A 114626-nucleotide genomic window follows, 5' to 3' on the forward strand; every position below is an offset into this window, starting at 1 on the left:
CAGTGTTTGGCTTCTGTTGCTAGGCGAGGGCGCTCTGGCCTGTGAGCATCTATGCTTCCGTATCCTGGCTGAGGAATTCTGGGAACTGAAGTTCACACATCTTTCTCAACCCAGTACTGTAAAGGTTGGCGATGACGTAGGTAGCGTAGTCCGCCTTATTTGTCGGGAGCTTAGCCGCTTCCTCCTTTCTAACAGCCGAGAGTTCGAGAACGCTCTGCGCGCAGGTATGTGGTCTAGAAGGTTAGAGGTGGTTCCGCCCACCACGGCTCTAATCAGACGTTCGCCTCTCAGCCTCTTTACAATTAAAGTGTTCGGTAATCCTTGTCTTGAGTCAAAAGTCTTAATTAGAAACATGGCGCAGGAGGGACGCTTTCAATATTACTGGGAATGGAATTGCAAGATTTCCTTTGTTTTCAGATTTACTAGGCAGCCGGAAATTCAACAGAATTCCAGGCTCATGCCAAAGAAAACTGAATCTGCCAAACTTCGTTATGGAGTTGTACTGTAAAAATACAAGAGGATGCGGTCAGAAAGAAATGGCATCCCTATAAGGAGGGACAAGACCAAGAAGAAAGGCTTAATTTCTAATGTTAAACAGGGGGCTTCTTCAGAGTCACGGGTAATCTTGATTTCCACTTTTGTTTTCAACCCCTATTTACCCATTTGTTTTAAAACAGGACAGAAAGCTAAGAGTTAACAGCGTTCATTCAGGCCACGCCCACCCTGGCCATACCCACCCGGCCCCCTGAGGGCAATCGCAATGCTGATGCGGCCCTCAATGAAATTGAGTTGGACACCCCTGCAGTAGGATGTGGAAACTACTATTTACCATATGGCAGTTGACAACACTGGCTTCCCAAGTAATTGTAAAAACTGATGTCACAAGATTTTGCTTTGGGAATAAAAAGCCATGGAAATTGCTTGTAAGAGGAGCTTTAGATCAAAATATGTTTTTTTTCTGGTGATTAATACATACAGTAAATTCCCAGTTTGACATCTAATGAAGGGAAGGAGTATCTGTTAGGCCCAAAAGTCTATTAAAGGAGAATGGGATTTTAGTCATGTGTAAAATGGTAAATGAGATTTTTCACTAACTTAAGGTGTCATTCATTTGTATTTCTAGTGAGTTGATTCAACTGTTGCAGTATTCAAACTCCAATGTTACTGTATCATAGAAATTTGTAATGCTAAAATAAAAAATACAGTCAATGGAATTTTTCTTTTAGTCTTTGAAAGCAAACAAGCAAAAAAATTAACGTGCATTTTTAATTATAAAACATTCAGATTTTTAAAAACTTTTTTGAGCCATTTATCCTGCTCTTCTTCCCAAACTGACTAGGGAAATTGGGAAGTCCCATGGCGCTGGAATCCCAGTCACTGCTAAGCATGTTTGAGGAAGCATCTCAAAGTATTTCTTGCCTGAAGCCCTATGATTCCTAAAAGCCTCATGAAGTTTTGCATAAGGATGGTTGCCAAAGCAGTTTTGCAGTAGTAATGGGAAGAGAAAGGACTCTGACCCTTTGGGGCTTATTTTGATGTAATTAGAAGCATGATAGAACCTTATTTCAGAAAGGGCCCAATTTTACAATTTGATTATTTTTTTAAGGTCAGTAGGGTTCCCCCCACCCCACCCCAAATGACTACATTTCAGTTGGCTTTATCCTTACAGCAACTAGTCCACCCATCATGGATGTGAATTTTAGTCATTAATACAATTGCTTTCTCATGGCATTCAAATACTCTTAACTGCAGTATCAGCTAATTAATCAATTAATATTGCTCAATTAATTCCAAACATTGTGCTTTTTCTTTGAAAGATTTAATTTTTTTTCTTTTTCTTTAACAGGGGCACTCCAGCTAATAAGAATGGGCATTCATGGCCTAATGAGTTATGTAGGGGAACACAGTGAATTCTTTGTTGATCTGCAGCTGAGAAACACAGATGTAATAATTGATGGGAATAATTTGTATCATGGCCTTTACTTTAATTCAAATCTGGATATCCGGCATGGTGGGGATTATGATTCTTTTACAGATATCACATGTCAGTTTTTTCAGTCATTGGCTATGTGCCACATACAGCCATACGTTGTGCTGGATGGAGGTAATGATGCATCTAATAAAAAATTTGCAACCTTAAAGGAACGAGCTCAGGAAAAGATCCAGGTGGCCCATTCTCTTTCCAATGGTGGGGGTGGAAGTGTATTGCCTTTGCTTGTCAGAGAGGTCTTCAAGCAGATTCTAACTGAACTACAAGTGCCTTTTGTACAGTCATTTTCAGAGGCAGACAGGGATATTGTATCTCTAGCCAATGACTTGAGTTGCCCTGTGCTAACTTTAGATAGTGATTTTTGCATTTTTGATCTCCAAGCAGGCTATTGTCCTTTAAATTATTTTCAGTGGAAAAACCTTTGTAAATGTAAAGACTCACAAGACAGCTACATCCCAACACGGTGTTTCTCATTAGAAAGATTTTGTAGACATTTCAGCAATATGAACAAAACCCTCCTGCCTCTTTTTGCTGTAATGAGTGGCAATGACTATATAAATCTGCCAGCTATGGAAGTGTTCTTTAGTAAAATACACCTTCCTATAGGGAAATCCCGGCGGAAGAGTAGAAGGCATGACCGCATTCAGGGACTGCTGAACTGGTTATCTAATTTTGCTGATCTTTCTGAGGCAATGGAAAATGTATTAAAGTATTTTAAAAAGCATGAAAAAGAAGACATACGACAGATTCTCTCTTCTTTCATGGCAGAATATGAACCATCTAATGTCAATCTGAAAGATTTTTTCCAGAGTGGTATGTATGAATCTGAGGAAATGAAGAAATTAAAATTACCACAGTGGATTGCAACAGGCTTAATTAAAGGACATTTAGCACCATTTATTAGTGATGCTCTTATATTAAGAAGAACCATCCTTCCTGTTCAGGTGGAGAATATGCAAAGATGTAGTGCTCATTCCATAACTCTGCCAATTAGGCAAGTTATTTATTGGTTACTGTTGAACATTTCACCAAGTTCAATTAGTCCCTCTTTGAACAACGAACCAACTTCATTTCCTCCTGTCTTCTATGAATTTAATAGACTCCAAAAATCACTCAAGAAATCATCTATTCGTGTAGCAGAATTGGCACAGAAATTTCCAGACAGTTGGTATGCTTTGGCTACATTAAATGAGGTAAATACTCAAAATGATGTGCTTGAACATTTCCTATACAGAAAAAATATGAAACGTACTGGGCAGATTGATTATCACTTTTGAAATCATTTTTAAGTTACATTTGACCTCTATAACTGAAGATATAAATTGAAAAGCATGAGCAATCCTGCTGGTATTTAATGATGTTAATGCTTAATGCCCTGAGAGATAGCAAGCAGTGCCTTCTGGACTCTGATTCTTTTTTTCTACCTATAGCTAGCAAAATAATATACATTTATGCTTTTCATATAAATTACTCAATTTTTCAGAATCTTTTCCACATTAAAGATGTCAGGATTTCTTGATGTCTCTAAATAGTTTTCTTATAAATCCTTGATCCCAAAGGAATTGTTAGCAAAAAAAAATTATATAGAGAGATTGTAATAGTGGTTTGCAATAAAAAATAAATAAAAAGTCTTGTGGGACATCAAAGACAAAAGCTTTATTAAATTCATATTTGTAGATCTCAGTACATTTAATCAGAAGTACAGAGTGGATTTGGAGAACAAAATTTGTGATTCAGCAGATAGGATATACAAACAATTGTTTTCGGAGGGGATACAGAGAGGAAAAATTGCAATAAAAACATTTAAGAGTTTTTGCACTAGGATATTTTTGCAATTTTTTTCATACCAAAACTTAAAAGAGTCCAGCATTCCATACATGCCATTGAATCTATTCTGTGACATTTATTGTTCTCAGAAATAAATGTTTACATTTTTTTTAAAAGGAAGGAATGGGAAGATTGAAGCAGTGACTTTGAAAATATTGCTGTAGGATAACTGAACAACGCAGCAGAATTCCTTATGGAATATGTATGACATAAAAGATAGCAATATTTGGGGTGGGGGAAGAGATTGAGAGTAGTTTACTAAGACAGAATGCTTATTAATTAATAATTTTCCGAACTCCCCAAAACAGGCCAAATGGAAGAACTAAACATATGCAACTATTAGTAGTTTTCTAAAGAATGTCACTGTGAACTTATGGAGCCACTGAATAAAATCAAAAATAGGTTTAAAATTAAAAATTACTTAGGAAACAGTATTTTTCTTGAAGGTTTTATCATTTATTTGTAGGCACCCATCGCAGAGCGTCTGCTATTTTTGTTCGAGACATTAGGAGTGTCAACCAGTATCCTTGAACCAGTTCCTTGTTTGCTGCAGCTCCCTATGGCTGTAACCTGTTACTGGACCAAGTTTTCGGAACCAAAAGTGACACTACAGCACATCAAGGCTTTACTACTTGGAATAACATTTGGGGAATTAGATAAGATGTTGCACGTTCCAGGTAGGTTTAGAAAGGATCAGGTTTAGTTGACACATGGATTTTTCCAGCTAAAGACTATTTTGTTCATTTGAATCAATTCTGTAAGTGATATATTTTAAATAAAAGTACATGCCAAGAGGCTTTTTATTATGTAGGCAACCTCATATTAAAATACTTCATAATAAGATGGACAAAACATTCAGTGTTATAGATATCCAGTCCAACTCTTCCTTAGTGTCTGTTAAATCATAAATTATTCTTCCAATTAATATTCTACTCTAATGCTCCCGTTTTTGTTTTTTAATCATGCTCAGTTTACACCCAGGAGCAAGAAGGAGCTTTCTTTCTGATCCAGATTAGCCAGTCCTACTTCATATATCCAATATTGTGGGCTAATCATGTGAGACTTTGGTAACAGCATGGTATGGTGAGGAATTGCAGGCTAGAAGCCAGCTGGTTAAATGTTTCTACTTACTCTTCCAAATAAAAATATGAAAATCATTGTAGAATTTTAATACCTAATATTTAAAGCTGATGCTTGAAGAATTTGATATTTGTATAATGCATCTTATTAGAATTATTAATTCTAAAGTACACCTCCACTTTGTAGGATGTGAACAACAGTATATTGACTTACAAGTAGTAAATTTGCCTGCTAGTTTTTTTTACAATATAGCATAGTGCTTATAAAAATAAGAATTGGGTTGAGATTGGCTGAAGTGCCAAAATTAACCAGAATTATATCTTTAACATTAGGAAGGAAGTGTAAACATGATGTGGGTACTACTTAGGCTGGTAACCTAGTCCTTTGTCTTACCATGAAGCATTATGTGATAGCCTCCATTGACCAAAACTGTGATGGGTAGTGGAGCAGTGGTGGGATTCAAATATGTGAACAACCGGTTGTGTCTGTGGATGCCACTTCCAGAAGTCCATTCTGGGCCTGGGCAACAAAAAATTAGCTACCGGTTCTGCCAAAGTGGTGTGAACCGGCTGAATCCCACCACTGTAGTGGAGATCAGTATTTATTAACCATCTAGTAGTAGTAACAACCATATAAGATGTCTATGAAGATTCAGGTCATAGTTGTATCAAAAGTTTTTTTTTATTTTGAAAAAGCAACTAGATTGATTTTTGAGGAAAAACAAGATGTTTCGCTTCCTATCCTGGAATACAACTTATAAAGAAGCTTCCAGGATAGGTAGCGAAACATTTTTTCCTCAAAAATCAGTCCAGTTGCTTTTTTCAAAAAAGAAAACCACTTTTGATACAGCCATAATAGATGTTGTAAATTTGTGACATTAAAAGGAAGGGAGAGGAGGTAATATATCTCAATGAAAGTTTCACTGGAATTGAGTTGATGACTATATGCATATTTATTTTGTTTTTGCATCATGTTTCTTAGTCCATATGTGCATTAATATCTGTGTGCATGTTGCCTGCCTAATTAACAAAAATAGGAGTAGAAAGTCATCAATACTGTAAGGGAAAGAAAAATACAGTTATTTAAATTAAAGCAACTACAGCTTGGGTATAGTAAGAATATATGTGGGCAAATGGATTCTTTTCTTTTCTCCCTGGGGGAAAAAACTGAGAAAGAATTTTAAAGATGATAATCGTATGATGTTATATGAGATGTACATGAAAAAATAAGGATTAGCCAAGTCACTATTTTTCAGTAAAACCCATCAGCAGTAAAAATACTTTTCCAAGCTTCCTTTTGTTTTTGCAACACTATTCCCATATTGGGAGAAGTACCCAAATTTAAGGTAGTAAATAAAGAAGGGCTGTGTTTGTGATGTTCTAAAAGTTTAGAAACTTTGGTGTCCATTCTTATCTAGTGTGAAAATAAAATCAGTGTTCAGGAATTTTTTTTCCTTTCATATCTAGATTCTGAAAGACCACATGCTGAGGTCAATAAAATTGTACACGACCAGTTCTTGAAATGGAAAGAAAAAAAATCCCCAAAAGATGCTTTGGAATTAGATGTTGCACACACTTTCTGCCAATGGCAGTGCTGCCTGCAAGCAGGATTATATCTCAACCAGCTGCTTTGTAGTCCTCTCCCTGAGCCGGATCTTACAAGGTAGGTATTTCCAAAGCATCACATTTGTATGTGCTTACTCCAAAGGATGCTCCTTTAATTTCAATACAGTATTAGGATGTGTGTATGAAAAAAAATGTTACTCAGAGGTTCAGCACTTTTGTGCAAAAGTACAGTTGTAATACACCAAATTAATTGCACATTTGTGGCATTGTAGTGTTTCTGTAACTTTTCAGGCGGGGTGTGTGTGTTGGATTAATAATTTCTAGCAGCAGCAATACGATCACAAAGCCAAAAAATAGCTTATATAAAGCTAAGTCTTTTCAGTAGCAAATTTGAGGAAAACAGTAGAAATAATTGAATTAAAAATATTGTATATATCTACTATGGAGTCCTTGGTGCTCTCTGAGTTTGGTTGTTTGTTGTTTGCAGGTTGCTTGTTTCATTACTTAACTAGGAAACATTATCAGTGCCCTGATGTCGGGTAGTGAAACAAACAAGTAAACAAGCAACTAAGTTCAGAGTGCCAAGGAATCCACAGTTCAACCAATCTCCCAGTCCCTGCTGCTGAAAAACACCCCACCCCACAGCATGATGCTGCTTCACTGTTAGAATGATATTGGGCAGGTGATGAATGGTACCTGGTTTCCTCCAGACGTAACGTTTAGAATTGAGGCCAAACAGTTCAATCCTGGTTTTATCAGACAAGAGAATTTTGTCCCTCACAGTCTGAGAGTCCTTCAGGTACTTTTTTCCAAACTCCAAGTGGGTTTTCATGTGATTTGCACTGAGGAATGGCTTCCGTCTAGCCCCTCTGCCATAAAGCCCAGATGGAGGGCTGCAGTGATGGTTGTCCTTCTGGAACTTTTGATCTGCTACAGTATGCATTGTTGGCTGTGAGGCCTTCTATAGAGAGGTGTGTGCCTTTCCAAATTATGTCCAATCAATTTAATTTACCACAGGTCAACTCCAACCAAGATGCAGAAACATATCAGCAACAATCAAGAGAAATGAGAGGCACCTGAGCTAAATTTCAAGTGTTGTTGCAAACTTAATACATGCCAATGTGATATTTCAGTTTTTTCTTTTTAATAAATTTACAGACATTTCTAAAATTCTTTTTTCACTTTGTCATTATGGAGTACTGAGTGTGGATTAAATGAGGAAAAATATGAATTTCAACAACTGTAGAATCAGGCCACAGCATAATAAAATTGACAAAAGTGAAGGGGTTCTGAATACTTTCTGAATGCACTGTAGCATTTTCCAAAACAAGGAAAACGGTTTTAATTAAAGTGTTTGTATAAAGCCCAGTTAGGGGACAGCAACTACAAAGGTTGGTCTTGGCAGGCTAAAACCGGCAAACCTGGCTAATTCTGGAATGGAACACCAATAGGAAATTCCAGAACTGGAAGGTAGATTTGGAGTGTGTGAAACATCCCAGAAAAAAAGCAGTAGTAAACCACTTCCTTATTATTATATAAGAACAAAGTTCTACAAGGATACGTCCATAGTATCACCACGAGTCCAGTTTAATGCAAGGGAGTTTATTTCTAAGACAAATCTGGGTTTTAGTATTCTGCACTCTTAATGGTTTTCTTTGTTTGATTGGTTGGTGTGATTTTTAAAAAACAGCACCAAGTTCTCTTTTACAAAACCACTTTTGTTTTTCATCTCTGACAGGCTTTATAATGGGACCCTTGTCCATAGATTGTATCATCAGCTAAATTCCAATTCCATACCAGAGAACCTCCTCAGTACATCCCCAAAGATCTATGGGCTTTACTGCAAAATGGTACAGATAGTTAAAGATTCAACACCACCAGGTTTCTTTCAGAAGAAGAAGTCAAAATCCCAAAGGAAAAAAGACAAGAAAGTTATTAATAAATTGCCAGATACACAAGAAAGCACTATGATGGACACTCTACCTTTATGTAATATTAACAGGTTTGCAACACTGGCAATAGAGAACTGAAAGCCCAGTATTCCAGACTGGTTGTGGATCTGTCTCTCGGGTTGAAAAGTTATTTCTCAAAAGAATTGGAGAAGTAATGCTATTACAATGGATTTACTCCTTCAGTAAATCAGGAACGGGAAATTGCTGAATTGTTTCTAATAATTGTTAATTTTTCAGAAGACATTTTAAAAAGCTAATCTTACCTTGAAAAGGTTTCTGAAAGATATTTCAAAGATGCCTTCCTATTGTGCCTACCCATTTTTCATTGTTTCGTTGTATATGTTTATACGTTTAATGAAATTATTCACCTTATTTATATTGTAATAATACCATAGATATTTTGATTTTTTGCTTTACATAGCTTGTAAATCTTATTGAATTGTAAGACTGCAATGGGATAAAATAATGAGGAAATAGTGAAAAAACAGAACCATTGCAAAAAGACACCTTAGCCCAGAAGCGTGGGGAAGATTGAGGAAGAGATTGGAAGCAACTCTGCCATAATCACATTGGGTGTAAGTTGATCTGAAGAATTATTTTGACAGTCTCAAGCCTCTGTTACGTTACCCTACTAGCAGTAAAGCTCTTTTCAGAAATCCAAGTGATAATTGTTTCCCAAGTTTCAACAGATTAAAAAATGAATAAATAAAATATAGAAGTCTGCTTTTTAAAGGCTTTTAAAGGTAAGAAATCTGAGTATCAAAAGATTCTGACACACAGGAAAGACTTATATGGTTTAAAATTCTTCTGTTAAATGAAATAAAAGCGTACACTAATAGTGGTTTCTATCAGCCATTCAAGATTAATCAGGGAAAAAACCCACAAGCACTAGTGGAACTCTATTTGCAAGATAAAATAACAAACTTGTGCCATGAACATAATTTCTCTCTTTATACAGACAGAATCAAAGTGAGGTAATTTTAAGTTGCTTGTTTACCCTCTTTTCTCTTTTGGGGCTAAGCTGCTATTTATGTAACCATTCTTGCATTCCCCATTCAAGGTTATGTTCATAGTCCAATAATGTGTCTCTGTGAAGTCAGATATAATAAATATCTCCACGATCAAAAGAACTATATCTTTGAGTACAACCTACTAGATAACATTGAATATGCTATGGCATTTGAGTGCTACATTTGGGCCTCCCAAGATATTTGATTGAATGCTGTGAGAATAGAAAATGGATGGATTTTTGGCCTGATCTTACAAATCTTTAATTTGAAAGAGGGAAGAGTAGGGGAACAATTTAAAAGGCATAAGCTAGTAACTTTGATTAAATAAAATATTTAGATTACCATGGAAATGAAAAACAAACAATTTTGTGATCCAGTTATATATAAAATTACTCAATCATATATTTTAAGAAAAGCAGACATTTACTTGAAAATTGGAATATAGACTTTTCAATCACAAAAAGAAAGAAAAGACAGTGATCTGACAATTACATCCTGTGCAAAAAAGGATCAGGATACAAAAAGAAAAACCCATGGTACACAATGCAGAATAATGGAAATAAATACAGGAGCTGAAAAATGGCACTCTTGCAATTCAAACTACATAGATGGAATGCCTCAAATATTTCCATAATCAAATCCCATCACCTTCACCATAAAACGTATTTTAAATAAAAGCTAAAACCTTTCATCTAATTTATATTTCTATAGACATACATCTCTTAAGAAAAAAAGGTGTGCCAGACTCTTGACATACGTTTCTTTTTAAAGTAGTCTTTCTCATACTTACAAAGTTCCATCAATTTGGAAAGAAAAATTATCTTTGAGGGAAAAAAAATATTACCAAAGTTGCATAATTTATTACTCCCTGTCTGGAAGTTTAGAATTAAACAGTCTTTAATTTTACCAAAGTTTATTATACTTCTGGGAGAAGGGCTTGTCAAAAGCCGTTTATATTGTTTCTCCCTCATACATAAACAGCAGTTTCTAGTTACGCAAAGAATGCAATGTGCATCATACGTCAAGAAATGATCCCAAAGGTGGTGATCTACCATGCTTCTGGGTCTTCTCCCTGCTTTTTTCAACCTTCTTTATGATCTCTGATATTATACACACGGAAGAGGTAAGGCCCAGAAGAAATTGCAAATCTAAAAATAAATGAAAACATGGCTTTTCAATTCACAGTTACAAGAAAAAGTTAAAGTTAAAATAACTAAAAGAACTGATACAAGATTGGGCTTTAATTTTAACCTAGAAGGGGTTACAGGTTTTTCTTAATCTGACAAGACATTTTTAAAGTACATTAAATTGTTTTGGACAATTGATCACCTCAACAGTTTTCCCCAAAAATCTCTAGGTCCTAAGTCTAATAAAAGAGGTTGGTAAGAGAAACAGATCAATGCTGTCCTCAGAATAAGCTAATTTCAATCAATTGCCACAAACTGATCTACCTGGTTTCCCTTTTGTGAATATGTATGCTTTATTTATTCCTATCCCTCAGATCCTAGTTTGAAATAAATCATAATTTACTATTTTTTTACCTGGGCTCTCTGCCTACAACTTGTAAAAGAAAAACTGACATGAAGAAAGAAGAACACATAAAGTCATTCCCTCACTTCTAATTCATGTAGTGCTGAATGTGCAAGAAGGAAGAGGAAGAAATGGGAAAAAATACGATCGAAAAGATTGATAAACAAAAGATTCTAATACAAAATATGAATCTTTATGTACAATTTTATTCATGTTTGAATGTCTTACTAATACAACACACAAAACATATAAAGATTTCATTCTGAAAATCAAACTTAGTTATGCCTCCTTACCTGTTATGCTTAGACTTTCTGTCTGAAAAACTTTCTGAAGGGGAGGGAAGTAGATTACCAGCAGCTGACCCATTATAGATCCAAGGACAGCATAACAGAACATCTTGTTGCTGCAAAGTCCAATCTCAAACACCGATTTAGTCTAGAAATTAAGCAAAGAAGTTCTTCATTTATTCCATAATTAATTGAAAACAAAATTCTTAGTAAACTAAATATAACAGAAAATATTTTTCTATAAACTCCATAGAAACTTGAGCTAGCTATGATCTTAAACATACAACTGATGATTACTGTCTTAATTTTTCCAAAAATATAGCATAAAATATTCAAATCAGATGAACACATACCTGAGATCTAGAACTCAATGCATTAAACATATCAAAAAATACAAAGCAAGTGAAAGTCATTGTTGTATCTCTGGGTGTTATAACATTGTCTCGTAGCTGCAAAAAAAAAAGAATCTTAATTTATAAAATTAATTTATAAAGTTAACTAATAGTTTATGAAAACATTTTAAATAACTTTTCAAGATTTGAAATGTATCATAAAGCAGACATGTCAAACTTGCGACATCATTTGATGTTGCGCAACATATCGGCACGATTTTGCCATTGCTGGCAATGGGATGGGTGCGGCTTTCAGATGATGCGTCCGGCCGGCAGTTTGACATCCCTGTCATAAAGTATATCTAACTTTGTGGACGTCCCACTTGGCTGATTTGGGAGCATAATAATACTATTAATAATAACAACACAAAAATGATATGGTGATGATATGCATTTGCTTCAAATACTCTGTGCAGCTCCATTACAAGAACAATACTCTGATTTTCAGCCTCCCACCCTAAATTGTGCACCAGAAAGTGCTACTCATCCAAAGTCATCTGATCATGAGTGTGTGGGTGTGACAAAATAGCTGCTCTGTCTTGCCAGGGCCCTCAGACTCTTAGGGCTTCTAGCACTGCCAGCATCATCACTGCATCTACATCTGTTAGTACAGCTAACAATTGAGAATTGGTCTTACAAATCAACAAAGTATTCAGAGTTTGTTTGACTAATGCCCCATTTATTTCTTATTTCCTTATTTCCTCATTTTTTTTACCTGTTCTCAAATTGAAACTCAAACATTTACATAGAGGGTAGAGTTTTGTTTCGTGCTATTATTCCACATAATAGCTATTTCTTTCAACATCGTGCAATTATAAAAAAAATAAGCTATGAATCTATGAAATCTCAAAAAGCTGCATGCTGGTCTTTCTTTAAAAAATATTCTGTCTTTAGTTAAAAAAGAACCTCAGGAAAGTTTAACTATCAAATGTAGTTGCTGGTATTCAAATCTGTTGTTATTTGAAGAGCTGCTAGAACAGGGGTGTCAAACTGTTGGCCCCCGGCCGGATGCGTCACAACAAAACCGCGCCCACCCCATTGCCAGCAGTGGGGGAAAAGCTCCGATACGTCGCGCGACGTCACATGACGTCGCGAGTTTGACATGTCTGTGCTAGAAGTTACTTTTTTCAGAAGTTAATTTTATATTTTTTGTATGAAGCGACCCCATATTATTTCAATACTCATTTTGAAAATCTTTCTTCCCTTAGAAAACCAATTTGATTATTAAATCTTGAAGGCCATGACTTGTTATTTGGCTGGCATGCATATTTGTTGTATGATAAGAAGGTAGATAATGTGTTTAAAGTGCATATTTTAAGACAGGCATTGTTGAGAGTTTGGAAGAAGTATAGACATAAGTTAGGTTACAAGATGCCGTTGTGGGCAATTCCAAAACACGCAATAGAAAACATAAATGTTGGTTTCAAACATGATGTGACTACGTATAAGGAGATTTTAAGCTTGGAAAGAAATGTCTGGTGTTTGAAGCCGTACAACCTCTTGCGAGATGAGAAGATTGTTCAAACTTGGTTTCAATATACTCAGTTACGGGCCAGGTGGAAAGAAGATCAGAAAATTGGTTTTGCAATGACTGATGAAAATTTGATAAAGCAAATTAGAAATCAGGGTCCAGCACATATCAAACGGATATATCTTGCACTGATAGAAATTGACTCAGAAACAGAACTTGTTAAAGACTGTATGATAAAATGGGCCCAGAACATTCAAGAAGTTATTACTATGGATATGTGGGAAAAGATCTGGGTGAGGAACGTAAAATTTACACAAGCTCAGAACTTAAGAGAGAACTTTTATAAAATGTTTTATAGATGGCATTTAGATCCTAAAAAGCTTGCAAGTATGTATCAGAACTATCAGCCAAAATGTTGGAGGTGTGGTGGTGAAGATGCAACATATTTTCACATATGGTGGACCTGCAAAAAGGTTAAGGCTTTTTGGATAAAAACTTGGTGGAATATGCAGAAGATCTTTAAGCAAAGGATAAAGTTCTGTCCGCAATTGTTTTTGTTGGGCATAATTACAGATGCTACTGTTGTGGACACTAAGTTGATGCTGAATTTAATTACAGCAGCAAGACTTTTAATAGGTCAATATTGGAAGAAGGAGGAGCTGCCGACTATAGAAGAATGGACTCTAAAGGTTTCTGACCTGGCGGAAATGGCAAAGATCTCGGCTTACTTGAAAGAATATTCGCAAGAACGTTATATTATGGAGTGGAAAAAATGGATTGATTATATCCAGAACAAATATGGGACCAAACAGTTTCATTTAGCATTTGAATAAGTCTTCCTTTCTTTTTTCTGTTTTCTTTTTTTTATATATGTAATATTAATATTGCTTGTAGTTATCTTATATGAGCTAGAGAGCGATAGATTTAAGAGTTTATTGTTGTTAGCATAGGGATGTTTATGATTGTTCTTTGTTTTTATACCTTGTACTTAGCTCTGGGAAGTTGGGGGGGAGGGGGAAATGGGGGGGAGGGGCAGGGAGGGATAGGTAGGGGTGGGGGGAGGGGGGATTGTGAAAGATAAAATGTATTTTAAAACTTTTCAATAAAATAAAAAAAAAGAAAACCAATTTGCCTTAGACACTTAAGGCTGTTATTCAAAAATCCAGAATCTATAGCTTTCTTGCTTGCACAGAACATATTATATCATTCTTTAGATCTCAGTCATAGCCTATATATTTTTAGTTTGTAGTTTCTGTCGTATATACAATACTGCAAATAAATGTTAGCATTACAAACAGATGGTTCCTACCTCTCGCCAGAAGACAAACAGTGTTCCACATACAATAATTATAGATGAAACTAGAATTTTAATAATCAGATTTTTGGTCAAAATGCTGTCCTTGACATTTCGTGGAGGCTTTCGGATAACATCTTTATCTACAGGCTCAACACCAAGACTAAAAATTAAGAAAGCAAATAATATTATAAAAGTTTACCTTAATTAATATCAAATAAATCAGTTAATATGGAATTTGGTGTAAACTTAAGTATAGGTGTATATTTGTCAATCCAACTAATCAAAATAGGCTGAATCCAGACTAGATTAGTGTACTGGAATCAATGGAATGTAAATGTGACTATTGAGGCTTTAATCCAATTTACTTTATCTTATACTACCTACAAAATTTATTATTTGTGCAATCTCACCATGTCAGTATTTCTTAAAAACAATTTACCATTAGTAATTTAGAAATTTCCTTCAAATGTCCATTGATATTAAAAAGCAATCCTTTGAAAATGATAACAGAAATGTTTAATGCAACCATTTTCAAAAAATTTGACACAGCTGCCTTTTGGATGGAGGGAATTGTAACAAGTTCAACTACAGACTGCCAATTCTATAAGAAATTTTTTAAAATGCTTCAGCTTCAATTACGCAAAGCTGATGTATTAAAAAAATACCTTTGGGCTGGAGGTCCATCCATGATAATGTTGATCCATAAGATCTGCATAGCATTGAGAGGATTAGGAAAGTTCATTAATGTGGCCAATGAGATTAATGTCAATGCAGCTATACTCCTGTTGAAAAAAGTTATTTTAAACAGCTGTCAGCATAGCCAAAAAAAGGAAGAATGAGGGAGAATGTAGAACAGAAAACTATAATATAAATGAATAGCAAATAAATGTAAATACACAATAAAAATCCAACCGCTTTAAAGCTGATCACATAAGTTGGGGTGTTATTTGGAGCAACATATATAGCTTTCACATTCAGATCACATAGCAATTAAAAATTTACAGTATCCTCTGCTACTGAAATAGAGCCAATGATGGTTTTGTCTACTTGATAAAAATGTGCATTTAGTAACAACTGAAATAAACAGAACTTTTCCACGTTTATAAGAAATCAAGGTTCCAATAACAAAATGTTCATGAATGTTTAGTTTACATGTTAATATAATGTTGAAACCTGCACTAATTTGTATATGTATCAAATCTGAATGGCAATTCCAAACTTGGACATGCTTGGAAAATCTCTCCCAAAGCATTTTTATACATTATAAAATACACAGTGTTTTTCAACCTTGACAACCTCTATTGTAAATGCATGGACTTTGACCTGCTTCCTGTGAAATTCTGGGAATTAAGTCCACATATTTGGAAGTTCCAAAAGTTGGGAAACAATGGTATAGAAATTTCAAAAGAATGCTTCGAAGCTCTGTATTGTTTTACTTGATTCTTCTAGTCTTTACAAATTATGGGCAACTTTTAAAAAAGTTGGCCATAAAGTTCCTGGTTTCTTTGTGTTGGAATTTATGCAGTACTGTCAAAATGCAATATGTTTAGTTTATTTTTAATTTTAATAACTACTACATTTGTAGCATGTTTATCCTGTGCTTCAATAAAAAATTTTTTTCCAATGAATGCTTTTTTACAAATGAATGCTTTTTTACAAAAACCAGTGCAATCAGGTTCATAATAAATAAAACTAAATGCAAGGAGAAGACAATAATAAAAAAGAACAAAGAAAAACATGATGGGATGTCAATTATCTTGAAGCATCAATCAATCTTTATTTTCTTTTGTAAGTCTATTCAGGCTTGTATTGCATCACAGCCTCCCCTTGAGTTCATTCACTTTTCTCCTTTCTGTATTTAGGACCTTCATTATTTTTGCTTCTTCTCCCCCAGGACAAGACAATTCCTTAGAAACATTTTTGATAGCATTTAAGGAAGGGTCAGTACAAGGAGTTGACTCACAACAGTTTACTAAATTATTTTCCAACATATACCCACTCCCTGCTTTCTTTAAGGCTTTTCATCAAGTGTGAATAGTACTGTGCTTTTTCTCATATGAACATATGCCTATATAACTTTCAGAATTGAAACAAATAAAGCTAATGCAAAAGGGTGAATGAGAGGTATCACAGATATTAGCCAGTATCAGAAGAAGTTTCAAGACAGATATAATGGCAGTGGTTTTTTCCATTCTCTGAATTCTGAGGTTTCATTTAGTCCCTATAATTAATAAACCATCTAGCAGGAGCAATCTGTAATAAATAGAACATTGCTGCAAGTTACATAAAAGATCAATTAATATCCAAAGTAATTTTATTTTATTTTTATTTAATTTAATTCCATTTATATCCCGCCCTTCTCCGAAGACTCAGGGCGGCTTACAAGCTTAGCAGTAGCCTTCATTCTATGTATATGCCTGCTTGTTAGGGCTTTCACACACACCCCAAGCGGCATTATTACAAAGTCAGCTTATTGCCCCCAACAATCTGGGTCCTCATTTTACCTACCTCGGAAGGATGGAAGGCTGAGTCAACCTTGAGCCTGGTGGGATGCGAACCTGCACTAATTGCAGGCAGCTGGTGTTACTTAAGGAGGCATTAGCCCACTGCTCCACCAAGGCTCTGCTGGGATTTGCAGTCCAAATTTATCCAGAGAACCCTAGATGTTGAAAAATTATTTAGGATTCCTTTTGGAGATGGTGGAGGAAACACTGCAATCATGCTTTTTGTTATAGTTGCTGCAAAAACAAGCTGAAATCTATTATAATTTCAAATTAACAGATCTACTGTAACAAAATCTTTTGTCAGATGCATGAACATATATTGCAAAATAAATGTTAAGTTTTCAAGGTGTTATAAGTACCTCCAACAAAATATCTGTAATTCTACCGTTTTCTGTCATTTTAAGAACATTACTTATGCAATAGAATGTGAAAAGAGTTTTGAGTATGAAAACATCTGAGTTTATTAAGTTCCATATTAAGTAGTTATCCTGTGATAGGGCTGACCATTCTTACACAGAAAGTACTTTCAGAGGGCCTTATAAGCCCTGTTCCTATTGAGCCTGTCTGTTGCAATGTTGAGAAAATACATACCTTATCAGATAGACAAAACTATCCAACTCTATGATTAAAAGCTGAAAAATCTCCTGCATATCTGTTTTATCAATTCAACATTTATTAATAAAAACATAATTTATATTTGATCATTTCATGCAGTTTAAATATAGGTTGTCAAAAATTTTATCTGTGCAAATATTTTGTTCAAAATCTTACGTGAATAGTTTATATACAGATTTGAGCTGCCAGCTGCAGATACGACAGTGAATTTATTAGTTAGAACCATGATTAGGAAATATTGCAGTTAAGGCTGAAGAGCAAAAGGCATGCACAAGAAGCAATACCAAATTCAGTTTATTTCAAAATTAGCCATGCAAACATCTATGCAAATGTTCTTGTAAATAAAATTTATAATAAGAAATATGACACTGTGCTTTCAAACTTACGTGCTAAGTTGAAATCTAACAAAATTTTTAATATTATTATAAATTCCTTTACCCTCTTCAATAGCAAACCTGAAATACAAAAAAATATATATAAAATGCTTAAGAAAATGAACAGTGAAAAAGTAAAGATTTGAACAACATCCTAAAAACTCAATGCTTACGACCATTTAATTTAATTTACATTCAGTGTTATCTAAAATACTTAAAAAATAATTTGGTCTCTTTCAAATACTGTACACAAAAGTCATCAAAATCAGAAGGAATGTGGTAGCATCTTATACAACTAACAAATTTTATTAAAAGGCATAACCCTTTGCCTGTTTTACCTGAGATTCATTCATGACCTTTTCATCATCTGAACCCATAGAAAATAATTTCTCATTAAATTACATCAAGACTACAACAATTTCAGCCTCCTTATCAACCTTAACCTTTAGTTGTTTATGTAATAAGTCCACTTCCTTGATGACACAGTAAAACTTCAAAATAAAAATAAAATATAGGAACTACAGACTGCCAGGCATATATACTTGCTTCTAGCTCACATACCATCATATTTATTGTTTAGAACCAAATTCTATGCTACAACTATACTAGAATTGCTCAACTAATTCCAGTTGGAGTAGTTTTTTTATTAATTCAGTAGACATTCAGTAGGTTAATGTATCCACCCAGTGAGATCAATTAAGCCAAATTGATTCCAAGGAATACCTATTAAAAGGCAAATCACCAACATCAAACAACAAAGCACCATTGCCTGTCATCTACAGGTCATAATTTAGGTCACTCAGTTAGGAAGTTACATCCAAATCTAGATAATGACAGTCTACTTTTGCAAAAGCTAGGTGGCAGATTCATACTTGTAAGCAGATAACCAACCAAACTGGAGCAAATTCTCACAAGCAACAAGCAACAGAATAACGATGCTAACATGGAAATTTTGCATTTGAAGTCCTTAACTAATCCACAGCATAAGCATGGGTCTGCTGGCATTACATAGCATATTCCTCCATTTTTGTTTTTGTGGTCCTGTTATAAAGCGACCTCAGCAATAAGCTTTCACATTTGTCTCCACATTTACACCAATAGCTTCATCACAGCCTTCCAAATATCATTCACTAAATTAAAAGCATATTCATATCCTTTTCAAATTATTTGAGATATTTATTTTATTTATTTTATTTTAATTCCATTTATATCCCGCCCTTCTCCGAAGACTCAGGGCGGCTTACAAGCTTAGAAGTAGCCTTCATTCTATGTATATGCCTGCTTATTAGGGCTTTCACACACACCCCAAGCGGCATTATTACAAAGTCAGCTTAATTGCCCCCAACAATCTGGGTCCTCATTTTCTACCGGGAATGCTCCCTTGTTTCTACATAGGACAAATAGGCTAGACCTTGCACAAAATAAATTAATAAATTAAATTAGTTACTATTGAGCACAATTGAGCAAGAGATTGCTGAACACACATCAAGATTTCAACCTATCACATTAACTCTGAACAAACACAATGGGTTTTTAACATATTACAATTGTTAATTGACAAGGAAGTTACTATGCAATCTGCATCTGTATAACTATCTTGTTTTACCCTTCCTTTCCTCCCATCCTCCCAATTTAAACCCTGTATCAATTTCGCCATTCAATGAATCTGATGAAGTAAGCTGTAACTTAAAACAGTTTATGGCTTTTAATAAATTATATTAATACAAAAAGGTGGTATCAGATTCCTCTTCATTTTCGCTGCAATAAACTAGCACGACTATTTTCCTACAATGTAATTAAAATCATTATTACTTCAGTTTTTTAACAGTGTTTCAGAAACTTATGTTTTATTATTAAAAATATAAATCTTGAGGATATGGATGACCCTATCTTGATATTTGTTCCCAATATGATGTGCATATATTTTAAATATATTTTTTAAAAATTAACTTTTGTTCAAATGGAAGCACTTCAAACATTAAAATTACAAAAATAAAATGACATTTCACTTTGTACTTCTCAACCATGAATTTTCATTGTTTATTTGAATATGTTATTATAGCAATACAATTTCATCTGTACTATAGAACAGAGAATGTTAAATATCAGACATGATACACTGAAAAATCTTTATTTTATCCATTATCTATTTTTCCTTCTTGCTCTGTATTAAAGATAAATATTTTTTCTTTTGTCCCTTCTACTTGATTTTGAATAGGATTAGGATTATTATTATTTGGCATTGTTAATTAGTCAGGAGAGTACAATTTTAATGCAGAATAGTAGTTTTGCTGCCTATTTACTAGCTTTGTCAGGTACGCTTTTGCAAGCTTCCTATGGTGCACCAAAAGAGGGCAAGCACACAGCAGGTCTTTCTGCAGTGTCATCCAAGCCCCCCTCGTTCCCTTAGAGTCGTTTTGCAAATGGGCGCCACAATGGGAAGGTTTAGAGTCAGCAGGAAGCTGACTGACTGCAGAGCATCAACTTGTCTCTCCACCGAAGTGCTACTCATTTATCTACTTGCATACAACATGCTTTCAAACTGATAGGTGGGCAGAAGCTGAAGCAAATGATGGGAGCGCACCCCTTCACGCAGTGCTAGGACTTGGAACTGCTGGAGCAGAAACCATCTCCAGCATGATTAAGCTACTGAGCCACCATGCCTCTTTAAATAGGATTATTCTATGGAATGCCAATTACTTTCTATACAAATGACATCATACAAATAATAAAATTATTACATTGCATGCAGAATGGCCCTATAATTCAAACATACATTATTGTTTGAAAGTCATCATCCACCAGGATCATATCAGCTGCTTCTTTACAAACATCAGTGCCGGTTTGCCCCATGGCAACTCCAATATCCGCAGCTTTTAATGCTACAGCATCATTCACTCCATCGCCTGTCATAGCAACTACTTCACCATTATTTTGAAGTGACTAAGAGAAGAAAAACATGCCAATTATGTCAAAATATTTTACTAGTCTAAGATTTTATAAAGAACATGTGCTTTTAAACATTGCCTATCTCCTTTTATGAAGCTTAAGACTTCATGAACCTCTCTACTATACTACTAATAAAACTCTTGTGCCTTTTTTGCTTGTAACCTCAACTGGGTTAATTTGGAAGATATAGGACAATTATTGAATCAGGGTACTTATAGAATGCCAGGATCCATGATTCCTGTGGAAATGAAATTTGGGGAACTTGTGGCCACTTCTACACCACTGGGTTGCTACCTCTTCACTGCTGTTGCCATGTTGGACAGTGGTAATCACATGATTCTTATTTCCAATGTTCCCTGACAACTTCCCAAAAGTCAATGGAGAAGCCAGAAGGAACTGTAATGTTGACTGTTATTGCCAACCCTCCCTGCCAATTTCCCATTAGCAAAGTCTTTGTACTGGGAAGCTGGCAAAGAATGAGGAAGACAACAGGGAAGGTCATCTGGCAACAACCACTATCGGGAGGGGAGGGGAGAACAGGAGAGGAAAGATGAGAGGGGGAAGGGAAGTTTTTTTATGCTTCCTGCAAACCTCCCACTGGAAAACTCAATGGGGAAGTTGAAAGGAAACACCCAAGTCGCCCCTGATTATTTTGCCTATGATCATTCTATTTCTCCCTTTAGGTAAGGAAATATATCTGAAACAATGACCCAGAAAACCAAGGGTTGTTGGGTATGAGATAAATGTATTAACATTTTATTAAAAAATATTTAATTTTGTTTTTTGAAATCAATTATATAAATATTGATTGGCTTAAATCAATGTTTTAAAGGAAACATTTTAACTTTAATTGTCCCAGACTATTTTCAATGTTGCCCTTTAACCTGAATAGCAGGATTCTCTTGAAGAGCTCTAAAGAATTTCAGGTGGTTGTTTTTGAATTAAAGTATGCTTGCTTGGAAGGTAGATACATACCTTAACAATTTTCAGTTTATGTCTGGGGCTGGCTCTGTAGAAGACTGCTACCTAAGAGGTGGAAACACTAAAAATTTAACTATTGTAAAAGTTAAGCTTTACAATGTTAATCTCTTACCTAGAGACATAAAAACAAGAAAACAATTCAGCAGAAAAGGGAAAAAGTATTTTTTTCCTACCTAGTCTCTCTCATTCTCATCACATCTCCTACCATGATTCCAGTGAAAACTATTTTTTGTTAAATGCTCCAAAACCTACAATGACACTATTTCCACTTTAAGAGAATACAATGTTCTCACTAGGAAATATAAATAATTCCATACAATAAGAAAAAAAAGACAGCCTATATAGATTACTTAAGACTGTGCTGGAAAGAGAGCAGCCTTGAGACATAAATTGCGTTTATAAATATTTACAAAAATTATATAGTAATAGCATTTGCATCCATAGGAATAAGTAGAGGAAGGACAAAATCACTTTCTGGAAATGATATGGACCAATAGTCATTGTATGAGATGCATTATGTCAGTCCAACAACAAAAAAAGCGCTCTTAAATCATTCTCATTGAAATATAAAAATAATTCCTCAAGATAAAAAATGAACAGGATCCTCTGGGTAAAGAGAACATTTTACATTTGCACAATTTTGTCAAATGTGACTTTCTTTTTAAAGAATATTGTGTTGCATTACTGAAACAAATGTTGAAAGAAAACATACTATATTTGTTTCATAACTAACAAAAGTCAGAAGCTATAAGTTAAAAAATATTTAGCTTTTTAATTAGGTAAGTAATACATTAATAAATATAAACATAATTAGTATATATACTTTCTTAAATTGTAAAGAACTGAAATCTACTACTCTACAAACTCAAAAATTATCTATCCTCTAAGATAACTTCCTCGCAATTTATAATTAACCTTCGGTGCTATTTGTGAAAGTTGCTGTATATCCAATGTATCCACTTCTTCACCCGAGATTGATTGAGAACCTTTGGAATACAATCCTAAGCGACTGGCTAGGAAAAAAAGGAAAGAAAATAAAATCAGAAACTAAAGGACCCATTGGATTGGATATAGTGGAATTGCTAAATTCTCAGTAAGCATTTTGTTAAATAATCATATGTGTAAAGACACTGAAAATAAACACTGTACTACACACTTAACATGTGTAGATGTGTAATGTGTGTTTGAGCATGCACACACACACACGATTTCCTTTCAGTACAGAAAAGCTCAATAGTTTAAAAATATTTATAGTTCCACATTGTCTTTTGAACTAATGCTAGCAAATACGCTTATTCTTATAGTAGGACAAAAGGCAATAGTAAGATATAATACTTCAGTTTGCAAATATAAAATTAAATTATTAAATAAGTTATCATGAAAACTCCTCCTGCTTGGACAATTGATTGGTCCTTTAAGAAACAAGCTCGGATAAGCTAATTGCTTTTTCTGACAGCAACTGTCTTGCAGCTTCAGAAATATTAAAACACAGTTTCTTAGTAACTTTCCAATAACATAATCTGAGATAAAAGAACTACAGATGGTCCTTAAACTCTTATTTATACAAGGTAAAAGAAATATGTAAGAGGAAGGATAATCGTTCTTATGAATTAGGTGCCTATAAACTCATCTCCTATTCCAGGTATCTTGGGTTAACTTCCAGTACTGCAAGACAAACCAACATCCATGTTTTTCTCTGCTCCGTGAATGTGGGATATTACAACCAAAAATGCAGCTGAATGTGAGATCCAGATTTCCAAAATTCTCTCTGGAACAAAGGGTGATCTGAAGATTGCCTATGTGTACTCCAAACATCTGATTTTAATGGCAAAAATTGACAATTTTGCAGCTGTTTGTGATCAGCTGAGAGTCACAGGTTCCATTGTGCTCTGACAAAGAAATGCAGCCTTTCATGGTCATGAAATTTTACTCTTCAGACTGTTTTTTAAAGATTGACAAACCTTCAACTACTGGGCTAGTTTCTTTTCAATCCATTAAAAAAAGAAAGAAAATTCTTTTCAGCTTTGTAAATTCTTCATTTTTTTGCAATATACAACAAAGGGTGATTTAAGAGTTGTTTCAGGAAAGATTATAAATGGAAAGGTTTCCTGAAACTAATTTAAAGACTTTGGAAATTAATTGGAAACATCCTCTCGTGTTGTGGTGATGCATTAGCAGGTTTCAAGATTAATAAACAGAGAAGGGCGTTAACAAATAATAGAAAAATAGAAAATCGAACAGAACTGACAAATGAAATGAGTTTTAAGTTCAAAATAACTATGTTAAGACCTGAAATGAAGTTTAAAAAAGGGAAGAAGAAAGTACAACTATCACTGCTTAGGAGAATGTCTGTAATAAAAATGAATTATCTAGAAAGTGATTGTTTCAGACAAATACCTGTTTTGATAACTGATGCACTATTTCAGGGGTGTCAAACTCAATTTCATCGAGGGCCGCATCAGCATTGCAGTTGCCCTCAGGGGGCCGGGTGGGTATGGCCAGGGTGGGCATGGCCTACTGGGTGGGCGTGGCTAGAGTGCATATGGCCTACTGGGTGGGCGTGGCCAGCTCTACATCGTTCACATCAAGGGCGCCTATGGGGGCCTGGGCAGGAGTGGGACAGATCTGAGGGTCTCTGGCAGAAGGAGGGTCTCTGGGCCAGGGCCAAGGCAGTGGGGGCCGTTCCCTGTTTCCAGGATGGCTTCGCGGGCCGCATGAAACCACTTCGCGGGCCGGATCCGGCCCCCGGGCCTTGTGTTTGACATGTCTGCACTATTTAAACAGATGTATATAAATATATGTGGTGGTGGGGAGCATAAGTTAAATATATGCTGTTACAAGATGCAAGGGAAAGAGGATTGGATTTACCTGATTTGTAACTGTATTTTGCTTTTTGTTGTGTTTGGATGAAAGAGTGAGTACTGACTGCTGAGAAATAGAAGGCTCTTGGAGTTAGTAAGACATGAGCTGAGATTTGGGAGACAGAGTTATTTGTGACAAAGTTAAGGTTAAAGTGGATTTTAATAATCATCATGTTAGCCATGTTGTATTAAGAATACGAAATAGATGCAAATCCAGGTTGTGCACGGAAACACATTTGTGGCTCTCAGCACAAAAAGCAGAAGAAAAAAAATTAAGCAAACATAAATGGCTAACTTATCATGAGATACTGGAATTTTGTCAAGGGGAATATAAAATAAAATCAAGAAAAGAACTGGTGGCAAAAATAAAATACCATTATAGATATTAAGCTCCCCTATTACAATTATTTAAAGTAGACAAAATAGTTTATCGCTTTGAAAACTAACAAATACAATTGTTTATGAATGATGAACATATAATTGCTAAAATGTATAGACTTTTAATAAAATTTGAAATAGAAGAATAAGTGAAATATTTTCTATTTCAAATTTCATTAATTCAAAAGTGGTTAAAATTTTCAGTTATCCCATATGAACTTGTTGCATAAAACAGAAAAAAGGGACCTTAGGTTTTTAAATTTTGATCATTAGATAGGGTAGATTATAGAAAGAAAATTATATTGTAACCACAGAGTAAGAGATAAATGTATAATAGTGTACATATATTTTGTGTGTGTGTGTGTGTGTGTGTGTGTGTGTGTATTTTAGCTTCCTCTTTGATTTTTTCTTTTTCATTTTGTATTAGTTTGTATTAGTTTTTAATCTCCTTTTAAAAATAAAATATACATATGTTGTGTGTGTACAAGTAGGTAAAATGTTGAAATTGTGGAACAGGCAATAATAGTAAAGAAAAAAATTGTGTACATTTTAATAAATGTAACACAGAAGTATATGGAGTGCAATGTTGTTTTTAAAAAGCCTCGCAGTTTTTTTACTCTACATTTTATAAACATACAATTAAAACTTTTTAAAAATAAGCTTTATTGGCCATTATCCAAACAATTATTTATTATAATGCAAGATTAATATACTTATCCAGCATTGTTTTTTTTTACTATAAATAACTAAACTTCATGTTGTATTCATGTTCATGGAATATTTCTAGAGCTATCCACAAAGTGTTTTGTCTTGGAAAAACACATGCAAGTTATGATAAAAGTTTATTTAGGCTCATGGATTAGGTTTTACAGTTCCTGTCCCCAGTTTCAAAATTAACAGAAAACTCACATGTACTGGCAAAATAATTACTAACAAAAATTCACAAAAGGAAAAAAAAGTCTGTTCATACCAATGGCAACTGCAGTCTCCTGTGAATCTCCAGTGATCATTTTTATTGCTACTCCTGAAGTAATAAGTGCGGCAACAGCTTCTTTTACACCAGTCCTAGGAGGATCAATAATTCCAACCAGACCCAGGAAGGACAACTGTCCAAGCTCAGGACCAGAAGCTAATGCCAGAACTTTCAAAATCAAAGAAATAGTATTACTAGCCATGCCACTGATTTAAGGCAACAGAAAATATATAATCACTTTTCCTCAATTATGAGAACAAGAATATTGATAAAATAATAGGCAGATGTCTGAACATAGTATATCAGAGACTCCAAGAGATTGCAAAAAATATTTTTATTAGCAATCAGTTAATGTTAATATAACAAGAAATAAAACCAATGTGTTTTCATAACCCGTGAGGGAAATTATTACAAAAATGCATATTTCTGTTCTTCTAAATTTAGTAATTCTCTTTAATCTAGATAATTCTATACAGTGTTTAGTATAAGTTTTCAACTCTCAATTTTAAATATGAATACAAAAGACAATGCTATAAAAGTAGCTCCCTGATTAAATGGAAGCTTAAATACTATTTTACCTCATTCCTTTTTTATAATCTGGGGAGAAATATTAAAGTTATATTGCCACTGTATGGTACAGGCTTGCTCAAAAGCTTCTAACTGAGTTCAGCCAGTATTTTCTTTTCAACTCACAATCCTTAGTGTGGGCAGAATAATGAGTTAAAACATTACCTCTAAGTCCTGCAGAGCCCATAGATGCTTTTTCTTGCTGATAAAGATCTCTTTGTTGTTGATTAAGTGGTAAGCTGTGCCCTTTGTTGTTGTAAGTTGTACAGTATCGAATTACTTCCTCATAAGCACCCTTCATAAAGCAAATCTCTGGTTTCTCCTAAAAAAATATTTATTTATGCATTTATTTATTTTAGTTGTATACCATCCCAATTACATCACAGTGAACCTGTAATCGTATGTTACGATTTGTGACCTTTCCTGCTTCTTACAAGCAAAGTCAATGAGGAAGCCAGCAGGAAATGAGGACCCAGATTGTTCGGGGCAATAAGCTGACTTTATAATAATGCCGCTTGGGGGGGGGGGGGGAAGCCCTAATAAGCAGGCATATACATAGAATGAAGGCTATTGCTAAGCACATTGATTTGTGCTTTAGATTGTAAGCCGCCCTGAGTCTTCGGAGAAGGGCGGGATATAAATGGGATTAAAAAAAAAATCAGAAGTCACTCTCACTTTTTTGCCCACCCACTTGCACTCCCTAGCATGTATCTATAGGATCTCCCACCCATAACACACCCACCACTCCTACAGGATCTGCACACCCTCCTATGCATAGCCACCCATCCACCCGTGGCATCAACTCACTTGCCTGAAACTCTCACCCACTAATCTGCTTGTTTACAATTCCCAAGTCTTTCTACTTAATGTCTTGAGCAATCTGGTAATCACAATAGCTACCAGGACTGCTAAATGATGCAGTCCCATGACATTGCTCAATCAAACACATTATTTAGTGATGGAAATTGCAGTTCCAGTTACCACTGTAACCCAAGGATTATTTGTATTGCTTTTGCATCATTTAATTTAAAAGTGAATTTAAAAGTGAATTCTTTAAAGAAGATGTAAAATGAAAACATAGATTTGCAATGTAGGCAATCCTTGACTTACAATCAAAACTAAGATTGGAATATCCCTCACTAAGTGATGTGCTCCTTAAGTGAATTACGAGCAATTGTATGTCCTTTCTTGCTATGATCATTAAAGAAATTTGGCTTCTCTCATTGAATTTGCTTTTTGGAAGATCACAAATGATGACATATGACCCTGGGACACTGCAACCGACATAAATACATGCCGGTTGATAAATGCCTGAATTCTGATCCCCTGATCATGGGGATGCTGTAACATCGTAAAAGCAAGGATCACTCCATAAATCACTTTTTTCAACATCACTGTAGCTTTAAACTGTTGTTCAAGAAATAATTGTTAAGTCAAGGATCACCAGTACACAGGATTCTTAAAAGAAATTATACCTTTTCTGATTCTTATCCTCATTTTTATTATATTATGTTTCTTATTATTTTCTTATGATTATATTCTGCCTTTCCCAATAAGAGAGGTGGATCATAGTCTCTTAAGGCCAACATTTTAATCATTCTCCTATATTAATTTTCATACTTGTTTATCAACAGCATCAGAGAGAACAAATCTTCCCCCCAAAGCATCATCATCATCAACATCATCATCATCATCATCAATATTTAATTAGGCCCTATTGGACTAAGTGATGCCTTGTTACAAGCCTGAAACTGGTGCTGCAATATTAAAGACGGTAGTCAGTTACACATCATCCTCAACTGGGTTTACTTGTTCCTTTTTCTCTCAAGCAATTGTGATTATAATGTTACCTTCAGTCTAAAATAAAATATAACCATATACAGGAGCAGAATTTAAACACTGTATTATTAAAAACAAGAGGTTGTAGGAAAATATTAGATCATTAAAAGTTTAGTAATGGGCATACCTGTTGAGTTCTATGAACACACTTAACAGCCATCCATTTTTGCTCAGAACTGAAAGGATATTCTGCTTTTCTTATGTAATCCTGCTGAATTCCATCTAAACCCATCTATGAAAACAAAAGACTTTATCACTTCTTCAACCTACATCATTCAGGCAAAACATTTCCTACTCATTTTACATGCTCTTATTTATTGTACATTATCTACAACATTTTACTTCATTTCAATTGTATTCACAAAATTCTTTACTTTTAATTTTTCTTTACTAATGTTTACAATAAAGGTTATAACTATAGTTATGTAGTCCACTTTCAATTTCTCTATTTTACTAAAATTATTTCATTTGATTAATAAAATTATTTTACTAAAATTTATTAGCATATTAAGACTATAACAAGAGTTAATCTATCTTATTTTTCCAAAATCTTTAAATGCTCTATCAGAATATCATAGAATCCGAACATGATTTCTTTTGAAGCAATTTTTTTCAGAGCTAAGAATAAAATAAAATAAAATATTCTGTTATATGTTGATTTTAAAAAATCAAGTGTTGAAATTATTGCACATTAATTATAAAAATGTAAAACAGAATGCATCTGAAGTTTTGCGTAATAGAAACAGCATGTAAGGATCCAATCTTTAAATTTTTGCATAAAATGTTTTGGAGGTATTTTTAATTAAAACCACAATTCTATAAACACATTTAATTCTCAAGATGCTATTTTAAGGAAATAAAAAGCCAAAAATGTTCCAGATTAAAAATCTTCATGAACAAAAATGTATCTTCACATTGTTTCTTTAGCATCAGTAGTTGAACACATTCTATACCATACTATTCTTAATTATATACACTTCAGGTTTCCACCTGGTACTTGTATTCTATCGATAGTATTATTTCCTATATTGTCAATGCCTATAACCAAATCATTACAAGATAATTTTTCTTTTAAAAAAAAAATGCTAGTGCCCAAGCTATAGGATAGTTAACATTGAGGTTTTTATTACTTCTTGAACCATTTCAGCTTCTAGAGACTTCAAATCATCCACTATTCCTTATCATTCAAACAGCATCTTTGAATTTATAACAACTTAGAAAAATTGAAATTAAAAGCTCCGGTTTTCAAAATTCAATAGATTCAACAAAAATGGTTTGAAATCCTAGCATTTTGATTCCAGAAAAGGCAAAATATTTCTGGTTCACTATCAAAGAATAATCAGAATAAAAGCACCTTTTAAGGCTCTTGCTATATTTATTCACCATTAGAAATTGTTAGTTCCGTTTTCAATTGGATTTTATTATATTTTTAATGTATCTATATATGCATGTTTATGAGCACATATATTACTTGTTCTTACATTGCTTCACTTTTCATCGTAAACTTTAACTAATAATACTTATATATGTAGTCCTCAACTTACAAGAGTTCGTTTGTGGTGACCATTCAAAGTTAAAACAGCACTGGAAAAAGTGACCTATGACCATTTTTCACAAGACTATTGCAGTATTCCCATGGTCACAGGATCAACATTTGGATGCTTGGCAACTGATTCATATTTATAACAGTTGCAGTGTCCCAAAGTCAGGTGATCCCCTTTGGCAAACGTCTGACAAGCAAAGTCAGTGGGGAAATCAGGATTCATTTTAGTCAATCATATGACAAATTTAACAACTGTGGTGATTCACTTAACAACTGTGGCAAGAAAGGTTGTAAAATGGAACAAAATTCACTTAAACAAATGCTTCATTTAGTAAGAGAAATTTTGGGCTCAATTGTGGTTGTAAATCAAGGACTACTTATCTTACAATACTTTTGTTAACCTAACATTATATGTCCAAAACAACAACAATAATAATTATACAATCACAGCTTTATCATGTATGCTTTTTGGGGAATATGTATTTTATATTTTTATGTACCACCCGTTGGTTCAGTGCCTACCTTCATGGCAAGAGCAATTAAGGCTCCTTCAGTTGGTTTTCCCATTAAAGTGTTGTTTCTAATTAGGGCATCATTGCACACACATCCAGCCTATGAGGAAAACAAATATCATAATAAATAAATGTATCTATTTCAAAAGATAATTATTTTTCTATGTAAGACTTACCTCAACAATTCTGCTAACAGACGGTTTGCTAAATCCATGAACAGTATCACCTTCAACTATGACTTCTCCAAATCTATTATATCCCACTCCAGTAACCTGTGACAAAATAATCAGCACAATTATCAAACCTTATGATGTTAAAAATAATGTAGGAAAAGTAATTATTTGTGAAACATTAAACTTTAATTCTCCCTTATTTATTTAGTCCAGGGGTCGGCAACCTAAAAAAGAAAAAGAGCCACTGGGAACCGGTTCCATCACAAATTAAAAAAAGAGGGAGCCGCGTGCGTGTGTCCATGCACGCGCATGCGCAAAAAGGTTTTTTGCGCATGCGCGGACGCACGCGGCTGCCATTTTTTAAAAAATGAGATGGAACCGGTTCCCGGTTGCCCGATGGCGACGGCCCGTCTGCAAAGCTGCCGCTTTCGGCAGCTTTGCAGACGGGCCGTGGCAGCTTCCGCAAAGAGCGGCGCCCCTGCCCATTCCGAGAGGTGCGCGCGCACCTCTCCGAACGACCGGAGGTGCGCGCGTACCTCCGCGCGAATGGGCAGCGGTGCCGCTCTTTCAGGAAGCCCGCCGCGGCCCGTCTGTGAAGCTGCCGAAAGCGGCAGCTTAGCAAACGGGCTGCGGCAGCTTCCGCAAAGAGCGGCGCCCCTGCCCATTCCGAGAGGTGCGCGCGCACCTCTCCGAACGACCGGAGTTGCACGCGCACCTCCGTGCGAAGGGGCAGCGGCGCCGCTCTTTCAGGAAGCTGCCGAAAGCGAAGGGGCAGCGGCGCCGCTCTTTCAGGAAGCTGCCGAAAGCGGCAGCTTCCTGAAAGAGCGGCCCGCTGCCCGTTCGCGCGGAGGTACGCGCGCACCTCCCCAAAGGTTTGGGGAGGTGCGCGCGCACCTCCGGTCGTTCGGAGAGGTGCGCACGCACCTCTCGGAATGGGCAGGGGCGCCGCTCTTTGCGGAAGCTGCCGCGGGCCCGTCTGCTAAGCTGCCGCTTTCGGCAGCTTCACAGACGGGCCACGGCGGGCTTCCTGAAAGAGCGGCACCGCTGCCCATTCGCGCGGAGGTACGCGCGCACCTCTCCAAAGGTTTGGGGAGGTGCGCGCGCACCTCCGCCCATTCGGGGAGGTGCGCGTGCACCTCTCCAAATGGGCGGTGCCACTCTCCATTTGGAGAGGTGCGCGCGCACCACTGCCCGTTGGAAGAGGTGCGCGCGCACCGGGCGGCTGGGAGCCGCAAGAGACGGCTCAAAGAGCCGCATGCGGCTCCGGAGCCGCAGGTTGCCGACCTGTGATTTAGTCTATGGCATATCATAGGTGGTCTAGCAACATTCTGTATATTAACATTTCATCTAGATTAATAAAACACAATAAAATATAAATGTTAAATATGATCAAATACCAATATCTAGGCGATCTAACCATTGAAGCGCAGCATTGTTTGTATTAAAAAAATCAGATACTGGACCAGTATTTGCCTTCAGCTTCTAGCCAGTCACAATGTGATATATAGTTTGACATGGAACTCTGCAGTCCCATGAGGAGAGGATACTATGCCCCGTTTATATAGAGCGTCCCAGCAGATGCTGTGTAAGGTATGAATCCTATACAGGTTTGTCCATTGCTGACATGCTAGTTCAAAGCCTGGTACATTTTTAGTGAGGTCATTTATATGTTTTCTTATGTCTGAGAGTTCAGCAAGCATTTGACTTTTCTTGGGAATTGATGTTAAAGTTGTTGGGCAGATGTTGTGCAAGTGCCAGTGGGGGTTTCCTGGATTTGAGTTTTCTGGGTGATAAATGAGGAAGGTGAGCATGCACCGGCAGGAGTGAGTTGTTCATAATTTTTTTGTATTCTCACACCAGTTCATCTTGCCTTTGTAAAGCTGGTGGTGCTGTACGGCTCAGAACAGGAAGCTAACAAATCAGAGTGGTTAATGCATCCACTAATAATCCTTATGGCTATTGCTGAGTCTGGCATCTAACTTAATAGTAGGCAGCTGTTAAGCCATATAGGAGCACAGTATTTTGCTGCAGAGTAGACCAACTCTAGTGCTGACGACCTGAGAGTGGCAGCAAGAAGCTCCCCATTTAGTTCCACATAATTTCTAGAATATGTTGTTCCAAGTATTGATTTTTGTTATCAGAGCCTCTAGGTGTATCTTATAGGAGAGACCGGCTATGGAAATTCTCAGTCAACCAAGTCATGGTTGTCTCAAAGGTGCTTTTTCAAGAGGCAGCTGAACTTTCTTGTTTTTCTTTGAAGACATTTTGCTTCTCATCCAAGAAGCTTTTCAGCTCTGATGGTGGGGAACATCTTCAAAGAAAAACAAGAAAGTCCAGTTGCCTCTTGAAAAAGCACTTTTGAGATATAGGAAAGAGTCCAGTCTAATATTACTCCAAAGAACTTTGGATGAGGATTATAGGGGAGTAGGTTGTTGTTTAAGTAAGCCTTTGGGGCTTCATATGCTACCAGTAGTTTGTTGCTAAGATGGAAGCACATAATTACCATTTTGCTGGTGCTAGGAGTGAGCTGCTAGTCAGTGAAGAACTTTAGATAGCTCCATGTGTTTTTCTTGTACTGCTATGGACAAATCATCAGCATACCCAAATTTGCATCTCCTTGCTTATTGTGGTTCAGTTCTTAATTCTCATGATTCCATTTAGTTGGCATGATTCCATTTACTTATTATAAGACATTGCAGAACTTACATAAAGGAATCCTCTGCTTATTGTTATTGAAATTGAAGGGGGCTCTGAGGGCTTTCTTCACAACTTCTCTCTGAATTCAAGAAAGCATTTTTTTCAGTACTAAAATTTCCAGAATAATTTCTGCACTGAGGACTTCTTAATCTGTGATACTTAACCAGAGCTTCCCCTTTTCATAATAACAACAGTCATCAGTACAGGTAATTCTTGATTTACAACCAGTTGCTTAATGACTGAATTTAAGATGGACCTCAGTAGAGTTACAACTGTTTTTGAAATTAAGACAGCAGCACAAACACACAGCTATGATCATGCAATTATGTTTTCGGCCCTTGGCAAACAGCTTATCTTTACAGCCATTTGCAGTGTCCCACAATCATGTGACTGCAATTTGCAAAAATTTCCAGCATATACTTCTGGTTTTCAGCAAAAAAATGCCAATGGGAGAAAATTGTTTAACTTAATGACTGTAGCATTTACTTAACAAACAAAGCAAATCATATTGAAAATTGTATCCAGCGGTGTGATGCCTCAACTTACAGGTGCGACAACTTACAAACATAATTCCAGATTCAATTAAAAACATACATCAAAGACTACATGTATAAATATATAGTTTTGAAACAACCATCCAATAGCCCAGGGGTTGTCAATCTTGGCAACTTTAAGATAAATGGAGTTCAGCTCCCAGAATTCTCAGCAATACACTGTAAGTCCACATATCTTATGGTTGCCAAGACTGAGAAATCCCAAATAGCCACAGAGGCTAATTTTCTCTAATAACAACCAGCCCCTAGGAAAAAGTTTTCAGAACCATTACACTTAGTAAACAAAGAATATCTGTCACTGATGCTCACATTGATTACAACATACCTCAGCATGTAGTCCATCTGCTGTGAATATATGAGTAACAGTCATTTCATTTTTTGTCAGTGTACCAGTTTTATCTGAACAAATTACATTGCAACACCCTGAAAAGCATAAACAATATTATCAGTCCATTATTTTCCAGATTTGTTAAGATAATGGAACATAAGAGCAAAATCTCTGTCTAGAATCCAAAATAATAGAGAAGAATCTTTGCTTAAGTCAGGGATAGGAAAAGTCCCATAATCTGTAGCATAGCCATGTCATAAACCTATTCAGGCCAGTTCATTTCTAGACAGAAGCCCCACCTCTTTCACTAAAGTTTTAACATAATTCATGCCGGCGCTATCTTTCACATTCCAACAGGTACAATTGCAAGGGTAGCTGGTTCCACATTCTGCATCTTTGCCCAGAGAAAGGATTGGATGGCCAAGCTAACTTCTTGCAGGTGCTCTGGATGAAGGGCCTGCAAGTATTGCTCTGCAACTATTTCCCTTTTCCATTTAGGAAGATGAATACCATCATGATCCAAATCTAAAGAAAGATACATTTCAAAATACTTCTGGTTCTTTTAGTGGCTCCTCCAGATAACCTGGATGATTACTTTTGGAGTGGGGCCTGACCTAATGACATACTCTAAGAAAGCAAAAAGGCTCTTAGGTCCAAGTTTATTCCCTATTCTTGGATTTAGTTAAGGCAAGTAAACATGGGCTCGCCTAGTTTTCTCTAGATGAACATACAATCTTTTTTCTCTCTTTTCCACTAGCTCAAACATTTTGTCTATTTAATAAACTTCAGGTGTCAAACAAACATTACTCTTAATAACATAGTCATTCAATCCAACGCTTTCATTTTAGAGCTGCTGTCCCAGTTAAGAGTAGAAATGAAGGGAGCTAGAACTTTTTCCTAAGGAAAAGTTCTACAACTCTGATCATACAAATCTAGTAGAGTTTCCATTGCTCTTCTAAAGCTTGGACATGTTTTCTCTCTGGGTAGGTACTATACACTGTGAAACACATGAATATGGTTAAATATTTTTTATATGGTACAAATAAGTGGCTATGGCCAATAACTATATTGCTGAATTCTGCACCAGTTTAACAAATTATGTTTCCTGTTCCAAAAACAAGGCCTCATCAATATACAACCATTCAAGCTTCAGTCTGCCATTTCAACTGCCTGAAGAATATTTTTTGCAATTTTTAAACACAGTAAAAACTTTTTTAACATTATTTATTTATTTATTTATTTAATAATATTTCTATACCGCCCTTCTCCCGAAGGACTCAGGGCGGTGAACAGGACAAGAATAAAAATACAAACTACAAAAGTTAAAAATAGATTAAATAAATGCCCACATACTAAAATACATCCATAAAACCTAGTAAAATAAAAATAACAAACCCCCCCCCCCAATCCCCTCATCAGGCCAGGCCAGCTTGTTCAAAAAAGTATGTTTTTAGCTCGCGGCGAAAGGAGCGAAGGTCGGGCGCCGTCCGGAGCTCAACCGGTAGCTGGTTCCATAGCTCCGGAGCGCCCACAGAGAAGGATCTCCCCCTGGGGGCCACCAGTCGACATTCTCTGACCGGTGGCACCCTGAGGAGGCCCTCTCTGTGGGAACGCACAGGGTGGAGGGAAGTCGATGCCGGCAGCAGGTGTTCCCTCAGGTACTCCGGACCACTGCCATGTAGGGCTTTGAATACCATTACTAGTACCTTGAATCTCACCCGGAAGGCAACTGGCAACCAATGCAGCTCACGGAGCAGAGGTGTAACGTGGGAGTATCGGGAGACTCCCAACACAACTCTCTCGGCTGCATTCTGTACCAGTTGGAGCTTCCGGGTGGTCCTCAAGGGCAGCCCCATGTAGAGAGTGTTGCAGTAGTCTAGTCGAGAGGTCACGAGCGCATGAGTGACCGTGCATAGATCATCCCGGCTTAGATAGGGCCACAACTGGCGCACCAGGCGAACCTGGGCGAAAGCCCCCCTAGTCACAGCTCCTATATGGTCTTCCAGGGTGAGCCGTGAATCTAGGAGGACTCCCAAGTTGCGAGCCCTATCTATGGGGGGTAATAATTCACCCCCCATAGTGAGAGGTGGAATGTCCGAATAAACCCGGGATGAAGGTATGCAAAGCCACTCGGTCTTGTCGGGGTTGAGTTGAAGTCTGTTCCTCCCCATCCAGACCCGAACCGCCTCCAGGCAACGGGACATCACGCTGAGGGCATCACTGGGGTGGTTTGGGGTCGAAAGGAAAAGCTGGGTATCATCAGCATACTGATGATACCCAACTCCAAAACCACGAATGATCTCACCCAGCGGTTGCATATAGATGTTGAACAGGAGAGGCGAGAGGACCGACCCCTGAGGAACTCCACAAATGAGAGACCTCGCGGTCGACCTCTGCCCTCCTGCCAACACCGACTGCGAACGTCCCTGGAGATAGGAGGAGAACCACTGTAAAACCGTGCCTCCCACTCCCAATCCCCTGAGACACCGCAGCAAGATACCATGGTCGATGGTATCGAAAGCCGCTGAGAGGTCTAACAGGACCAGAACAGAGGAATGCCCCGTCCCGAGCCCTCCAGAGATCATTCACCAGCGCGACCAATGCCGTCTCCGTGCTGTACCCGGGCCTGAAACCCGATTGGTACGGGTCTAGATAATCCGATTCATCCAGGACCAGAGGGAGCTGATGCGCCACCACACTCTCAACAACCTTCGCAAGAAAGCGAAGGTTGGAGACAGGACGAAAGTTGTTCAATACAGCTGGGTCCAAGGCAGGCTTCTTGAGGAGAGGCCTCACCACCGCCTCTTTCAAGACGGCGGGGAAGCTACCCTCACTCAGAGAAGCCGATATAACTGCCTGGAACCAGCTGCGTGTCCTCTCCCGGGCTGCATAGACCAGCCAGGAAGGGCACGGGTCCAATAAACATGTGGTGGTGCTCAGCCTCCCCATGATCCTGTCCACTTCCTCCGGAGTCACAGAATCAAACTCCTCCCAGGTGATATCGACAAGACCGCCCGCGTCCTGCTCGACAGACTCTGCCCAGTCAGAGTCCAGACTGGTCCGAATCCAAGCGATTTTGTCCGACAGATGCTGGTTAAACTCCTCGGCACGACCCTGCAAGGGTTCCTCCCTCACCTCCTGATTCAGGAGGGAGCGAGTCACCCTAAACAGGGCGGCCGGGTGATTATCTGCAGACGCGATAAGGGTGGCGAAGTGGTTAGACCTCGCCTCCCTTATCGCAGCGAGATAAGACCTAGTATAGGTTCTTAGTCGCAATCGGTCGGATTCGGATCGGCTGGATCTCCAACCGCTCTCTAGGCCCCGTCTCCGACGCTTCATCTCCCGGAGCTCCGTGGAGAACCATGGAGCTCGACGGGATCTGCACCGGGTCAGGGGCCACAGGGGTACAACTCGGTCAAGAGCCTCAGTGGCTGCCCTTTCCCAGGCTTCCACTAAGGCATCTGCCGAGCTGTGAGCAAGGGAGGCAGGTGGGGACCCCAGCGCCGCCTGGAACCTCTGGGGGTCCATTAAGCATCTGGGGCGGTACCATTTAATTGGTTCCACACACCCACGGCGGGGGTGGCAAAATGGAAGACCAGCCGCAGGAGATGGTGATTGGTCCATGACAGGGGCATAACAATTGGGGAGCCCCCACCAAGATCAACTAACCACCGTCCAGATAAGAAAACTAAGTCAAGAGTGTGGCCTCCCTCATGAGTCGGTCCCGAAATTACTTGCGTCAGGTCCATGGCCGTCATGGAAGCCATGAACTCCCGAGCCAACTCAGATGATCCTCCCAGCAATGGTAGATTGAAGTCCCCCAAAACTATAAGTTTCGGGAACTCAATCACCAACCCAGAGAGGACATTGAGAAGCTCAGGCAGGGCTGCTGCTATGTGACTAGGCGAAAGGTACACCAGCAGCAAGCCCAACTGCGCACCAGGGCCGCATCTCAAAAAGAGAGACTCACACCCGACTATCTGGGGAACGGTGGCCTCCCGCGGACATAAGGTCTCCCTCATAACAACAGCCACACCTCCACCCCTACCCTGAGCCAGAGGCCGGTGTAGCACCCGGAAACCTGGTGGGCAAAGATCAACCAGAGGAATCCCTCCCTCTGGGCCCAACCAAGTCTCTGGACCCAACCAAGTTATTATTCCAGAAATACAAGGGGGTTAGTTTTATAATACTTTATTGCTCTAGTGGACACTGAAGCACTGCTTTTTATCCAATTATATGCCATTTATGCTTAAAAGTATTTTGATCCATGTTTTAAATTATTCCTAGATATTTTTAGCAGTTTTGCATATTATAGTTAACTTACCTAAAGTTTCAACGATTGGCAATTTTTTCACAATGGCCTGTTTCTTAACCATTCTCATGACACCAAGAGCCAATGTTACTGTTACAACAATTGGAAGACCTTCCGGGATGGCAGCAACAGCTAAACTGCAATGTTGAAAAGATGTGTTAAGTTATATGTCAATATTGAATGCAGAAAAAATGACTTACAGAGTTAAGTTAAAATGGAGTATTGACAAATTTCATGAGTAACTCCATTCAAAGAGGACTAGGGAGCTGACTGGTATTTTGCTTTTTTTTCTTTGAAAGTTGAGGTTTCTAAAGCAGAAGCATATTTGTTAATCCAAAATTAATTCAAGTAGCACGGCCTAACTCTGAAATGTTTCTGGAGGCCACCACAACTTCCAAAACTCTTTTCTGCTGTATCACTGCAAGCTTAGAATTTAACAGTCTATATGCAAAATTAGGATTTTTTAAAAATTTATTTGCACAGAGACAGAATCTACTCAATACATTGGCAGTCCTGAAAGTACGTTCCTCATTTCATGGTATTCTTTAGGGAATGAAATCTGGTTTTTATACAATGTGGTGGAGACAGAATAAAAATCTTACCTGACACCAATGGTAAACATGTCAAGGATATGTTTTCCTTGCAGCCAACCAACCAACATAATTATTCCTATAAAAATAAAAATAACTTTTAAACATCAATCCTTGTCCTGGTATTAAAACCCTTTCCCACAATGTGTCCCAAACATTAAACAATCAATAACTTAACTGATTTCTTACCAATTATACCAAAAGAATACAAGGAAAGCTGCTTCCCTAGTAGATCCATGCTTCTCTGCAAAGGTGTCTTTGGTGCCTTTATTTAAAAAAAAATTCAGGCTGATATTATTAAACTCACTGATTTGCTGAGTTTGAACAGTTATTTCACATTCACTGAAATTATGTTAAAATTACAAGGATTGAACTGTTTTAAAGAATTCCTTAGAAAAGCCTTACGCCTAAGAGATATTAAAGAAATAAATTTTAAATTGTAAACTCACATTCTAAATCTTAAAGAATCTAAATTCAGGCTAGCATCCATTCAACTTTAGCACAACGTTTGAACTCATTTCTGTACATTGGTATGCAATGATATAAAATTTTTAAGAGTGCTGACATATTAGCCTGCCATGCAAGTTTAAAATTATTCAGGAACAGCAAGTTCCAGTACACCAGTTGTGGTCCTTAGGCCAGGACAGCGCTGTTATTAGGCAACGGCCTCGTGTTTCTTCTGCCCTGCTATGATTGCTTTAAGGGACGCGGTGGCTTAGTGGGTTAGGACGCTGAGCTTGTCGATCAGAAGGTCGGCAGTTTGGAGGGTCGAATCCCGAGTGCCGCGTAACAGAGTGAGCACCTGTTACTTATCCCAGCTTCTGCCAACCTAGCAGTTTGAAAGCACGTAAAAATGCAAGTAGAAAAATAGGGACCACTACGGTGGGAAGGTAACAGCGTTCCGTGCGCCTTTGGCGTCTAGTCATGCTGGCCACATGACCACGGAGACATCCTCGGACAAGCGCTGGCTCGTCGGCTTTGAAACGGAGATGAGCACCGGCCCCTAGAGTTGGAAACGACTAGCACATGTAGCACACATGTGCGGGGGAACCTTTACCTTTACCTTTACTATGATTGCTTTTGCTTTAATTCCCCTCACCGGTCTTTCTTCCCCCATCTCAGCCCTTTTGTGTGTCCTGCACGCCTGCTTCTCCCTGCCAATGCTGCATCTCATTGCCCACAGTTGCTATCTTCTTCCTCCTGCTGGTAGATGGGAATCCAGGTGGTGGCAAGGCAGCTCTGGGGTGCACACACAGTGAGAATGGGAAGAGCCAGTGATGGTTTCCTGGGCAAAGGTGGAGGCTCTTTGGGATGCAGTGTTGGGATGGATTTGGAAGCATGGGAAGGATTGTAGGCTTCCAGGAATGCAGTGTGTACTCTGCACCTCTGCAGCCCACACAGCATCCAGCTTTGCCAGGGAACCACTATGGGTATCCCTGCCCTCAATCCTCCCTGCATCCTGGGCTGCACTCTAACCCAACACCTGGATCCTGGGCCACCAGTAGGAGGGGAAAGATGGCAAAGATCAGCCACGAGTAGTGGGAGGGAGGGTTGCAGGGGCATGTGGTGGAGTGCAGGGCTGCCCAAAAGAGCAAAGATAAGGGGAGGGCAAATGGAGGAAAAGGAGATGAAGTACCCCTGCAGTCGTAAGTGTGGATGGGCCCAAAGTTTGATAATGTGACTGAACAGGCACTGCAATCGTCATAACTTCAGGCAAGAGTCATTAGTCCTTTTTTATTCAATATTATTCTAACTTCTAACAGTCACTGAATGAATGGTTGTAAATTGGTAACTAGTCAGGGTTTACATTAATATTATTTGTGAAATGCTGCTTACTTCTTCTGCTTGCATCATTTTGAAAACCTCACCAAATTCAGAGTTTTCACCAGTTCCAATAACTATCCCCTACAAAACAGAAGAAAAAGATTAGAAGTAAAATGTTTAAAATTCCTCTATACCAGAAGTCACTTTGGTTTGCCCAAATTTAAATTTTTGAAAAAATATGAACAAGTACTCAAGGATTCTGAACAGTTAAAGCAGAACTTTAATCTGTGTTGACTAAATTTCCAAATAAATTTTTAAAAATATAAGATGTACACGACAAAATGTAACCGAGCTTGATCTAGTCTAGTACTCTTTGCAAGAATCCCAGCAACAAAGAGGCGGTAAGTGACTCCACAGAATCTGACATACAAAGCTCCATTTAAGTTCTTAGTTGCATTGATTTAAACATTATTCATTATATAAATAGATTTCAGGTGTTATGACTCCATCTGAATTAAAAGAAATATATTTAACACAATGTTGTGAACAATTCATTTTTTAATATTTCCAACAAATTAAAAACAGGCAACTGAAAGAATCCATAATATATTTTCCAGCAAACAAAATTTAAAAATACATATTCTCTCTCTGATCTATTTTTTAGAATTAGTTTGGTAAAATTGGAAAATTACCTTGGCTTTTCCACATCGAACAAGTGTTCCCATAAAAGCAATATTGCTTCTTGATGTGAGATCTCCATTCGTAGCAGCTGGTTGGGGAGAAGTGCATTTAGAGCTTGGAGTTGTCTCACCTGTCAAACTCGATTCGTCAATAGAGAGATCAATTGCCTTTGAGAGTAAACAAATAAAATTAAAGTTATATTATGCATTCTACTTTTTAAAATGGTGGGGGCTATATTCACGTTTGAAACTTAACTGTTCTATTTGGGGACAGAGCATGTTAAGCAAAATGGAGATGTTACTTAAAGAAAGTCTTTTCAGTTGATCCCCAATGCACATTTCAGGGTAATTTACTTTAGGTTTTATCTCCTTGACTTTATATTATTAACAAACCATACTGTAGAAACAAAGGAAAACATGTATAATCAGAATCCAGTTAACAAATTATGTTAGGAAACAAATCCCATCTTTGAAATTTTTTCACTTTCAATTTTTCACTTATAAAATAATAATGTTCTTAGGAAATTCACAATGTGTTAGCTCTTTAAAATGACTGAATAACTCAAATTAAAACTACCTATTTGGACTTCTTGGACTGATAGTGAATTTTCTTTTTTTAAAGAAAATTTTATTGGTTTTCTAGTTTTACATTTAAGTATTGGAAAAGCAACGTGGTGACTGAGTTGGTCAATAATTCTATAACATACAAATATCTTTAGTACAGATCTCAAACTATTACATTAAATGTTTCCCCTCTTTTCCCCTTAATATTTACTGTTTCATCTTTAAATTAGTACAATTCTTATTGTATCAATTAAATAAAAAATAACTTTCTTGTATTTATCAATAATTTTTAGTTTATATATATCCTAGTTGTTTTAACATCTTTTTAGAGAATCAATATCCTGATTAATTTTTCCCAAGTTTTGGTTTCCCATTAATATTTATATTTCACGTTTGATATTCATAATTTCCAAATTTTAAATAACCCAATTCCCTTTATCACAATTCACCACCACAAGATCTAATGTTCAGAATACACACCGTATCTATTTGAGTTCTCACCATCTTACATCAACTAGTTAGTAATACATTATAATATTCTTATTTTCTGGGAATTTCCATATATCTTAAATTTAGTAACCAAAATTCCTCCTATTTCAACATTTAATACTTCTTGTCTTTTTCTCTTGATATCTACTATCTCATATTTAAGCTAATAATTCTTATTACTGCTAGGTAAAAAAATATTTATTCATCGATTGATTTTTAGCTTATATATATCTTAATTACCTTTACATTTAACCTTTATAAGCAAATCAATGTTCAAATTTAACTATTAATATTTATATTTCTAAGTTATAAATAACCAGTTTTCTTTGTCTCATCTCATAACAATGTCTAATATTTCAAAGTACATGTCTTATCTATTTGGATATATTCTATTTTAATTCGCACAAGTAAGCCAAAACCCCAATTTTCTTCAGTCTTACTCTAGCTTTCTTTGCCAAATTATCTTCCATGTCCACGCTTTAGAGTCATCAAACAAATCTTCCTGTATTGTTATATAGATTATTTGACGTAGAAAAAAACCATCTGGTCGCCATTTTTTTTGAGAGAACTAACAAATTGTCTCTTTATTTTTCCATCTCAACCTAGTTGTCCTGAACTGTTTATCTTCTCTTCAATCTGTTCTTCTTCTTGATCGTCAGGTTCTTTCTGATTTATGTAGAAAGTCTTTTCCTTTTTCCATATTGTCAGCCCCTTTTCTGGGTTTTCCATTTACTCTATTTGTTGATCAGTTGAATCTTCTGTCATAATCTTTAATTGTTCCACCTTTTCTGTTATATTCTGTGTAGTTGATTTTTCAAATATAATCAAAGTTTGAGCTTGTATATCTGGCCTGACATCTTGTTCTTTTTGTGACCTCTTATTTCATCCATAGCTGTAAGAATAGTTTGATGAATTGCTTTTAACATAGAAAGAATCTGTTCTTGATCTTCATCCATATTTTCTTAGTAATGTATTAGATTAAAATTTCACAATCAGAGAATGCAAAAAAAAAAAGATTTTGTCACTGAAAAAGGAACACAGCTGGGCTTCTCTCAAGGTTGCATAAATCTTATCTATTTGTCTGGGCTGCTGGCCAAGTCTCTTTTACACAATAACAAATTGTAGTATCTGGTTTAGCCACAAGATGTCGCCCCTACCCTTAAAAGTTTTCTTTTGAATCTGAATTTTTATAATCTTTTCAGTTTTGCTTCTTTCTTGTAAGTAAAAACCCCAATCTTCAATAAGAAGATCTTTTAGTCCACAAACTTTTAAAAATAAAATTCCAATTAGGATCAAGTTATTCTTTCAATGTTTTAAACTCCCCTGGATAGTCAGTCGCCACTGTTTCTAGAGGGAGGGGTAAAATCTCCCTTCCCTCTCCACAGGGGGGAAAGTACTTAAGGCAGCTTATGCAGGTAAAGAAAATAGTTAAGATTTAAGAGAGGTAGATCTCACCCAGTCTGGTCCACGCTGCCTTAAAATTGCCTGATGGTAAGTGTGACTTCGGCTGTTTGCAGCCAGTGACGAGCCATATTGTTATGGCCGGTCTTTCGTCCGCCGATTTGGAGGGCTGCCCTGGATCAAGCGGAAGAGCTACTGCCCTCTCGCGATCCAACAGGGATCCCCTCCTTGCTGGTCGCCCCTACAGGGTCCCCCAGCGAAGCGAAACTGAACGTGGAAGACAGAGCTTGCCTTCCAGACGTCCATATCGGCTGCCTCAGCAAACCAGAAGTCTGATAGTGAAATTTCTACAAACATTCTGTCCTGAAATATAAAGTGAAACTCTTGAAAATAATCAACAATTAACTCATCTAAACATTCTAAATTAAAACCTTAGGTAAGTTATCACCACTTGTTTCCAATTATTTATAAGTATAATCACATCTGATATTTCCAGGGTCGCATAAAGCCACCAGATGAAAATGTAATAGAATTGGAGTATCAATAGTCACAAAAGGAGTATAAGGTAGCTCCTAGTCTTACATTTTTACTTGATACAACATTACAGCATTCATCTATTAAAATTGGCTTATGCATGCACATTGTTAGAAATTTAAAGAGAAGTCAGTTCTATTATTTACTAAGTCATTGATTTCATACCTCAAATAAGCGCAAGTCTGCAGGAACTCTATCACCCACTGATAGGCAGACAGTATCTCCAGGAACTAAGTCTCTTGCAAGTGTATGTTCTACCCTTCCTTCTCGAACACTGGAGAAACACAAATAGATAAAAACCTAATAGAATATATTATTCCTTCACATTTAAGAATTAAAAAGAAAATACCTTTAAATTTAATAGCTAAATAAGACAACTATGTACATTATTCCCATCCTGATGCTATTCTAAAAAGCCCTAAAAACTTATAGAGGTAGATGGGAATGACCTTGGAAGAGAGGAGGAAGTCACAGAGTAGGCAATTATCATGCAAAAGGTATCTCATTCTCGAGAAACAGAGGGGATGTGGGAAGCATTTTAGATTAGACCCCTACTAGTTTTCCAGTGAGTAGAAGGAAAGGAGGGGAAGAATACTTTCAGATTAGAAAGATTCTGTTAATGTAACTTTACAGTAAGGATAGAGAGAGTATCCATGTGCTTCTTCACTGGACTAAGCAAAGCGCTAGTAAGACTTGACTTTTTTCCAAAGCTTTGAGTTAAGGTGATTAAAACATGTCAGATACATTTGCATGTATAGGTGTTGTTAGCCAGAGTTATCATTTTGTTCACCCCCTTCTTTTTTAAAAAAAACATTTCTACTTATATTGTATCTTTTATTTTCTTTAGTTTTATGTAAGCTGCCCAGAGTCAGTCAGGGGTTAGGCAGTGCCTAACTTTAATAAATTAAAATAAAATTCAACTTATAATCTTTGATTAGCCTTTACTGTATGTATACCTCTGGATAAAATATGCTTGATTTGCTATACTAAACAACTTCCCTTTCAGCTGTTATTTGTTCCATTTCAAGCAAAAACTGAGATTCTGTTCAATATAAACAGAAATCAAAATGCCAACTATTTTGTTCTTTTTTTTAAAAAAAAATGGCATCATGAATGTTGAGAATTAAAAAGATAATGTGTTTTTGCACAATATTTTTTCGCATCTATAATTTGCCAGATTTTTAAATAAATTCTATTGCAGGAGAATTAAAACAATGACCAGGTGTAGCCCTATGGAATCTCTATAAAAATAATTTTAGAGAGGGTTGGATTAAAAGCAGGTTGAGTGGACTCATACAAATTGATGGAACTTAAGATATGCATGTCTGAATCCAAGTGAGCATAATTCAATAGCCACAAATTCCAGCAATTGTTTATATATAAATGAGAAAAACCTTAAAAATAATATACATTTGAAAGATTGTACATTTTTATTTATATAACTATGAAATATTTCTCTGCTCATATGTACTTTTTCAACAAACTAGATTCCCCTTTCAAAAAGGCCAGTTATCATCTGTGGCTCAAAAATGTCTGCATTCACTATTTCAATGACACAAGAACATAAAAACCTGTTATTTAAAGAGAACTTGTTTGTAATTTATTTTCAAATAAAATTTCATACTATTCTTCACTGTAATTTTCGGATGGAATTACATTTTACAAGTAAATTGAAATCATCAAAATAATTACTGCTATATAGAAGCCAATTCAAATAAATCACAGGTTCAGCCATTTTGCACAATATGAAATTAGATGTGCATTTTCAGACATGTCACGTACGTCTAAAACTAGAAGAAGCTACTCCTTACCAGTGGCATTCTGGAGGTACAAGTTTACTCAATTCTTCAAGAGATTTTTCAGAACGATATTCCTGCAAATACAAAGCATGAAATTAGAGACCAGACATTGGTATATGCACAAGATTTCTGAAAATCTGTAATTCCGTAGCTGATCTGTTATTTTCCACATGTGTAAAATTATTAATTGATTTTTTCCCCTAAGGGCCAGTATTAAATATATCCACAATTGTGCCTCATTCCTTTTCTTTTGTTATAGTGGATCCTCCCAGGTTAGTTCAATCATATGACTCCATGTGACTTTCTTATGGCAGCTGCTCGCCTTCTTTTGAGCAATGGAGTGAACTGCCCAGCTCATCCCATGTGACTCACACTGACTTTTCCACTCCAGGCTGCTCCACCATTTGGGTAAAGAGGCCAATAGACTGCATCACTGAATGCTATTACTGCCTCCAGAAGATCAGTCCTCATTCACTTTAATTACTTGACAAAAACTATGGGCAGCATTAGCATTCTGTGGCCTAATAAAAAAATGACATCCAGAAGTTTTACATAGCACTAGTATCCTGTGTACCTTCTTACACCATAGCTATTACTACAATCTGTGCTACATGCCTATTAGGAAAAGTGGTATCTGTGGATTACCAAGTGTTGATAAACATCACACTACATTTGCCTCAAATATGGAAATAAAAAGATACTGCATAGAAAACTGCTGTAGGTGAACCTGGAGGAATTTCTCATGGGAAAAAGAAGATGACCCTAAGCTCTGAGGGTTAATCTTCCATTTCCCAAATATTCCCTTTGTTCAATTTTATTATCCAATCTGGGGCTAGAATGGAACACCTGAGAACTCAAGCTAAATTTCTCAGTTTCAATTAGAATGTGTCTGTAACAACATACTCAGCTGACTATCTCTGTTCCCAATACTCTTTTTCTACAATCTAGGAGGTATTTTTTAATAAACTCAGACACTAATTATAAGATCCGAAATATAACTACAGGTAGTCCTTGACATAGCATTTCACTTAATGACCGTTCAAAGTTACAACAACCCTGAAAAAGTGACTTATGACCATTTTTCACACAACTGTTAGAGCATCCCCATGGTCACATGATCAAAATTCAGACGCTTGGCAACTGACTCATATTTATGAAAGTTGCAGTGTCCTGGGGTCATGTGATCCCCTTTGGCAATTTCTGACAAGCAAAATCAATCAGGAAGCCGTATTCATTTAACATCCGTGTTTTCAATTTAACAAATGCTGTGTGGCAAGAAAGGTCATAAAATAGGGCAAAATTCACTTAATAAATGTCTTGCTTAGCAACAGAAATTTTGGGCTCAATTGTGGTTGTAAGTCAAGGACTACCTGTATATGCATGTATAATCTCTCTCTCTCTCTCTCTCTCTCTCTCTCTCTGTGTGTGTGTGTATCAGACTCAGATTTACATCAATAATCCAGATCAGAAAAAGTAGATCAATATCTTTCCAATTGTGAGCCCTATCCGAACATATTTATTAATAGGTTGCAAAAGGAAATTCTTCTTTGCTAGACATTTCTTTATTTCAGCAAGCAAAATGTTATTATTGCAACATTGGTAAATTTAGTCCCTCCTTTCCTGTATAGTCTGCTGGATATATTTCCATACATATGTATATTTTCAGAGATATAAACACATTAAAAAGAAGGAAATAGGAAAAGAATCAACTTACAAATAGACTCCTAAATGTTTTGCCATAACAATTGTAAATACATAACAGAAGTAAATGAGAAATTCTTACCTGAACAAAGGCAACTGTAACAACAATAAGTATTGCCTGTACAAAAGAAGATAAATACTACTTATATTTTAGCAAATAAGTAAATATGTGTTAGATACTATGCAAACTAAACAAACATGTGCAAGAATCATGTATTTTATTTTATATATATATATATATAAAGGTAAAGGTAAAGGTTCCCCCGCACACGCGTGCTAGTCGTTTCCAACTCTAGGGGCCGGTGCTCATCTCCGTTTCAAAGCTGAAGAGCCAGCGCTTGTCCGAGGACGTCTCCATGGTCATGTGTAGATGAGTAGACGCCAAAGGCGCACGGAATGCTGTTACCTTCCCACCGTAGTGGTCCCTATTTTTCTACTTGCATTTTTACGTGCTTTCGAACTGCTAGGTTGGCAGAAGCTGGGACGAGTAACAGGCGCTTACTCTGTTACGCGACACTCGGGATTCGACCCGCCAAAACTGCCGACCTTCTGATCGACAAGCTCAGCGTCCTAACCCACAGAGCCACCACGTCCCTCCATATATATATATATATATATATATATATGTGTGTGTGTGTGTGTGTGTGTGTGTGTGTGTGTGTGTGTGTGTATATATGTGTGTATATATATATATATATATGTGTGTATATATATATATATATATATATATATATATATATATATATATATATATATATGAATTAATTCTGGGATCTTTTAGATTACATCATTATTCACATACTATTTTTTTGGTTAACTATCTTAAACTATTTCAAATATGTTTGAATTTTCTACAATGTGTCTAATAATATTTTTATGCAAAAGACAAAGTTGGGGACACATCATTAAAGGATGTATACTATGAAAACCAAAAACATTTTTCAAGATTTTATTGTTTGCTGATATCCAGATGATTTGTTTCTTATCTGGTATCATTCAAACAAAAAATGAACAAATGAAAAATATGCACATGTTCTTCTTTTATACCATCTACATTTTAAACTAGGCTACATACTGTAATTTAATTAGATGTAACATTTAGTTTCCAAAATTGCTACTATGCAAAACGTCACATATGAACCATTCCATGCATGGTTCCATATAATCTGTTCAGACATAAAGGTCTTGGTCCAGACATGAGCAGAAGTATTAAAGGAAAGGCAGAGTAAGTAAAAGTTAGAGACACTGGTATCTACTCATGCCAACTAAGAGAAGGAAGGGAAAGGAATGTTATGAGACGACGAGAAAGGCTGGTTGGATAGCTCTGCCAATGCCCTTAGCTTTGGTTATATCATAACCAACTCTCTTTGGGCTTTTTTTTTTCAATCTTTCCTCAGCTGCTGCTAAAATCTTTGGGCAGGCAAAAAAAGAAACTGCTGGGAAAAGCGAAGGGTAGGCAAACACATCAGTTGGAAACTACACACATGAAGTAATAATATGCTGCACTTAAAGACATCAGCAACAGCAGCTAAGGGAAAATAGTATATTGGCAAGATGCGGCCAGACAAACAGGCTGATACACAGTCAATGCAGAAGAGGAGGAGAAAGATAGGCAAAGTACATCAGCCTTGCCCAACTTATCCCATAAGTTCTAGAATTGATTTAAACTATATTCAAATACTATTGTTACAGTTTCCATTTCAACAGGGGAGTAATGTAACAGTATCTTAAACAGCTTTATCTTACTCAGGAGAAACAGTTTTTTTTTTGTTTTTGTTTTTTTTTAAAAAAGGACAGAATAATAATAATAATAATAATAATAATAATAATAATAATGTGATCACTATTGTATAATTCCATAGAGTTAATATATCACCGATCAAAGGAAGAATATAGTTACATGAGAAGAAATGCAGATGCACAGAGAATTTGTTTCTCTTTAAATTTAAAAACCTTACAATGGGACCAGTTTAAAAATATTTTTAATATATTTAGTAATAGTCAAAAGATTTGGAAAATTTACTTTGCCATGAATACAATCCAAAAGCTTGGAGAGAAAAAAGACATCCCTCAAAGTACCAGATATACTGTACAATCATATATATATATATATATGATCTCTAAATACAGAGGAAACTGAGCAGATACCATTTCTTAAAGCTAGTTAAAATGCATGTTTCAGTAAAACATATTACGTGAAAAGGACAAAGCAATTTGGGATGGCAAGCAAAGCAAAGCAATTCCATTTGATCTAAAGCAAAAAAGCTTGAAAATAATAGCTGAGAAAAACGAAATACATACATACAGAGGGCTGTGTTTATTTAAAGCATGGACCTGAAATAGCGGCCCCCTAGATATTGCTAGAATTACATTTCTCATTATTTATCACGACTGGCCACGACAGATAAGGTTGAAGGAACTTTATCAAAGGTTCTACACTCTTCATTTAAATGCAAAATGACAATCTTACCACAGTGATACTGACGGCATCATCAAATTGGTGCATTATAATACTGATGACTGCAGAAGCCAGGAGGAGCATAATCAGAGGATTTTTAAACTAGAGAGAAAGGAAAAATATATTTTTTTCAGAAATATCTTGGAATAATAAAAAAAAAAATTCACCATTACAACAAATTTGTTTAGTGACTGTTCAGTTACAATGGCACTGAAATAGTGACTTATGACTGTTTTTCACAGCTAAGACCATTGCAGCATCCCCATGGTTACATGATCAAAATTCAGATGCTTGGAAATTGACTCATATTTATGACAGCTGCAGCGTCCCAGGGTCATGTGATCCCCTTTTGTGATTTTTCTAACAAGCAAAGTCAATTCACTTAACAACCATGTTACTAATCAACAACTGCAGTGATTTATTCAACAACTTTGGGAAGGAAGGTCATAAAACAGGGCAACATTCACTTAACAAATATCTCTCCTAGCAACAAAGATTTTGGGCTCAGTTGTAGTGATAACCTGAGCACTACCTGTGTGCACTTTTCTAATTAATCAGAATTTCATTTATAAATAAAATAATCAAAAATATTTTGTAAATATTTATTTAAATAAGCTTTGAAAGATAAGAAGAAATATTCAAGGAATCCAATCCTAAAGTGGCCTGAATAGTGGGTGGAAACTACCTTGGAAAATTAAATCAGTTGAAATACATTTCTCCATTTATTGTCATCCTATTACAACATCATTTTGATCCCAGCATTTCTTAGCTTGCATGAAGTCAGCTCATTTGGATACTTAAAATAATAAAAGTGTTTTTGGAAAGATTCTTACCTGAGAAATGTATTTTTTCCATAGTGGTTCATCTTCAGTAATATCAAATTCATTCCAACCATGAAATGCCCTTCTATGGCAAACTTCACAATTTTTCAAGCCATTCTGAATATCAGCCTACAATATATATTTATATATAGATATGTATTTTTAACACATGTATTTAATCTACACATTCATGTGAGTGTATACTTTTTGTACAATCAAAACAGTAAAATTCCATAAAAGCCATATTGTGTACATGGTATTTCCTGGATAAAACTCTTTTATCTAAACTTGTTTCATTATTGTGTATTTTAAGAATTAGAATGACACAGTAGAAGTTCTATTATTAAAACAAACAATGAAGACTTATTCCTGAATTGCTGGATTTTTACCAACAAAAAGACTTAATGTTCACTTTCTTCTACTAGACTAATAAAGCATCATTGTATTTGAGATTCAAGAGACTGAATCCAATTTCCATCATGTGAACTTGCCCGTGCAGGGGAGGGGAGAGTATTTTCCAGCCTCCAAATCTCTTTTTTCTAACACCTGGTGCTTCTTCAGAATATAATTTCTGAAAGTAATTTGCTCTTGCACCATAAAATATTAAAATAACCTTATTAACTGTTTAAAAATGAACACTCCTTTCCCAAACCAAAAATAAATATAAGACCCCAACCACATCCACTTTCATTATTATTTATTGCTGTGATCTTTGGGCTTCTCTCAATGTTACACAGGCTATTCAGCCACCAATACCTTCTCCATCAGAAATCTTCCATCTTGGAGGTTAGTTCTCATAGCAGATAACCTGCTAGAATACTATTCCTAGAGAGATAGACCCTCTTGACATCAAATATGATATTTATTCATTCATTTATTCATTTATTCATTTATTCATTCATTCATTCATTCATTCATTCATTCATTTATTTATTTATTTATTTATTTATTTATTTTTGGGACTTATATGCTGCCCTATCTCCCGAAGGACTCAGGGCGGCTAACAACAATAAAAAACAACAGTACAAAAATTAAAAAAGAATTAAATAACAGCCCCAAAATAAATTAACTACACAGTTAAAAATTTAAAAAGTAAAACATATTTAAAAACCCATCATCAATCCAGGTCAGCCTGATGGGAGAGAAAAGTTATCCCTTATGGGTAGGAAAATAGAATTTTTGCAGACATTTAGAAAGCTTTCTTGCTTCTGCAATTAATTCATTCAACTTGCCATCTCTATATTGTTTAGTATGAATTCATCAGAAATCAGAAAAGAGCATTTAGAGAGAATCAAGATAAACAGACACCCATCTAGATGACAAAATGCCTTTATCTTAAAACACCACAACTGATATATAAAAGTGAATCAGAAAATATGCACATTTGGTAAATAAAATTCATTGATTCTCTTCTGATTTTAATATTTTAACAAATGAGCAGTGTAGATCAGTTCTGAGAGGGGACTTCTGGAAGTTCATACATTTTAAAAGTTGTCAAAGTTGAGAAATAGTGGTTTAGATTACTAAATTAACAATACAATTAAGTTGTGATCAGTATGTTTAAAGTAGGTCTTGCCACGGGACAACTCAATCTGGTATAACTCAAGAGAGGGACAAGTGAATTGCAGCAAGCCTTGTCTTACTTTACATTTGAACCTTTTCAATTTAGAAGTCCTCAAGGCTGGATGCAATTCACTTGTCCCTCTCTTGAGATATCCCACCTTGAATTGTCCCGTGGTAAGCTGTGCTGCAGTGAGTTGACTGTGGCAAGTTGGCCATGGCAAGATGGCCATGGCAAGTCAACGGCCGCAAATTATCCCATTTCTTAAAGCAGCTCTTTCCATTCCCAGATGCAATCAATAGTCCCAACTGACTGAAATTATCAAGAGTTATAGTATCAAATCTCTATATCAAGCTGAGCATTCTTCCAACAAGACTAAACCACTTCTCATAAAAACTCAAAATGGATCTGCTTTATATATAATACAGTTTAATCTAAATATACAAATCAATATTTATCAATCAACTATAAAAAGATAGTCTTTGAAATATTTTTAGCAAACCAAAGCACTATTTGAGCATCATAAAGAAATAGATTAACTAACAAATTATTAATTGATCAGACATACCAAGTTAAGAAATACTAAAACATGCTAAGAAAATGTTCTATTTACATATTCAAGTTGTTATTTACCTGAAGAATGCTTGCCACTTCATTGACTGGTAATTCACTTGCTTTTTTGGAAGTTAGAACAGGAATCATTATTTCATTTTCATCCTTAGGCAGCTGTTGAAAATGTGCAACCTAAAAAACAAGGAGCTATCCATATCACCAGATACCATAGTTCAGTTACTCCAGTAAATTACAAAAAGAAACAATATCCAGAAAAACAAAAATTACTATCAATTGGAACTATGTCTTCCTTTTGATTTGAGTACCAACACATTAATCAAGAGCATTAAAAATACATTATTCTATGCTGAATAAATTTTCAATATCTTTTTAAAAAATTAAATCATATCCAAATTGTATTTTATATATATTATAACAACATAAATTAAACATGAATTCTAATTAGCAATTAGTATATTGTTTTAAATAAGTGACCAACTTAACGCATAATACAAAACGTTTTTCCCTATCCAGTCATATCCAACTCTAAGGGGGTGATGCTCATCTCTGTTTCCTAAGCAAGGGACCCACATTGTCCAAAGACACTTCCATGGTTATGTGGTATGCATGACCATATGCCGAGGCACACAGAACATTTCCCACCCAAGTGGTAAGTATTTATCTATTTCATTTGCATGCTTTTAAATTGCTAAGTTGGCAGGAGCTGGGGCAAGAACGGAAGCTCACCCAGTCACATGGGTCTTGGGACTCAAACTGCCAACATTCTGGTCAATAAATCCAGTGTCTTAACTACTAGATCACTATATAAGAGCCTGTATTTTTATAAGGCTTTTGTTTCAATTACAGACAAATGAATAGAAATCAGCTCACAGGTAAATACATAATAGTATACTAATAAGAGTATACTAATAATAATGTAATAATGTTATCCATTCAGTCAAGTTCAATTCTACACAATTCTATGGGCCAGGCCTTTCCACCTCTTCCAATCCTGAACTATTTCTTTGTTTTTCTCTGGTTGATGTCAGCTTTGATGGTATTCAGCTACCATATTCTATGATGGCCTGATAACGTGGTCAAAGAAAGTGAGACACAGTTTTATGATTTTGGCTTGTAGTGATAAGAGATCTTCTAGTCCAACTTCCTGCTCAACACAGGACTGCCATCCCAGTCAAATGGTGTCTATTCTATTTTTGAAATCTTCATGATGGAGCACCCATAATACCAGGAGTAAGCTATTCCACTGATTAATTGCTCACATTGTAACATAATTTCTCCTTACTCTAGGTTGGATCTCTCTTTCAACAGTTGTCTTCCAATACTTGCAGAACTGTCACAAAGAAGAGAAAATGACTTATTCTTTAGGTTTTCTGAGGGCAGGATTCGAAATAATGGGTGGAAGCTTGTTAAGGAGAGATCCAACCTAGGATCTTGTCAATGATCTCAAGCAACTGGGACCACAGTCATCAAGAAAACAATTGGTAACACACTATGCCGTGAAGGACTGAAATCCTGCAGCACCCACAAGGTCCCCCTGCTCAAGAAAGCACATATACAGGCCCATCTCAAGTTTGCCAATGAACATCTGAATGGTTCAGAGGAGAACTGGGTGAAAGTGTTGTGGTCAGATGAGACCAAAATTGAGCTCTTTGGCATCAGCTCAACTCACTGTGTTTGGAGGAGGAGGAATGCTGCTTATGACCCCAAGAATACCATCCCCACCGTCAAACATGGAAACATTATGCTTTGGAGATGTTTTTCTGCTAATGGGACGGGACAACTTCATTGCATCAAAGGGACGATAAATGGGGCCTTGTACCATCAAATCTTGGGTGAGAACCTCCTTCCCTCAGCCAGGACATTGAAAATGGTCGTGGATGGGTATTCCAGCATGACAATGACCCAAAACACACGGCCAAGGCAGCAAAGGAGTGGCTCAAGAAGAAGCACATTAAGGTACTAGGAATGGCCTAGCCAATCTCCAGATCTTAATCCCATAGAAAATCTGTGGAGGGAGCTGAGGTTTCGAGCTACCAAACGTTAATGATTTGGAGAGGATCTGCAAAGAGGAGTGGGACAAAATTCCTCCTGAGATGTGTACAAACCTGGTGGCCAACTACAAGAAACATCTGACCTTCGTGATTGCCAATAAGGGTTTTGCCACCAAGTACTAAGTCATGTACTTGGGGTCAAATACGTATTTCATTCATTAAAATGCAAATCAATTTGTAACTTTTTGGAAATGCATTTTTCTGAATTTTTTTGTTATTCTGTCTCTCACTGTTGAAATAAGCATGGGATCAAATAATTTTTTCCTTAACTGTACAATTCAGCTTCCAAATCATTTATCATGTATTATTATGTTTTAAAAAATAAATTGGATAACTATTTAACTTGGATGTTGTAAGACTCTTACCTTGAGCAGGGAGTTAGACTAGAAGACCTCTGAGGTTTTTTCCAGCCCTATGATTCTATGATCTATGACAACATGGAGAAATTTGTTTACCAAGAGTTAATTAATGGATCTGTTTGGAGCTAAAACTAAGCCTTTTTGAATTGGTTAACTGGATAACTCTGCTGAATTTTTTAAGGGGTTTTGTTATGCTTACTATGGCATGCAGCCTTTAAGAAATAACAATAACCAGAACAATCATAAAATTGCAATTATAAGAAGACAACCAAAACCCAAAGGGCCCGCTTAGATGTGCATAGAAGATTAGGCCATTACTGACTGCTGACATAAAATTATTGAAATCGTGGCTTCATTTCAACATTGACTGAACTATGGCATTGAACACAAATCCTCACTGAAATCTCCCTCTTCAAACTAAAGCCACAGGAATTAAAATATTTCTCAGCCCATATTTATGTTGCTAAGTCAGAAAAATTACAACTTCTCTAAAGGAAATATAGAACTTGAATATGCACTGTTTTTCTATTCCAAAATGCAAAATAACATGAAAATATCTTTGAGAAGTACATTTCTGGGCTACTAATAATTAGCACATTATTTTAATTCTACAGGTGAATCTTTTATTATAGATAGTAGGGAGCTAGAAACCTATCCCTTTATCTCCTAGCCATGAGTTGATCTTATTTCTCATTATATTTCATTCCATCTACTATATTCTGAAATTCTTGAAGTTTGTTCTACAAAAGGTAAAGTTATTATGAGCGATAAATAATACAATGCTTATGGAAACATCATTTATATGCATCACCAGAGAGGTGATATAGTTGAAAGATGGATGATAGTAGATATGAGTAGATAATATATAGATAACAGTAAATATAGTGGATAGTAAATAGTAGATAGCAGATAGTAGCTATCTATAAATAGGACAAATATAAACAGTTGATAGCAGACAGCAGATGATAGATGATCATAAACAGATAGTAGATAGTCATAAATAAATAAAAGGGATGCAGTGGCTCAGTGGGTTAGGATGCTGAGCTTGTCGATCAGAAGGTCGGCAGTTTGACAGGTCGAATCCCGAGTGCCGCGTAGCAGAGTGAGCACCTGTTACTCGTCCCAGCTTCTGCCAACCTAGCAGTTCGAAAGCACGTAAAAATGCAAGTAGAAAAATAGGGACTACTACGGTGGGAAGGTAACAGCGTTCCATGCGCCTTTGGCGTCTAGTCATGCCAGCCGCAAGACCACGGAGACATCCTCGGACAAGCACTGGCTCTTCAGCTTTGAAACAGAGATGAGCACCGGCCCCTAGAGTCGGAAACGACTAGCACGCATGTGCGGGGGAACCTTTACCTTTTTAGTAGTAAATAAATACTATATTGATAGATGATAGGTAGATAGATGATAGTAGATAGTACATAGATGATAGGTAGTAAATAAGAGTGGGTAGATAGTCCATGGTTAGTAATGGATAGAAGGTAGATACCAGATAATAGGTAGGAAGTAGGTGGCAGATAGTAAGTAGGTAGGCAGATAGAAGATAAGATGGTAAATGGTTGGAGAGAGAGAGGAGGATTACAGTATAGATCAGAAGTTGACAGCCAAGGAACAGTAATAAGACACAAACATGACAAAGGAAAAATGTGTCCCTGCTATTGCCATAAAGCATTTTCTTTTGGAATTCAACCCAATAATTACATTATCCTGCCTGGTTTCTGCAACAAACTTAGCTTCCATTACACTGGACAACAAATTGTAACACTTTTGAGTGGATCCTAAAGATTTTTGACTTCTAATCACAAAAACAACTTGTAATTTAATCTACCATGTACAGTTTTATAGAAATCTGTTTTTTCACAGGTTCTAACTATACCCAATTTAGTGTGTTCCAAACAAAAAATACCATTGATCCTCCAAAGTCCTACTACAAGGGCAATTCGGAAATAAAACTCTGTTTGAACATGTACGAGAAATAGACAGGGATAGTGATGCCTGTCCTATGGCGCCATGCGCAGTAGTTCAGTAGGCAGTGAGGAGTGGAAGAAGGTTGTGTTGCTATTGACTCGTCCACTAGATCAATCGAAAATGAACCAGTTTTTTAAATGAAACAGTGGCTTGCACTGCACCGCTTCAACAATGACAATACACTTCATGATGCTGTTACAGGGTGGCTTGATTCCCAGGCGGGAGATTTTTTTGCAGAAGGAATTTCAAACCTTGTAAGACATTATAACAAGTGCCTCAATTTGAATGGCGAATATGTCTAGAAGTAATGTAATGTTGTAGTTTTCTAATTTGTATAATACAAGTTCTGTATCTGGGAATGTCTGTTGATCGCCAAATAGTGGTTTATTTCCGAATTGCCCTCGTACTAAAGAAAAGAATCTTGTTGTTTAAATACACATTCTCTAACCAACAGCACCACATCCAGCTATCTCTCAGTACAACTTTTATAGCCAACACTGCAATGCTGGCTGGGGAGAGGGCTTAAAATACACACACACACACCTTTATATATATTAGTAAAAATTTTTTTACTAATTTTCACTTGTGTTATAAGATGCTTTATGCTCATGCATGTCAGGCATGCACTCACAGTATCACAGTATACTACATAACATTTGTGAAACTGGTACAGTTTGGGCATGCCTAGGCATGCTTAAGCTGAATGAATGCTGCCTGGAAAACAGTTTGCATGCACAAAGACTACTCTTTTTGTTGGTGTTAGTTGCCATGCATTTTGATGTGATCATTTCAAGTCACAGCATTATCTATGTACATGTAATTTACATAACAAGTAAGCCATTTATAGACATTATAGGATGATTGGTGACAGCATGAATATCTCACCAAGGCCAGAACAGCCATGATACAGTCTGCTACATTTATGGTGAGTACATACTTAAGCCTCAAAGACTCATCATGACTAGACTTGTTAAGAAAACATACAACTGTACTTTGATTGTAAGATTGGTGATCAAGACAAGGCTTGGGCTCCTCATATTTGTTGTGTAAGATGTGCTATTGATCTTAGAGCTTGGCTCAAAGGAACTCAGAAGTCAATGCCATTTTGCTGTCCTGGTGAAATGGCAAGAACAGAATGATCATATGATTGTTAACTTTGTCTGACTAATATCACTGGTTTCTCTACTAAAAGTAAGAAATCAGTTAAATACCCCAACCTGCCTTCAGCCAGGAAACCAATGCCATATGACAACAATCTGCCAATACTGAAGCCACCAGAGAACTGTGTCTTAAATAAAAGACAAAGATGTTGCAGTACACCAGCCAGGCACAGAGGGTGACTATGATCTGGATTTTGAACTATGTATGTCTGGTGGACCTCATCTCATAACACAGTTAAAATTAAACAACTTAGGGACACAGAGTTGTCAAAATCAAAAGCAGAACTACTGAGTTTAAGACTGCAAGACTGGTATTAAAAATTCTGTCTTTCAAAACCACCAAGATGATTTAACAAATTTCTTTGCACAGATTGACAGCCTCATTTTCTGTACTGACACTGATGGATTGTTCACAGCTCTGGGTTGTGAGCATGAACAACTAGAATGGTATCTCTTTATTGATTCATCAGTGTTAAGTATCAAGGCTGTCTTGTTACACAATGGCAATGACAAGTGTTCTCTTAGTAGGTCCAGAGAAAATCACTTGGAATGTATTCAAGATATTGTTGAGAATTTTCTTGGCAACTACAGAGCACCAAACTACATTCAGCTGGTTGACAAACTTTTTACAGTATGCAAGTCTATGAAGTGTAATATATCACTGAAGACTTCTTTCCTAAAAAAAAATCTAGGTACTGTCAGTGACAAACGTGGTAAAGTTTCACTTCAACATTGCCACAATGAAAAAATTGGAATCCATCAATGCTGATTATTGCTGGGCACAACAGACAGATACATTAGTACAAACAAAAATCAGCAGCAATACAGCCCTGTTGAACTCATGCAGTGTGTTGGAAACATTATGCTATTAAACATATTAGTCATTAAATGTTAATTTCAAATGCTCAGGATTCCTATCTGACACAATCATTCTGAAATTACATTTCTGTTCAGTTTGAGGAGGGTCTATCATAATCATCAAAGTTTTCCAAAAAGTAAATTTTTGAAAAAAATTCTTGTCCAGTGTTATCTACTCAATTCTTTCATTTCTTCCATTTAAGAGAGTTTCAAGGAAAAAAAATCTCTAGTGTTTCCCCAAACTGTATTCATTTATTTATGTTTAACTCCCCTTGGTTCATAATTACTAGTTACATTTTTTTTAAAAAATTAAATTGTTATTGCAAGCAGTCTACAGCAGGGCTTTTCAACTTTTTCACCCATTGTACCACTTTTAGGATATGGCAATATCCAAGTACCACCAGTACCACCAGCTCCCCAACTTTTCAGGGATGGCAGCCCAGAGCAGGGGGAGGGGGAAAGAAGAGATGATTTTGTGAGGGGGATAAACACATGCATGAGTGTGTGCACGCACAGGAATACCTGTTGCTTGCACACTTGCACAAGTGGGGTTGCAAGCACCGATGCTTGTGGTGATGCAACTGCTTAGGCAGGGAATCGCGAGCACCTGCAACACACATTGATGTGACTGTTTGCTCACAGGGACACTTGCATGAATGGGGCTGTCCGTGAGCGCACACATGTGCACCGGACAGCCACTCGCATCAGCTGTCAGTAGCCAATAGGCCATGGCCATAGGTTGGGGACCATAGGTTGGGGACCAATGTTCTGAATAAATAAGCATTATTAATCAATAATCATGTGAAATGCCCAGCTGGATGAATCACAAGTTGGAAGTAAGATCGCCAGGAGAAGTATCAAAAATCTCAAATATGCAGAAGATATGACTCTAATGGCAGAAAGTGATGAGGAACTAAAGAGCCTCTTGATTAGGGTAAAAGAGGAGAGTGCAAAAGTTGGCATGAAACTCATCATTTAAAAACGAAGATCATGGCATCTGATCCCATCATTTCCTCACAAATAGAAAGGGAAGAAATGGAAGCAGTTACAGATTATATTTTCTTGGGCTCTAAAATCACTATCTTGTTTTCTGCAATCTTTCTCAGTGTCCAGCTATCAAAATCTTACATATAGTTTGTATAGCAATTCTTTATCTACATAGGTTTCCTAGAAGAATCACAGAAGATTCAGGAAGAGCTCTTAGGAATGAAGCTACCCAAGCCATACCTAAGAGAAGGAACTTCAAAATAACCCATAAAAAACCTGCAGCAAACCATTTCTCTAATGTTATCAAGAAGGCTGCATAGACATGAATTCATGCATACTTTATGAACTTTTTTTCATGCAAACTTCCTGCTCATCCCAGTTCTGTTTATATTCCTATAGACAAGTTCAAATACACTTACAATTCATCAGACATATTGCTTACAATCATACATGCTTTCAAATTCTTGTCACACATTCTACTCACATAATTGACGATAAAAGATTTGATAAAAGACAGGTGCAATCATAGTTCAGTGAAATATTCAGTATTCATTCAGTATTTTGATCAAAGAAGCAAAAGTTTGCAGCCAATAAAGTGGCAGAGAATATGAAATAGCTAATATAATTGTTCAATATGCAAAGAAAATTCTTTAAAAATAGTTTTTTTGAGTACTATGTGTTTTTTAAAGAGTATGCCTGCATTATAATATTTGGAGAATTCCAAAATATTTAAGAAGGAAACCATATATTTTCAAATTTAAAATTGCTATAGAAAATAATCAGAACCACTCTATTTATCCTGGATGTTGATCTAAAGAGCATTTTTAAAAAAATGTATCATTACTTCCACATCAGTACTGTCTGAGCTAATCAGTTGAGAGAGTAGTGTATTATTAATATTGAATAAAAGAACTTTATTATAGCAAGACATTGAAGTCTATCATTTCATCCAGACTGATCCAGAATTTTCTTGACTTCCATTTGTTTCTTCCTGATACAGTACAATCTATGTCACTTTATATAATAATAATAATAATAATGATGATGATGATGATGATGATGATGATGATGATGACGTTGGAAGGGACCTTGAAGGTCATCTAGCCCTACCCCCTGCTCAGGCAGGAAACCCTATACCATTTCAGACAAATGGCTGTCCAGTCTCTTCTTAAAAATTTCCAGTGTTGGAGCATTCACTGCTTCTGAAGGCAGGTTGTTCCACTGGTTAATTGTTCTAAACTGTTAGGAAGTTTCTCCTTAGTTCTAAGTTGCTTCTCTCCTTGATTAATTTCCATCCATTGCTTCTTGTCCTGCCCTCAGGTGCTTTGGAATAATTGAAGAACATACATAATACTCTGCTGGTTTGGACCCCTGGCCCATCTATTCCAGCAATCTGGTCATATAGTGGCCAAACAACTGCACAAGAAAGCCTATTAATCACCCAGTTCAAGAAGGATGGTATATGAATCCAAGCCTTTTAATACTTCAATGAAAGAACTGTTCTTTTCAGTTTCTTCACTCTGTGAGTGGAATATGTTTATGAATGAATGCTATAGGACTTTTTACGGAACTCATTTTGAAAAATATCTGGAAAGGAGGTGAATAAGAGAGGACATAACAAAGAAATTCAATCCTGGAAATATCAAGACTCAAGAGAGACATAATCACCCAGCAGATCACCTTCAGACACTACCATCAAGATTAAAAGCCATTTATCCCCAAGTCTTCCATGAATTGATCCAACTTTGGTAGCCAGCACCGCACCTCATGGTAACAAATTCTAAAATTTAATTGCACTTTGTGTAAAAAAACCAAATCCTTTCATTCCTAAAATTAAAGGAAAGCACAAAAAGAGATTTGATAAAAAATATGGCAAATTCTGTACTGAGTTTGCAATACCTATTTCTCTTTTATTCTCCCATGGAAGCCTTTGTATTCATTACTATATATACATGATAGAAAATCAATAAATGCTAATCTGCACAACGTATGCAACAACTGCAACTATTCTTTGGAAAAATTATCAAACATACCTTAAAATAAACCCTTTATATAAAATATATTATCTTCTCAAATTATTTTGTCCAGATTTTTAAGTAGTATAAGCCGGGGAAAACTGTTACAATTAAATTTAATGCTTCATATGAAGAGATAAGAGTTTTTGTGTGAATTATAGATTTAGAAACTGAACTGGATCTTACACAGATGATTACATTTCATATATTAATTCCAGAAGGTGAAAATCATAAATTGTTATAAGTGCTAGCTACTTAGTAATTTGTATGGTAGTTACCTAAATGAAGTATTATTATTTATATTATTCGGCATTCAACTACCTAGGTTTGGTTATTGTAGGAAATAATACTTAGATGTTCCAAAATATATATTTATGTTTATTAATACAGCAAGAAAAACTTTTTGCTACTTCATTTTTTAATCATCTTCTAGGGAAAGAGTTTCTCTTCCATTTATTTATTCTGGTTTTTTTAAGAGACTAGACCAGGAGTAGGCAATTTCCCCCAGACGTCATATACCATATATGTACCCTGCTGCTTTCCCCCACCCCCCCAACCCACCGACCTTCCAATGCTCTGCTCCTGCCCTCACTGCTAATACCCTGCAGACCAGAGAGGAACAGCTGAAGGGCTGGATACCCAGGTCTGGCCTAGTCACAAAAAAGTTGCTAAAATGAGTTACAGAAAAGTAACAGATGGAGACATATTTACTAAAATATGTATTTCTGCTTGCTGTTGGCTACCTACCATAACATTATTATTAGACTGAGTGGAAAGCTTAATCTGATTAAGAATGAAAGCTACAACTATTCTCAGATTTTATTTTATTTTTTAAAAAAAATCCTAATGTAATTTAGTGTTTATTTTATCAAGCGTTTAAATATAAACAAACAACACATCTGTTATATCAGTTTCTCTGGATGCTTTAGCAAAACTCACCACTAATCATTAGTCATGATGACTGGAAAAGACTAAAAACATGGTGAAAAATAATCTAGAGTCAGATTGAAAAACATTGCATTATTCTGTGATTACTGTGTATCTCATAACTTTTAATGGTAGCGTCGATGATGACCTTTCTTTAAGACAACTACATTTCAACTTTGTTCAAGCAAGAGAATTTATTTCAATAAACAAATTATAAAGATAGAAAAGTTTTCTACAATAAGCATTTCGTTCTAAGAATTTAATGAAACTTACTACCAAATAACTATGTGTTAAGTCTGCAGCCAGAGTTAAACTACATAACGTGCCCCCAATATATTCCTAAATGAAATGTAGCTAGAATACATGGGCAGCCAATTTAATTGATATGGTGGAATTGGAGAGGATAGGGTTAACCCTTCCCTTAATGTGAACTTTAACATTAAAATTCAGGTTGCATTTGGTGGCATTATTAAAATACAAATGAGTTATCTTCTTATTGATACTAATATATGATATATGACACCACTGGCATTTCTGGAGCTTAGTTGGACTAAACCAATTAGCATAGAATCAGCATGAGATCAGTGAAAAGACAGCTATTTCAAACTGATAGATGTTGTTCTGATATAATTATTTTCAATTTTATTGAAAACGCTGTTTATTTTAACATCATCTGATTTTGCACTTCCTCAAGAATTTCCAGCTAAAGGAAGGAACAGATATACACGCTGAGAATAAGGCATTTTAGCAAACAATTTTTAAAGACCTAGGTTTGGTACAGAAAAGAAAAACTCCATTTCTATTTTCAAAATGTTGAGACTAAAATTCAAAATACATTATGATGATTTTAACTAGTTTAAATAAAATTTTAATCATATTCAAACTTTACATAAACAAATGTATAACAGAAATCTTTAATCTTTTCCTAACCAATAACAGCCACTGATCACACTATGATTCAGACAAAGCACTAGGGTTTAGGAAATTTAAGGCAGAACTACTGCAAAACAGAGGTCCAATAAGTCTACACAACATTTGTCCAACATTATATAGTCTATGTAAGCTTATGTCTCAAGAATCACACCTGAAGACAGATTAAACAAAATGTAAATGCTGTGCTTTTGTTTCTTTAAGGCAATTATACCGTTTTCCCCATCAATTCCCAAATGAACTCCTCCCCCAAAATATTTACCTTCATTTTCCCATTGAAACCGCACTTGGGTTGATGGCTACAAAGACTTTAATGACAGCAACAAGCAGCCCAATGGTTGGGACTGAGCAGAAAAGTGCAGAGAGACCCCTATATTCCAGGAAGGTGCTTTGTTCCCACTGACCTCAAACACAGCAACATCGGTGAGAATAGGGTAAGTGATGAAACGCTAGCAAAAGAAAGGGGAGACAAAGACATAGGAAACAAAAACGCTGCTGCTTATCCTGGCCATTCTTTTTCATCATCAGGAGGGGCTCCAACTGGCAGAAAACTACCTTCTCACCCGCCGCCCGCCGCCCCCCAAAGATTTCAAAGGGAAACACTCTGCAACTCAGCAGCTCCACAAACAGAAAGGCGTCTTCGGAGAACCACCCACGGGGACCTCTGCCGGCTGAATACCAAGCCTTCTCGGGAGCGCGGAGGGAGCCGCCAAGAGCTTCCCTTCTGCCGAGTGCTCCTCAGAGATCGCTCCCCTTTCTTGACACCTGTCACCCGCTCTCCTCCAACCACTCCCAGCGACCGTCACCTACTCGTCCTCCTGCCTGTTGCTAGGGGCTCAAGCCCGGAGACCCACCTGGAAGGCGGTGGGTAGGAGACTAGCCTTGGTCGGGAGAAGTCTGCTGAGAAAGGGAAATTCCTAAAAGGAAAAGCAGAAGGCCTGGCTGCGGAAATGCACCGAGATCTCTCGCGAGCCTCTCAGCTTCTTTAGCCAGAAGCGAAGGGGAGCCACCGGCACCCGCCCCTCCTCTTGTAGGCCATTCAGTTGCCCCCCCCCCATCCCTGCAACGCCTCAGAACCCACCTTGTGCCTCCCTCTTGCAAGCCGTCCGCCGCCCTGCCCAGGGAAAGATCCCTTTTCACTGCTTCGCCTCGGCTTCCTCGCCACCACAGCAGCAGCGGCGCCGCCAATCCAAGCGCATCTTCGCCTCTCCCTCCCGAGCCGAATTCTTTCGTTCTTCCTCTCTGAGCCGCTTCACTTCCGCTCCCAGCCGCGGGCACGGAGCGGAAGGGCCTAAGAATGAGTGCGAGGCAGGAGCCCGGGAGGACGCCGGGCCGGGAGCAGAGGTGCGCATGCGCCAGGCGCCGCCAGACAGACCCAGCCGCGGGTGGCGTTTCCTCGGCGCCGTCGTTATCAGTCAGCGCTGCTTTTCCTTGGCTTGCGCCCTCGCCGCCGCCATGTCCTGTTGTTTAGAGAGAGAGAGAGAGAGAGGAGGCGGGATGAAAAAAAGGGCTCGGAGAGGTTCCTGGTTTGGCCAGGAGGGGCGTGGTGTCCGGGGAGGCATCCGCTCTCAGAGCATTAAGCCTTCAAACGCAACAAAGGCTACTGCCGTGTGGTCCATCACAAGGCGGGGAGATCTGCTCAGCCCCGCGCGGTTTCCCCCCAATTAAGGCGAGAAAGGAATTGGGCTGAAAAAGTGACCCGTGCCTGTAATTCATGCCCTTATATACACGGCCTCTTGTCTGCTCGCTACACCGAAAGTAAAACTCAACACTTGCTGAGTAAAACTAATTGTGTAAGGGCGCTTTTAATAAAGTAGAGGGAAAGCGTGCAAGTTTTATTGAGAAAGAAGCCAGTAATGCCACACGAAGGACTTATTTTTTAAGTTTTGGGTTAGCAACTCCAATCTGGAATAGAATAAAGCTGCCCTTGTTTCTCTGGCTCACGTTGCAGTCCAATCCATTATGCCCTATTTCTGTGCATAAAGTTGAATGACTTGCCTTGATAGAAATCGGAGCCCAGCTGTTGTTGAAGACTAGACCCGTGACTTTCCCAGTAAGAGAAAACATTCTGCATAGGCTTTCTCAAGCACTGCATTATTTTAATGTAGCAGTCCTCCCTAGCATTGAGAATATTTTCTAGTGATTGTTCAGCCAGCTAACAATTCTGTGTTTGCCTGCAACCATCCTTCTGTCGAATTTTGTTTAAATTCCTGAAACTGATTAATTTGTGAACTAGGGAAATATATTTAAAAAGATTAAAAAATTAGTTTAAAGTGTTTTAGTAATTTTCATCAAGAGGTACTTTCCATCATGAATATTTTCTAAGGTGTGCCAATTGTTCAACATGTACTTGCCTCCAGACTCCATGAGGTGTTCCTTATCTCACATTTTCCATTTTCCATCTGTTGGCAGCAATTTAGAAAATCACATTTATCAAGAATAGAGGTACCATTTTAAGTACATTGGATTTACAGTGTTTGCAGGAGAAAAATCATTAGAAGTAACAGCTCCCTAATTAAACATCAGCATCATGCAGAAGGCCATCAAATTATAGCATCACTTTGAAGATTAGAAGAACTAATTTTACTAGAGCTGCAGTGCTGCTACTAGTTATGTAACTACCAATTCTGAGCTTGTATGTATGTTTACATTTACTTGCTTTAAAACACTACTTGTCAAACAGCAGTAATTCTGTGTGTTTAATTTAAAAGAACTATACTTATGGAACAGCATCATGCAATTGTTGTTACCACCATTCATATCACAATTGCAGTAGATTGCAGGTATCAAAATAGTTTATATTTCTTGGTGTAAATTATAATATTTGTATGCCACTTGATTATTTAAAATATTTACAGAATTCTGAGTAATTTGCAATTGTTTAAAATAGTAAAAGAACAAAGACTAAAAGAGAGTTATAAAATAGGATAGGAATAAAAAGAAATCACACAATCCAAAGCAGCGGTCCCCAACCTTGAAGCTTGGCAGTCAGTTGGGGGTGGGGGGAAGGGAACCGGCCACATGAGCATTACAATACAATGCCCTTAATTTCCAAATCGAAATCCAGTCTGGAAATGCCATAGTTAACAGTATATAAAGCCCCTCAAAGATTATTCACCATAGGTCTTCAACAGGTGCCTTATTCTGGCTTGAAACCTGACTGAAATGGGTCTACATAATCTGCTTTCTCCAGGGTCCTCTGTACCTGCAGCCCAATCACTTCTCAACAAATTTCCTTAAAAATGGGAAAGATTAAGATCAGACAGTAAGGGTCTGAGAATATTGCATGGACCCAACTAGAGGGCACACATCCTCCGTTATCTTAACACTCTTAACAATCCAGGAAGAACCTGGGTCCATTAAACACATGGCAGAATTAACAGTGCAGAGAATTCTGCCCACTTCCTCAAGAGTCACCAAGTTAAACTTATCCTAGATCACATTATCTGAAATTCATGTAACTTTTACTGTTAAAGTAAAATGATTCCAATCTGCTTGAATGAACTAATGTTTTATTTCACTGACACTAACACTGTAGCTTAGTAAAATTGCTACTTATCTCATATTCTGTGTTTGTACAACAATGTTTCACACAGAACAACTTGCTTCAATCTAAAGAAAAGATTATCCCTTACGCATAAATCTCTGTCCCATTGGAGCAACAGGTGCACGCAGTGTTGCGTAGCCAATGCTGTGATACTGTTTGAAGTGAAGACAAATTCCCAAAATGAAATTTATGACCCAGAGTAAAAATGGAATTTATTAAAACTTCTGATGCCCAGGCTCTGCCTTCCCCTCCCCCAACATAAAGCTGTTTTCAGTGCCTGGCAATCACATGAACATGATTTATAGCATTTTTGCCAGTATTTCTGGTTTCTAGCAAACACTCTCCCATAGGGAGCAATAGGTTTGCTTAACAACTGTGGCATTCACTTACTGACCATGGCATTCTTTTTTTTTCTTTTTCAGTCTCATAGCCTTCCCTAATTCCAGAATCTGTACCAAATCTTTTGGTTTATCCTGAATAAGTACATAAACAAGATGTCTTCCATATACACATACATGTCCTGCACAGAGGAGTATAGTTATTGGAGCAAGTGAAGAATCCTATAAACTCACAAAGATAAATCTAAAGCAGCATTTATCAAAAGTATAAGAAACATAGCTAATGTGGCATAATCTGGTTTTAACAAAATCTTCAAAATCTATTGGAGAATCCAGTGCTGAGAATACATATGCACATTAAGGAAAAAATCATTTCTAGTGAGAAGGACATAATTCAAAAATTAGTTGAAAGAAGATCTTCAGACCTTGCAGAAACTCATCTGGACTAGCCTGGAAAATAAAGGATTTTTTCAGGCATGTATGAAAGCCTGAAAAGGAGATATACTATATACATGAACAGCAGAGACATGCTGCATTTGAGCTCGTACTGAATCTGAAGCATTTTTCTGAATATTTTTTTTAGGCATGCATAGCCCTAGGATGTGCCTTTGTCTTTATATGGATTGTCTACCTGTTTAGGTCTTCACATATATAAAGGGTGTCACCTTTCTTTAATGGTGTTGGCACATGCCAGACCACTGGTTTAATTGTTGCTTCAATTGTGTAACACTTTTGCCTCTTTCAAATTCTGTTTTGATTTGGGGAACAGTGAGGCTAGTATTATAGCTGCAAGAATTGCACATGTCCTAACTTAAGGCTTATGTTTCCTAAAGGAATTGTTAATATTCCCATTTCCATATTAGACTTAGTGGGAAAATTCCACATGGAACACATCAGAACAAAATATGGGAAGTTGCTTGGTTAAGCATCTAGAACATATAGCTTAAGCTAATATTCTTTGTCTATTTCTTAACTAAAAAGTGGCTAAAAATATCTTAGCAATATAAAATATTGCTACTAGTGTTTACAGGGACAATGAGATCTGTTGAAAATGAGGCAGGCTCAGCTTTTAGAGAAATTCTGAAATCAATTTTAAAGCACACTTCATGATCATTAATTTATAAAGATATTTTCCATATTGGCAGAATTCTCATGACATAAGATGATTTTCAAAAAGAAATGCTGATTGGCTTCACAATTTCTCTAATAGATCAATATGAAATGATCCATTACCTTAGTTGTTGTGATATCCAGCAGTTTTAACAGGACATTTTGCCTTCTGTACAAATCCACTCTCATAGAGAATTACCTTTAGAGCTCTTTAGCTTTTTTTATTGGTTCAGAATGCTTTAATTCTAGGTCAAATTTTTCTGGCTGTTCTTTAAAGATCTTGTTGGATGGCAACTTTCCAGCAACTTCCTAACTTCCTACAGCCACATTAAGACTCCTGGTTTCTTATTTGGCCTTACTTTTCTTACTTGTTAAACTATTTCTTCTAAAAATGATCACTTTTATGCTAAACCCTTGTCCAAAATGTTGACAACCCCTTAGTTCTTAAGTGTCTTCCTGCTTCCATTTATTATTAGCAATGAGACAGAAAGACATGTTTAGTCCATCTTCTTTACAAGTAGGGCAGATATAAATAAAATAAATACATAAATATTTGTATACTAGCATGATTTGCATGTTAATGATAAAGATTCCATCAAGTTGAACTCAATTCCTAGGAGTTAAATGGCCATATATCATTTTGTTTTATTATAGGTTATTATCTTCAATAATGTTTTTCTAACTTTTCAATGTAGGCTACATCCCTAGGATTTCCTGGCAGTCCCACATCTAAGTACAAACCAGATCTGTTTAGCTTCTGAGATAAGCTAGGTATTATCACTTTCTGGGGCCAATATATAAGGAGAGAAGTCTTGAAACAGGATAATCATATAGGCCAGTGGTTTTGCAAACAGGGACATACTGTATCCTCCTGCAAGATTTCTACATAAGTAGTTTTTGTGTTTCTTAACCTGCTAGGAAGTTACTGATATTGTAGTGCATAATGGGTACAGTAGTTCTCATTTAATGATCACAACAGGGACAGGCAACTTGGTGGTTAAGTGAAATTAAAGCTATGTTTATGATTTTACTTCAGGTTCCCTTTGCTTATAGCAGGGGTGTCAAACTCAATTTCATTGAGGGCCGCATCAGCATTGTGGTTGCCCTCAGGGGGCCGGATAGGTATGGCCAGGGTGGGCGTGGCCTACTGGGTGGGTGTGGCTAGAGTGCATATGGCCTACTGGGTGGGCGGGGCCAGCTCTACATCATTTGCATCAAGGGTGCCTATGGGGGCCTGGGCAGGAGAGGGACAGATCTGAGGGTCTCTGGCAGAAGGAGGGTCTCTGGGCCAGGGCCAAGGCAGTGGGGGCCGTTCCCTCACTGTTTCCAGGATGGCTTCGTGGGCCGCATGAAACCACTTCGCGGGCCGGATCTGGCCCCCGGGCCTTGTGTTTGACATGTCTGGCTTATAGTCTTGTCAAGGATTGTTTGTTAGATTCGTAATGTTTTTCATCAACATCAAATGGTCACTAAAGGAGGTAGTTGCTAAATGAAAACTACCTCTACTAGATTGGGAGGATTGAGCCAAGGTACTATATAAACTCTACTTTTGATAAAGTGTTAAGTTGAACCCCCAAGAGGATTTAAATAGGGGCCACATGTAGTCCTGACTTTCCTCCCATATCTCCATAAGTTAATTTTAAAAGTTCAGTTTGAATATGAATATGATTTCTTTGGGATCTAGAATGAGGCTCTGTTAAGGTCTGGATCACTTGGAAAGATGTGTTTAAGCTAATGTGAGTATACCTCCCTTCAGTTCTGTACCTGAGCACATAGGGTACTATTATATACAGTCATGGCCGAAATTGTTGGCACCCCAGAAACTTTTCAAGAAAATCAAGTATTTCTCACAGAAAAGTATTGCAGGAACACATGTTTTGCTATACAAAGGTTTATTCCCTTTGTGTGTATTGGAACACAACAAAAAATGGGAGGAAAAAAAGCAAATTGGACATAATGTCAAACAAAACTCCAAAAATGGGCCGGACAAAATTATTGGCACCCTTTCAAAATTGTGGATAAATAAGATTGTTTCAAGCATGTGATGCTCCTTTAAACTCACCTGGGGCAAGTAAAAGGTGTGGGCAATATAAAAATCACACCTGAAAGCAGATAAAAAGGAGAGAAGTTCACTTAGTCTTTGTATTGTGTGTCTGTGTGTGCCACGCTAAGCATGGACAACAGAAAGAGGAGAAGAGAACTGTCTGAGGACTTGAGAACCAAAATTGTGGACAAATATCAACAATCTCAAGGTTACAAGTCCATCTCCAGAGATCTAGATTTGCCTTTGTCCACAGTGCGCAACATTATCAAGAAGTTTGCAACCCATGGCACTGTAGCGAATCTCCCTGGTCATGGACAGAAGAGAAAAATTGATGAAAGGTTGCAACGCAGGATAGTCCGGATGGTGGATAAGCAGCCTCAAACAAGTTCCAAAGGAATGCAAGCTGTGCTGCAGGCTCAGGGAGCATCAGTGTTAGTGCAAACTATCTGTCGACATTTAAATGAAATGAAACGCTATGGCAGGAGACCCAGGAGGACCCCACTGCTGACACAGAGACATAAAAAAGCAAGATTACAGTTTGCCAAAATGTACTTGAGTAAGCCAAAATCCTTCTGGGAAAACGTCTTATGGACAGATGAGACCAAGATAGAGCTTTTTGGTAAAGCACATCATTTTACTGTTTACCGAAAATGAAATGAGGCCTACAAAGAAAAGAACACAGTACCTACAGTGAAATGTGGTGGAGGTTCAATGATGTTTTGGGGTTGTTTTGCTGCCTCTGGCACTGGGTGCCTTGAATGTGTGCAAGGCATCATGAAATCTGAGGATTACCAAAGGATTTTGGGTCGCACTGTAGAGCCCAGTGTCAGAAAGCTGGGTTTGCGTCCGAGATCTTGGGTCTTCCAGCAGGACAATGACCCCAAACTTACATCAAAAAGCACCCAGAAATGGATGGCAAGAAAGCGCTGGAGAGTTCTGAAGTGGCCAGCAATGAGTCCAGATCTGAATCCCATCGAACACCTGTGGAGAGATCTTAAAATTGCTGTTGGGAAAAGGTGCCCTTCCAATAAGAGAGACCTGGAGCAGTTTGCAAAGGAAGAGTGGTCCAAAATTCTGAGTGAGAGGTGTAAGAAGCTTATTGATGGTTATAGGAAGTGACTGATTTCAGTTATTTTTTCCAAAGGGTGTGCAACCAAATATTAAGTTAAGAGTGCCAATAATTTTGTCCGGCCCATTTTTGGAGTTTTGTTTGACATTATGTCCAATTTGCTTTTTTTCCTCCCTTTTTTGTTGTGTTCCAATACACACAAAGGGAGTAAACCTTTGTATAGCAAAACATGTGTTCCTGCAATACTTTTCTGTGAGAAATACTTGATTTTCTGGAAAAATTTCTGGGGTACCAACAATTTCGGCCATGACTGTACATAGACCCAATTTTTTTTCTACCTTTAATTTGTTCCTTCCAGAACAAGTCTAAGTAGTAGCCAGATTAAGATTCTAGTATGCCTTACTGAAATCATTTTTATCTGGTTCAAAACATTCATTTATCTGGTTTATCTTAGTTTCTGAAATATGTTACACCTGTTAGTATGTCAGGCAGTATAATGGACATTAGAAATGTTGTACTGTCTCTATCCAAGGAATCAATAGCAATCATGAGATGCAATCATAACTGTTTGGAAAGGGAGAGTAAACCTGCTTATCATTTCTGGAAGACTTAAACATCAAGAAACTGGCATGTGGGGAACAACCCCCCCCCCAAATCCTTTCCAATTCTATGACTATATGATCCTCAGGAAGAAGTCAAATATTGCAAAATGCTAGATGGTGTAACAACTGAAATCTTGTTCCTTTTATATATGTATCCAATAACACCACATGTATCCTAGGGGTGAGGCTTTAAATCAGACCGTCATAAAACCATTTTAATTATTTTGGCACACATAACCCCATTTATTCCCATAGGCACACTTCAATCCAGGCACCCATTATAGAATTTCTGATATTACTTCCCCAAATTGGCATACTGTAGAGAATTTGGGCTGTAATTCTCAGAACTTTCAGAAGGATGGTTTTCCAAGAATCATAGTCTCCCACATCTAAATTTCATCAGATTCAGAAAAGTAGAAATGGATCATGTGAGAATTGATGCTGATGTAAAATCAATAACATTGAAAATAAATGTCACAATTTACAAATTAATCCATATCTTTACAGGCATCTCAAGGAAGCCTGCAATACAGAAAATGCTAATTTTTCAGTTGAACAGTTGAATTTCTCAACAACTTATCTTAATTAAAATTATTGTTTCTGAGGCATGAACATCATTCCCCCCCTAAAAAAAACCTCCCATGGTGTGTTCTTTTAATTAGAAAATCAGTATAGCACCCAATAATTCATGGATTTCAAAGAACTATAAAATGTATCAGAAATAAAATAAAATTGAGGCTACGGGGATGGGGGAGATGAAGAAGAAAAGACACTTTTCAGCCAAAACATAGGCTGTGTCAGAATCCATTTATATCATATTCATAAATGGAATGTTTCAAACATATCCCATGGATTCTGCCATCTCCCGAAGAGAAGAGGATAGATGTGTATTGAACCGGCAATAGGCATTTCAAAGGAAAGGAGAAGCCTTTTGAACTGAGGAAACAAAAAGGGGGGGCTAGCATCTGGCTTTTGTCACGGTAGACAGCAATAAACAAAAGGGTCCTAACTTCCTTTTTCCCACGAGATGGATGATACGAGAGGAAGGATGGGGGGACTGACCAAATGGGGATTAAGGGGGGTTAAACCGGGAACTCTTTATAAGGATTTACATCGTGGAACCATTAAGCCCTGTCTCATTTCCTACAACCGAGCATGTCATAGTAAAGATTTCTTTTGGACTAAAAACCTGACTCCAAGAGTTTTTGTCTTCCTAAGACGTGGTTTGGGGTGGGTCCTGACATTAGACAGGGCTTGCAACGAAAGTCAACCCGGGAAGAAGAACCTTACCGGGGGACTTTGCAAATAAATATGATGTCTGACGATGAAGCAAGAAGGGAAGAAAGCCCCACGGAGAAGGAGCCTTCCTCCCAGCCGAACTCCCAGAAACATTGGGAAGCTGAAGCATCATATTCCTCCTGGGAGGAAACGGCGGAGCAGCACGAACAAAAACCCCGGTGGTCGATGGGCGTTGGAAGGAAAAGTGAGTGGGAAAAGGCTTCGAGAGAAGTGACCCTGAGACGGAGCGACCACCAACCGGAATGGAAACAAGAGATGGAGAACTCCCTGCACGCCAGTGAGGAAGAGCGGATTCTGGAAAAAGCTATTGACTTGATGAACACAGCCCTGAGCTCACTAAGGGAGGAGAGAGCTGGAAACCACAACACCTGGGGTCGCAACTGGAGGGGTAACGGAAGGGATCCAACACCTGAAACCCCAGGGCTGTCCAATGGAACAGGAGCCGCTGACTCAGCGGTACCCACCCCCCCAGACCCACAGATGGGGATCGAGATGAGGAGCGATACACTCTGCGGCGCAGACAACGATCCAGCCAAAGATTCCCACCCCTGGAAGCAAAATTCAAGGGGGAGCCATCACGACTGGGATTTTTCCTAACCCAAGTCCTCAGCTACATGGAAGAGTACGGACGGGACATCCCCAGTGACAAAACACGCATCCGAATTGTGCAATCTGCCCTGGACAGGACGGCCGCAGACTGGGTGGTGAACCTGCATGACTCCAACGCCCCAGAACTCAACGACTTCAACCGATTCATGTCATCCTTGAGGCGATGATTCGAGGACCCTTTGGCTGACCGGAAGGCCCGGGAGAGAATCAAGACGGTGAGGCAGGGCAGGAGAACAGTGGCCGAATATACCCAAGAATTCCGAGCCATCGCCAGCAAGCTGAACTGGCCAGAAGACATCCTCCTCAGCTATTTCAAAGACGGTCTAAACTACGACCTGTATGACGCTTGCCTGCCTCGGGGAGACCCCTACCATCTCAATGACTGGTATGTCCTGGCAGAGGAAGTGGAAATAGACCTATTGAAAAGACAACGCAGAGGAAAACCATGGGGCCGCCCGCCACTCGAGCAAACACGTGAGGGGGAAAACCCACCGGCCACGGCTAAAAAATCAAAGGGATGTTTCAATTGCGGGAGAGAGGGCCACCGTGCTGCAGAATGTCGTTCGAAAGCCCCTCCACGCAAAACAGAGGCACCATCTTCCAAAAAGCTGGGGAAGTCTCAAGGCAACCCAAAAGAATCTTCCATGAAGGGGACAGAGGCTGTAGAGTCCACAATTTCTGCCAAAACCTGGGATTGGACTCCGGCCTACACTGCAGGGGCGGTGGACACCTCGGAAGACAGCTCAGAGGGAGAACCTTTGGTAAGTGGACCTCTTCCACCCATACTTAAGACAGTAACTATATTAGCTTCCTCTGCACCAAAAGCCAATGAAATAAAAGCTCTGATAGACTCTGGCTGCATCCGCTGCCTCATCAGCCCAACGCTGGTGGAGGAACTGAGCATCCCAGTGAGGAGGCTAAAACAACCAATCTCCTTCAGTCAATTAGACGGGTCTATAGCAGGGGGGGGACCAGCTACCCTAGCCACTCTACCACTCCACATGTCCCTGGGGTCCCATGAGGAAGACATAACATTTATAGTGGCCCCAGACATGGCATGCCCAATGATTTTAGGACTGGAATGGCTGAAGAAATGGAACCCCGGGATAAACTGGAGGACTGCAGAACTCAACTTCCCAAAAGGGGAACAGGAAAACGTAAAACCCCCAAACACCCCCCCAACCCAGAGGGAGGAAAAAGCAGCAGTGGGGGAAGAGAAGGGGCTAACAGAGATACCGGAGGAATACAGGGACCTGGCTGAGGTTTTCAGTGAGGAAAGAGCAGATGAGCTCCCCCCCACTGCCCCACAGACTGCACCATAGAATTCAAACCTGGGGCAAAACTCCCAAAACCCAGGATGTATGCCATGAGCCCAAGGGAAATGGCAGAAATGGAAAGATTCATAAAGAAAAACTTAAAAAGAGGATTTATTGAGCCCGCCAAACCCAAAGTAGCCGCCCCGGTTCTGTTCAGGGAGAAGAAGGATGGGTCCTTTCGTTTGGTTGTGGATTACCGGAACCTAAATACAATTAGTGAATGTAATCTATACCCCCTTCCCCTAGTGAAGGATATGCTATCCCACCTATCGAAAGGAAAGATTTTTACCAAACTAGACCTGAGGGAAGCATACTACCGTATTAGGATTAAGGGAGGAGACAAATGGAAAACTGCATTCAACTGCCCAATGGGGTGCTATCAATTCAAAGTATTGCCATTTGGACTGCAAGGGCCCCCCGCAGTCTTTATGCAATTAATTAATGACGTACTGAGAGAGCACCTATATAAGGGGGTCCTGGTTTACCTCGATGACATCCTTATCTTCACAGAAACCAAAGAGGAACATATCAAACTAGTCAGAGCAGTCCTGAAGAAATTGCAAGCTGCCCATTTATATGCTAAATTATCGAAGTGTGAATTTCATCAGGAAAAAATCGACTACCTGGGATATCGCATATCCCCAGAGGGCATCGAAATGGACCCAGAGAAGGTCAGGGCAGTACTAGAGTGGGCACCCCCCCGCACACGGAAGCAATTGCAAAGTTTCCTGGGGTTTGCAAATTTCTACCGCCAATTCATCCCTGCATTTGGCCAAATAGCCATGCCCCTCACAAATTTGTTGAAAACAAAGGGGGGGTCACCCGTGAAACCCAGCCAGCCTCTAAAATGGTCAATGGAATGTCAAGCAGCATTTGAGAGGCTAAAGAGACTCTTTTCTGCGGAACCTGTACTTAAACACCCAGATCCCAACAAACCTTTTGTAATACAGGCAGATGCGAGCGACGTAGCAGTCGGAGCCGTATTACTACAAGAAAATGATGAGGGGGCATTGCAACCTTGCGCATATACATCCAGGAAACTTACAGAAACTGAACAACGATGGCCAATATGGGAGAAGGAAGCATTCTCATTAAGGTGGTCATTATTAACTTGGCGTCAATTTTTGGAAGGAAATAAAATACCTTTCCAAGTCTGGACTGACCACAAAAATTTAGAAGCACTAAAAACGCCCAGGAAGCTCACTCCTAAGCAAGCCCGCTGGTCCCAACACTTTCACCGATTCAATTTCACTCTCAAACACTTACCGGGGGGAAAGAACTTCCTGGCAGATGCATTATCCCGCATGCCCCAATATAACAGCACAAGAGTTACTGACTTTAAACCACTTGTACCGGAACAACAACTGGCAGCACCAGTCACCACCAGGGCACAAGAAAAAATGAAGCCGAAGGTAGATAGCCAAACTGGAATAGAATTCAGGAAATCTTTGGAAAGTGATGAATGGTTCCAGAAAAATAAACATGTGTGCACAATTAAAGATGGACTGCCGTGGGTGGGGGAGAAGCTATATATACCGGCCACACAGAGAATCAATTTCATGCAACTGTGCCATGATACAAAATCAGCAGGACACTTTGGCTTTGTAAAAACCTTACACTTAACTAAAAGGCAATTTTGGTGGCCATCTATGAAAAAGGACATAGAAAGCTATGTGGGTAGCTGTCAAATTTGCGCAATGGGCAAGAGGTTACAAGGGAAATCGCCAGGACTGTTACAACCAGTGGCGAATCCCTCAGCCCCATGGAAAGAAATAGCCATGGATTTTATTGTGGAACTACCAGAAAGCAACGGAAACACCGTTATCTGGACTGTTACTGATCTGTTCTCTAAGCAAGTCCATTTCATACCTTGCCCAAAAATTCCTACTGCAAAAGCATTAGCAAAACTTTTTGTACAACATATTTACAGATTGCATGGGGCACCACAACGCATCATATCTGACAGGGGGGTGCAATTTACCTCAGCATTCTGGAAGGAATTTTTATCTCTGTTAGAAACCACCCAAGGACTGACTTCTAGTCATCACCCTCAGGGTAATGGGCAAGCAGAAAAGGCTAACTCTGTACTTGAACAATATTTAAGATGTTATGTACATTTTCAGCAGAACAATTGGACAGACCTGCTGCCTTTCGCAGAAGTGGCATATAACAACGCAATTCACTCCAGCACAGGTTACACTCCTTTCCAAGTAGCCACAGGCCAGAGCTTCAACCCCATACCTGATCTAACTCCAAAAGAACCGGTAATTCCAGAACTAAAGGAATGGATTGCTCAGTTACAATACACCTGGCCTATTGTCAGAAAAGCATTAACAGAGGCTAGACTAGCACACAAGACACAGGCAGACAAGAAAAGATCTGATCCCACACCGTTCAAGGTGGGAGAGATGGTATATCTGTCTACAAAATACCTTAAGTCTCTCCAACCCTGTAAAAAACTAGGACCAAAATACATTGGACCTTTTCCAATTAAAAGAATCATAAACCCAGTAACAGTTGAATTAGAACTACCTAAAAATCTTAGACAAATACACCCAATCTTTCACTGCAGTCTAATAAAGAGAGAACAATAATCTCCCCTACGAACAAAAATTCCACCACCACCACCTCCCATCATGGTGGAAGGAGAACAACATTTCGAGGTGAAGGAAATTCTGGATTCCAGGAGACATCATGGAACAACTCAATATCTAGTGGCTTGGAAACACCTCCCCTCCTCAGAAAATGAATGGGTCAGCAAACACCACGTTAAAGCCCCAAAGCTGCTTAAGAGATTTCATACAGAATATCCAAACAAACCGAGTTAACATTTACACATGTTTTTTTTCTTCTCTTTTCTTTTCTCCCCCTACAGATGGACACACCTTTCTTCTAAGGAGAGCGGACTGTCAGAATCCATTTATATCATATTCATAAATGGAATGTTTCAAACATATCCCATGGATTCTGCCATCTCCCGAAGAGAAGAGGATAGATGTGTATTGAACCGGCAATAGGCATTTCAAAGGAAAGGAGAAGCCTTTTGAACTGAGGAAACAAAAGGGGGGGCTAGCATCTGGCTTTTGTCATGGTAGACAGCAATAAACAAAAAGGTCCTAACTTCCTTTTTCCCACGAGATGGATGATATGAGAGGAAGGATGGGGGGACTGACCAAATGGGGATTAAGGGGGGGTTAAACCGGGAACTCTTTATAAGGATTTACATCGTGGAACCATTAAGCCCTGTCTCATTTCCTACAACCGAGCATGTCATAGTAAAGATTTCTTTTGGACTAAAAACCTGACTCCAAGAGTTTTTGTCTTCCTAAGACATGGTTTGGGGTGGGTCCTGACAGGCTGCTACAAAATGATCTTCGATCTCAGTCCACAAGAATTTACAATCAGCTACATTGCACAATGGCAGACTATTTAGAGGCAGATCAAAGAGAACAGTCTCAAAGAAGAAAAGAACATTTAAGTAGAAGCTAAATCACAGGAATTACTTACATTTTACCCAGGGCTTTTTTTGTAAAAGAAAAAGGTGCCAGAACTCACACATGTCATACAACCCGCCTTGCCTACCCTACAAGGTTCCATTCAAAAAAGGTGCCGGAACTCCGTTCTGAGCGTTCTATGAGAAAAAAAGCCCTGATTTTACCAGTACTGGATGTACCACATTTTGAATGCTTCTTTGCACACACTGGGCTTAATTATAAACTACAAAGGGGAAGGATTCAGAATAATGCAAGAGATGAGGGATCCATAACGAAAAAGATTCTGAAGGAGAACAAAACAGAAGTGGAGTCTGTATAGAAGGAAGAGATAGTTCTGGATGAGGATGATGAGGAAGAAAAAACAAGGGCAGAGTAACCATCATTGTTCCTCTGCATACCCAGAGCTTAATTCTGTCTGAAAGATTAAATAATTCATTTAGGATAGTCCTTAATTGGAACCAACTTCTTCAAAAAGACAGAAATAGAGATTGAATGGAAGCTGTCCAGTATGCATAGATGGAGAGATGGCACCATGACATGGCTATGCACCATCATCCTCTTCAAGCTGGATGATATCTACTCCTTTCTGCAAGAGACATTTACTACTATGTACAGTATGTCTAGCCATATATACTCTTCTAGCTGTTTGAAGGAGTTCAGGGTATTAATCCAACCCCAGAAACAGAGATTATGACACAGAGCACCTTTCCTTATATAAAACTTATAAAAGGTGTCTATATGTAAATCTTCCACTTCCTTACCAAAAAGTATGGTGACTCTAAAAATGATGTTCACTATCTCACATGTGTCCTCCAGATGTTCATTTCCTCAAATATATCAATTCATCAATCCAGAAATATTGCATGAGCATTCTAATACATCATTTCACAATTTTTGTCCAGAATTTGTCCTAAAGCTGGACAAATGGTTGGACTAGAAGACCTCCAAAGTCCCTCCAAAGACAATCTTCTGCAACCTGGTCCTTTCTAGAGATGTTGGTATTAGAATTCTCAGAATGTCCTGCCAGCTTGGCCACGTTAGTGGAAAATTTTGGAATTGAACACCTGAAAGGCACGCAATTGGATATACCTATTCTAAGGAGTTTTGAGAGGAAGTCACTTTATTATAGATTTGACTTGGTTAATTTATTTAAACTGTATGGCTGGACCTTTTTTCCAAATTCTGCTTCAGATCTAACTATAGCATAACATTTTTCTTCCTTTGGTATTCCAAACAACCAGGTGTTATAAATTCACTGTACTTAATTTTTTGCTCTCATTAAATTTGCCCTGATAAGAATTGTTTTTCTGTAAAACCACTTTTCTGGTGACTGCAGGAAATTGCAGCTGGCTTTTTAGAATTAGTGGAGCATTCCATCAGTGGAAGACTCCTTGTTGACAAGGGGTATCAAAACTCTGTCCCAGAAGCAGTTCTGGTCATTAATGTTTTTAGCTCTCCCCTTAGAACAGGGGTGTCAAATTGCCAGCCATGGGCCAGATGCATATAGCAAAACTGCACCCACCTCATTGCTGGCAATGCAAAAAAAGTCACAATACATTGTGACACATCATATGACATTGCGAGGGTGACACCCCTGCCTTACAATGCATGTAATGTTCTTAAGCAACAGCTTGGCAGCTTATACTTCAGTCCACATGGTCAGATGGCAAGCTGCCATTTCTGCAAGGTGATCTGGTTTTAACAGAGACAGACAGATCCTTAGACAGAAAAGAGCCAATTGTCCTCCCTTTGACATGCAGCACATCCATCCATTTTTTAAGTAAACTTGGGCCATGACACATTATGATTACAAGCCATAAAATGGCTGTAGAAACAATTATATTGAATGAGTTAGGAGACAGAGATTTTACATGGAGGAGAAATAACTCAGTCCAAGTCTTCAGTTAACAATGTGCAATGTCGTGTGGTCGCACAGAGAGACGGACACTTGAGCTGGGTAGTACTTCTTTATTTGATCAGGAAGGAAGCTGAAGCAAAGGGGTTACCTGGTGTCTCTTTATACCTGCCCAGGTGAATCGCAGCCAATAGATTCAAACCTGGGCTTCCCGCCAGTGCAGGTGGCCAATGGATTTAAACCTTGGCTTCCTGCCAGAGCTGACCATGCCCTGGGGCTGTCAACGACTAGCTCTATTCAGGCTTTCTCGCCAAAAGCAGTTATAGCCTGGAGCTGTCCAGCCCCCTGCTGTGCTGACATTCTGTGTATGCTTTAAGAGCATACACTAGACAATGTTTTATCCATCACTGTGATTACAACAAACCCAAGTTTACTAGTGAGGTGGCTCAGTGGGTTAGGATGCTGAGCTTGTCGATCAAAAGGTTGGCATTGTATTTTAAAACTTTTCAATAAAAAAAAAAAGGTTGGCAGTTTGGCAGGTCGAATCCTGAGTGCCGCGTAACAGAGTGAGCGCCTGTTACTCGTCCCAGCTTCTGCCAACCTAGCAGTTCGGAAGCACGTAAAAATGCAAGTAGAAAAATAGGGACCACTACGGTGGGAAGGTAACAGCATTCCGTGCGCCTTTGGCGTCTAGTCATGCCGGCCACATGACCACAGAGACGTCCTCGGACAAGCGCTGGCTCTTCGGCTTTGAAACGGAGATGAGCACCGGCCCCTAGAGTTGGAAAGGATTAGCACGCAGGTGCGGGGGAACCTTTAACTTTACCTACATTCTGTATATGCTTAGCCATGATTAGCTTAATCATTGTTTGTGGGATCCATCATATCATAATCTCATTTGTAATCTATGATTTACAAATTACAGTGCATAGAACATACTTGCATACTAATAACGTAGCACAATCTGTATTTTCAGCAGGAAGGCTGTAGTCAATTCTTGCTCCTTAACATAGATATCTGCAAACATGTATTTCTTATATTCCACAACAGGCGTGTCCAACCTGGGCCATATGAGTCACATGTGACCCTTGATAGCTAGTAATGTAGCCCCACAAGATAATAAAAAGCAAAGGAAGTTTTTTATTTATATACAATAACTACATTGTACATTTTATTTGTGGCCCAAGACAATTTCTCTTCACACAATGAAGTCCAGACAAGCCAAAAGGTGGGACAATCATGTCCTATACTTTTATCTTCACAGGTTGAATGGATTGAGTTGAAGTCATATTTTAAATACAACTTATGTACTGAATACCTAACCTAACCAAAAAATATTCACTGACCTACACATTAAGTGTTGTTTCTGAACCTTGCAATTACCACAGTCCTTTAAAATGATAAATGAATTTGTTTGACCCTCCATGCATAAAATCAATTATCTCACCTAGCTTAGGAGTCAGGAAGAAATCCACATAACATTTTGATGGACCAAACAAATCAATGATAGATCCTTACAACTGTTTTGTGCTTGTAGATATAATTTCAGCTTATTTAGCACATTCCCAAGGAGTAGATTTTTTTTAAGTCTTTTCTTTCCTAGTAACAAAAGTGCTTGTGAACCAAGAATTGTATTACTTTCTTCATATCCTCTTGATATAGGTTTACTTTTATCAACTCTATCAATAGATCATCTTTACTATATAACAAAACTAGCATACTTTACAATTTTGAAAGGCTAAACATTCTAAGACTCTTCAAAGATTACTGGTGTCCTATTACATGCCACACTAACAGACACCAGAGATACACAAATACTTCTGAGAAGTGCTGAACCCAATTATTAGTAGTCTGCTGTAATGAATCATCAATTCTCATTAACCAAATAATATTTTTAAAGAACCAGCATTTATCCATATGCCTTCCTAGCCATGGCACAGTTACATTTTTATGCCACATTCTCACATATTGCCATTGTCATCTCCAGCCCACAGCTGAGGTAGCTGATCCAGCTTTTTATCAGTATTTTCTTTCTTCTGATAAATACAATTTTGGCCATGGATAAGGTCTAGTACTTTTCACCTACTAGGAGGTCACTGATGTGATCAAGGGAAGAATCTGTCAGACTGGTTACTTTAGGGTATAGCAATCATGCTGTCATTGCTTGAGATAGACCAGGTTAAGAAACAGGCTTCACAAGCAATTCTAGAACCTTACTATACAATACTGACATAAGCTACAGAAACATAATCTTAAAGCCTGAGAATGTTTTGTTTCCTTCCATCTCATACCAAAGAAAGTCATGTGGGATTGCTTTAAGTTTGCTTCCTAATGTTTTCTTCTATTTCCAGGCTTACTTCGTAGTTTGCTAACTACCTTCACATTCTTTCTCTAGTGTCATTTTTGTGATTCTCTAAAAATCCCCCCTTCCATCTTGTTATGGAGAACTATCCTAGTGAACCATTTTGGAAAACAATTCAGGATCTGTCAGATATACCTTGCTGGTTCTGTCTCCAGTGAGACAGTGGGTGCTTTACAGGTTTTCCACTGCTTTTGCCAATGTATGTTTTGTGTGGTTTTATTTTTTACTTTTTATAATATTGCTGGGGGAAATTGTGACATTTATCAAAGGCAAAGTCCACTATCAATTACTGCCTCCTGCTTCCTGCATGGCTCTCTTCCATGTCTTCTTTCAGAAAAGCATTAGGTCTATGTTCAGAAGTAGTCCAAGTGATGGGTCAAAAGTGGGAAGTTGCTGGCCATTGTAAGCATCTTCTTACATTTGTCCAAACCCACCATGTAAGAGAGAATGATTAATGTTGACAAACTTTGCTGAGAGGGGAAATAAGGTCAGAAGAATCTAACATTTTCTTTCATTAGCTTAATCTGAATTAAAACACTAAGAGCAGAAATGCAATCATTAGTCTTGTTACGGTTAGGCACAAACAATCAGATGCATACATGTGGAGATCAAACTAGCTACTTTAATAAAGGAAATAAGCTCTCCAACCTGGCAGCTTTCTCCTGGGAAAGACTAGATAAGGCTCAAAGGCATTTTTTTTTTCAGATCTTGCCCTCTTGTGCTTATGTAATGAGTCCAGACTAATTCCCTGCTCGACCCATCCTCCCAACTGCTTGCCAACAGTTATTGTGCAGATTAGAGCTCAGCAATCAGACTAGCAAAGGTTTTGCCAGCACTTTTTGCTGCCAATTCAAGGACACTTTAATGATTAGTACACTATTCTCACACTTGCTATATGGTATCAGCGATGGGACTTGAAGTCATTTCTCTATATGGGGACCAGAAAAATGTCTCTTTCCCAAAAAAAGAGATAACCAATTAATATAGCAGCAAAAAGTTCTATTGTTGAGGAAAAAAGAGGACAGCTTTTATGCTTCAAAAGCTGCATAGTAATTTAAATCTTATAAGAAGATTAAGGCCTAACTAAAAACCAAAGACCTTTTTTCAATATTATAGTAATAAACTTTCCTTATCTTGGTACAAAACATCATTATCCCCATGCAATTAGAGTTCACTTATTACTTCTGGTTTAACTATATACATAATCTCATCTCCAATTTATTTTAATATATCAAAATCCTTTTCATCAGAAATTATTTCCACAAACCAAGGATTAACTGTAAAATCTATAGCTCTTTCCAGTTGTGATCCAGCACAGGCAATATGCAATCAAAAACAAAAACTTATTCTGTTTTTTTTAAAGAATTGCATAATGTTGACAATTTGGTATCCCATTGATTAACACTATGTCAAGTTTAGTCTCGAAATGGATTTGACGTTTTTCAGGGGCAAGCTTCATTTTTTAATGAATGTATCTAAATTAAAATCTTATTCTATTTAAATAGGAACTCTTGGGCCTTTGAATCAATCACTCTTGAAGTTTACTCTTTCCTAGCCAGCTATTATAACTTCTAGACTGTTTAATGAAATTGCTAATTAATGTCTGTCAATTGTACAACAATTCCCACTCCCCATCCTTTTGGAACCCTGCAGGATTTCACACTTCACGTATTGAAATTTCTTGCATTCAGCTCATATCACCATAAACAGAGCAGATGAATTTTATATGGAATGCTGTCTAAAGTATCCATTAATGCTGGAACTTTAATTTCACACATTAAATAACATCTAGCTATATTTTTATCCCTATTGTGCCATTTTATTTTATTCAAGAATTGTTAAAATATTCTTATGAATAGGTGTTGCTCAATATAAGAGGTCCTTTACTTATATTGTAGTTATCCATCAGCTACTTAATTACATTGGCTACCATAATATTTGAGAAACAGAGAGTTATAGCACAAGAAAATGTGTGCACCTGTAGTAGGAGGTAGCTTTCACTCTAGCATACTATTGCAGGAATTCTGGCAGTGTCTCCTTCCAATGATCCAAAATCAGGGGAAGGGTTTTCTGCAACCAGTAGAAAGAAGTTGATTGGCTGGTTGAGTTTTTCATCATTGGAGAAGAATGTATATTAATGCACAGGTCTCTTCTCTCTTCTGTTGGGAGGGGAAAAAAATCTTGTTAACAGGCTGATTTGTCAGCCAGGCTCCATATCTTTACCTTCATATAGAGCAGGGGTGTCAAACTCGCAATGTCACATGACATGTCACAACATATCATGACTTTTCTTCCATTGTCAGTAATGAGGTGGGCACGGTTTCATCATGATGCATCCAGCCCACGGGCTGGCAGTTTGACACCCCTGATATACAGTATTAAAAACAAAAGGTGTGTATTACATATTGAATTAGCAAACTGGATCCACTCACTGTTGCAAATGGCTTGCACCATGAAGTTGTTGTGCAGTATGACACATAGAGAAGGACCTCTGTATCAGATTCCATGGAACAGGTAAAGCTGGTATGAAAGTATTAACTCATGTGTCACAATAATCCCCAAGAGTCTTAGACCGAAGTCCTTTAGGGTATTAGAGGACATAAGACCAACATTTTGAATTCTGCTTCAAAAGAAACCAATGCAATTTTTCCAGGATTTTGTATTTGATTCTGCTTGCAAATTGCATTCTTGAACTACTGTAATTTCCAAAGCCTCTGCAAAGACAGATCCAAGAGAGTATCTTGTGACAATCCAGGTTCTACATAGGAATGTCATGTGTCTTAGCCAGGTTTGAGTCTGTCATAAATGAATGTAATCTATTAACAAACAAGGTAGTTAAAGTTATTATTGACTACAGCTGCCACCTGAATCTCTAAATGCCAAATATAATCAAAAAGCATTTTGATTCTTAGCACAATACCATTAGAATTGACCTTTGCAGCCAGCAGTTTTCTGCATCTGTAAACTGAATAATAAAGGCAATAGAAATATAAGCAGGAAAGTAAGTGAGCTCTTCTTTCTGTTGCCTTTTCTTGTTTAAAAGGTTTCCTTTACATACCTACATATAACATGCCTCTTATGGGTTACATTGATACAATATTTTCAAGGTTCTCATTCTTTTCTCTCAATTCAGCTCTCTTTCTCTTCTAAATTTTTCCTAGCACCTATAAGTCGATATTTATCTGACTTGCAGTTTCTGCAGAACAGAAGATAGAACAAGAGATTCTTAGCTGTGTATAAGGTAACTCTGAGGTGTCAGTACAAAACAAATATAATCCAGAAATCTATCAGAAAAAGAATATTCATGGAGGTATTAAGTGGAAAGGGAGAGAAAGATCAGAAAATTGAAGAAAAACCTAACCAAATGAGTATGCTTGTGAAATAATGCACCACAGGGGTCATTCTATGTAATAGGAGCAAATCTAATTTATTCCAACAATTTAACAAAATGGTACTCCCCCTTTTTTAAAAAAAACATTATTTATAAGAAATCTGGTATTTTGCATATCAGTTAGCTTATACATTTTATAGATTCACTTTCTATTTATTTCACTAAAAATCAAACCTCTGGTATAATCTTGAAAATTAAATTCACATAAAAAGCTTGAAGGGAGGAAAAGAAGAAAATAAGTTCTCTACTGTTGTGGTACATTATGAACTGAGATCCACCAAGTGAGTGATCAGACTACATTCCACGTGTGACCCCAAAAGAGTTTTCCACTCCATCAAATTGATCTAATATCTCCTGATAAATTTGTTATCAGATGGATAAGCCCCACTATGTGTAAGCTGATCATTGTTGTTACTTGAAGCAGGGCTTTTCAACCAGTTGGTATGGGTACCACCTGTGGTACATTGGCACCTGGCGGGTGGTACGTGAACATCCTAGAAAAGTAGTAGCGGGGGAGGGGAATGAGCTGAACCGGTGGCAGCACCACACAAGCCGGAGCGAGAGACAGCTGGAGCTGCAGGGCTGTCAGGGCTCAGCGGAAGCGCCAGGATCAGCGCCAGGATCCAGCTGGAGCTCAGTGCTAATCCTGGTGCTTCTGAGCCCAGAAGAAGCACCGATCAGCTGGAATGTTGCAGCATCTTCAGGGTCTTGTGATTTACATTCAGATGCTTGGCAACTGATTCATATTTATGACAGTCACAGTGTCCCAGGGTCATGTGAAGTGACCAAAACCTGCTGCAACCACCCAGCAGAGGGGGGGGGGAAATAAAAACCAAACACCCACCCCCACCCCACCCCCGCTGCCAATCCTCAACAGAAATGCTAACAACAATGAAAACCTCGGACAGGAGGAAGAGTGCCACTGGGCGGGCAGGCAGGTGTCTTGCTCGGCTGTGGCTTGGGGGGGGCTTTTTCAGTGCCATTGTAACTTTGAACAGTCACTAAGCAAACTGTTGTAAGTGGAGGACTACCTGTACTTCAACACTTTTTTCCTTTTTTGGGGGGGGTCATCAAGTTTTTGACACCTTGCTAGGTGACTGGTAGTACTCGGATGTTGCCATATCCTAAAAGTGGTGCAATGGATGAAAAAGTTGAAAAGCCCTGACTTATAGAATACTGTATGAGCCTTAGCCTTAACTATATCAAAACCAAACTAAGATAAAGAAGAATAGATATTGACAGCTAGAAAGATCGATCATGTGTGCTCTAGGGGTTTATTTAGATACTAAATTCTTCCATTTCTGTTGGGCCAGATATTTCAGATTAATTCATCTAAAAATAGATGACTTTTGCCATTGCCACAATTTAATATTTTACCAACTTCTGTCTTTGAAGGAAAATGTAAGAGCACTCTTATATAAGAGCTTTACTTATATAGAATACTTATTCTACATAAGACATAAAATGTTGAGAACATAGCCTATTTTTTTAGCACTATCCCTTATACAGAGATAACTGTGCACACTATTTAACATTACGAATTATCCAAGGCATTCAGACTCATTTTATCTTTGGCATCTACTATGTAATAGAAATGAGACAGTCTCCCTGAATCCCTCTAAATATGATTATATGCCTATAAATATTGAAAGAGGATAACTAATTGTCAATTTATCTAATATGTATTCCAGGATTTTATATTATTAGTTGTATTTACATACACTATTTTTACATACAATATTACTTTTAATATGCAAAGAAGTTTGTTGAGCTTTTGCTTTTTTTAGAATACTTAGAAGAAACAAGAAGAACTTCTCCCACCATCGATTTTCTTAAAATTTTTCAAAATTATAATCACACTCGTTTTCTTTTTACATTGTTTTTGCAGTTAACCATAGACATAGACTCCAGGCAGAAATGTGTGTGAGAGAGAGGAGGGGGGGAGAAAGATTATGTGCTATCTTCTTTTTTGATATTGGAATATAAATTGACCTCTTCTAATTTGTTTGGCTACTGTATTTTTCTCCAAATTTACAGCATAGCTTCTTCAGAATCATTACTGACTCTTCTACGTAGTTCAGTGCAACACTTGTTTTGCAGCTGTCCTTCGCAGCACTCTTTTCTAACCTTGGTGGAGCAGTGGGCTAATGCCTCCTTAAGTAACACCAGCTGCCTGCAATTAGTGCAGGTTCGCATCCCACCAGGCTCAAGGTTGACTCAGCCTTCCATCCTTCCGAGGTAGGTAAAATGAGGACCCAGATTGTTGGGGGCAATTAAGCTGACTTTGTAATAATGCCGCTTGGGGTGTGTGTGAAAGCCCTAATAAGCAGGCATAGACATAGAATGAAGGCTACTGCTAAGCTTGTAAGCCGCCCTGAGTCTTCGGAGAAGGGCGGGATATAAATGGAATTAAAATTAAAAAAAATAAACTGTGAAACTGTGCTATCTGTACACAAATTACTAGTCTACAAGGACAGATTATTCATCTAGGGTCTGTAATCTGCGCTCTTCAGGCAGAAATCAGGTGATCAGTTCAGTCCTCCTACTCTACTGAGCCTCCACGCTATCAACCCCCTCTACCACAAAGATCCTGCAGGAGAAGGGCAGTGTGGACAACCGTGGGATCTGGCAGGGTGAGAGCTGTGAACCATAAACCCAAAGCTTTAGCTGTGTCCCTGCATAACAGATACAGTGCCCTTGCTGACCTTAACAGGGACATTAAGGAAAAAGTCAAGGTAATTGTGATGATAACTCAAATAAGCAGGGGACCATGGTCCGAGATGAACTTGTTTCTGACAGGGAGAAGTGCAAATCAGGTATTACACATCAGTCATGCAAGAAAAGAAAGGTACCCAAAAAGAGAAGCCACCTTCTGGTTGGTGATTCAATTATAAGGGATGTAAATTTAGGAAAGGATACAGAGGTTTCAAAAGAGGTCAGGTGTCTTCCAGGTGGTATTGCCAGTAGGGACAAGAAACATATTTTCAACATAGTCAACAATGCCAGCAAAGACCGGGATGTGGATGCCATTGTACATCTTGGCACTAACGATCTGTCCCAAAATGATGTACTCTCTGTGCAGAATGATTTCCAGAGCTTGGGGCAGGAACTCAGCAGAATAGGCTGTAGGCTCACTTTTTCAGAGGTCTTACCAGTGTATAAGGAGCAAAATGGAAAAGGCCAGCGTATAGCAGAATTTAATATGTGGCTAAAGGAGTGGTGTAAAGGAGAAGGCTTTGGTTATATTAGTCATGATGTCTGTAGCTGGTCCAATGAAAAAATGTACAAAAGAGATGGTCTGCATCCATCCAAGAAAGGGACTGAGTTACTTGGCAATAAATTGACAGCTTTCCTGGAGGAATATTTAAACTAAACAACGGGGACAGTGAGTTACCATATTTTCCGGCGTATAAGACGACTTTTTAACCCATGAAAATCGTCTCAAAAGTTGGGGGTCGTCTTATACGCCGGAAAATACTATTCACCTCTCTGATCTGCAGTCCCTGGCAACGCACTCTGAAGCTGCCTCCCAGCCAGCATGTCGCCGCCAAACTTCCCAGCCCACACCGCGTCTAGGTACATTGCAGCCTGGATGGGTCCGGTCCCGGTCAAGGATGCGCGGAGCCCGCTGGCACCAGGCGAGACCCGGCAGAGTTGTCCTGCGTGTGTGCGTGCTGGCCAGCTGCCAGGAGATCTCCATGGCGGCGTCGGATGGTCAGAGGAAGCAGCCGACGCGCGGAAGGCAGGCTCATGATGAGTCGAGGTGGGCCTGTGTCTGTGGCGTGCAGGGATGGCGGGGGTGGCTCCCGTAGCAAGGGAGGCGCGTCCATGGGGAGATGGGTGAGGCCCGTGCAGCGTGCTGCGAAGAGGGGCCTCGCTGAATGTCGCGCCCATAGGCCGCGACAGACAGTAGGAAGGGAGCACCTTTGCTCCTGCCGAGGCACCGCCTGACCCGCGCCGACCGGAAGAATCGCTTGCCTGGTCACGGAGTGCGGAACAGCGGTACTTGGCACCCCTCTTGCCCGCAGACCATGCAGCGGCCCTCGCCAGCCGGCCTCGGCATGGCCGCCCCAAGCCCGGCTCTCTAGCGCGTCTTCCGGGCCCGCCTGGCCAACCGTCTCCTGGGCGGGGCTTGGCTCCAGACGCGGCGGCTGCTCCGTCTGCAAATGCTATCTCAAAGCCGAATCGCGCTTGGCCATGCAGGCTGCTGAAAGGCGGGGACTCAGAGTTCCCATGGTGGTTGCGGCTTCTGGCGTGCTGTTTGCAGAGTCTGGCCTGGAAGAGCGCATGGCTTTGCACTATTTGCATCAGACGGGGGTGAATCTGAATCGGGCTTGTGTCGGACACTTGGCAACTGGCATGTAAGTATTTTCCGGCGTATAAGACGAAAAATCTTGAAAATCTTCTCAAAAGTCAGGGGTCATCTTATACGCCGGGTCGTCTTATACGCCGGAAAATACGGTAATTGATACAGAACATCACTGTCCCCGGCAATCTAAGAAAATAGGGAAACTCAGGCACCACACAAGTTATGTAGCAAGTAAACACAGGGTCAGTCATAAAGGACTCAAATGTCTATACACCAATGCACAGAGTATGAACAGTAAGCAGGGTGAACTAGAAATTCAGGTAAATGAGGGCGGATAATATTGTTGCCATTACGGAAACATGGTGGGATGAAACCCACAAATGGAACACACAGCTAGAGGGATTTAAATTATTTAAAAGAAACAGACTAAACAAAAGAGGAGGTGGAGTTGCTCTATATATAAGAAATAACTTTACAGAAAGAGAGCACAATGATGAAAACTGTAAACTTGAATAAATTTGGGTCAATATAAAAGTGGAAAAAAATGACATTGCCATAGGTGTATACTATAGGCCGCCCAACCAAGCAGAGGAAATAGATGAACTTTTTGCTAGTCAGTTAACTAAGGTATGTAGGAAGCGCATCACAATAGTAATGGGGCACTTTAATTACCCTGATATCAATTGGGAGACAAATTCTGCACCAAGTGGAAGATCTAACAGATTCCTGACAAACCTAGCAGACAACTTTCTCTCCCAAAAAGTAGAGAAGGGAACTAGGGGATTAGCCATATTGGATTTAATTCTCACTAACAGAGATGAAATGATAGAAAGTGTCGAAGCCACAGAACCTTGGGGGGAAGTGATCATGCAATATTGGAATTCAACATTATGGAAGCACAAGCAATAGAATACAGCCAAACTAAAGTCTTGGACTTTAAAAGAGCTAATTTCAATAAACTTATAGAGACCTTGGGAAGAATTCCATGGATGAGAATCCTAAAGGGGAAAACAACTCAAGAAGCTTGGGAAATTTTGAAAAGTGAGATAATAAAGGCCCAGTCTAGCACAATACCAACAAAGAAGAAAAATAACAGCTTTCAAAAGAAACCAGCATGGCTGCATAAAGAACTCTCTGATAAACTGAAAGATAAAAAGGACAAGTATAAGAAGTGGAAAGAGGGGCACATAACTAAGGCAGAATAACAGCAAACAGCCCATGCCTGCAAAGATGAAGTGAGGGAAGCTAAGGCTCAAAATGAACTAAGGCTTGCGACCAAAGTCAAAAATATATAAAAAAAAAGCTTCTTTCAACATATAAGAAACAAGAAAAAAGTTAAGGAAATTATTGGTCCATTAGTTGGGGAAAGTGGCAAGAAGGTGACAAGCAACAGGGAGAAAGCAGAACTATTTAACTCATTGTTTGCATCTGTCTTTACACAAAGGGAAAAAACAGTCCAACCTACCAAAACCAGTGCCATAAAAAACAGAATAGAAATGCAAGTTAAGATAGGCAAGAAAATGGTACCGTAAGTGAGCACCTGTCCAGCCTAGACGAGTTCAATTCATCAGGACCAGATGGATTACACCCCAAGGTTCTCAAGGAACTGGCAGACGTGATCTCAGAACCACTGAACTATATTTTTCAAAGATTCTGGAGCACTGGGGAACTACCAGAGGACTGGAAGAGAGCTGATGTAGTTCCCATATTCAAAAAAGGGGAAAAAACCAGATCCAGGAAACTACAGACCTATCAGCCTGACCTCAATACCTGGGAAGATTCTGGAAAAGATAATCAAACAACAAATCAGTGAACACCTTGATGCGAACAAAGTTATCACTAAAAGCCAACATGGGTTTGTCAAAAACAGATCATGCCAGACAAACCTTATTGCATTCTTTGACCAAGTGACAAAATTAGTGGACCAGAGGAATGCTGTAGATATAATTTACTTGGACTTCAGTAAGGCATTTGATAAAGTAGATCACAACCTACTACTTGATAAGATAGAAAAATGTGGGTAAGATAGCATCACCACCAGATGGATTTGTAGCTGGCTGACAGGCCATACTCAGTGTGTGGTCCTCAATGGAACTGCATCTACATGGAAGGAAGTGTGTAGTGGGGTGCCCCAGGGCTCTGTTCTGGGCCCAGTGCTCTTCAACATCTTCATCAACGATTTGGATGAGGGGATAGATGGGGAACTCATCAAATTTGCAGACGACACCAAGTTGGCAGGAATAGCCAATACTCCAGAAGATAGGCTTAAGATACAGGAGTATCTGGACAGACTCGCACACTGAGCACTACCTAACAAAATGAAATTCAATTGTGAAAAAAGTAAGGTTCTACATTTAGGCAGGAAAAATCAAATGCACAGGTATAGTATAGGTGGTACCTTGCTCGATAGTAGTAACTATGAGAGAGATCTCGGAGTCCTAGTGGACAATCACTTAAATATGAGCCAGCAGTGTGCTGCAGCTGCCAAAAAAGCCAACACAGTGCTAGGCTGCATTAACAGAGGGATAGAATCAAGATCACGTGAAGTACTAATACCACTTTACAATGCCTTGGTAAGGCCACACCTGGAATACTGCATCCAGTTTTGGTCACCATGATGTAAAAAAGATGTCGAGAGTCTAGAAAGAGTACAGAGAAGAGCAACAAAGATGATTGGGGGACTGGAGGCTAAAACATATAGGGAACGGTTGCTGGAATTGGGTATGTGTAGTTTAATGAAGAGAAGGGTGAGGGGTGACATGATAGCAGTGTTCCAATATCTCAGGGAATGCCACAAAGAAGAGGGAGTCAAGCTATTCTCCAAAGCACCTGAAAGGAGGACAAGAAGCAACGGATGGAAACTAGTCAAGGAGAGAAGCAACCTAGAACTAAGGAGAAACTTCCTGGCAGTTAGAACAACTAACCAGTGGAACAACCTGCCTCCAGAAGTGATGAATGCTCCAACACTGGAAGTTTTTAAGAAGAGACTGGCCAGCCATTTGTCTGAAATGGTATAAGGTTTCCTGCCTGAGCAGGGGGTTGGACTAGATGACCTCCAAGGTGCCTTCCAACTTCAACTTCTTCTTCTTCTTCTTCTTCTTCTTCTTCTTCTTCTTCTTCTTCTTCTTCTTCTTCTTCTTCTTCTTCTTCTTCTTCTTCTTCTTCTTATTATTATTATTATTATTATTATTATTATTATTATTATTTGTCTTACTTCAGTGGGAATATTCCATGCATGGCTGTAACTTTCTGACTTGTATTAGGATATGAACTAAATTTATCTTCTAGATTAAAAATTCTCATGTGTGGAATATTATATAAAGTATCTTGGATGTTGATATGACTACTGCATAACATTTTAGCATGCACCTCCTTTGAGTTCCTTTGAATTGGTTATAGTTCGTCATTTAGCATATTAATTTCCTTTTTCCCCCATGTCTATTTCCATCTTGAGTGTTTTCACAGATTTTAGCTAGCCAGTCTGAGCATTATTGTTACTATTTGTAATTAAAATTTTCTCTGATTCAAGATTGATTCCTATATTGTTGCTCGTGTAGGTTTTTTGTTACTTTGCAATTACCATTGTTCCCAGATGTTTTCCTATCTCCAAATCCACCACAAGTATGGATTCTTAATTGCAGGTATTCAGCTGCTCTTTCTCAAACCTTAAGAGTTCAACATTTGCCTTTTCAAGTACGAAATTAATATCTTGAATCAAAAATGATCATTGTTTGATTATCATGTCATTTTTAGCATTGCAAAATATTATATTAGCAAATCGTAAGCTACAAGGTGATTTTTACCTTCATAATTCTGTTTCAAGTAAATAGGGGTGTGAATTATGTAAAGCAACTTTATATCTAATAACCACAGAAGTTTAACAGGCAATGTTTCCTTGGACAGGTGAACCAATCTGTACTTGTTGAATTGTAACCTAATACCCCATCACAAAAAATGTCCATCCAATATTATCTAGTTTAGCAATGAGAATAAAAGCTGTTTAGTTGCAATGGAAAAAAAATAGCAATTACGGTATAATTTCTGTGAGCTTTGGATGCTGCTTTTGCATCCAGTAAAATACTAAGCATATTTTAAACACAAATGTTTGATTACCAAAATTATTAAAAAATCATTAGCTTTATATTTTCAGTTTCCTTCACTAAGTCAATAATTTGTTTTCTTAAAGAATATTTATTTTTTTTACAAAATAGATACTTGGAATTTCTGCTGTAAATCGATGCATGTTTCTGTACAAAGTTTGCAAATCTTTTATCTTTCTTCTTTTTCAGGCTAAAGATCATTTTTATGTCTATGAGTTCAGATTTGTTCAGGCTGTTTTATTCATCATCTATAATAGTATTCTAGGAGCAGCTATTGTTTTTTATAAAAATGTCATACATCTTCTTCAATATGTGCAGCACAGCCATGCAAGAGATTACACTATGGAGAGAATGTTAACCTTAGATCAGGTGATAAGACGTTCAAATCCCCTACTCATAAGTCTCACGGATCATGCAGTTCTATATATGTCTAATTAGAAATAACCTCCATTCTGTTCACTTGGACTTATTCCCAAGGAAACACACACAGGATTGCAGCCTGAGGAATTGTGGACCAACTGTAATGTATTGGGATTTTACTTGTACTGATTCACGTGTCTGTTTGAATGCTGCTTAAAGGTTGCTCAATGGTGTGTCTGTGTAATGGTCACTGACTAATCCAGACTTCTTGTCTCCAAGAAGATCATTGGGTGGGAATAGGTTCCTTTAAACCTATTGGCCGCCACCTATTTGCCAACCATATAAGTAGCTGTGCACCAGCCACTGTTTCAGTTCTTTTCTGCTTGACTCCAATAAAGCATATTCCTGTTTGCAACCTTCAGTCTCGCTTATTGCCTGCAAAGAACTGACTACACAACACTGGTGACAAAGGTGGAATGCTGCTTCTTCGTAAGAGCCTGAAGTCACTAGGGGGTGAGACCAGCACAGCACCTGGTAGGGACGTTCCCCCCCCTCAGTCTGCCTAGCAAGCCACGCTGGAGATTACCCCGCCCTGAGGACCAGTCCCAGGGCCTATGAAGAAGCCAGCAGCATGAGGCAACGCGAGACACAAGCTGCAAAGACTTCTCACCATGTCAAAGGTCGGAAAGCTCGAAGAATTTGATGTTACGCACCCGGAGAGATGGTTGTCCTACATTTCGAGGGTGGAGAACTACCTCTGGGCAAATCAAGTTGCCAAAGATGGCCTGAAGGCCACAACACTCCTCTGTGTGTGCGGGTCTGCAAAGTTCGATATCGCTGAGAACTTGGTCGCACTGGCCCAGCTGGAGTCTGTAACTTACATAGATCTGAAGAAACAGCTCGGTGACCATTTTCAACCAAAGCTGTCGGTGATAGCATAAAAGCATGCCTTCGAACAGAGAGAACAACCTGGCGAGATGGCTACAGAATTCATTGCGGCGTTGAGACGTCTTTGTCAGTTCACAAACTTGGAAGAAAGACTTCGAGAACCGTCTTGTCTGTGGACTCAGGAGCAGATAGCTCCAACAAAAACTTCGCGAAGGAGACTCTCTCACTCCAAGAAGCTTTTAAAGAAGTTGTAGTGGACAAAGCTGCCAGCGGGGCTGTGAAGACGTTGCGGCCATCCAAAAGCACTCCACATGAAGAAGCTGTTCACCACAAGGACGCCGAGCAATGAGAAGATGTCAACTCTGACCATGAAGTCGACAAGATTCAATGGCACCAAGACAAGGAACAGAGGCCCCCTTACAAGGCAGTTCCCTTCCTTCGATGTTTGGGCTGTGGCGGCCGCCACCAAAGAGTGGACTGCAGATTCAGGACAGCCATGTGTCAGGCCTGTGGAAAATCCAGCCACATCACAGCTGTCTGTAGAGGTCGTCAGAAGGACCGCCAACCGGACGAGCCGTTCAGGAGAGGTACCAGGGTCCTAGGGCAACATAAGTAGGGTTCTGCTCCAGCCACAGGAGTGTCTGCCACACGAGAGCTCACCGTCCCCTTAAACAAAAACTTCGGCTTCATGTCAAGCTGCAAGGTGTTCCTTGCAGGATGGAACTGGACACTGGTTCAGCTGTGTCCATTATTTCCCTTGAAACCTTCCAGTTCATGTGCAGCTTTCAGCTCATAAATGCTGCATTCTATGGGGGAGCAGAGTTATTGTCCCCAGTTCATTAAGGCACCATGTGCTCCAGTCTCTGCATGAGGGCCATCTGGGTATCGTCTGGATAAAGGCACTGGCGTGGAGCTACCTATGGTGGCCAAGGTTAGTTAAGGCTATTGAGGCCTAAATATACGGGTGTTACACATGTCAACAGTCCAGACAGAGATGCCACAGGCCCCTGTCCACCGATGGGAGGAGACTCATACACCGTGGTCAAGGATTCACATTGATTTCGCTGGACCCTTTTAGGGAGAGCTGTTTTTGATAGTGGTCAACAGCCACTCTAAATGGTTGGAAGTAATTCCTATACCCACTATGACTACTGCTAGGACCATCCAGATGTTTAGGAAGCTTTTTGCTACACATGCTGGACGTCTTAATCTCGGACAACGGGACCCAGTTCACTGTGTCAGAATTTCAGGCTTTGTTGAGGGCCAACCTCATAAGGCATGCAACGTTGGCTCCTTTTCACCCTTCGACTAATGGGCAGGCTGAATGCATGGTACATACGATGAAAGAGTCACTCAAATGCATTGTTTCAGGGGATTGGCACCATAGGCTGGTTGATTTCTTGCTATGCCAGCACACTACGCCATGCACAGCAACGGGCAAAAGCCTAGCACAGCTTTGCTGGGGAAGAAGATTGATCACGAAACTGGACAGATTGCATCCTGACTGAGTAGCAGCAGACATCGCATGCCCAAAGGCACCAAGAGGGTTGCAAGTAGGTAATGGGGTGTGGGCCCAGAACTACAGGCATGGGAACTTGTGGGTGTCCAGAAAAATTGTTAAGGTTTCTGGACCCCTCTCCTATGAGGTGGTCCTGGATGGGGGGCGAGTCATTCGCCGACATATTGATCAGCTGTGATGGCATTTTGCTGAATGGCCACTAAATGAGGACTCCCCAGAGGGTCCACAACAAGACCTGGCAGCCAGCAGTCTAAGAGAGCAGTTCACATGCTCTAAGGACTCATCCAGTCATTACAACGGGGAGGTGGCCATAGATGGACACAGTCTGGAAGTGCAACTTGGGTCTCCAGATGGGGAAGGACAATCCGAACAGGGCAGCAGCTCCGCTGACCCAGTTACCACACTGGACTTTAGTTTGGGATGACCAAGAATGGCCAGCCAAAGGAACTCGAGTCAATTTGACTCACGTGAACCCAAGAGTCCTGTCTACCCAGCCCGGCAGGCGAGCAGGTAGACCGGGAGTTGCCCAGAACTCCCAGGCATTCTGAGCAGCCATGTAGACCACCAAAATATCTTCAAGATTATGTTATTAAATAATGTGTGTACATTCTAGGGGGAGGGGTGTAATGTATTGGGATTTTACTTGTACTGATTCATGTGTCTGTTTGAATGCTACTTAAAGGTTGCTCAATGGTGCGTCTGTGTAACGGTCGCTGACTAAGCCAGACTTCTTATCTTCAAGATCATTGATTGATTTGGGGTGGGAATGGGTTCCTTTAAATCTATTGGCTGCTGCCTAGTGGCCAACCATATAAGTAGCTGCGCAGCAGCCACTGTTTCAGTTCTGTTCTGCTTGACTCTAATAAAGCATGTTCCTGTTTGCAACCTTCAGTCTTGCTTATTGCCTGCAAAGAATTGGCTACACAATACCAACTATTATTTATCTTTTTATCAACCAAACTGTTATTAATATCTTAGAATGGAGAAAGTCCATATGCCATTATAAGAGTCCTGGGTTAAAAATGTGCTAAAGATGAATGTATGTATGTATGTATGAATGTATGTATGTATGTATGTATGTATGTATGTATATTGTTTCTTCTATAAGCCAATTATGGGTTAAGTATTGATTTCACATTGTACATCATGGAAATTCTACTATGTCCAAATAATGAACACTTATTTAAAGATGAAAAGCACAGCCTGAAAGCACACACTCCCAGAAAGTATTAATACAAGTAATAGCATCATAATAAAAAAGATGTCATATAGCATGATACCTATTAGATAGCTACAAAGAGATAAACCCAACTCTTTGCTGATATCCAATGGTCATCTGTATTTCTGCAGTTTAAATGTGGAGGTCCTTTCTCTATTGCAGCACACACATACAAGTTGTTTTTCCAGTTGAGTTCTTCCTAGTTAATTATAATTTAGTAGTTTTATAACACGTTAGTTAAAATAATATCCAAAACGTTTTTTATTTCTTCCCTATTTGGCCACTTTAAAGTGCAGTGAACATGCCCCTGTCTTCTGATCATTTATATTACCTTTATGGTCATTTTGACTTGGTCTGAGGTGAAACCTAATATCTGTGGAGATAAATAGCATTGTAATGTCTGACTGGTATCTTCTGAAGTATTTGTTGAAATGGGACAACATCATAAAAGTTGATGTGGGTGGCTTCCAGTTTGCGCACACGGCGCTTGCAACATGCAGGAAGAGTCCGCTCCCTGCCGTCCAATCTTTCTTTCTTGAAGGAACCTGGAAAGGGTCAAAAGTTGCCCTGGAGGAGCGATCACTGTGAGGAGGCCCTCCTTGTGATTGTGGAAGGGCACCAGCCCTCCGCTTGAATCTGGAGTAGCTCCTTTGGCCCGAAGAAGAAGAGATTGGCCATTAAGATGGCCAATCATTAAGCCGCTCCCTGCCGAAAGCCCAAAGCACTACCTAGCACTAAGAAGCAATCTGGAGGACCTTGGTGAGACTTTACCTTTCTTATTCCCCTAACCATTTTACTGTGGGACTTTTCCGAAAATTTCCTCCCCCTCCTTTGAAAGAACGGTGATTGTATACTTGGGGAACAAATTTTTAAAGCCTTAAAGCCTTAAAATAAATCAAGTGACTAAGCAAAGAAATCAAGCAATCTTATTTGTACTTATCAAAAAGCTTCTATTTTTGTGGGGATCTACTACCCTATTTTCTGTTTAAACTGTGAATTAAGGAAAAAAAGAATGGACTAATTGTAGAAAAGCTTTATATTAATTTGGGAAAAAAACTTTACATCTTATTCTATATGCTATTAATGACATCTTGTGGCAAAACTTGGTATAGCAAGTAAACTTTTTTCCTATTGTGAGAGCTGACTGAATAACAGAGCTGTCCTTGACATTATTTTCAAGATAAGAGTGGGAACATCTGGCACTGAAAACAACTCTTAGGAATATTGGAGGTGGATAGTCTTATTAAAATAGCCTTCATGGAAGACTTAGCTGTAAACACCAACAAAATGGATGAATATATCCCACCACTTAATTACAAACTGATACTGGACACAAACTTGGCAATAACTGAGCAAATTAAAGCCAAACTGCAAGATAAATCTGACAACTTAAAGCCACCAAATCAATCTTTGATCTTAAATGATGAACTGACAATCCAAAAACAAACAGAAGAAGTGGAAACTAACATTAAAATAGGAGACTTCAAAAAACAAGAAATGTGATTTACAGGCAACCTTGAAGTCCAAACTTCAACTTTAACTACAAAACCTACAACTCAAAAAATAATAGCACCCAAAGAAAAAAACATTGAGAATGAAGATATTAAAGGCCTTCAAATACAGTATGTTGAGGATTCAGCTAATCAAATGATAACCATAACACCAGCTACTACTTTTTACCTAAGCCAGATAGAATTGGAAGAACAAAAAGACCAGACTGAACTAATGACAAGTATATTACATCAAACATCAAAAACTGAGCTATTAAAGCAACACTTCAATGATTACAAAGGGGACACTTTCTTTGCAAAACTGGTATGTGGATGCTCTCCCTGGATCCAAATAAGGGGTGTAGGAAGAAAGGGAGATACATTTGAGAATTTAAAGGCACCAATATGGAAGCCTGATTGGCACAAAAAGAAGGCGAGAGTTAGATTTAAAAAAATAAACTTGTCTCCTTGTTGGGATTTGCAAAGATAGAGCTTAATTTTTTTTTTAAATGGATTAAGGGGAATCTCTAAAAATGTAATCTGATCTTATACTTAGGTTTTAGATCTTTAAGGGAAAACAAAATTAAGCTTCTACAAGAAAACTCTGAACTATATTATACAATCTGGAATGCTATAACAAAAGATAGTATTTTAATAATTGATGTACGGTTAAGATGACGTATAGCATATATTAGTTGTAATGATATTGATAAAAATTCATCTTATATTTAATTCTTAAAGGAAAGTTGGCTATTAGAATTGATGTATATTATAGAATTTGCAAAGGTATAACAAATCATATTTTTCTAATAATTGGTGAATTGTTAAGATGATAAATAGACTTTACTGGTAAAAATAAGAATGTTTTGAAATGAACAATCTAAGTTTTGTAGAAAGGATAATTACTCTTTATTGAAATAGGCAAATGTGGGTTACCCAAAAATTAAGTTTTCTTCTATATAACATAGGCTACTCTAGATTATTTTATTGCAATTAGGTAAAAAAAAACAGGACATTGATATGTATTAGTGAAAATATATTGAAAATTCTTTTAATTGACTAGGTCACAATTAGAAATGTATTAATTTGATTAATTTGACTATGTTATAACTAAGGGAATCAGAGAGGGAATCCTTGTTGATGCAACCTGAGCTATTTACAAATAACTTGTTATTTGCTATTGTTTGCTTTTGACTACCCAACCACTGTATTGCTTCACAAATTTGAATGTAAATATTAAAAAATTAATAAAACTTGTACAAAAAAAAGAAGTTGATGTGGGTGTGCATAGCCTCTGCAGTGTGTTTAGAAGTCCTGGTTTTCTAACTCTTCATAAAGAGCAGAATTTGACCTATCTTTAAACAGTCTCTTTTTTTTAAATGTAACTTTTATTGGCTTTTATAAGGGTGGGGAGGAAAATGAGGGAATGGGATGCAGGGTTGGGATAGCGGGAAATTTAAGGGAGGGGTTGGGGTTTCCTCCAATTACATTCAATATTTAGCAAATAGCATATTGTCTGGGTTGATATACATCAATAAAAGTTGTAAGAATAATGATTGATAACAATAATAGATATAGCAAATTATAGTAAGCAATATTAAATTTTCAATCTGTAATATTTTTCTTAGTAAAATAAGGTCAAAAAATAAGTATCACATTCCTTTATCTCTATTTCGTTTGTCTAGCCATTGATAAAATTTATTCCAGGTTCTATAATAAACTAAATGCTGTTTTTCTTTAATCATCTAATCAATTAATCTATCCATTTCTGCACAATCTAGTATTTTCTTGATAAGCATTTCTTCAGTTGGTAAACTCTCATTTTTCCAGTATTGGCATACATAATTCTCGCTGCTGTTGATACATGTAATATTAAATACCCAGTCTCTTTATCATAATTGGGATCTATCATTCCTAACAAAAACAATTCAGGTTTAAATTCTATTTGTTTTTTAACCATCTTCTCCAACCATACATGTATCTTAAGCCAAAACCTTTTAGCTTTAGAACATGTCCACCAGAGATGATAATAGCTACCTGGTCTTTGGCTGCATTTCCAACAAACATTTGAAGTATTTTTAAACATTTTTGGTAGTCTCACTGGTGTCATGTGCCATCTATAAAACATTTTATACAAATTTTCTTTATATGATACAGCTTTAGTTACTCTAATATTTCTATCCCATAACTTTTCCCATTCTTCAAGTTCTATAGTGTGACCAACATTTTTTGCCCAAATTATCATTGTTTCTTCAACTTATTCTTCCTCCATCTTTAGATTAAGCAGAAACCTGTAAAGTTTTTTAATCGGATCCTCATCTGTTTTTAACAATATACGATTGAGTTCTGTCTGTTCATTGTAGAACCCCGTTGTTTTCAAGTCTTTTTCATATCTTGTTTGAATTTGTAAATATGGCCACCATGCTAAATCAATACCTTGTTGATATAGATCTTGTCTAGATTTCAATCTTCCTTCATTATCTAATAAGTCCTTACATGTTACAAGTTTATCATAATTAATTAATTTTGGGTAAGCAAAAGCTTCCATTGTTGAAAGCCATTCAGGTATCTTAATATACTGTAAGTTTTTTCCTTTATTTTTTCCCATTCTAAGAGAAGTGCGTTTCTTATGGTATGGTTCTGAAATTTAAACAGTCTCTTGAAAGGGTATCTGGATGGGTGATTTCCCCCCACCCTTCAGTGGCAGTTTTTGCCATTGAAATTTGCCAGGCAGCTCTCCCACACCCCATCAGATGTTTCTTCCAGGTTTACTTTACAAATTACCCACCCCAATGCCTATTGGCCTGTTTGGGGCCTTACTTGTAAACAAAAAATTAATACTGCTCTAGAATAGCACTACTATAGAATAAAGTTAAAATTCATGTTCTAAAAGAAGCCCATTTACCTGCTGCTCTAACCATCTGTCACAATTGCCTCCTCTCTGTCTTCAACCCATATTAAGGAAAATATCTAATAGAAGCAATCTGAAAGATCTGTATTTCATTTTCCTTAACTTGCTCTGTGTTAAAACTCTAAGGACAACATTACTCCCTTTTCAATGATCAAGATCAAGACTGTGCAGAGGCAAAAGAGGTCAGTTCCTTATCCTCTCAGAAAAGTATATTACAGAGTCATGGAAAATTTTCCCCGTCATTTCATGAAGCTGTTCCATTTGGCAGTACTCCAACAGAGATAAGTTAAACTAATCTCTTTCTATACAACTTGAAATGTGCTGAACCAGACAAGGATATTTTATTTTAACTTCATACTGGGTCTGAATGTGGTTTATCAAAGGTGATAAGGAGTTTGAAAGCTAAATCATATGATGAACAGCAGGGAACTAGGTGTGTTTGGCTTAGCAAAGAGAAGGATTAGGGGAGATCTGAGAGCAGTCTTCCAATATTTGAAGGGCTGTAACAAAGAACAGGGAGATAATTTATACTCCATAGTACCTGAAAGCAGGACAAGAAGCAATGGGTAGAATCTTGTCAGAGGGAAATGCAACCTGGAAATAAGGAGAAATTTCCTGGTAATGAGAATGATTAATCAATAGAACAGCCTGCCTCTCAGAGTTGTTAGTGCTTCATCACTAGAGATTTTCAAGAAAAGATTGGACAACCATTTGTTCAGCATAGTATAAGAACTCTTGCCTTGGGCAAGGGGTTTGACCAGAAGACTTCCAAGGTCCCTTCCATCCCTATGATTCTAGTTGTTATTGATATAATCCTAGTGCTAGACTTACCTGGCCTGATTACTCTTTGCAGTGCTTTTTTTGTAAAAGAAAAAGGTGCCGGAACTCACACATGTCATACAATCCGCCTTGCCTACTCTACAAGGTTCCATCCAAAAAAGGTGTTGGAACTCTGTTCTGAGCGTTCTATGAGCAAAAAAGCCCTGACTGTTTGTAAAGAAGGCAGTGCAAACTTTTAACTCCCAAACTGATTGGGAAATTCTGGCAGTTGAAGCCCACATGTCTTAAAGTTGCTGAGATTGAGATAAATTGCTTTAAGACAATCATGAGAAGGAATTCATAGAATACACAGAGAAACTAATATATCATTGCCTCAGTTAGGAGTATAATTAGAGATTAATATTGCCATACCTAATCAGTAAAAATCCAGATAACCACCAGCAAAATAAAACAAAGCACCAACCTGTTGCTGCCTTTCAGCAGTCAAGGAATTTTGCACCTCTAGCCTGGTTGCCGAGTTTTCTCATAATATCTTTTGGGATAGATAGTTATTAATTTTTCTCTTTGATTTTCTCCACACACTTTTTAAAATAAAACATGTTTTTTTGCCTTCTCTTAGGGTTTTATGAACACATCATGAATATACTACTCTTAGAATAATTTTAATGACTTCAGTTATGCCTGTTATTTTTTATTGAATATGACAACCTGTCATCTCAACTCTAAGCTTAACTTTATTCTTTATTTAACATTAAGAATAATGATGGCAGTGAAGAGTACCTTCGATGTAATCTATGGACTTTCATATAACCATGTACAATACTTAAAAGTGGAATATTAACATTAGGATCTTCACTTTCTCACAGAATAGCTGAAGAAAAAAGTATGTTAACGTACTCTTTTCTCTTGGGAGTATTATATAATGCACAGGTGCAATGAATGGCATTAGAAACATTTGTTTTAAAATGAACTGTGCATTGTTGGGAAAAATAACTCAGATGCAGCATATGTTCAGATTGTTAGTCTTCTCATAATTAACTTTTATAAGTCTTATCTTGTGTTGCTTTATAAGATACCTATTGGTTCATGAAGAACAGGTCTGGATTTGACATTTTTCCATCAGATAGTTTCTAGTATTAATTTTTAGTTATCATATGGTTCAATTCTGATTCAGCATTTTATATGAACTCAGTCATTGTGGTTTGTAAACCATGATTAATGGCTTATCATATTGTATGCATATATTCAGATTTGGCTGATTTTCAGGGAAAAAAGCCAAAACAAGGATGGAAATGGTTGTACAAGGCCACTTTTAGGCAAAATGCCGATCAACAAATTAGCAGAAGCATTTTTAAAAAGAATGCTAAATCCAAGCTCAAGAGTTGCCAATTTCTCTGCAGTTTCTTCCATTTTACTTAATGCCTGCTTAAAATAGTACCTGGAGGTTGTTTCAATATGTGAGGTCATATGATTGCCTGGAACTATTCTGTAACTCTGAAATCTTTTGATATATTTTTGAAGTATTTGCTTTCACTTAGAGAGTGATGGATGGTGCCATTTCATATTATTGTATCTTGACATCAGCTAGGATCTGTTTTGAAATCTTCCTAGATTCTCTCTCCTTTTGTTCAAGCTATCCTTCTGTATCAAACTTGTGGCTAGGACTATGGTCACTGGCTATGGTGCCATGGACTTGAAACTTCCTTATAGAGCACCTTTTTTTTTTACTTTGAAGCAAAAGCTGCTAATGAAATTGTTCAGTTAGATATCTCAAGTGATGAATGTGCTTTTGCAGACTAGGCTCTCAAGTAAACCTGAAAAGATTGTCCTTATGAATTTCTGCTTTTTAGACCAGACCTACACTGTTGCTCAGTGTCTAAAACATCATTCTCTTTTTACATATCCAGCACCTGAACTATCCACACCCAGGTTTCTCTCCCACTCAACTGTATTTACTCAGTTTGGGTGACTTTTAAGAATAAGCCTGCACTTTTAGATGCTATCACTTTCTTGTTAAATTTAGCTTTCTTACTAGCTACATAAATGGATGTGTAGTAGGGTCAGAAAAGAAGATAACTGCTCTAAAAGGCTGTTTCTCACTACAGCAAGTCATCACCCTCTCAATGAAATTTGCAAGAACTGAAACTACTCTGTAAGAATGCCTGAGGGAGATTCATCTGCACAGCTGCTGTGGCAGTTGCTGAACCAAAGCTAGTGCTTTTGGCACTGATGCTTGTAGAAAGTGCACTTGGAGAGCACTGAATGTTTCACTACCTCCACAATTGGCTCAGGTTACAGCAAGAAATTTAAATTTTGAATATGCAAAAGAGAAACTAGAATGCAGAAATAATTGTAATATAGCTGAATAAAAATAGAAATGATAAATTGCAAGCATGTAATATCAGGATGGTCAGGAATGTTGGTTGATGGCATAGTTTTGATTAACATCTCAACATTTGAAAAACTGTCATAAAGTTAGGACAATATGGAAAATAGTACAATGTAACCATTTGGAAGGGATGTAATCTAGAATCTTCCTGAAATGGAATGAACAAAAATATCCAGATATAAGGACTGATATAGAGAAATCAATAATGTAAATATTTTGAATAAGGAAATTGATAAACGAAGATGCCTTTCAACAAGGGGATCTACATGAATGAATGAATGAACCTTTATTGTCAAAGTACAACCATGTATACATTGAGATTGGCTGAGCCTCCCTTCGTGCCCCCCCACAACTCACAGTGACAACAAACCCTCCATCTTATTATACCATGTGAGCTAATTGCAAAACACACTGGCCTCGCAAGTCAATCATACATAAAATTTATAAAATTATTTCCCATTCAAGAGCCTAACAGCCCGTGGATAAAAGCTGTTCTTCAGCCTGTTGGTACGGCTGGCTATACTCCTATATCTCCTACCCAATGGTAGGAGAGTAAAGAGATACCGACCAGGGTGTGAGTTGTCCTGAGAATTTTCCTCACTCTTCCAAGGCAGCGAGCCCTCGCGATGTCATCCCGTGGTGTCAGGGAACAGCCCACAATGTCTTGTGCTGTGCTCACCACCCTCTATAATACTTTCCTATCTGTGGCTGTCAGACCAGCATACCAAACCACAATACAGTACGAGAGGACGCTCTCTATAGTAGACTGGTAAAAGAGGGTCATTAGCCGTTGTTCTACCGTGTTCTTTTGCAAGATTCTGAGGAAGTGGAGTCTCTGTTGGGCCTTTCTGGCCACCTGGGTTGTATTAACTTTCCAGGCAACATCTTCACAGAGGTAGACTCCCAGAAATTTAAAGGAGGAAACTCTCTCCACACACACACACCCCGATGTAAAGTGGGGCAGATTCCTCTATTTTCCTCCAGAAGTCTAGCACCATCTCTTGCCAATGTTCAGGTGCAAGTTGTTCTTGAAACACCATTTGGATAGTTTTTGTACCTCCCCCCTGTATGCTGTCTCATCTCCACCTGTAATAAGACCCACTACGGTGGTATCATCTGTGAACTTAATTATCGCAGTAGATGGGTTGGATGATACACAATCATATGTGAACAATGAGTACAGGTAGGGGCTAAGCACGCAGCCCTGTGGCAAGCCGGTGCAAATCTTTAGGGGGGTGGATAAAACAGACCCGACCCCTACTATTTGTAACTGGTCCCTGAGAAAGTCTTTAATCCAATTGCAGATGGAGGGGGAAAATTTCAAGTCAGTCAGCTTTAGGGGGGTGGATAAAACAGACCCAACCCTTACTATTTGTAACTGGTCCCTGAGAAAGTCTTTAATCCAATTGCAGATGGAGGGGGAAAATTTCAAGTCAGTCAGCTTTAGGGGGGTGGATAAAACAGACCCAACCCTTACTATTTGTAACTGGTCCCTGAGAAAGTCTTTAATCCAATTGCAGATGGAGGGGGAAAATTTCAAGTCAGTCAGCTTTTCAATGAGAGTGCTCGGCAAAATGGTGTTGCCATTTTTATTACAACCATGTTATAAACAACTGGAAATATATCTCCTTGATACAGTAGTTTAACATGGCCGCTTCCTTGCTAAAGTGACTCTGAATGGCAAATAGTTTAAAATTAGAACAATACAAACTATTTAAACAAATCAAACACACCCAGAATTTATAAACGAAAGAAAAAAAGAAATACTGTAAAGAGCTGAAAATAAAACTTCCAAGTAATAATAAAACATTCACATTTCACTAATTTTCAAACCCGTGATCCAGACCGCAGTATTCTTGCTAGATTTTTAAGTTCATTAAAAAGTGTATATGCTAGCATTTAAGAATGTTCTGCCAATTATTCACATAATTTATATTATGCCATTTGAAAATAATTATAATTTCATGTATTCCTCCTGATTTTAGATAAGTGTTCCTTAAAGTACATGCTAGCATTTTTTATTTTTTAAATTAATATATTAATGTTATTTACACATACAGTGATACAGGTTAAGCACACATTAAGTGATTGTGTCCATGAAAATAGAGACATCTTGTGATCGAAATTAAAACTACAAGTTTTCACTTCTATTCATTGTTATAAAAATTAGTTTGGAGAATACTGCCATTCACTGATTAAGCATGATGGATGGTCAGTATAAAGATATCACTTTTTTATCTCAGTCTTCTGGGCTAGTTTGTGCATATGCAGCTTATAAAAATATCAAATAATTAGTTACATTTTTGCTTTAAATTATATCATGCATTTATGGATTATTTGAAGTTAAAAAAGAAATCAGAAGACAGTACATTTACTTTCGTTAAAATATGGCAATTCCAACTATTGGGGTCCAGAAGAATAGCCTTCTCTGTTGCAGTGCTGCCCTTTGGAAGACCTTACCCTCAAAGGTAAGATTTCCCCTTGTAAGGTTTTACACTTAGCCTCACCATTGCCCCATCATTATTCAGGAATTTAAAAGAGCCAAAAGAAACTCTTGAGCCGAGGTTTCAGCAAGCAAACAACTTTTATTTTGATCAAAATAGAGTTGGGTGGCCACATCTCTCTTCGTGGCTGGTAGAGAGATGAAGGCAACAACCAGGGAAGATGTCTTCCACCTTTTATACCCCTTCAGAACAAAGAGATCTGGTCTTGGTACTAGGAACCAAAAGGTACAGAAAAATAATTCCTACATGATGACTCATACACAACAACCCAGGCCCTACCACAGCTCCTCTCCCCCCTCCCCTTTAACATGCTCTTTTCATGTAAGCAATCCCCTGTACCTAAAGCATGAAACATTTGCTTTTATACAACTAATTTCCCAATATAAAGCTCCTACAAAGCTGCTTGCACATAAACAAAGATGATTACAAAGTATCACTACTAATATCAATATTACTAATGTCAACCTTAAGCATAATAAAATCCCTTCATTCCTCCCTTTTAAATATAAAAGCCGAATAGGCTTAGGGACTCTTGAAGAGGGGAATATAGTCAGAAGGTTTCAAAATCATTGCTTTAGCTGGTTTATCGTTATAGATAGGAGTGGCAGCAAAAATTGGTCTGGATAGAGTGGATCGAACAATTCTCTAAATAAATGGGATAAGGCATGATAAACACAACAACCCCCCTAAGTCCAAAAACCACAATGAACAATATCCTTTTCCAATTATCAAACATTCCCAAAAATCATCCTCCATCATCCAGTGCTCCTGTCCATGTCTGGACAGGGACATGAGCCAACTTTTGCAATCCGTCAGTGACTTCCTTATGTGTAATGTCGGACTGGGGTCTAATAATACAGTGTAGGGCCACAATGACGAAATAGAGGACCCATTTGGTTGGACAGTCCTTTTCTTTCAAGTCAAATGAAAATAAGAAGTGGTGTCCTCTCAAGCTTCACATTTAAAAATGAAACAATTGTTTTGGGCCAGATCAATAAAAAAATGTCTCTGATACTGAGGGAATCTCAAATGTGGTTTCCAGTTCAGGAAGATCAACTTGAACCCATATTTGTATCTGGTTCAATTGATAGCAAGTTCAAATGATGCTGAAAAATCCATTGGTCTGGTTATCTTGAAGCACACCGGGTTGCAGAAATCCTCTGATTATGCCAGGTTGGGTAGGATGTGCAAACATATTTAATGAGTAGGCCTGTCTCCACACTTAGTCCATTTAGCTTGATTACAGTCAATAGCTTTACATGTATCAAAAAACGTTTCTGGCATTTGTCCGTAAGTCTCGTGTTATTCTTCCCCAAAAGGTAATGTCTGCATGTTTCTCCATATGTCCAGATTTAAGGTTGTTGGTAAAGCTGCACTGTATTGACAGGAGCATAACAAGTGACCCTGTTGCCTCTTTGCAAGTGGAATACATAGTCTTGTTAAAAACACAACTCTCTTTTCTTCCATAAAATATTGGGCCCATGGTCCCTCCTTCTACCAAAGAAGGTACGAGGGAAACAACAGTAGCAGAAGAAAAATATTGCAATACATAGTCCAGGTTCCAGGAACACGATTTCCAGGGTAGTCCAATCCACTGATGTTTTTCTCGTACTTCGATGGAAACAGTTCAACAGGCGAGGCAGGTTGAAATTTCATTTGCAGGCCATCCAGCTGCAGAGCTTGTCACTGGAGAGGGAATGATGGGACTTTCCATGGACTCCAGCCTTGATTCCTTAAATCAGGAGGACTTGGCATGGTTGAGACCACTCAGGACTGGTATTTCTAGGTGACAGTTCTTTTCACCTGAACCCACTCTCCAGGAACAACAATGGGCAGAGACAGATGGCAGGGCAGCCTGGGCCTGTACTAAGATAGGAGACAAAACCTGCACCAGATTAAATATTGAGTAACCTTTGTTCTCTTCCTCACTGACATTCTTGAACCTTCACATAACAAAAGTCTCCCATACATCATTTGAAAGGGACAAAGACAGCTTTCCAATTGAGGCCTATATTGAAATGGCCTCAACGCCAAATTTTGCAAAGCTTTTAATTTACTTATATTTATCACAGATTTGTTTAACTAAAATATAAATACAACCATATATTTAAATCTGTAAATATTTTTTTTAATGATTGCGTCACAATTTCCATTGTAGGAATAAGAGAAACTGTGAACGAAGAATGGAATGACAAATATCATACAGATATTTCCACTTTTTCAACACAATTTGAAATTGACATTCTTCATAGCAAAAATCCCAGAAGTTTCTGATAAAGCAAACCAGTCTTTCATTTATTACACATCCTATGAGGACTTGAGTGTTCATTGCTTAGTACCATCAGCATTGATCCTTTGCGACCCCCTTTTAATGGCTGCTTCTGTGTTCTAGCTATTGCTTTTCTTTTTCTTTTCTTTCATTCTGTCGTTTCAACATCCATCTCCCATCATGCAACATCCACCTCTCACTTTCTTCTACTTCCCATGTTTCTCTCTTTCTATATTTCTATAGTACATTCTTGTTCCTTCTACATTCTAAGGCTTGTGTTAAGGCATACAATTCACACGTTTGAGCTGACCCTGTTAGTGGCAGTCTCCCTGCTTCCAACAATTTTAATGCATGCAATTCACAAGTCTGTGCAAACCAACTTAAAAACAACTTTCCTGTTTCTCCCATTATCCAGTAATTCACTGCCCTTCTGCCACTCTGGCCTAACTTCTGTCTTTTCTACTTCCACTATCAACTTTACATGAGCCAACTGTGTCCCTTTACTATTAATGAATCCTCTACATTTCTCTTCTCCAAAAGTATTCAAGACTCCATAAGCGCATACTTGGAGTCAGTGTATATATTCTGCTTCTCCCTTATTAACAACCTCAGAGCCTGCAGTAAGGCATAAAATCCACAGGTTAGTGCTGACCAAGGGAGGGAAATTCTCCCAGCTATCACTCACATTTTTCTTTTCCTCCATTTACTATTGCACCTTCATTATGTCGCTCTTTTTCTGTTTCCCAACTACTTTGCTATGAATAAGTGGTTACCTCCTTTCGGCTTTCTGATTAAAAATTACCCACACTTAACAGCAAGACTTCTCAAATGTCAACTTTAGACAAAAATGTCACTGGCTGCCTCTTTTCCTAACAGTTTTGCATACAAATCATTAGTCAAAACAACATAGCCATTCAGAATCTTAAAAAGTTTCTCAACTCCTTCCCTGTTCCAAACAAGGACTGAACCACAATTCCCCAATTCTCCCAGATATCACCCTTCATCAATGTGTCTTGTAATTCCACAAAAAGGTATACAAGCCCAATGAGACACTCTGAGCCACTGAAACAGTTTTATATCAAATTCTAGTATTGCTTTTAATATAAAGTTAGTCAAATTCCAATTTAATCAGATTCCATTCAGATTGAAACAAATTGCCATTAAGTAGGTTAAAACTTACAAATCTAAACAAAACAATGCAGAGTAATTTCTTTTAAAACTCAAAAGATTTCAAAAAAATTGTCAAACAAGTACTGTCTCCTCTTTCCTGGAAAAAAAATTGCAAGCTGAAACTGCAAGAGTGGGTATTAAATTTCACATCCACCCCCCCTTCCTCAGACCAGAATTCTAAGCAGAGAAAAAAAACAGTAAAAACGACCCCCCCTTCTCTCTCTCTCTCTCTCTCTCTCTCTTAAAGTAATACAGCGGTGTGGGGGAAGAAAGAGACTGGAGGGGGGAAATAAAAGAAATTTTACAAAAATCTCACCACTAAAAAAAAATAGTTTGCTCTCCTTCGCATGCATTTGCCATAAATTCACTCACATATCCTCCATGAAATTCTTCTCATGCAAACACTTGCTATTTCTTTTCCATTTACAACAATAAAATCAGCAATTTACTGTTCCTTTCACAGCCTGGGACGGGGGTGGGGGTGGATGGGTTTTGAGGGCTAACACACACACATTTATACATCAGCAAATTAACTCAATCACGTCCATTCCAACTGTTTGCATAAACAATTTCACATACAAAAATTTCATTTCATACTTTCTCCAGGCAAACCATATATTTTTTAAATAAGGCCTTTTTGTTTGGTGTCATCAGAAAGGATTTTGACCTTCTTCCAAGTCTTGGAATAACACAGAACAACACAGAGGTATATACACAGACACTAGTAAAACAACATTTATTTAGACATATGGCTTGTCCTGCAAGAAGCGAGAAAAATCATGAGGTGATTCCAACCTAACATGGTTTTTATAGGGCCCTTTAACCATCTCCTATTTTTCTCACCATTCCAAGTCCAAGCTTAATGTTCCAAATGTCCAGACAGATATAAAACAAAACAAAACACACATCAATTTGGAGTTTGAGGCCAAAA

At 38.1% G+C, this 114626-nt stretch overlaps 2 protein-coding genes across 18 annotated transcripts; one reads left to right on the plus strand and one right to left on the minus strand.

Moving 5' to 3' along the window:
- The first annotated feature begins 210 nt into the window (after window positions 1–210).
- On the plus strand, window positions 211–9549 carry ASTE1 (asteroid homolog 1). Of its 6 annotated transcripts, none has more exons than XM_083378417.1 (5): window positions 211–224; window positions 1847–3183; window positions 4284–4494; window positions 6364–6559; window positions 8201–9549. In XM_083378417.1, the coding sequence occupies exons 2-5, from the start codon at window positions 1867–1869 to the stop codon at window positions 8490–8492; spliced, it is 2016 nt and encodes a 671-aa protein (XP_083234543.1). In that variant the 5' UTR covers window positions 211–224; window positions 1847–1866; the 3' UTR covers window positions 8493–9549. The 6 variants fall into 6 exon arrangements, with proteins under 6 accessions (XP_083234543.1, XP_083234547.1, XP_083234546.1 ...); XM_083378418.1 differs by lacking the exon at window positions 211–224 and having other exon boundaries at window positions 1382–2984; window positions 3090–3183; XM_083378422.1 differs by lacking the exon at window positions 211–224 and having other exon boundaries at window positions 1534–2104; window positions 2759–3183.
- A 247-nt stretch (window positions 9550–9796) lies between these two features.
- ATP2C1 (ATPase secretory pathway Ca2+ transporting 1) lies at window positions 9797–66125 on the minus strand. 12 transcript variants are annotated; one of them, XM_083378411.1, is made up of 31 exons: window positions 65833–66098; window positions 65606–65668; window positions 65014–65200; window positions 55913–55974; window positions 54779–54826; window positions 53557–53667; window positions 51375–51491; window positions 50554–50643; window positions 48166–48201; window positions 46395–46456; window positions 44749–44857; window positions 41608–41763; window positions 40988–41056; window positions 39341–39416; window positions 39164–39230; window positions 38574–38698; window positions 34247–34344; window positions 30674–30769; window positions 30508–30597; window positions 28570–28674; window positions 26769–26925; window positions 26034–26204; window positions 22740–22837; window positions 21819–21869; window positions 20671–20837; window positions 17907–17975; window positions 15067–15183; window positions 14414–14561; window positions 11595–11690; window positions 11248–11389; window positions 9797–10572 (listed from the first exon to the last, which is right to left on the minus strand). In XM_083378411.1, exons 6-31 carry the CDS (start codon window positions 53623–53625, stop codon window positions 10439–10441), a joined length of 2715 nt encoding a protein of 904 aa, XP_083234537.1. In that variant the 5' UTR covers window positions 53626–53667; window positions 54779–54826; window positions 55913–55974; window positions 65014–65200; window positions 65606–65668; window positions 65833–66098; the 3' UTR covers window positions 9797–10438. The 12 variants fall into 12 exon arrangements, 11 of the variants coding, with proteins under 11 accessions (XP_083234537.1, XP_083234540.1, XP_083234536.1 ...); XM_083378414.1 differs by lacking the exon at window positions 54779–54826 and having other exon boundaries at window positions 65156–65200; window positions 65833–66097; XM_083378410.1 differs by lacking the exon at window positions 54779–54826 and having other exon boundaries at window positions 65833–66097.
- Window positions 66126–114626: the final 48501 nt, after the last annotated feature.

The sequence above is a fragment of the Vipera ursinii genome (assembly GCF_947247035.1).
Source record: "Vipera ursinii genome assembly, chromosome: Z".
Lineage (NCBI taxonomy): Eukaryota > Metazoa > Chordata > Lepidosauria > Squamata > Viperidae > Vipera > Vipera ursinii.

Excerpts from the sequence above, each read along its gene's own strand:
- ASTE1 (XM_083378417.1), top strand. The coding sequence starts at position 1,867 with ATGGGCATTCATGGCCTAATGAGTTATGTAGGGGAACACAGTGAATTC. Across the intron at positions 3,184-4,283 it reads CTTTGGCTACATTAAATGAG|GCACCCATCGCAGAGCGTCT; the intron begins GTAAATACTCAA and ends ATTTATTTGTAG. Across the intron at positions 4,495-6,363 it reads TAAGATGTTGCACGTTCCAG|ATTCTGAAAGACCACATGCT; the intron begins GTAGGTTTAGAA and ends TTTCATATCTAG.
- ATP2C1 (XM_083378409.1), bottom strand. Across the intron at positions 39,417-40,987 it reads AAATGATGCAAGCAGAAGAA|GCACCAAAGACACCTTTGCA; the intron begins GTAAGCAGCATT and ends TTTTAAATAAAG. Across the intron at positions 17,976-20,670 it reads GATGACTTTCAAACAATAAT|GTTTGCTATTGAAGAGGGTA; the intron begins GTATGTTTGAAT and ends TTTGTATTTCAG.